The 127,058-nt window shown below is 37.6% G+C and overlaps 1 protein-coding gene and 1 non-coding gene across 2 annotated transcripts; one reads left to right on the top strand and one right to left on the bottom strand.

The window, feature by feature from the left end:
- Positions 1 to 9,934: 9,934 nt before the first annotated feature.
- LRPPRC (leucine rich pentatricopeptide repeat containing) lies at positions 9,935 to 123,748 on the bottom strand. Its single transcript, XM_008980761.5, has 38 exons — positions 123,558 to 123,748; positions 108,823 to 109,019; positions 106,824 to 106,946; positions 104,361 to 104,482; positions 104,202 to 104,260; positions 103,338 to 103,424; positions 102,032 to 102,158; positions 101,545 to 101,689; positions 101,084 to 101,229; positions 100,726 to 100,831; positions 100,537 to 100,644; positions 90,438 to 90,556; positions 87,709 to 87,802; positions 84,601 to 84,667; positions 72,901 to 72,928; positions 70,936 to 70,993; positions 69,746 to 69,852; positions 69,450 to 69,527; positions 69,064 to 69,108; positions 68,546 to 68,659; positions 67,416 to 67,546; positions 66,615 to 66,700; positions 65,008 to 65,215; positions 55,316 to 55,440; positions 54,460 to 54,566; positions 46,533 to 46,601; positions 45,702 to 45,792; positions 42,856 to 42,998; positions 42,603 to 42,723; positions 37,424 to 37,550; positions 29,731 to 29,819; positions 25,093 to 25,297; positions 22,897 to 23,036; positions 22,651 to 22,766; positions 20,116 to 20,190; positions 17,726 to 17,810; positions 13,277 to 13,419; positions 9,935 to 12,510 (listed from the first exon to the last, which is right to left on the bottom strand). The coding sequence occupies exons 1-38, from the start codon at positions 123,704 to 123,706 to the stop codon at positions 12,454 to 12,456; spliced, it is 4,197 nt and encodes a 1,398-aa protein (XP_008979009.3). The 5' UTR covers positions 123,707 to 123,748; the 3' UTR covers positions 9,935 to 12,453.
- LOC118147561 (U6 spliceosomal RNA) lies at positions 15,886 to 15,989 on the top strand. Its single transcript, XR_004734012.1, has one exon. It is a non-coding gene; the product is annotated as a U6 spliceosomal RNA (small nuclear RNA).
- Positions 123,749 to 127,058: the final 3,310 nt, after the last annotated feature.

The following is a 127,058-nucleotide window of genomic DNA, read 5'->3' as shown; positions in this document are numbered from 1 at the left end:
ACCAGTGCTCACCACCACACCTGACTAAATGTTGTATTTTTAGTACAGACAGTGTTTCACCATATTGGCCAGACTGGTCTTGAACTCCTGGGCTCAAGTGATCTGCCTGCCTCAGCCTCCCACCACACCCGGTGTCACAAGCTCATCTTGTATTTTCATATCCCAGTCCTGGAATCAGATGTTTCTCCAGATATTCTAGGTTCCTTTTAGTGGAAAATGGTATTCAGAAGCCAAGATCTTAGTGATAAGTATGCTCATTGCTTTTGGAACATCTCTGCTCCCAGGCTGTCTCAGTGAACAGAATTAGGGAGTGTGTGTGTGTGTGTGTGTGTGTGTGTGTGTGTACATGTACATATATACCTAACTACACATGAGTTCACTCTGATAACATCCTATTCCAATCTAGCATCACAGGGTTGATCCTCTGTTCTTCCCTCCTCTCTAATTGTGAGAAACATGGCTTTCATCATCCTTCCGTTATTTACTCATTTGATTAACCGCCTGCACGTGAGTGATCTCCCTTCTACACAGCCACGCCTTCCCCTCTGTGGACATCCTGCTCACCCTGCTCAGGCTCTAACTCCCATGCACAGCTTCCCTGAATCTGCAGCTGTCTTCCTCGCCCTCCCTTGGACCACTATAGCTTCCCCCCACCTCTGTCACTGTGGTCCCCTAATGGCGTTAGGCCTGAATGAAGAAGGGGGATGGATGAAGAACACATTGGCATTTTTTCCCGTAACTACCCAGGTAATTCTAATGTGCAGTGAGGGTTGACAGCCACTAAGCTATATCACCTGACTTTGTGAGTTCACCACTTGGTCTGCAAAGGGCTTTGATAACTCAGTGGCTCTGTATGCTGGGCTGCAGGGGAAAGGGGCAAAGTGCGAAGGCAGGAGAGTTGGAGAAGCTACAGCAGCTGCCATTTATTTGTGTTTTGTTCATGTGGTGGTGGTTCTCCACCCTGGTTGCTCATGCTGGAGCTTTAACAAAGGCCAGTGTGGAACCATTGCCTGGAGATTCTGATTGCATGGGTCTGTTTTGTTGAGAATGCTCTTCAAGGCATTGTGAGGCCAGGGAAACAAAAAACCAAGGCTTTAGAGGCATGCATGCTGTTCTGAGGGAATGTGTTATCTTTCCAGGTCCACAAGGGGGCGTAGTTTTAAGAGCAAGAACTTCCCAGCGCCCCCCTCCCATCTCTCTCTCCATCCGGGAGATTTAACGTCTGTGTTTTAAATTTTGAAGGGCGTGAGAGGAATCAAAAGTCAATCGCTCCAGTGGAAGTTCCAAGGAACTCCTATCATTGGACAGAGGTCTTGGAGAAGGTAGGGGTTCCTCCCAGGTTAAAAGTCCCCTTCTTCCACACCCCTTCCGACTCCACGTTTGGATCCCCTACCCCCCCCCACACACACACACACATTCTCTCACACTCATTCTCTCTCTCTCTCTCAGAAGTTTTCTCTTCTCCCTTTTTTATCTATTTCTCTACATTTCTAAATAAAATCACTTCTCTGCAACACTGTTTGGGGTCTGGTATTTACTTTGCGAGTGTACCTGGTCCCCTCTCTCATTCTGGAGAGAGCAGGAGACCAAGAACCTTGGAGAAACGTCCTCTCGGGAGCTAAGAGCTCCCCTGAACCCCAACAGTTCAGTGAGCCCTGATCTGCATTGCAAAAGGGTAGAGATTTGTCTTTATTATTTATTTTGAGATGGAGTTTTGCTTTTGTTGCCCAGGCTGAGTGCAATGGCACTATCTCTGCTCACTGCAACCTCCGCCTCCAGAGTAGCTGAGACTACAGGCATACGCCACCATAGCTGGCTAATTTTTTTGTATTTTTAGTAGAGACAGGGTTTCTACATGTTGGTCAGGCTGGTCTCGAACTCCTGACCTCCGGTGATCCCCCCCCACCTTGGCCTCCCAAAGTGCTGAGATTACAGGCGTGAGCCACCATGCCCGGCCTACTTGTCATTATTGAAAGCATGGCTTACAAAATTTACCTGTTAAGACTCAGTAGATATTTGGGACTTTGTGGGCCATATAGCTGCTGCTGCAGTTATTTAACTGTTACAGTGTGAGAACAGCTGTAGACTATAGTAACATACAGGTGGCGTGGCTGTTCTTCTAAGAAAATATTACAAAAACAGGCAGGTTGCTAGATTCGACCTGAGGCTGTAGTTTGCAGAGCCTTGGCAAAGGTTTTCTTTTTTTTTTTGAGACAGAGTTTCGCTCTTGTTACCCAGGCTGCAGTGCGATGGCGCGATCTCGGCTCACCGCAACCTCCACCTCCTGGGTTCAGGCAATTCTCCTGCCTCAGCCTCCTGAGTAGCTGGGATTACAGGCACGCGCCACCATGCCCAGCTAATTTTTTGTATTTTTAGTAGAGACGGGGTTTCATCAAGTTGACCAGGACAGTCTCGATCTCTTGACCTCGTGATCCACCCGCCTCGGCCTCCCAAAGTGCTGGGATTACAGGCTTGAGCCACCGCACCCGGCCGGCAAAGTTTTCAAATTTGCATTTTAAACCCTCCAATTTCAAGTTATGCTATTGGTGGGGAATTTTAACTAAACAGAAAATGATCACCAGTATTGGCTCAAATATTTCCTGATTTTAAAAAATCTCTTGTTCCTACAAAGAATATATAAGATGTAATCTTGCCCTGGGTTAAACCAGTCTACAGAGGTAGATTTAGCATTTGCTTTTGTTTTCTTCTCTTCAATTCTTGTCTTGATCCCAAGTAAACGACTAGCCCAGAGATGTTTAAATCTATGTCAAATCCAAGTGTTAACAGACCCGAGGCCAGGGGTTTTACATAGTGGCTTGGCACAGTGTGCAAACCACTCTCCTTTTAGCCTGACTGGCCTTGGGGTCTGGAGCACCAAACTGGCCTTGAGGAAGTGTGCAAGGGACTGGAATGCAGGGAAAGTGATGAAATATTTTGTTAGCCTTGGCTTGTTTGCAAAATATATCCAATGCTCACACCTGAGAGACAACAGAAATCCTTATGTGCAAATAGTCTGCACTAGATAATTCAAATTTCAAGTCATCTGTCATTTGTGCTTGATAATGATTTGTTCTTGAATTAAAGTGGCCTGGGTATAGGCAACATCCCCTGTCTGTATCACATGGGCTCTGCCTGAGGCAGCTTCAGCAGGGGAGGCAGGCAGGCAGGCAGGTGGAGCATAGCCTATTTTCTGCTGGTGCACTAGGAACAGCAGCACATGTGTTGTTAGCAGCTAATAATTAAAATGATGTCTAAGCAGCGGGTTGAGGTTTTTAAACACAGACCAACTCAAAAACACTTCTCTGCTTTCTATGTGATAGTGCTCGCATCATTTGTATGATTGTCTCGTGTCTTTAAAATTGGAAATATTCTGGTTTCCCCAAACTGCTAATAAGCTCTACTGACCAATGCTAAAAATAAAGCTCTTTCAGCTGGGTGTGGTGGCTCACACCTGTAATCCCAGCGCTTTGGGAGTGAGCGGATCACGAGGTCAGGACTTTGAGACTAGCCTGGCCAATATGGTGAAACCCTGTTTCTACTAAAAAAATACAAAAAATTAGCCAGGTGTGGTGGTGGGTGCTGTAGTCCCAGCTACTCAGGAGGCTGAGGCAGGAGAATCACTTGAACCTGGGAGGCAGAGGTTGCAGCAAGCCGAGATGGCACCACTGCACTCCAGCCTGGGCAATAGGTTGAGACTCTGACTCAAAAAAAAAAAAAAAGAAAAGGCTCTTTGGCTGGGTGCAGTGCCTCATGCCTGTAATCCCAGTATTTTGGGAGGCTGAGGCAGGTGGCACACTTGAGGTCAGGAGTTCAAGACCAGCCTGGGCAACATGGTGAAACGCCATCTTTACCCAAAATACAAAATTAGCCAAACATAGTGGCAAGTGCCTGTAATCCCAGCTACTCTGGAGGCCCAGGCAGCAGAATCACTGGAATCCGGGAGGTGGAAGTTGCTGTGAGCCAAAATTGTGCCACTGCACTCCAGCCTGGGTGACAGAGCGAGACTCTATCTCGAAGAAAAGAAAAAGGCAGTTGTGGTGGCTCATGCCTGTAATCCCAGCACTTTGGGAGGCTGAGGCGAGTGGATCACCTGGGATCAGGAGTTCAAGACCAGCTTGGCCAACATGGTGGAACCCTGTCTCTACTAAAAATATAAAATTTGCCAAGTGTGGTTGCACAGGCCTGTAATCCCAGCTACTTGGGAGGCTGAGGCAGGAGAATCACTTGAACTCAGGAGGCAGAGGTTGTGGTGAGCCAAAATCCTACCACTGCACTCCAGCCTGGGCAAAAAGAGTGAAACTCCAACTCAAAAAAAAAACAACAAAACCACAGGAAAAGCTTTATTTTTGTTGATTCCGTTGTTTCACTATTGCACAGAATCCCTGCACTGTACTTGGACTCAGCTTGAGGTTGTCTGACTTTCACAGGCCACCTCCTCCCTGACAGTAAACTTGGAAATCTTTTTATGTGGGCACTCAGGTTTCGAAGGACTCCTGGGGCCTCAAACCCCTGTGTCCTAACTTGAAGCTACAGAGTTGACTAGAAATCCTGTAAGAAGACCAGCATGTGGGACAAAACCCTCCAAAGCACACAAATCACCCATCTCAGAAGGAACATGACTTGGAAAGGGGAAGGACATGGTCTTGTGCCCATTGGTTGATTCATTCAGTGGTGCCTACCGGCTGCCCATCATGCCAAGCTCTTTTTTTCTTTTCTTTTCTTTTTTTTTTTTTTTTAAGAGTCTCACTCTGTTGCCAGGCTGGAGTATAGTGGCATGATCTCAGCTCACTGCAACCTCCACCTCCCGGGTTCAAGTGATTCTCCTGCCTAGCCTTCTGAGTAGCTGGGACTTACAGGCGCACGCCACCAGGCCCAGCAATTTTTGTATTTTTAGTAGAGACAGGGTTTCACCATGGTGGCCAGGATGGTCTTAATGTCTTGACCTCGTGTTCTGCCCGCCTTGGTTTCCTGAAGTGCTGGGATTATAGGCATGAGCCCAGCTGTCAAGCTCTTCTAATTGGCAGGTCTGCAGAGTGCTGGAAGAAGAGCTCACCTCCTCAAGGAGGAAACAGACAAAAATAAATAATGGGACTGTCATAGCAAGTGCACATCCAGGCCTGGGTTGGTAAAGATGCAACTTCAGAGAACTCTCTGAGGATAGATCTCAACAGCCAGCCACTGTCCAAATGACTCTGCAAGGGCAGGAAGACGGAGACTGGTTGAATACTTTTGCTTTACCTGGACCTGATGATTTTTTTTTTCCCTCCATGCAGAAAAGAAAAAGATAAGTGCCTATTTTCGATTTGCTAATGCAGCTTTTCTTTATTTGTACTAAGACTGCATAATATGGGCTTTGTAAAGTCCACAGGCCTGAAAGCAGGATACATTTCTAATGGAAACACTCCCATGCGTGATTGTACAACAGCGAAGCGATAAATTACCGTGATTTTGGACTCCCTGCAGCTGTTAGTTCGGCCCTACTTCAGGAATGTTGCTTTCAGTTATAGAAATTCTACAAATATTGGTTCATCAGAAAGATAAATATTAAATGAAAATTGTGCTCAAGGACATGAGAAAAAGTATGCAGAGTACACACACTGCAGACTTGAGAAATCAATTGTCCTGAGAACAATTTGCAACATAAAGCTTGCTTAATAATTTACTGGAACTCGTAAACTCAGCGATTATGCCAGGCACTGGATATTTGATTAAATGGAAGAAAATAGGCTTACGGTGTAAGGTATCTGGAAATTGGGAGTACTTGAATTAATGTGAAGGTTTTTTTTTTTTCCCTAGAATCTTCTTACAGTTTCGATTCTGATTTGACTTATAACTGACTTTAAACTGGGTTGCTTCCATTTTATATTCTCATTGGAAGTAAATGATTTTAGTCAGAGTCCTAGCCATGCAACTTATCAAGTTGATTCTGGGCAAATTCCCTGCTGTGAGCCAAGGTTTCTCAAGGTGAATTTTCATTGCGAGGGCTGCCTGACCCTTAGTAGTAGGTGCAGTGTTTAGAACCCACAGAACTGATACAGACAGCTTGATTTACTGTGAGCCTGCAGTCAGGATCATGCTAGGTCTGGGGACATGCAATGAGACCAAGAACCAGTCCCTATGGAGTTCACAGCCTGCGGAAGACAGTATGTGTGGTACCTGCTCTGCTCAAGCAGTCGTGGGCACCCTGGAGAGGGAACAATGTGTTGAGAGAGAGGGACCCAAGAGGCAGAGGTGACACTGATGGTGATCTCAGCATTCTCAAAAAAGGGTGCAGGTGCTGAAGGTGGCCCGTGTGTGAGGTGGCTGGGCTCTATGCCATCTATGGGGATGTAAAATGCTCTGACACAGAACCCCCTTTCATTTTAGGTGTCAATTTACTACACACCCAAGCTCTATCTTCTAATTTTTGCCAACTTTGTCCCACAGAGTTCTCAAATATCTGCTTGTCCTTAAAACAGATAAGCAGTGACTGTCAGTTGTCCATATACAAGCTATAGGCCATTTAAAAAGGAAATTCTGGCCATAACAGAGGTCCTCACCTAAGTTTTAAATTTATAACTCTAAGACTGAAGTCTTTTGAAATGGCTTAAAGCACTTATGCAAACATTTGGTAAGATAAAAATGAAGATTCCAGTCAGGTACAGGGGCTCATGCCTGTAATCTCAACATTCTGGGAGGCCGAGGTGGGCAAATTGCTTCAGCCCAGGATTTCATGACCAGCATGGGCAACTGGACAAAATCCCATTTCTTTCTTTCTTTCTTTCTTTCTTTTTCTATTGTACTTTAGGTTCTGGGGTACATGTGCAGATCAGGCAGGATTGTTGCATAGGTACACACATGGCAATGTGGTTTGCTGCCTCCATCCCCCCATCAACTACATCTGGGATTTCTCCCCATGTTATCCCTCCCCGACCTCCCCCTGCCCCACTGTCCTTCCCTTGGCACCCACAACAGACCCCAGTGTGTGATGCTCCCCCCTCTGTGTCCATGTGTTCTCATTGTTAAATACCCGCCTATGAGTGAGAAAATGTGATGTTTGATTTTCTGTTCTTGTGTCAGTTTGCTGAGAATCATGGTTTCCAGATTCATCCATGTCCCTACAAAGGACACAAACTCATTTTTTATGGCTGCATAGTATTCTATGGTGTATATGTGCCACATTTTCCTTGTCAAGTCTATTGTCAATGGGCATTTGAGTTGGTTCCAGGTCTTTGCTACTGTAAACAGTGCCACTATGAACATACGTGTGCATGTGTTTATAATAGAATGATTTATAATCCTTTGGGTATATATCCAGTAATGGGATTGCTGGGTCAAATGGAATTTGTATTTCTAGGTCCTTGAGGAAGTGCCACACTGTCTTCCACAATGGTTGAACTAGTTTAGCCTCCCACCAACACTGTAAAAGTGTTCCTATTTCTCCACATCCTCTCCAGCATCTGTTGTCTCTAAATTTTTTAATGATCACCATTCTAACTGGCATGAGGTGATATCTCAATGTGGTTTTGATTTGCATTTCTCTAATAAGCAGTGATGATAAGCATTTTTTCATGTTTGCTGGCCTCATATATGTCTTCTTTTGTAAAGTGTGTGTTCATATCCTTTGCCCACTTTTGAATGGGCATGTTTGTTTTTTTCTTGTAAATCTGCTTTAGTTCTTTGTAGATTCTGGATATTAGCTCTTTGTCAGATGGGTAGATTGCAAAAATTTTTTCCCATTCTGTTGGTTGCCGGTTCACTCTAATGATTGTTTCTTTTGCTGTACAGAAGCTCTGGAGTTTAATTAAGTCCTATTTGTCTATTTTGGCTTTTGTTGCCAATGCTTTTGGTGTTTTGGTCATGAAGTCCTTGCCTACTCCTATGTCCTGAATGGTTTTGCCTAGGTTTTCTTCTAGGGTTTTTATGGTGTTAGGTCTTATGTTTACGTCTTTAATCCATCTGGAGTTAATTTTAGTGTAAGGTGTCAGGAAGGGATCCAGTTTCTGCTTTCTGCACACCAATAGCCAGTTTTCCCACCACCATTTATTAAACAGGGGATCCTTTCCCCATTGTTTTTGTCATGTTTGTCAAAGATCAGATGGTTGTAGATATATGGTGTTGCCTCCAGGGCCTCTGTTCTGTTCCATTGGTCTATAGCCCTGTTTTGGTACAAGTACCATGCTGTTTTGATTACTGTAGCCTTATAGGATAGTTTGAAGTCAGGTAGCATGATGCCTCCAGCTTTATTCTTTTTGCTTAGGATTGTCTTGGCTATGTGGGCTCTCTTGTGGTTCCATATGAAGTTTGATTTTTTTCCAGTTCTGTGAAGAAGGTCATTGGTAGCTTGATAGGGATAGTGTTTAATCTATAAATTACTTTGGGCAGTATGGCCATTTTCACGATGTTGATTCTTCCTAACCATGAGCATGGAATGTTTCTCCATCTGTTTGTGTCCTCTCTTATTTCGTTGAGCAGTGGTTTGTAGTTCTCCCTGAAGAGGTCCTTTACATCCTTTGTTAGTTGTATTCCTAGGTATTTTTTTTTTTTATAGCAATTGTGAATGGGAGTTTGCTCATGATTTGGCTCTGTTAGTCTATTATTGGTGTATAGAAATGCTTGTGATTTCTCCACATTGATTTTGTATCCTGAGACTTTGCTGAAGTTGCTTGTCAGTTTAAGATTTTGGGCTGAGATGATAGGGTCTTCTAAATATACATCATCTGCAAATAGAGAATTTGACTTCCTCTTTTCCTAACTGAATACCCTTTATTTCTTTTTCTTGCCTTATTGCTCTGGCTAGAACTTCCAATACTATATTGAATAGTGGTGGTGAGAGATGGCATCCTTGTCTAGTGCCAGATTTCAATGGGAATGCTTCCAGTTTTTGCCCATTCAGTATGATATTGGCTGTGGTTTTGCCATAAATAGCTTTTATTGTTTTGAGGTGTGCTCCTTCTATATCTAGTTTATTGAGAGTTTTCAGCATAAAGTGCTGTTGAATTTTGTTGAAGGCCTTCTCTGCATCTATCGAGATAATCGTGGTTTTTGTCTTTGGTTCTGTTTATGTGATGGATTACGTTTATAGACTTGCATATGTTGAACCAGTCTTGTATCCCTGGAATGAAGCTTTCTTGATTGTGATGGATAAGCTTTTTGATGTTCTGTTGCAATCTGTTTGCCAGTATTTTATTGAAGATTTTGCATCTATGTTCATCACGGATATTGGCCTGAAGTTTTCCTTTGTTGTTGAGGCTCTGCCAGGTTTTGGTATCAGGATGATGTTGGTCTCATAAAATGATCTGGGAAGAATTCCCTCTTTTTGTATTGTTTGGAATAGTTTCAGAAGGAGTGGTACCAGCTCCTCTTTGTACATCTGATAGAATTCAGCTGTAAACGCATCTGGACCTGGACTTTTTTTGGTTGGTAGGCTATTAATTGCTGCCTCAACTTCAGCCCTTGTTATTGGTTTATTCAAGGTTTCAACTTTTTACTGGTTTAGGCTTGAAAGGGTACAAGTGTCCAGGAATTTATCCATTTCTTCCAGGTTTACTGGTTTGTGTACAGCGTTGTTTGTAGTAATCTTTTATTATAGTTTCTTTTTCTGTTGAATCAGTGGTGACATCCCCCCTTTTTTTTTATTGCATCTATTCGATTCTTCTCCCTTTATTAATCTGGCTAGCAGTCTATTTTGTTGATCTTTTCAAAAAACCAGCTCATAAATTTATTAAATTTTTTTGAAGGGCAAAGCCCCGTTTCTACAAAATAATACAAAAAGTTAGCTGGGTGTGGTGGCGCACACCTGTAGTCCCAGCTTCTTGGGAGTCTGAAGTGGGAGGATCACCTGAGTCTGGGAGGTCAAGGTGATCTGCAGTGAGTCGTGATCACACCACTGCTCTCCATGTTAGTCAATACAGTGAGACTGTGTTTCAAAAAAAAAAAGCAGCAGCCACCCACAGATATTTAGAATATTTACTCAAAGCATTTCAGTTAAAATTATATTGGGTTCAAATACATAAACATATTTATCTATAAAACACTATAGTTCTCAACAGTTTACAATGACATCTTTTTAGAATTAGCTTTTTGCTTATAATTTGAGTCTAAATGTATTACAGAAAACTGCTAAATTTTGATTACATTTCTACTTATTTCAATTTAACTATATTTTAGAACACTAGCCCACTTATAGTTATTATTTTTTAAGTATTTTATTTTTTTATTTTTACTTTTGAGACAGAGTTTCATTCATGTTGCCCAGGTTGGAGTGCAGTGGCACAATCTCTGGTCACTGCAATTGCCTTCCAATTCCAAGCGATTCTCCTGCCTCAGCCTCCCCAGTAGCTGGGATTACAGGCTCTTGCCACCATGCCCAGCTATACCTTTAAATATTTACATTCATTAGGGAAATCAATACAGTGCAAAAGATATGAATAGCTAGTCTTTTGCTAACACACATTTTAACAACCTCCGCTGCTGTTTAGAGTTCTAGATAAAGGGGTCTTACCTACTTCCTCTATACTATGCTCACCTTTACCAGAGTCCATATACAGGGCCAGTGTGGAGTCACTTCATGCAAACCAGATGGTACTTTCAATTTCCCCAAAGATGACTATGAAATCTAGACAACACCCCAAGGTTATGACTCACCTTCAAGACCTATTTTAATGAATGGCAATTAATGTGACACGTGCTAACTTGTGGTTAGCACGACTGCAAAAAAAATGAGGTCTGCTTCAGTGCAATCACTAAAGATGTACACAGAAGTTAAGGCTCTTGGCTGTGCATGGTGGTTCACACCTGTATTCCCAGCACTTTGGGAGGCTGAAGCAGGGACGGGGAGGGGAGGATCACTTGAGACCAGGATTTCGAGATCAACCTGACCAACATGGCAAAACCCTGCCTACTATACAAAAATTAGCTGAGGGTGGTGGCACGTGCATGGAATCCCAGCTTCTTGGGAGGCTGAGGCTCAAGAATTGCTTGAACCTGGGAGGCGGAGGTTGCAGTGAGCTGAGATTGTGCCACAGCACTCCAGCTTGAATGGAGCAAGAGTCTGTCTCAAAAAAAAAAAAAAAGTAAGGCTCTTGGTAAACCTGTACCATGTGCAGGTCCTGCACCTGGGCAGTGCTCCAGGGAAAGCTGCACTATGTCCACTGGACCAAGACTCAGCACTGGCCAAGGCCCTGCTTCCTTAAATCTAAAGCCACAAACAGTTAAAGTAAAAGCCTGGCTAATACCACGATGACACCTACTTCCTGGCTTCCTGCCATCAACCCTCCCTCTCACACCATCTGCAGGCAGGTAGCAGGTGCAGGAGAGATGGTTCCACCAGACAGAAGGTCAACAGCACAAATTGCAAGAGGCCCACCTATGTCCCCAAGGCAAGGTCTCCCCTGACGTGAACAGTGGGACCCAAGCTGGCACTGAAACTGGAACAGTAGGCAGTCACCAAATTCAAATGAATAAGGAATACCCCAAAATGGGGCGAGTTCTCAAACAGACATTTTCAACATTTTGGTAATTAATTACCTCATCTCCAGTTAGGTCAGTAGTCCGTATCAAGACACCTTTGTAATGGCAAACTCTCTTGACTACCTATCTTAGAATTTTTTTTTGAAGTTCCTACTTTCAGTGTAGATATTAACAGGCATGAGAGTCAATATAGGGACAACTTTTATTTCAAAAAAATACAAACCAATATTTTACCCCTTCATAGATGAAATCACATTTTCAGGATATGAGTATAAAGTAACAGGCCTAGGGTGGAGCTTGTGTAACCAAGTCCTGAAACTCAAATAAGAGGAAAAGCATTGCTTTACTTCGGGATAAGTCACTTTCAGAGACCTCCATGAATAGAGGCAGAAGGGAAAGGGGGGAAAGTGTGCCGAAGAGCCTCCAGGCATGACAGACAGCCCCCTGACCAAGCCCTTGACCAAGTGCAAGTGACTGGACCTTTGGGTCTCTGCCTCTCACTGGAAAGTGATGAAGGCTAGATCTGATGACTCTTAGTGCCAACATTTTACAAAATTAGAAAGTTATGCATGACTTCACACATGTAAGGAATGGCTATATTACAGAATATCATGCATTAGAAGACCCACTATTACTGTATCTAGCTCTAAAATTTTTCAGAGAAACAGCAGACTAATAAGTGAGTCTTAAATAAAGGAGTAACATTTTAATGAAAATAGCAAATGAAACAGAGCAGGGAAACCAAGAGCCAAGTGCGAGAAGAATCCTGAAAAAGAATGGCTTCACACATCAACAGCACTGAAGAAAATGCTATCAATTTATGCCAGAGGAAAAAAAACTCTAAAAACGCCCAATAACCAAATGTACACTTATTGTTGACTTTGAACATGTATCATACATAAAGTACATGAATTTTTTCATTTTTCCCTTCAAATACACTTAAAAACAACATGTAGACACAGAATCACAAATATACACAAAACAAAGTATCGCCTGTTTATTTCATGAAGAGTTTTCCTTCGATTCTTTTATCTGCTGTGCATAAAATTCAAAGTTTTCCTGTTAAGGAGAAAAAAAGAGGGAAGTTAGAGATGAAGGTACCAGCAAGAGGTGATAGTACAAAACTTAAAAAATCATAAACCACTACCAACTGTTAGCCAAGACTGCCAGGCCTATGGCAGATGCTGCCCCTTAAGCTTCAGCACTCCTTCCTTGTTTCATGAAATCACAAGTTCAAGGGCCTTGGATTCAGAGTTAAAGGTAGCAGCAGGAGCTAGTGTGCATGCATGTGTGTGTGCATGCACATGTACGGAGGTATTTACACCTGGGTATGGAAGGTTGAGGTGAAATAAACATGGTGCAGTGACTTTCAGTTCAATGACACAACAACAAAAAAATTGTGCATATGTGATTTCTCTTATTAAAGAAAACAAAATGTCCTGGATGAGGAAATAAAAGCCAACTTATGTAAATGAACAAGTAATTACCAGTGACATAATATGCTTGGCTGTTGAACTACAGGCCATTAAATCCTGTTTCAAGTTGAAATGATGAGAACTGCCCCAAGGACATTTGATAAATCCATGCCTATAGCTGAAGGTCTGAGACAGACCTTGTATTTTAAACTGTGGCCCCAGAGAGCTATGCTCTCCTAGTGCTGCAGCCAAGGCACACTGCTCAGTCCCTCAAGCCATCCCCTGAGGGTTCTTCACAGAGATCTAATCCTCATGTAATTAAGTCTTCAACTTATTTTCTTATTATTTTCTTATGAAGCGTACATAAATCTGTAGAGGCATTTTTCCCTCCTTAATTAAGAAATACTCACAGGGGGTTCCGTGAAAGGGACAGACTCTCCAGCACTCTTCAGCAAAAATGCATAACGCTTTAGAAACAGATCATTCAGTTTTATATTCTTTGCAGTCAAACGTTCATACAGTGCTTTAGCAGATGTGACATCTCTCTCTGAGGCTAACATAGTTAAAGAGAAAAAATATATTAATCATAAAGACAATCTATGTTACTCTTTCCACCAAAACACTTAGCCATTCGGGGACAGCTGGATCCCTTTATCCCATGGCAAATGAGTAATACTTAACTACCTTCAGTAAGAAACCACATTCAGAATCTACCATCTTCCTCACTTCTCTACATCCCTCATTCAGCATCACTCACTTTGAAGGAGAAGAAAATGACAAATATGGCTACATTCAGAGGTCTTTAGAATATTAATGATACCATTCACTTAGGTTATTATATTATTTAGAAGACCTATGATAGTTCAAGTGACTACAAACTGAAGTCTTCAGTTATAAAATAATACGCACACAGCACTCAATTCCCTTTTGCTTAAAACCACTTTGAAATCAAGATAATCCAGGGACTGTTGTGGAGAGGAGCATGTAAATTATGTGGAAATCTACATTAACATCAAGATCATCGGCTGAACACCAAAGTAACTTTTATTGCATTTTTCCATTGTAAAATAAATATGAAGAACATAGTTAGCTACAGTGACACACACACAAAACCTGTAAGGAGACATTAACAAGTTATACTAGTATTTCATTTAAGTGAATGATGAAATAGCTTAGGAGCCAAATTTGGCTGGCTCTCTACTTGTGGCTGATTTGTGGAAATTTTTTAGTTTACCATCGAGATGGTAAGGGCTCTGCTAACAATTACCGCTGGTAATTCAACTCTTTAGTTTTGCAGTAGATTGTTAGCATCTAAGCACCAAATAAACCCCTGCCCTACACTGACTCTGATATAGTCAATCTCAACTCCAGTAGCACCAGGGGAACCCCTAAGACAGCTGTGAGAAGTTCAGCAATCAGAGTCTCCCAAAGTGGAATGAGGGTGAATGACTCATCAGCTCTTTGATCTCTGCTGTTTCTGTGAAGTCAATTTCTTGTATAAATCCCTCCCAAGGACCTGAACCCTTTCTCTACTACTGTCAAGGGGTCTAGCTCTATCTTCTAAGAAGTGGCTCTGAAAACTCCAGTATCTTGCCTTTCTTTACTTCCTGAATTTTCTACCCTCCTCCCAAGCAGGATTACCTAATTTAGTAGTAACATATAGTTTTATTCATTTGACACTATTTCACATTACAGGCATACCTTGGCTTTAATGCACTTTACAGATGTTGTGTTATTTACAAATCGAAGGTTTGTGGTAACCCTCCCTTGAGCAAGTCTATTGATGACATTTTTCCAACAGGATGTGCTAACTTTGTCTCTGTGTCACATTTTGGGAATTCTTGGAATATTTCAAAGTTTTTCCCGATTGGTTTATCTGTTACAGTGATCTTTGTATTACTGCTATAATTGTTTCGGGGGTGCTATGAACCAGGCACACATAAGACAGCAAACTTGAGAAATGTGTGTTCTACCGTCTCCATCTTCCTCTCCTCAGGCCTCCTTATTCTCTGAGACTTAACAGTATTGAAATTAGGCCAATTAAAAACCCTATGAGAGCCTGTCAGTGTTCAAGTAAAAGGAAAAGTCACACATCTCTCACTTTAAATCAAAAGCGAGAAACGATTAAGCTTAGCTTAGTGAGGAAGGCGTGTCAAAAGCTGAGACAGGCTGAAAGTTAAGTTTCTTGTGGCTAACGGCCAGTTGTGAATGCAAAGGAAAAGTCCTTGAAGGAAATCAAGTGTTACTCCACTCAGCACACAAATGATAAGAAAGTGATACAGCCTTACTGCTGACATGGAGAAAGTTTTATTGGTCTGAATAGAGGATCAAACCAGCCACAACATTCCCTTAAGACAAAGCCTAATCCAGAGCAAGGCCCTAACCCTACTGAGAGAGGCAAAGAAGTTATGAAAGGAAAGTCTGAAGCTGGCAGAGCCTGGTTCAAGAGTTTGAGGGAAGAACCCTTCTCCATAACATAAAAGTCCAAGGTGAAACTGCAAATGCAGAAAATCAAGGCAGCTACACTAAACAACAAATACTCAATGTAGAAAAAACAGCCTTCTATTAGATCAAAGACTTTCAGAGCTAGAGAGGGAAAGTCAATGCCTGGCTTCAAAGCTTCCAAGAACAGGCTGACTCTATTTTCAATGGCTAATGCCACTGGTGACTTTAAGTTGAAGCAAAGGGTCATTTACCATTGCCAAATCCTGGGGCTCTTAAGAATTACACTAAATTACTCTGCCTGTGTTCTATAAATGGAACAACAAAGCCTGGAGGACAGCACAGCTGTTTATACATGGTTTACTGAGTATTTAAAGCCCGCTGTTGAGACCTACTGCTCAGGGGAAAAAAAGATTCCTTTCAAAATATTAGCTTAGTGATAATGCACCTGGTCACCCAAGAGCTCTGAAGGAGATATACAAGGAGATTAATGTTGTTCTCGGGTGCCCTAATACAACATCCATTCTGCAGCTCATGGATCAAGGAGTAATCTTGACTTTCAGGTCTTACACATTTTGGACTCACTTCAACAACACATATACTGAAATTGGAACAATACAGAGATTAGCGTGGCCCCTGTGCAAAAATGACACGTAAATGTGTGAAGTATTTCATGTTTTAAAAATAAAACACATTTCATAAGGCTATAACTGACAGATTCTGATGAATCTGCGCAAAGTAAACTGAAAACCTTCTGGATGCCATTAAGAACATCTGTAATCCATAGGAGGTCAAAATATCAACATTAACAGGAGTTTGGGAGAAGCTGATTACAACCCTCATAAATGGGACCGGGACCCCCTCTGCAGGTCTCAAGATTTTAGGGGAGGAAGTCGCTGCAGATGGGGTGGAAACAGCAAGACAACTAGAATGAGAAGTGGAGCCTGCAGATGTGACTGAATTGCTGCAATCTCATGATCAAACTTGACATGATGAAAAGCTGTTTCTAAGGATGACCAAAGAAAGTGGACTCCTGAGAAGGAATCTACTCTTGATGAAGATGCTGTGTAGATGACAACAAAGGGTTTAGAATTACATAAATTTAGTTGATACAGCAATGGTATGGTTTGAGAAGACTGACTCCAATTTTTAAAAGAAGTTCAACTGCAGATAAGATGCTAACACCATCGCATGCTACACGGAAATCTCTCGTAAAAGGAAATGTCAGTTGAAGGGGCAAACTCCATTGTTGTCTTATTTTAAGACACCTCGACCTTCAGCAATCATCTCCATGATCATTCAGCAGCCATCAACACTGAGGCAAGACCTACCAGCAAGAATATTACAAATCACTGAAGGCTCAGATATCTTTAGCTATTTTTAACAGGAAAGTATTTTTAAATTAAGGAGTGTACTTTTTAAAAACATAATGCTATTACATACTTAATACACTACGCTATGGTATAAACATAATTTTATATACACTGGGAAATGAAAAAATTCATGTTAACTCACTTTGTTCATTCTATTTGCCTTTTTGTGGTGGTCCGGAACCAAATGGGCAGTATCTCCCAGGTATGCCTGTGTTTAGTTACTGGAAATTTGAGAAATTTTATGACTATAGCTCTATTTTGAAATACAGAATGTTCTCCTTATAAGGATGGAAAAACAGAACTGACTTAACTAATTCTGATTGCTGAGTCTGTTGTTCTGCCATAGATAAAATCAATAAATCTTTATTTACCCCATGCCTCCAGTGAGCAAATCACTGGGCAGCAGTTGGAGAGGTGATCACAAATGAGAAATGCTAACATTTATTTCGATTATTGAGGAATCTTTAGACTGGTTTCCTTTCATATGTGATAGTCTGGCGATCAGGGAACAAACTGGTTAAAAGACCAGAATTTTAACCGGGACCTAAAAACCTTGGGCTACTTTTTAATCAAGGGGTCTGTCATTTCAAAGGAATAGCAGGCAGGCAGAGAGAGGGTTCTGAAGGAGCAAGAAGGCTGGTTAAGTGAGAGTCTCAAACTTGTAACTGTTTCAGACAGCAGGCCTTTGGGGAGACTGAACTGGTTTCTAATATATAAGTCCAAGAGGACTTCCAGGTCTTTCCAGGAGCCTGGGATTCTACTGAATATACCTGGACTGCTTGGAAGATGCTGAGTGGTACTTGTTAAAGTTATATGCATAATTTAGTATTTTTCTTAATATATAGTTTAAAAATATATTCCAGAACTCATTTATTTATTATTACTCAGTTCTGGAATATATTTTTATATGATATTTAAGATTACTGCCATTGAGCTGAAGACTAAGACTTACTTGACTATACAAGTCATTTACATAATATAGTCACTTAAATAATAAAGCCACTTAAATAATCAAATAATATAGTCAGATTAAATGTATATTACCATAGCTTTTCATGAGGGAATTATATGCTTCTTGCTTTTCATTTAATTCAGGAATCAATTCTAACACAGATTTCAGAGTTGATGCCTAGGAAATTAAATGAAGGTAGTATTACCAAAACCTCAAAATAACAGTGAAATAGAACACTGACAGAACAACACTATATTAAAAATTTTCACAATAATTACAGCAGAATTCAATTTTCACAATAATTACAACAGAATTCAATTTAGTGGACTATTTTCCCTTGTATATTAGCATATGATATTGACTCAACAATCTACAGCTAAAACCAACCAGCATTTTTCATGCAATTCCACTTACATTTCTAGGAATATTTTTCTAGACTATGATAGACTCCTTCTTTTGCCAAGAGGTGACCATACCAAGAAGTTATGAGATCCCAAGGGTAGAAGAGATAACAACCCTACCTGTAGATGCCAAAACTGATGGATGAAATTGTGAAGAATTCAGTTAAAACATTCTGAAGGCTGGGCGCGGTGGCTCAAGCCTGTAATTCCAGCACTTTGGAAGGCCGAGGCGGGTGGATCACGAGGTCAAGAGATCGAGACCATCCTGGCCAACATGGTAAACCCCGTCTCTACTAAAAATACAAAAAAATTAGCTGGGCATGGTGGCGCGTGCCTGTAATCCCAGCTACTCAGGAGGCTGAGGTAGGAGAATTGCCTGAACCCAGGAGGCGGAGGTTGCGGGGAGGCAGAGGTTGCGGTGAGCCGAGATCGCGCCATTGCACTCCAGCCTGGGTAAGGAGCGAAACTCCGCCTCAAAAACAAAACAAAACATTCTGAAGTTTTACCTACTTGACATATAAAAAAAGAGCATTTCTAGGATCTCACTGAAATTTGACTTGAATTCTTCCAGGAATATGTAGACTGGGCTACAGTTTTATTTCCTGTAGCGAGTGAATGCAAAACTGCTCTGCCCTAATGAATATCCGCTGAGTATTTCCAGCTCTGCTCCCACATTGCTGGATAAATCAATGATGGATATATAAACATGTATGACCTCTTCCCATCTCACCAAGAGGTGCAAAATCTGGCTTAACTATTCTACTGTCAAACAATGGAACACTTAACAGACATCTTAAAAATCCTAGCTCCTTTTTATAGCATGTTTACTGGGTCAATCCACACCTGGACCTACAGGGCTTCTTCTATTTTAAACTCCCCTGGAAGGAATGTTCTAAGCAGATATATTGCTGTGCATTTCCCATCCCATCTCCTGGACAAGGCAATAGGCCGGCACAGTCTCACATGTGGACTGACGTGTTTTTTAGATTCCTTATACTTTTTAATCACAACTATAAAAACATAGCCTCTCTGAAAGAAAGGACAATTAAATATTTTCTAAGAGGGTTGTTTGTAGTAAATAAATACATAACCCACGGATGCAATAAAGCAAAATTTTTAAAGTGCAGGTATATTTAGGGGAAGTGTGTAGAAATTAAGGAAAATGGAGACCTCCCAAACTGGACACAGCCTAAATGTTTCAAATAAAACAAGCATCATGGTTGGCACATGGTTTGAAACTCCATAAAGAACCCAAATAAACTAAGAATGTAGTTTCTGGTGTACAAGGAGTAAAATCAGATCTAAGAAAATGTTTTTTGAAATTTAATTTTATTCTTACTGTTAAACATCAAAATAGAATTTAATATACCTATGATGCACCCACAGAATTTTTTTAAATAATAAATTTTAAAAAGGATTTGGTTCTATTACACACCCACCCACCCCTTTTCTAGTGTAAATAAGGTAATTGTACAAATTAGATCATTAATTTATGTCTCCATATCAATTTGAAAGCCAAGTGGCTCATTTACCTGATAAATGCTCAAAAGTCGCCATGTGATGGGAGACACCCTGTAGTATATGTTTCCCTTGGCAGTACTTCTGCACTGTTGAAGTACCAAAGTGACCTAACCAACATAATTTTAATCTTCTATTTCTTTATTATTATTATTATTTTTAGTAGAGACAGGATTTTGCCATGTTGGCCAGGCTGGTCTCAAATTCCTGAATTTAAGTGATCCACCCACCCTGGCCTCCCAAATTGCTGGGATTACAGGTGCAAGCTACCATGCCCGGCCTAATTTTCCAGTTCTAAGGGCCTTTTCTTGGGGCTCTCAGTGCATAACTGTGTAAGTGGGGAGTTCCTGCATGAAATTGTTTTACATTTCTAGTACAGCTAAAAGCCAAAATGGACTCTATCAATATCCTATAAAAGTAAGTTAAGTAGAGACAAGCAAAGTCTGGAATTTCTATAGTGTTCTCAAATAAGGTCCTGACCAACAGGCTCTTATGTTAAATTCAATACTTCTGAGCAAGACACGTATAGCATCATTGATTCGTTAGCAAAGAAAGCACAGTACCTTTCCTGGTTTTCCAGAATTCCTAATAAAGAACACCAACAAAATCGAGGTTTGTTCAGCAATTGCACCACATCTCTAAAAATTAAAACATTAATCAGTAAGTGAAGGTTTCTGATAAACGAGCAGATCAAAGTGAGTATTTCCAATTAAGAAAGTTCACGATAATACAGTAGTGTATTATTATCAACAGGAAGGCCTAACAGTCAACTATTATTTTTTAAGGCAAGAAAAAAGAAAACACGTGCAAGCTATGCCAAGCTTTGGCGAAAGCTGTCCTTGGCATTGCAAGTATAAAGTTTGTTTAAAAAGAAAGGGGAAAAATTAAACTAATGCTTCAACAACCAGAGAATAAGGTTTAGGACTGCAAAGAAAGAGGAAAAAAAGAAACACTATTCCTCTCCAATTATACTGCCAAGCATTCACAAGTGAGCTAGGGATCATAAGGTTAATTATACATTTAATAAGGTGTCAGGGAGATAACTGCTCGTTTCTTTATAAAAATTAAAATGTACAAAGCAAGTTCTCTTTAAAGTATAATTACCTACACTTATGCATACAAAAGGACTGATTTCAATCTCTCTATTTTATAAAAGGCTTTCATTGCAACAGACAGCCAGCGCTTGAGAAAGAGACCAAAGTTAAACTAAAAAAAAAAGTTTATATGACAGACCAGATAAATCAAGTGTCTATCCAATCTTAGATGCTATAGTAAAATCAAATATGGCAAGACAATATTTTAGTTTATACTCATCATAGATGTCATCCTTTTAAGATTCTAAAAGAACATTGCTCTTTCAAAGCTTTAAAACACTGTCAATACTAAAACGAATAGCATACAAAGAACTTTTTGGGGACACACAGAACATTTACATTATAAACTGATGTTTCTGACATCTGTGAATAAAGTATTCTTCGCTACAGCAAGAATAATCTTTTACTGTTTGACAAGCAGCAAAGGATGGGTGAAGGGTTTATCATCTGAAACCCCAGTCTAGTGATGAGATGGCAAACAGAAAGACTGTGTGGCATCAACACTCAGCTACCACCGAGAGCCCTTCCGTGAGGCCGCTGCAGGTAGTGCAGTTCTTCCTGAGGGAGCAGGCGCCATCCTTGCTGCCACCCACCCAGGCTGCTGTCAATCGTGTTCTCCAAGAAAAGCCTTGATGATTATGGCATAGAATAAGGTAGATGATGTACCCACTGCCAGTTTCTAAAGAACTATCAAAAGGATGTGTTAAAACTGATTGCATACCATCATGTGTATAATTAGATATATATATATATATATATGCTTATTAGACCTCTAGTAGGTACTTAGATAGGTACACATGACGATAAAGCATGAGTGTGTCCCTTTTTTTTAGGAACACACTGAAGAAAGCAAGATAAAACAATTTTAAAAGTCCCAAAATCCCTATCATAAACTGCCTTTTCCTTAAAATTCAAAGGGAGAAAAAAGTAAGACAAACAAAACAAGAAAATTCCCAATGAACTGGAATTTTTCTTCTACAGCAACAAAAGTTAGAGTCTGAGAAGCAGTGCTAATTCACCCTTTATAAAACTGTTAACAGAGACACAATTTTTCAGAAATTTCTTTTAAAAATGGCTTGGATTCTACTGTCAAATCAGATGAACTTTAAGGAACAAAACTGGAGCTCAAGCACATGGGGACAGTTTTACCTTCCCTATCTACTACTTAAGATCTTTCGCAGCTGGTAAAAATGTTAGCGAATATAATACTATTTACTATCAGAAATTGGTCCCAGGCCTCAATTTGACACAGGGAGTCTACACAAACACAGCCGTTGGCAGGATCACGGTGACTGTTTGACTGCCACCTGCTGGGAAGGGGCTCCCCGGCGGTGCCTGTTTGTGTACATTGCTGGTGGCAGCTCCAATCACCCACCGTTCTGTCGGCACTTGGTGTAGCTTTATGTTTAGTGCTGTTAAAATGGCATGAATGCAGTTGTCTCCTTCCCTGAAGATTGCTAATTTAACTGAGAGTGTGGGCCACAGAGACCTGCATTTGTCATTTAACGTGTCTGTGACACAGAAGTGAATAGAAAGCATATTCAACTCTTAATAAACCTTGAATAAGGCACTGAGAATGTTTGAGTATTCAAGTAAGAAGCTGTACTTGAAAAGCAAAATTTTCTACTTTTTGTTTGCAAACTGTGTTGCCATGGTGATGTACAGTATCGACAGCATTTGAGAAATTAAAGCAGAAAATCAAAGAAATTGTTGTTTTGCCTTACCTATCTGCACAGAAACATTTGTCTTTAATGATTTCAGCAAAACTCATTGCCCCCTACCACCCCTCACCTTAATTCTAAGGATCTGCCATCTTTAAAACCAGCAACGTAAAATCGACCTCCAGTCCTTGTCATGCCACCGTGATTCACACTGAATTTAAATAGGCTAGCCGCATACCACACTTAATTTCCACTATTCCACCACACACCCATGTCTAGTAATTTCTCAATTTACTTCTTGCAAGCCTTGGGCCCCACTGCTCCGTGAGTGGAAGGTCATTACCTGTAGGAGAGCTCTGGCATCATCCACCTTGCCTGCCTCCACAAGTTGAAGGAAAAAATCAGTGACAGGTTTGTAAATTGCAAACTGATTGGCCAATCTCTCTGCCATGATGCTTACTGGAAAAATGACAGGTAAGAAAAATCTTTCATTAAACAGTGGTAAAACTCACTCACCAAAGAAATTTGGTCTAGTCTCACTAGAAAGAAAATGTGTTTTTGTGTTCTTTAGCATAAACAACTAACTTACTCTTTTCAACTGCTGGTTGCAACTGCTCCTCTAATACTTTTCTGAATAAGTATGCGAAGCCAAAGTACTGGGGTTCCAGGACTTGATTCTCTGAAGTAAGCATATTTTCAATGTTTTCTATTGCAACATCTATGTTATTGCTGTTAAAAAAAAAAGCGCAAAATAAATTATTTCAACATTTGCTTTTGTGTTAATATTGCAGGCAGTTTGAAGTATGAGAACTTACTTTTAGATCCACTCATGCTAATACTTTAGGAAGAAAATGAAATACGTTTACAATTAACCAGATAAAAACACTATGCAACTGAAACCCAAACATATTTAAGCAGCAAAAACAATCACTAGGTGGTTCATGCTACAGTGGTTGCTTATTTTACTTCACAGCAGTTGAAATAGTTGCTTGGTTTTTGTTTGTTTGTTTTTTGACACGGAGTCTTGCTGTTGCCCAGGCTGGAGTGCAGTGGTGTGATCTTGGCTCACTGCAACCTCTGCCTCCCAGGTTCAAGTGATTCTCCTGCTTCAGCCTCCCTGAGTAACTGGAACTACAGGTACATGCCAGCATGCCCAGAGAATATTGTGTATTTTTTTTTTTTAATAGAGATGGGGTTTTACCGTGTTCGCCAGGATGTTCTCAATCTCCTGACCACGTGATCCACCTGCCTCAGCCTCCCAAAGTGCTGGGATTACAGGTGTGAGCCACCGCGCCTGGCTAGTTGCTTGTTACAACAATGATCTACAGACAAGATCAAACAACTATATACAGGAGAATTAATCAAAATGACTTAAAAAGTACTGTATCTTAAATATTTAACTTAATTTTGCCACTCTTTGGATATAAAACAAAAACTTGTATAAATGTTATAATTTTGGCTTCATGATCCACAACCAGTCACTACAGCATAAAAATAGTATATATAACATCTCAGGATTCTTAAAGATGCTGATGATGTTTCAAAAGGCATATCTGCATGTCTCTTACAGTTGCCTCAATTTCTTTTTGCCAGGTATTATACATTTAGAAACAACTCATACTAAAAATCTCAGGAAAAAATATCTACACACTTTACATTGAAAAACATCAGTTACATGGTATTATCTAGCAAGTTATGGTAAAAATGATCTCTATGACTATCTTTTTGGTTAAGGTAATCTATAATGGTTACCTTACTGTTAGGATATGGCATACGAAATCCAATTAGTCAATATAGTATTGAAATTATTACATTAAACATAGGAATTCTCTAAAAATGAATACTGTTACAATATATTTTTCTATAAGCTTTAAATAATATGTTCTCAAAATCATATAAAACTGTGTTTATATGGTAACACTTCAAAATTCACCCAGTTCTTAGATGAATAATTTCCTCAATCTTCTAATTGAAAACAATCAGTTTCTTATTAAAGGGAAGCTCTATTTGGGGAAATAAGTTTGAAAAGGTCAAAACAAAACATAACTGTTCCCCTATGCAAAGAAAGAACAAACAAAAACCCTACATAAGCAAACACTGTATGTTTGTTAATATTATGTCCCATTAAATGTATGTAAGATTACTAAAGAATATTTTTTCTAAAAGCATATAAAGAGTATCAAATTCCATAATTATCCCGACGAATTTTTAACTTCAGCAAAGCACTTTGCTAGGGAGCTTAAAAAAATCAAGTCCTTATTTACTTCTAACGGGTAATTCTCAAAAGGAATCTAGAGATGGTGGTAAGAAAATCAGCTCTAAATAACTCCTTTTTTGTGAGAGTGTATGTTCATGGGTTGGGTAAGGAATATGAATACGGAAACGTACATTTTTAACAAGCTCGCGGGGCCCTCTGCTTCATAATATTCTACTAGTGTCCCTGTTAAATATTACTGACAAACAGATGAGATCATTTTTCATTTTTGAACCAAGTGTTTTGACAACAAGAGGTCTGGCATATATACACAGGAATAAGAAAGGTTACCAGCTGTGGAGCGAGATTTATGAATTTGGTAAATGCTGTTTATTCTAAGATTTAGGTGAAGATACAACATATTTTTCAACATATAATTGTTCCCTAATAGGGAAGAATCAGCAACTAGTATCAACATTTCCTCTGCAGTTGATACGGTTTCCACATGTCTAAAAGTTTCTAAAAGGGTGGTATCCGAGGTATGCCCATTCTAGTGACCAATGAAGGAAAAGAAGGCTGGCATATACTTACTTCTTTATTTGTGCCAAAGCAATGTTATTGATGAAAACCATATGTGAAAGTCCAATGGAGTCTTCGAGCCCATTTACCATCTTCTGAACTGCTTCTATATTTTCTACATCACCCTTCATGGCCAATGCCTGGATGAGGCGGGTCACTGCTAGCTGATAAGGGATCTGCTGCTGATCCAACGCTGTTTTTAATGTTGTCAGAGCCTCTAAAATACAAGAGTAGGAGACAGCGCATTTCTTGTGTGACCTGTGCTGATTTTAATGCATTTTGAAAACCAGCTTTTAAATATGAGCACCAAATGGCCATACACAAAAAGCTATGAATAATTAATTCTAGATTACAGAAAATATTAATACTTCATGAGACACCCCCAAAATTATTTACTTGACCATATAAGACATTAGAGGCCAGAGAAATTTCTTCTTTAAGTCACAGAGAAAATACAAATGTTACTGACAATAGGAGTTCAATTTATGATAACATTTAGCGACTAATTTCAAGAAAGTTGATAAGTTCAAATGAATATAAATAAGAAAGATTTCCTAAAAATTAAGAGTTTCCAAAAACGTTTGACTTCTATCCATGTTCATACTTTACCAGATTTTATTAACTCAAAGATTAAATGATTATCAAAAACAATATCCCAACAATGCTTTCTCAAAAACAATGTCTCCCTCTAGGATCAATGCTTCAAACGGAAACAGTCAACTTTCACACCAACAAATATATTTTCTTGTACTAATTTAAAAAAAAATACAGCCCAGAGAAAAAAATGGAGTTTTGTTTGTATTTTTTTTTGAAGTATCATACTTTCAAGTACTTGATTCTAAATAACTATGGATTATCCTTCTAGTTAACTGACTCATACAACTGTAGCAAAATCGTGACATGAAATAAAGTGGCAGACTGAGGAGTAGCATAACAATCACCCCTACCACTATGGAAGAAAACTCAGCGCTTTACAGCAACTAAAGGAATGTCACTTAGACAAAACTAAGATTCTCAAAACAGCTTTCCAAATAAGAACAACTTAGCTTTACAAAAGAATAGGGAAAGGGTATTAATTAAAGTCTATTAAAAATACAGTGGAAAGACATGATGAATTTGGTGTTCATTAGTGAATAAACTTTAGATTTATTTGAAATCTATAATGTAAATCATTCTCAAATGGAAAGAAAGGAAAACAGTTTAAAAAGCATAATCAATAAAAATTTAAGAATACACATGCATATATATATATGCATATATATATATGAAACAAAAAAGATTTTATGCTATTTAAAAACTCTATAATAAGCTTGATAAAATCTTGTTAATGGATGGTCATACACAGATACTAACTTATAATAACAGTCTTCTTAGCCAAGAGTATTGTCAGCTAGGAAGGAAAGTCCCACAGTAGGTCAAAACAATTAAAAAAATAAGATTAATGGCAGCGACGACAGTAACTCAAACTTATTAAGCATTTACTTATACCAGGCACACAGCAAGCAGCTACACTCACAACTACCCTTCCGAGACAAGTACCACTTTTACAGATGAGACAACTGGGCACAGAGATTAAATAATTTCCCCAAGGTCAAAGTCATATTTTTAGGCAAGACCTGAAGATTCCCACAATCCCGGAGCTTTCACCTATGAGTGCGTGTGTGCACCAAAGAGCAGAAGCTGGGAGAACAGATCATTTCACGTCCGTCCAAGGGTAGCACATGACCTTGTGAGCCAAATCCTATTCTCATATAAGAATCACCTTCTGTACAGTTAATGACTTAAGGGACACCAAAAATGTTACCCATCCAGATCCCTCCCCCCAGGTCCTTTCCCACTGTCACCCAATTTCAACATTTACTCAATTACTAGTGATACTGATCACACAAGTGCCAGGTATCAGCTATTAATATTCACCTACAGTATTATCAAATTACAGTAAAATTTAATCGGCCTTATTTTTAATTCCTGCTTTAGATGGGGTTGAGAAAAAGAAACCTAAACGAGAAAGGCAGAAGAATGGAAGGGGACTTTTAAAAATCAAGAGCTCTCATCAGCCATGGAGCAAAATAAGAAGATGGGAAAAGGGCAAACACCACTCCTGTCCTCACTAACGATCATTCTACTGCAACAACAGGTTTGTGTGATATGCTCAGGATCGGGGGTAGGGTAGGGTGGGGGTGGAGGAGGCAGTGCAGGAACAGTGGGCTCAGGGCTCCTGCTCTCAGGCAACCTCCAGTTGAGCTGAACAGCTCAGAGGAGTAGACAACAAATTATACCAGGTCCTTTCCTGTAGCTTACACAGGGTACCTAACATAAAAATAAAGGGTATCAGTCAAGCTGAAGAAATTTAGGTGAGGTTCAGCTGAAAAATGAAGCCCCTAAAATTAGTGTTTTGTTCTAATCTCCCTGTCTATAGAAACAAGTTATTTATGACAATGAGCTTATTTATATGGGGAGCAAGTTTAACTTTCCATTGTTTCAAAATTGTTTTTCGTTTTTTCTGAGACGGAGTTTTGCTCTTGTTACCCAGGCTGGAGTGCAATGGCGCGATCTCGGCTCACCGCAACCTCCACCTTCTGGGTTCAGGCAATTCTCCTGCCTCAGCCTCCTGAGTAGCTGGGATTACAGGCATGCGCCACCATGCCCAGCTAATTTTTTGTATTTTTAGTAGAGACGGGCTTTCACCATGTTGACCAGGATGGTCTTGATCTCTTGACCTTGTGATCCACCCGCCTCGGCTTCCCAAAGTGCTGGGACTACAGGCTTGAGCCACTGCTCCCGGCCTCAAAATTGCTCATCATTTTATTACATAAAATACTAATGTGACATAAAGTCTTTTGGGGCGCTGGGGAAGGGTTTCGCTCTTGCCCAGGCTGAGTGCAGTGGCACCATCATGGCTCATGACGTTCTCAACCTCCTGGGATCAAGTGATTCTCCCACTTCAGCCTCCTGAATAGCTGGAACCACCATGCCTGGCTACTTAAAAATTTTTTGTAGAGACTGAGTCTTGATATGTTGCCCAGGCTGGTCCTGAACTCCTGGACTCAAGCAATCCTCCTGCCATGGCCTCCCAAAGTGCTGGGATTATAGATGTGAGCCATTGTGCCTAGCCACAAAAGCCCGGGCACAAAAAACATTTTCTATTGGAAATAAAGGGAAAGTTTTTCAAGTTTTAACAAGCCCTACACTACTCAACTATGACTTAAGGCTGTCCAAAATTTTGACTGTCTAGCTAGATGGGCCCTGCCTGTGGAATGCTGAGGTGAAACTTCTGCAAAGGGAGAAATTTCCACTTACATATTCAGTGGAAATTTCCTGATTGATTACTAATCAATTAGGAAGATAGCTGAAGACCAGTACCTTTAGGTATTATAAGCAACACTAAAGCTGCACAATTAAACAACTTCCTCTCAGGAATGTGAAATTTTTATAAACATGCTGCCTGGCCACAGTGGCTCATGCTTGTAATGCCAGCACTTTGGGAGGTTGAGGCGGGAGGATCACTTGAGGTCAGGAGTTCGAGACCAGCCTGGCCAATATGGTGAAACCCCATCTCTACTGAAAATACAAAAATTAGCCGTGCATGGTTGTGGGCGCCTATAATCCCAGCAACCCAGTAGGCAGAGGTTGCAGTGAGCCGAGATCCCACCACTATACTCCAGGTGACAGAATGAGACCCTGTCTCAAAAAAAAAACCAAAACAAAACAACCCCAAAACATGCAGTGAGGAATAATACCATTATTACAGACAGAGGAAGCAATGGGGTTGTGTTTCCAGAGCTTTTTCAGCCTTCCTTGAATATCTCCTAAGTGGGTTTTGTTATATTGGCAAAACTTCGGTATCGTATTGACTCAAATTCAAATGCAAATGTTACAGTGGAAAGCTACTTACCTAAATTTAAGAGATTTACCATAGTCCCCCTTGGGAGAGCATTCATAAGACCTCCACATCCAAATTCATCCCACTGACAACTCATAAACAGCCTCTACCAAACCAATAGTCCCTACCTCAATCCTCCCCAAAGTTAGGTCCACATCTTTCGGGTGTCATTCTCTTAACATTATTTTGAAAACTCTAAACTTTAAACAAACACTATATTTTATCACGCTTAGTATTATGAACTATTAAAAAAGTATTAGATTAAGTTTTAAAACTCAATATTATAATCATTTGGTGCACAATCCTACATATTTAACACTCAATTTAACTCATTTGCTATCACACACACAACCAACACAATATGCAAGAAACAACTGCTGGGGATTGTTTCAGATGCTCTAAAGTATGTTAATTTCCAAAGCAAAATGACTTGTGCTGTGAATTTTAACGCACTTGAAAGCCTGTACTTTCTCTCGTTCTGGAACACAAATTTTGCATGTCTGAAGAGCTGCGATTCATCTTAAGAAAACCCATCTTGTGTTAAATGGAATGGAAACTGGACTAAGTGGTCAAATGACAAGTACATTCATATTCAAGCTGTATTATAAATGCATGTACAGTAATTTACGTCTCTCAGCTACCACAAAAGGCTCTTGATAAGCAGGTAATTTGCTAAATGGACTCCTTTATCCAAGTATTCGAAGGGCGTTACAAGAAAAATCTGCAGAGGCATTAATGTGACGTAAAGGTCAAGCATTGTGACATACCTTTCAAATAATCCCGCCTAACTTGCGTTATGATGAGGAAGCTGTTGGCAGCATCGTTCAGTGTGAAGCCCTTGATGTGGGTCTCCGCGCTAAAAGAAGCAGACATTTAGAAAGGAATTACTGACATGCTTCTGATACGATAATAAATGGTTGAGCACCAAGGTGAAATTATAAAAACTACTGTTCGTATGTTAAAAATATTGCTGCAAAATATCGACCTGGAGACAGCTTTTGTGTTATCCTGTCAATGGTTATAGAAGGATAATTTTTTTTTGCATTCTGACAGATGACAAAGTTGGAAATGAGCAACAAAAGAAACAAAGTACAAGATTTTTTTTAAACAATCGGTTCAGATTCTTGAATGCTGACATATTAGATGACTAAAATAACTGCGTGCCCCGCATTGTTCTGCCGTATCCTAAGCTGGATACTTTTTCCTTTTTTTCTACATTCACCTTAATTAGAAAATACAAAACTCTTCTTCCAGAAACAAAACTGAACATTTATTTTCAGCACTGTACATTTTAAATATAAACTACAGCAGATTGCTAACACTGTATCATTTGGTCAATTCATTTTCAAATTTCTGCCATCTAGATTCATACAGTTTTTGAAGCTGAGCATGCTGCAGAACTCAAACTACTGGTACTTAAAAAAATTTCACGCAACCATTTTCCCCCGGCCTTAAGTTTGAAAAAAAAAAACAAAAACCCAACTTGTAAAACTCAAGAGCAAAAAATCTCTTGACTTTTCACTAAAACCTACAGGATTAAAAAAAGCAAAATGAAACAACAACAAAAACAACCAGAAAACTCTAAGACCTAGCTGGATTTCTGTTTGCTACACTGTTTGCACATCTCCTGTGATGAAATTTCAGCATCCTTAATACTCCCAGAGTTCATCTCTGGATTACACAACCTAAACAGGTCAAAAGGAGCAAAAGCAATTGCTGCCATTGCCTTATCAAGCTCAGTGATGACCTTGCTGCCAACAACAGCCTGCCCTGCCAACACGGCCATATAAGCTGCACAGATTGCAACGAAAGCAGGGTCACTGCTAAATTATTCTCAACAATCCCAAGAAAATCCTCCAGAGAAACTACGGCATGCCCATCCTCTCAGTCACTTTCAGCCTCTAAGGTTCACCCCTGCAGTCCCCGGACACAGGATTTTCTTATTCCACCGACCAATCCTCTTAATCCCACCAAAGCACCCATTGCTCAGTTTGACTTTTCTCCTTTGTCCCATCTGTCAAAGCTCTTAAGTCAACAACTCATGCATGAGGCTACGAATTGCACAAAGGATTTACTTTCTCGATCTTTAGCATGATTAAATAAAAATCAGACACTATTAGAAGCTCGCTTCTCATGCCTATATTATTACATGTATTATATATCATATTAACTTAAAAATATTCACCTAAAATCAATTAAAACCACAAGGTAACAAAACTTCTCTTTTAACTGACATTAAGTACGAACTACAAACTTTTCAAAGACCTCAAAGCCTATAACATTTTTTAATAATCTCTTCCTATCTCAAGAAGCTGCCTGCTCATTACAAATATGAAAGTAGAGATAAATATCGGGAAGAAGGAACCCCAGATCTATTCTATAATAACATCTCTTACATGTGCAGAAACTGATCAATCACAACCAAAACAGATTCCAAAGTGGCAAAAGGAGAAAAATTTTAAAAAATTGCAAGTAGAGATCTTTGCATTGGAATCATTCATAAAATGCAAAACAAGAAATTTACTTTTGACTCATAATTTTGATCTTTCCTTCTGGAAAAAATCGAGTCCAGAGCTGTCAAATCAAACTTCCTGTGATGATGGGAATACTCTTCACTTGTGTTGTCCAATAAGGTTAGCCACTAGCCACATGGCTACTCTGAAGAAGAAACAGAAATCTTAATTATATTTTATTTTAACTAATTTAGATGTAAGCAGTCACATATGGCTAGTGATTACTGAACTGGATAGCAAAGAATTCTAGACATTTTCTTTTTATAACTGTCAAAGGGCAAAAAATTACAGGGAAAACAAGTACCCATTTTTCAATTTACAATCAGCTGCAAAAATTAAACTATCTTAACCAAAGAAGATAATATTATAGGTAAACTTTCACATTGGACATTTCAGAGAATTATTGCTCTGAAATGACAGCATTTCATATTTAAGAAGGAAGTTGTGTTGCCTTATGATTTTAATGGATTTTAGGCAATATTTTTAAGTAAATATGATATAATACATGTAATAATATAGGTATGAGAAGTGAGCTTTCATGTAAGCCATGACTGTGTGCTTACGTAACACGCACAAAGGACATTAGCTGATGATTATATTACTCAGGATAACAAAAACTGGCCAACTCAATATAAATCATCAATGACAGATTTAGCATTATTTCCAAAATGAATGATACCGGAAGCCAAGAGGAACGAGAGAAAAATCAAGTGCTACTCTGAAAAGATAAAGTGGGGCTGTTGTTAAATGATTCCTAAATTCCCTAAGATTATGGTTTAATGTCAGCAGAGATTTAAAATACAAGTTTATATCCCTTACTGCTCTTTGAACGAGTGGTTTCCCTCCCTTGAAAGAATTCACTACAGATAAATTATTTTGAAACATGAGGAAACTAAAAAATTAAAAGTTGGTTTACTGAACATTTTTAAAAGGCAGCCATTCTTATTACTTTTGAGGTTTCCTGGCTTATTGGGAAGGTTTATTAATAAAATTGAAGAAATCTTATTAGAGGTCAAGTATCTATAACACATTAGATGACAACAAAGGGAAAATGAAAATGACATTTTGTTCATAGGAAAACTATGGTTTGTTTTTGTTTTTTGAGACAGAGTCTCACTCTGTTGCCTGGGTTGGAGTACAGCGTTGCAATTTTGGTTCACTGCAAGCTCCACCTCTCGGGTTCAAGCCATTCTCCTGCTCCAGCCTCCGAACTAAGATTACAGTGCACCACCACATCTGGCTAATCTTTTGTATTTTTATTAGAGACAGGGTTTCACCAAGTTGGCCAGGCTGGTCTTGAACTCCTGACCTCAAGTGATCAACCTGCCTTGGTCTCCCAAAGTACTGGGATTATAGGCATAAGCCACTGCACCCAGCCAAAGCTATGGCTCTTAAGGTTGACCAAGTGACATTATACAGGAAACTGTAACAACAGATAGCTATTAATAGATCCACAGTAAGACTGCTGGAATAATATGAGGGCAATACTGCCACTTGCTACAGTAGCCCATTTGGCCACCATATAATAGTAAAGTTGCCTATTAAAAAAATTGTTTTTCACTCTGATCTCTGATACAGAATGGGAAGAGAAGACCTAGTTGGCAATAAACAGGAACTGAATCCACAAAATCTCTCTTGAAATATCTCAAGTAACAGTTGGATAATTAGTTACTCCAACTTTCACTTCTGAATTTCCAGTCAAGCATTATTTTTAAAAGTATCCAACAATTTAACCTATGAAACAATCTTACATAGTTAGATATGACATTTTATTGGTTCACAGGAAAGGACATGCACCCAAAGCCCAGATTGACTTAAGGCTCTGGATCTTGGGTTCTCTTGGGTGCACATAGATGCATGGGGAAGGCAACCCCCAAATAACCCTGGTGGGATAACACAGCTAAAATAACAGTCTCACTTGTATGTCAAAATCAGAAGCAGAGAGTACGATGGTGGATGCCAAGGATTGGCAAGAGGGGAAATGAGGAGATGATGGTTAAAATACAGAGAGTTTCAGTTATCGAAGATAAGTTCTGGAGATCTATCCGGTATAGTGCCAACAGCTAACAATACTGTATACTCAAAATTGCTAACAGGACAGATCATTAAGTGTTCTCTCACACACAAAACCCAATTAATAATTATGAGGGTGGGAGGAAACTTTGGAAGGGGAAGGGTACGTTTGTGGCCTTGAAGTAGGCAATGGTTCCAAGGGTGTATCCTTATCCCCAAACTCACTGATATCGATACATTAAATATGTATCTCCTTATATGCCAATCATACCTCAGAAAGATCTAAAGAAGATAAACCTATGTTGCACAGGTTGTAAATTTAAGGCAAATAGACGGTCATGCTTACAACTATCTTCCAGGTCAGCGGTTTCAACCTTGGTAGATCAAGATCCATGGTAGGACTATAGTAAGAAATGTTGGTTTACTCAATCCTCAGATACGTACACACATGCATAACTGAAAGCAACATTTCATGAAATAGCTGTACCACAGGAAGTACTCTGAAATAGTCTATACTATTTCATTAAAACATTGTTGGTTCTGTCCCACTTAATAGACACCATGACCCACTAATTGGCTGCAACTGCAGTTTGGAAGCTACTCTACATCAGTGGTCTTCAATGAGATGCATGCACATGGCATGAACACTCTAGGGTGAGGCAAGGAAACCTTTACATCTCTCTCTCTCCTTTTTTGTTGGAGACGGAGTCTCACGCTGTTGCCTAAGCTGGAGTGCAGTGGCACGATCTTGGCTCACTGCAACCTCTGCCTCCCAGGGTCAAGAGATTTTCTTACCTTAGCCTCCAAGTAGCTGGGATTACAGGCACCTGCCACCACACTTGGCTAATTTTTGTATTTTTAGTAGAGACAGGGTTTTGCCACGTTGGCCAGGCTGGTCTCGAACTCCTGACCTCAAGTGATCCTTCCACCTCAGCCTCCCAAAGTGCACAGAAATGAGCCATCATGCCCAACCTTAAATCTCTTTTTAAGAATTTCATCTTATGAACATTTTCTATTTTTAGTATGTTTTATAATAGTTCCATGTGATACATCAAGTACAATTTGTTATTATTTGTGATCAAAATGTTTAAGACATGATTCTTGAATCACCTGGGGTGTGGAGTAAAATTCACATTCTGAGGCCCCACACCAAACTGGCTGAATCAGAATCTTTGTGGTGAGCTGTGAGGAATCTTTTCATGCTACCAAAATAAGGATCACAAATCTATACTTTTGGGAAGTTATTTCAGAGGTCTTTGCAACCAAACTCAAAATTTAACTTTTTTTAGTTTTCTGTCTTTGCTTCTATGTCATCACATAATCATACTTAATTCTCAACACAAAATGCTCCTCTTTTCTCTGGCTCCCCTTCCTCAGAACAGCTTTGATTATCAGGGAGACGGTTGGGATGGAGAGTTTCTTTCTTTTTTCTTTTTTTATTTTTTGAAAAAAAAGAAAAGAGAAGGAAAGAAAGAAAAGGAGTGAAGGAGCGGAAGAAAGGAAGAAAAAGAGGGAGAGAGAATGGGAATGTTGCTTTATTCTAAAAATGGGCATTGAAAACCTCTTTTATGCCAATAATTGTGCTTAATAATGGCCAATCAATATTTCATTTAAACCTATGAGTAGGTGCGATGTGGTACTGACAAGAATGTGTATTTTATGTATTTAAAGTGGAGAGCTCTATAAATGTTTATTAAGTTTACTTGTTCCGGATCTGAGTTCAAGTCCTGGATATCCTTATTAATTTTCTGTCTCGTTGATCTATCTAATATTGATGTTGAAGTCTCCCACTATTATTGTGTGGGAGTCTAGAGAGTCTAAGTCTCTTTATAGGTCTCACGTATCTGGGTGTTAGGATCGTTAGCTCTTATTGTTGCATTGATCCTTTTACCACTATATCTTTGTTGCTTTGAAATCTATTTTATCAGAGGCGAGAATTGCAACTCCTGCTTTTTATTTATTTATTTATTTTGCTCTCCATTTGGTTGATAAATCTTTCTCCACCCCTTTGTTTTGAGTCTTTGTGTATCCTTGCATGTGAAATGGGTCTGGATGTAGCATACCGTTGGGTTTTGGCTCTATCTTTTGATTGGTGGATTTAGTCAATTTAAATTTAGGATTACCGCCATTTGATGTTAACTGGCTGTTTTGTCCATTCGTTGATGTAAATTCTTCATTATGTTGATGCTATTTACTTTTTGGTATATTTTTAGAAAGGCTAATATTGGTTGTTCCTTTCTATGTGTAATGCTTCTTTCAGAAGCTCTTATAAAGAGCTTCATAATGGGATGAAGAATTTCATAATTTTCTGAGAAAAGTAATTTTTTTTTTTTTTTTTTGAGACAGAGTCTTGCCCTGTTGCCCAGGCTGGAGTGCAATGGCGTGATCTTGGCTCACTGCCACCTCCTGCCTCCCAGGTTCAAGCAATTCTCCTGCCTCAGCCTCCCGAGCAGCAGAGCTTACAGGCGTCAGCCACCACACCCAGCTAATTTTTTGTATCCTTAGTAGAGATGGGGTTTCACCATGTTGGCCAGGCTGGTCTCTATCTCCTGACCTCATATTCCACCTGCCCCAGCCTCCCAAAGTGCTGAGGTATGAGCCACCATGCCCAGTTCTGAGAAAGGTAATTTTAGATGGTCCACGCCCTTGACCTAGTGGTTGCAGATGACAGGATACTGCTCAATGTCAAATTTTCTGGGTCACTAATTAAGGGTGTATCAAGTATTCTAGAGATATATAATTTAATTAGGAACCGAGAAAACACACAAATGACACACAGAGTACATTAAAAACCTGACGCTCCCAGTGTGACTATCTTGTATCAAGACACACAAATGATGATTCAAGACCACACACACAGACAAGTACAGTCATACAGAACACGCTTTTCAGTACTAAAACACAAACAGCTAATACAGCCCTGTGATGCGTAACTTCAGCAACACTAGGACAGTGCCAGGTTTTCTAGCAATGTGAAAGATGGCAGGCATCCATTTTCTCCTTAGGATTCTAATATTCTAAAAGTGCTGTGGACTTAAAAGTTTTTTCAGATTATTCCTTTTCTTTTCTTCTTTTTTTCTGAGACAGGGTCTTGCTTTGTCACCCAGGTTGGAGCGCAGTGGCATAATCTCAGCTCACTGCAACCTCCACCTCCCGGGTTCAAGTGATTCTCCTGAATCAGCCTCTTTAGTAGCTGGGATTACAGGCATGTGCCACCACGCCTGGCTAATTTTTGCATTTTTAGTAGAGAGAGGGTTTCATCTGCTGGGCAGGCTGGTCTCAAACTCCTGACCTCAGGTGATTTACCCACCTTGGCCTCCCAAAGTGCTCGGATTACAGGCGTAGGCCACCACATCCTGCCAGATATTTTTTTTAATCCAAAAACAAGACAAAAGGAGGAGGAAACGCAAAATATGTTTAGTATCTACGTTTTCTCTACTTCACTGTACCTTCTTCAATACCTAGAAGAAATCTTTAATAACTATTATTATACAGAAGAAAAACGAGGATCAGAGATGGCAAGTAATTTTCCCAAGGTCACAGAGCTTTCAAGTTAAAATTCAAATCTAAGTTCAAAGTCCATGGTGTCTTTGTTTTATTAAGCTGCTCCCACCACAAAAGGTACATGGATTTAGTTGCTGAACAAGAAACAATATAATAAAAATTACTTTTCTGTGCATGCTTTTCTTAAATGAATGTAATAAAATATAAAGTAAAATGCACTATGTTGTATGTGGCCAGTAAACGTTTTTGTTTTTGTTTTTTTTAAGGTCAAAAAAATCTGATAAAGTTAGTTAACGATTTCATATGATTTTTATGGGCAGCTGAGGCCAATCAAGCAATTGCCACTATGTAGCACATTGTTAGAAAAATCCTAATGGTAGCCACTATTCTTTTTTTAAATGAGAGGTTTCATAAATAGACTAATACTTACAACTTTTTCACTTCCATTGCTTGTGTAAAATGCTCTTTTGACAGTAGTAATTTAAGGAGATCATTGTAGGTTTCAGCATTAAACACAACATTTTGCCGTTTTGCTTTCAGGAAAATATCATATGCCCCTATGAGAGAAAACAAAAACAATGAGATGACATATTCTGAAATGGCAAAAAGGATGGACAAAATCTTGAAACAGAGATCTAAACCCAAATATTTCCACTCTTTAATACCAACCCATTGTTACCACTCTAGAGAGAGAGACACTGACCAAGCAAGTAGATGATATAATTCTTCAAATATTTTAAAGACACAGCTACAGTTTTGGAAACTACAACTTAATCCGAATGGATGGTGCCTGAAGGGGTTTCCCCTTAAAATGATTTCTCATACCAGCTTTAAGTTGATAAATTATTTTCATTCTAATAAAAATGAGAAACATTTCTGAATTTATGAAAAGATGATACTGGTTTCAAAATAAATAACAAAATGTGTGTTAAAGTCCAAATAAACCAGAGGTATAATTTAGATTGAGGGGAGCAAAAGATTCATTTTAAAGCAATCTTTAATCTATAAGTGGGTGGTTACAATGGTTAACATTTCAGCACAATAGCATTAAAGTGAATATAGCCTATAATTCTAAAATTAGGAGATCACATTATTTGGCTACGACAGGACTTATACAAAAACATACAATTTTCAAATATACAGATATCTAACAAGTAAACTAAGCAACATTTGTTTGACTGATTAACAGTTTTATTTCACTTGTTCACAATAACTGTCAGTGAATGAAAAGATGTTACCAAAAGAGAAGTAACTACACTTTTCAGTCACTTACTTTTCTGAAATAAAATTGCCTGGCTATAAACAGCCAACTGAAACTACAATCTACTCTCTTCTGTGTATAAACAAATCACAATAAAGACAGGGCATAACTGAACTATCATGTATGGCCTTCTACGAATAGAGGGCTCAATGTAAGGAAATACAGACCATCTAATTAGGAAGGAACGTGGTATTATTTAATGTTCTGAAGAACATTCTAAGCTATTTTACAAGTTTCTGAACATGCAAAAATTGTTATGCTTCTATTTACGAGTTAGGAGACATGTGTGTTAGCCCCTTACTTAAACTTAAGTGGGACTGTCAAAGAAATGGTTATCCCTTTGACCTAAATTTGGAGAAAAAAAATACGACAACATTTATATTTGCATCTTAACTAAGGAGAACAAGTGAAAGTAAACTTGTTTATCACATTTCATATAAGTCTTCCATAGAACAATCCCTGTGAGTCATTTTATTTCCAAGCGCCTTATACCAGATTTCTATGCTTATGAACAACTGTATATCTGAGGACACTGGCAAAAATAAATAAACTAAAAACATGCTAATATGCAAGAAGAAACTCCACTACTATTTGCTGATTATTCTGTCAGATACCTAGTCTATTTGGTGTTTACTTTTATGAAATGGGAGAAAATGAAGACACATCTTCATTTAAGCACCAGTATCAATGCATCACAAATTTAAGAATGTTTTACTTATTAAAGTCACAGAATAGCTTTGCTAAATAAAATATCCTAAACTATGACACACAATAAGATGACTGCAATAAATCTGCCATTCAATACCCAGTGCTTTTTAGGGGGCTAAAAACTTAAGACGGAATGAATTGTTGTCAACTTCCTAGTAATCATATATATTACTTCACTTATTTGGAAACTCTTTGTTTTCTAAAATTGCAATCTTCACATTAACTTGGTGTGGCTGTGTATTAGTGCCTATTAGTTTTTTGGTTTTTAAAAAAATGAGCATTGTAATATATCAAACCCATTCATCACCGGTTTGTTTCCCATGTGACAATCATGATACACCTTTAAGTAGACCTAACTACTAGAAAAGTAATGCAAGCATTCAATTTTCAAAGCATTGATATTTTATTAAACATTCGAATCCTGAGATATACAAAAAAGAAATGGAAAACTCTAAAGAATTATGGCCAGGCATGGTGGCTCATGCCTGTGATCTAGCACTTTGGGAGGCCAAGGCAGGAAGATCACTTGATGTCAGGAGTTCTAGACCAGCCTGGACAACATGGTGAAACCCTGGCTATACTAAAAATACAAATATTAGCCAGGTATGGTGGAGGCTGTCTGTAATCCCAGCTACTCAGGAGGCTAAGGCCGGAGAATCACTTGAACCCAGGAGGCAGAGGCTGCAGTGAGTAGAGATTACGCCACTGCACTCCATCCTGGGTGACAGAGCAACACTCTGTCTCAAAAAAAAAATTAAAAATAGGATGAAACCAACTACATAAATGAAAATCCCAGAATAGAGGTAGCTCTACATTTATAATAAACACTGCATTATATTTAATTAATAGATTAAATGTTTCCATTTAAACTGTACACTAACCATATATTCATTTTAGTCAAATCAAAGCTTCACCAGAGGATGGGCATAGTGGTGGTTCACGCCTAGAATCCCAGCACTCTGGGAGGCTGGGACAGGTGGATCACTTAAAGTCAGGAGTTCGAGACCAGCCTGGCCAACATGGCAAAACCTCATTTCTACTAAAAATATAAAAATTGGCCGGGCACAGTGGCTCAAGCCTGTAATCCCAGCACTTTGGGAGGCCAAGGCGGGTGGATCACAAGGTCAAGAGATCGAGACCATCCTGGTCAACATGGTGAAACCCTGTCTCTACTAAAAATACAAAAAATTAGCTGGGCACGGTGGTGTGAGCCTGTAATCCCAGCTACTCAGGAGGCTGAGGCAGGAGAATTGCCTGAACCCAGGAGGCGGAGGTTGTGGTGAGCCAAGATGGCGCCATTGCACTCCAGCCTGGGTAACAAGAGCAAAACTCCGTCTCAAAAAAAAAAAAACAAAAATTAGCTAGGCATGGTGGCAAGCGCCTGTAATCCCAGCTACTTGGGAGGCTGAAGCAGGAGAATCACTTGAGCTCGGGAGGTGGAGGTTGCGCCACCGCACTGCACTCCAGCCTCGGCAACAGAGCAAGACGATGTCTCACAAAAACAAAAACACACACTTTACTAGAATATTTATATAGTATTGACCAAGATGAATTTTATACTTTGCTTTCAAAGATGCATAGTATATACATAGACTGAATATACATAGACTGAATAGGAAAATGACTCAGAATGGGCCAGACACAGTGGCTCACGCCTGTAATCCCGTGAGGAGGCCAAGGTGGGCAGATCACGGGGTCAGGAGTTCGAGACCAGCCTGGCCAATATGATGAAACACTGTCTCTAAAAATACAAAAATCAGCTGAGCATGGCGACACATGCCTGTAGTCCCAGCTACTCGGGAAGCTGAGACAGGAGAATCACTTGAACCTGGGAGGCGGAGGTTGCAGTGAGCCAAGACTGTGCCAGTGCTCTCTAGCCTGGGTGACAGAGCAAGGTTTCATCTCACCAAAAAAAAAAAAAAAAAAAAAAAAAAGAAAAGAACTCAGAATGAATAAAAAGTTATACTACAGGTAACTGAGGAGGCATGAAGAACCTAGCTTATTTTTACTTCATACATTTTACGTAAGTGCCACAACAATTTTTTTTTCTGAGATAGGGTCTCACTCTATAACCCAGGTGTGATCATGGCTCACTGCAGCTTCGACCTTCTGGGCTCTGCTGATCCTCTCACCTCAGCCTCCTGAGTAGCTGGGACTATAGGCCTGTGCCACCAAGCCAGGCTAATCTGTGTATTTTCTGTAGAGGTGAGATCCCACTATGTTACCCAGGCAGGTCTCAAACTCCTGGGCTACCTCCCAAGGTACTGGGATTACAGGCATGAGCCAACATGCCTGCCTGCCCAAACCTTCCAGTTAAGTTAGGAAATTAAGAAGTTCTATAAATTTCTAAATTGATTCCTTTCTAATACATAAAGCTCAAAACTGTCAAGATTAAAATAAAAAAAAAAGAATTCTGTTGTATTTATTTCCTTAATAGTAACTATCATAAAGCATACTTGAAATCTACCCCAAAACTGAAGGAATCTTTCTATGGAAATTTTTTCCACAGAATGAAATTAACAAAAGTAAAGAAAGTAAAAGTAATAGCCAATTCTGGAAGAGTATAAGAAATTTAAGTGAAAATATAAAATTCAACTTACAAGCTCTTATCAGAGGGTTAAAGATGGTCATAAAAAGCTTAAAGTAGGCATAATAGAGGTGGAGATGTCTTCAGGAAAGTTTATTACTAGAGAAACGGAAGAAAGTCGAGAAACAAGACTCTAACCTTGAGATATTACTGGATCACTTTAACACACACTAGTCTAGTAGTTAATGCCTTAATCTTTTTATGTTTTCAAGTAAGTTATAATATTTCCCATAAAAAGTTATTTTCAAAGAATATCTTTTATAAAAATATATGCCAACAATAGCATTTATTATGAAAAATTTTCTAAGTACAAAAGAGTATAAAGAATAGTATGTGTTGAGGGTGGTGGCTCACACTTATAATCCCAGCACTTTGTGAGGCCCAGGTAGGAGGACCACTTGAGCCCAGGAGTTTAAGACTAGCCCAAGCAACATATCGAGACCTTAACTCTACAAAAGTTGTCTGAATGTGGTATGTGCCTATGGTCCCAGCTACATGGGGAGCTGAAGTGGGAGAACTGCTTGAGCCCAGGAGGCAGGGGCTGCAATGAGTCATGATTGCACCACTGAACTCCAGCCTGATGACAGAGTGAGACCTGTCTCCAAAAAATAAATAAATAAAAATAGTATAATGAACCTCACTTCCCATATACCCATCACTTATATCTAACAATTAACATTTTGCCACATTTGTTTTTTGTAGTTTAAACATTTTAAAATAAATTACAGAAATCTTGATTTTTTTTCATCCCCCAATAACTCATGTGGATCTCAAAATTTCAGAACATCTTCCTATAAATAAATCATAATACCATTATCACACCTTATAAAAATAAGAGTAATTCCTTAATATTATCTACCACTCAGTCAATAGTTAAATTTTTCCAACTGCCCCCAAAATGTCTTTGTTGTATGGAAGTGAACAATAAATCTATAAAATTTCAGTTCTATCGCTATCCTAGAGCACTTCTAATTGGTTGGGCTTCCAACCCACACACTATTAGAAAGAAGACTGACCCCCACCCCTGCACCCCTCAAGCCTGTATGTGCTTGCCTTTGCTTTGCTTCAATCGGCAGGCTTTCAATATATCATTCTGGAAACGAGGGTCTGCAACTGAGGTAGATGAAGAATTCAACGAAGAATCCAAGGAAAGTTTTTCATCTTCATACCACAACTTTAAAACAAAATTATTCTGTTAAATAAAAACTGGTAAATACAGTGATATTTTCAGTATAAAGGTAGGCTAATCTATGACGTACTTTTACTGACAATAAAATCTGTTATGATTATGCCAAAACCAAATTACCTCAGGTACATCAAATGGAACTTCCTGGTTACCATCCCTAAGGATTTCTGCTAATAATCTTAATGTCTTCTCACGAGGAATAATATTTTCTTCTTGCATTTTATTCCAGACAGCATCAGCTTTTTGCCAGTCACCATTTACTTCTGTAGAATTTGATTACATAGAAATTAATCAATAAATATGCAAAACAGAATTCACAAAAATATTTAGAACTTTTCCTTATTTGATGTTAAAGACAGCATTATTCCAAATGCTGCCTTTAGGAAAAGGAACCAAAAGTGACTGTGACCTGAAGGTGAGAAGGGAACTCTTCTCTGTACTTCTAAATTACAAACCAAAAATACCTTACCTCTTAGAAAGCAGTAACAAGAAGCCCCCATTATACTTTATTAAACACTTTCAATCATGTTGCTAAAAAAGTTTCTTTTTAATGTTACTGAGAAATTGCCCACTGCTGAAATCAAAATCAGAAACAAGTTAACAATTCAACTATGACCTTTAGCCTTTGCAAAAATCACAGATACATGTATACTGTGTATGGTACACATATATACACATACAGTATGTATGTATGTACATATATGGTACCATACGCAGTATACATATATATATGATTGTACGTGGTACATATGGTATATATATCCATGATCTCTGCAAAGGCTAAAGGGTACTGTCCGTGGTCTGTTAGGAACCAGGCTGCACAGCAGCAGGTAGGGCAGGCGAGTGGGTGAGCATGATCTCCTGAACTCCACCTCTGTCGGATGAGTGACAGCATTAGATTCTCACAGGAGCTCAAACCCTATTGTGAATTGTGCATGCCAGGGATCTAGGTTGTGTACTCCTTATGAAAATCTAATTACTGACGATCTGGGGTGGAACAGTTTCATCCCCAAACACCCCCATCCCCCACCACAACCTGATCTGTGGAAAAACTGTCTTCTATGAAACCAGTTCCTGGTATCAAAAAGGTTGGGGACTTCTGTAGTATAGTGCACAGCCGTTGTGTGTACTAAAATGATTCAAACTGTATAATATCTTTACACATGACAAATCTACAAATCTTTTCACTTAGTTGAACAGAGAGAATTGTCTATGCTTCTTCTGTTGATATGAAGAGTTTCTATGACAGTGTTTGAATCTTCATAGCTCTATTATCTCCACTGACAGTGTTATCAGACTATTACAAGGGGACAGGAAGTTGGCTGGGAAGGAAACAGGCAGATTCCTTCATACTGAAAAGCCCATTTCCTTTCACACGGTAATCTAGTTGAGGCTGCATTATCGTATCACTGTACTCTAGCCTGGATGACCCTGTCTCAAAAACAAAACAAAACTAACAGTAAAAGTTCTTCTGAAAAGGAAGTTGTTTGCACGGCTGGCCACCTCTCACCTGGCCACAGACTTCCACATCCTTTCAGTTGTTCTTACCTGCTGTAGTGTAAGACCTGGTGATGGGACTGCCCCTTTCAGCAGAGCACTACATTAACATCTGCAGTACCCACCACAATGTCCAGCACACAGTAAGGGCTTCACGGAATTTTTGTTTCTAAATCAAAGTTTGTGTAGTCTTCTATGAGGACTACTTTAAATGCTAAGACACATTTAGACATATAGTCAGTGTTTCTTTTGAACTTTGCACATTATTAGAATTTCATCATGCAATTGTTCTTTAAAAGGAAGAAAGAATAGGTGGAGTGGAATGTGGAATACAGATTATAATTCGCAATCTGAAGACCAACTGCCTAAAATACAGGTTTTTAATTCTATACATTCAATACCACCCTCAGCATTGTGTGAGAATTTGATCATCGTTCAAGCCAAAGTCTTATGAATTATACCGTGAAGTATATATTTCAAATACAACCAAAAATTAGAATGTAATTTCACTTACACCATTAAGATGTAAAATAAAGCTTTCAATAGTAATAAATACAAGTTTGAAATGACAAATAAATCCCCTTATCCGTTTGGTGAAGGGAAATTTGAAAAGAAAAAAGCAGAATAATAAATCTACCTAAGTATCTATGAAGCAAAAAAGGTTGTTCTAAGTGTTATTCCTCTCTGCTGAAACATCCTAAAATAGACCGTAAAGCTCCAAACGTGTACACTGGTATAAAAGTACTAGAGCATTGTTTGATAAAAGAGGTCAAAAGTTTCAGAAATGTCAAGTACAAATACTAAGATTTCAGCCTCAGGAAACAGTTAAGGGTATCAATGAAGATTAAGGCACAAAACTGGGTAATGTAGTATTGTTTTAGAAATGGAAAATAGAAACCTATTCACAAACCCAGCAACAGGAGATAGGCTGAATAAATTTTAGTACATCTATGCAATATATTAGCTACTTGTTGGTGATTAAATATAGAAAAGTGTCTGTAATATGACTGAGTCAAAAATATATAATCACATTTAAAAAAACTGTTTAAAAATGAGTTTATATATATATATGCATCTTTCTGCAAAAAGAAAAAAGCTATACACACATGCGATTATGGTGTTTACCTATTTATAAAAGTGACCAATAAATTTACCTGAATATTTAAATAAAAAGAACAGAAAGAATGTTCTTACCTCAAGAAGTCCTATTAAATTTTGTGGTTCTGATGAAGGTTTTCATACCTTCTCATTATTGCGGTAAGATTGTCAGAAACTATGACGACATACAGTGTCTAGTGCTACAATGTAATATTCTGTGATAAAACTCAATCTAGCCTCTACTTGAGCCTCTGCTGAATAAAGACCTTCTGACAATTCCTGGAGCTCCCTCAAAGCCAAATACTCCTTTCCCACCACTGCCTTCAACAGAATAAATAAATGAAAACATGAAGAATAGTTAAATCACTTACTATACAGTTTTAGCAGACTGTAGTACATCTGGTCTCTATCACATTCAAATAGCTTCTGTGTCAGCTCCACTAATTTCTCCAGAGTTTCAACCTTAAAAGTAAGATTAAGAGATAGATCTACTTTGTGTAAAGGATATATTTTAATAGTTGAAAAACAGCAGTGGAATAATCCTTCAAATTAGCTTTACCAAAAAGGCAGTTTAACTTCATTTCTAAAGTTAATGGGCTGAGCACAGCAATGTGAATGAACTTAATGCCAATGAGCTATATACTTATACATGATTAAATGAGAAATCTTATATTATACTTACTTTATCACAATTAAAAAAAAATTGGGAGTCAAGAACACAACATGAGTAACTAATTCAAAGATATCTGGGTGGGAGAACTCAAAGAGTGTATCGTACATTAACAAAAATACTTCTCCACCCAAACTTTGCACTCTTCTTGCCCTGTGGCTTTTACTTGGCATGATGCTAACAGGTACCTGCACCAGAGGAGGGCAAGCAGAAATTCCAGAGCTCCGGGAAGCAACTCCTCCTGCCACTAAGGACTAATGCAGGCTTAAAGTGCCAAGGACACAAGGTCAGCCTGCTCCAACCAACTAGTTAAAGATAAAATCTTCAAGGCCCAGGTTAACAATTGAGGGTTTCTGCTGCACCTCAGGAATAAGAGTATATAAGCCACTGCTCATCTGGCAAACAATGAAGATAAACACTGCTTCCACAATGCCCTGTCTCTCCAAATCCCCCAAATGTTCACATTACACAGAGAACCCTTGCCTTTTCCACACAGTTTTAGGCGACCGAGACACCAGAATCAAATACAAACCTGATTACTTGCAATACATCTGTCACAAAACCACTGAAGTCTTGTAGGTCGAGCTCTAATGCCTGGAGTCTGTAAAATAAAATAATCATATAGCACCTAAGGTAAGGCATCAGCTGAATATTATTTTTTCCTCAAAGATAGTTTCTTTTCTTATAAATCTGCTGCCAAACATATATACTAAACTATATATACTAGTATATAAGTATATACTGAATTTACACCATACTATAACTAATACAAACTACAACTTAACCCCATAGTTATCAAAGACCTTTAAATAAGATTAGAACAGAGTCTAAAACTCAACCTATGTTTAACCTGTGCCTAGAAGCTGCCAATCATTTCCAAATGCTGCATTGCAGGTCAATGTTCATTCCATAAATCTTTAATTAATAAAATGTTTATACTTTCTTTAGTTCAAAAATAAGTGATAAACTAAACTAGAAAATGTCAAATAAAACGTGTGCATCAACATTCGCATGCATGTACTCTTTTTTTTTTGAGACAGAGTCTCGTTCTGTCGCCCAGGCTGGAGTGTAGTGGCACCGCAACCTCTGCCTCTTGGGTTCAAGCAATTCCCCTGCCCCAGCCTCCCGAGTAGCTAGGATTAACAGGCATGTGCGACCACGCCTGGCTAATTTTTGTATTTTTAGTAGAGACGGGATTTCACCATGTTAAACGGACATTCTCTCTCTCATTCTCACTTTAAATATCCCAATAGACTCAGGAGACAAAAATTATCAATGCTACACAAACTAATTAACAACTGTCACAATAATAAACCAATGGCTTTCGTATTTCAAAGAACATGCTTTATAAAATTCAGTGATAAAAGTACTCTAATGACTTTTGCCTAGCACCTAAAACTAAATGTTTAAGGAGCAAAACAAGCTAAGTACTTTTAAAATTGGTTTATAGTCTTAGTTTATTTCAACAACTGAGACATATGTTATATCCTCAATTAGAAATTACTATAGTTTAGTCAATAAGTCTGGCTTCAAAGCACTATTTTACAATTTTGGATACTGGAATAAAAGACAAACCATTTCAACATAATTCCAAGGATTTGTTACTCTAACTACAGTATTTTCATCATCTCTAAGAGGGCTTCACCATTAAATACTACATTTCAATCACAGCATTATGATAAAACTACATACTCATTAGCCCTGGCTACTCCAGTCTAGAGGAGGTACCTTTACTGCTTTCTCCACTCAGTTCTGTTGATGAAACCAGGTATCACCTGAATCTAATCTCTTATTTATAAGTCCTCGTTATTTTTAATTTTTAAAAATAACATTGTGCAATGTTAAATTAAGAGCTGAAGTGGAAACTAACATCTTGCAGTTTTGGTGGGATGACGGACAAACTGGTAGATTAGAAGTTGGATAACTTGTTCTCATTTCTTCTATCTACTTTTTGGGATACAAGAAATCAATGATGAATAAATTAGTCATTGATAACTATAGTCGTTGATAAAAATTAGTCATTAATATAGTCTCAAATACTATTAATATCTACACTCAGGCATAATTTCTTCTCAAGGATCTTTCTTACTTGTTTTGTTTCACACATGTAATACTGAAATTGAAACCAACATCAATATATACTAAGAGCTCTTGATAAACTATGAAATAATCCTCTTTAGAACATGGCAAAATGCAAGGGCTACATTCACTTACAACTTTCAATGTTATTGCTGATCCAAATGCCAGTGATCTAAACAGCACAACTCTTAGGACATACTCTTTCTGTTTGAGGCTGATTAATCCGCCTGTCTTTGGCAGGACAGCTGATTTATATGGCAGATCTTCCCAGGTCTCATTTTGAAATTGAGAACTGTTTTCACATATAAATCTCAATCATCAAATGAACATCTAGGTCAGATTAACTAAATCTCCTAGGCTGCTGCTAATAGTCAACATTTCTGGCTTATCTCTTAACATCTGATTGAATTTTAAACACTGCAAGCTGAAAGCAAAAATAGAAAATGTAATAAAAACATGGAGAACAGAATTCTAATTGGGATGTTAAATATAACATCAAAAAACAGTTAACGTTAATTAAACTCACCTCTAGTTCTTTCTGTGTTGCTACATACAATCTATCTAATGAATAGTAGGATAAAATAATTATTTTTATAGAAAAAAAGTGCATGTTTATTTCCACCTGATCTACTGTGCTTCAAACCACAACTTTCTGCAGCTGCAATTCACTACTAGGTTTACTTGTAGAAGGGGAAAAAGTAATCCAAAGTAAAAACTAATTCTCATTACATCACTCTGATGTAAATTTACCACAGAAGCTTATCATAAGCTTCTATGTATACTAGTAATAATAGATATCCAATGATTATTGGATAATGTATACTAGTAATAATACACATCCAATCATTATTACTGTTAAGTAAAAAGAAATGAAAGTTTTTCTACATTTCCAACTCTGTCTCGGGGAAGATTATCCTGAATTTAACTCAAATAGAAAATTTTGCCTGTTTTGATTTTTCTTGCCACTACTGCTGGAGATGACAAATGAAAGCAACAACAAAAACCGCCCACCCTAGCTTCATGTCCCCTAGTTAACACAGTAGGAGGAAAAATCCTGTGCACAAGGGCTTCAAAGAAGGGACAAAGACAAGAATGTGCTAGAGAAGATGGCATGCACCTGTAGTCCCAGCTACTCAGGAGGCTGAAACAGGATAATTGCTTGAGGCCAGGAGTTCAAGGCTGTAGTGTGTTATGACTGTGCCTATGAATAGCAAATGCACTCCAGCCTGGGCAACAGCATGACCTCCTCTCTTAAAAAAAAAAGAAAAAACATCTCCACCCCAACCCAAGTACTGTTCAAGTACAACTGACCCTTGAACAATACAGGGGGTCAGTTTGACCATCTGTGCAGTCAAAAATCCACATATAACTTTTGACTTTCCAAAAACTTAACTACTAATAGCGTACTGCTGACTGGAAGTCTTACCAATAACAAATAGTCGATTAACACATATTTTGTATGTTATATGTATTATATACTATATCCTTACAATAAAGTAAGCTACAGCAAGAAAATGTTAAGAAAATCGTAAGAGAAAATAAGTTTTTTTGATACTGTAAGTTTATGACATCTGTTTACAAGATGAATTTCTATCTGAAATGGCAGGCAACCAGAGCTGCACACCTCAATCTATAGTACATAATCAAGCAAGTCAACCTTTTCTTGAAATGTCTTAAGTTTACTTGTTGGAAGCACTTCCAGCACCACTAGTGATACTGTGTATGGATGTCATGGTGTTACTCAAAATAATTACAGTAATTCAATATGTACTATAGTTAATTTTCTGTATTATGACTAGTACTTCATTACATTTGTTTACATTTCTCTCAACTACAAATGGCAGCATGTACAGTCTGTGTAAGTTTTGATAAATGTTAACTTTTAATAATAGATTTGTATGTGTTTTATGAAAATGATAAGACAGACTAGAATCTGCCTATATTTTAAGCATTCATGACACACCTTTTTCTTAATTTTTTCAATACTTCTGGGCTATGCAGTTTATTTGCAAGTTTTTTCAAATCTCTAAAACTTCTTCAATGTAGTTACTGAAAAAACACCTGCATGAAAGTGGACCTACACAATCCAAACCCATTTTGTTCAAGGGTCCACTATATTATTCTCAATGCTAGCATAGAACAAGAGAGCAAAAAAGGTATCATGGTGCTTATTAAATCTTTTAGCATTTGTCCTTTTCTCTAAAATCTTCCAAGACTTGAGGACCATGTATAATAAGGAGGAAAATATGGCTGAGCAAGTCCAATTAACAAACTATCATGAACTAAAAATGATCCACTTGACCAGGTGTTATAGGAGATACTATCCTAACTCATGGGAGGGGCAGGTATACATTTACATGAGAACTGATGTATCTTGAAATTTCGGTGGTCAAGACAACAACAGAAACAAAAGTTCTGAACTTGATCTGGAAAAGAACAAAAGGGAGAGTAACAAAGATCTGAAGATCACTGGAATCCAAACTTTTGGTCTTAAAAGCCATCAGAAGAGAGTTTTTCCCCTCACTGAGAAGAGATAAAAATTTACTCTGGCTGCAGTGCGATGGAAAGCAAAACAGCAGATAAGGAAAGAGGGAAAAGTCAAGAAAGAGCAATTCTGGAGAAAGGGTAGGCTGTTTTTGACACTTTAGATATTGAGCAGTCACAAGATCATGGAGGTAGGATGGTACAGGGGAACCAACAGAAAATAAGAACTCAGGGCCTGGTTTCAAATACTATATAACTACTATATGCTAAGTATCCCTTATCCAAAATGCTTGGGACTAGAAGTGTTTCACATTTCAGATTTTTCCGAATTTTGGAATATCTGTATGAATATTTACTGGCTCAACATCCCAAATTCAAAAATCCAAAGTCTTGTAAGTGTTATCTGTAATGGCTATATCATTCCATTTCATAAACCCTTTCTCCTTTGAGAAAAACTTTCACTGTTACAGGTACTAATCATAATTTACATCTTTATCCACTTTGGTTGGTCAAATGTCATTATCATTTTGAAGGCCCCTGATACATTTAGACAGTAATGTTGTTATGTCTTTGTCAATGGAACCTCCTTTATGGTTCCTAGTACCAGAGCCGGAACTAAAACTCAGGGTTCCTGAGTTCTAGTCCAATATTTCTCTGTAAACAAACAAACAAACAGAAAAATGACTTTATTCTTTCAGTCTATGATCTTTCCAGGTACTTCATTTACCTCCCAGAAAGAGTGTCACAGACCATATGAATAAAGTATCACTTTTTGGATCACTCATTCTTTTTTCTTCAAGACCAGACATTAAATCCAGGGAGAGATTATATGTACAGGCAAAAAAGTTAAATGATGTATAAAATGTTACCATATTAAAGGTTTCTATGAAGAAATACGTTATGTCATTTAACCCTTAGCCCTCTGAGCAGTTCTGCAATCACTAACTGAATGCCTGTCATGTGCCAGGCACTGCCAGGTTCTCAGAACCAACACAAAGATGAGAAATTAAAGTTAAAAATTCTGCTTGAAACTTAGCATTTCTTATTCTAACCTCTTCCCTTGGGTTTGATTCCCAAGGGTTCTTAAGATAGCCTACAGAGTATGTATCTGCAAAAGAGACAAAAGGATTAACTTCTATACAGGAAAGAATGGCATAAAGAAGGAAGGGAATTAAACTAACACTTATTAAATGTCTGATAATGTACCAGACCCTACAGATGTCATTTTATTAGTGTTCTCCAGTAAGAATCCTAAGAGGCAGAAGAAGGATAAAGGGAGGAACCTCTTTGTTGCCTCAGGGCCTTTGCACACGCAATTCCTTCTGCCTGGAATGCTTTCATCTCCGTTCTATGTGGAAACTCACAATTCATCTTTTAATTCTCATCCCAAACATCACTACCCTCAAAATTATGGTAATAGTAGTGGATTTTGAAGACACTTTACTCAGTCATCTCAAAATAACATGAGCTCTTAGATTGGATACAGCATCTCCTATCATGAACCTTAAAGGTGGCCATTGGCAGATTTCTTCATTTGAAACCTCCAGAATGAAGCTCTTTAGTGAAGGTAATGGGTAACATTTACATGGCTTCCCAGCTGGACCAGTTTCCCCTCCCCTCATTCCTTTCCTTCTCATGTTTCTCTCCCTTCCATTCATTCTAGTCAAAGAGACCTCTAAAAAGAGAATCTATAGAATGTAATAATTGCTGTAAGATGAAGTGTTGTAGAAAGGACTTTGTTCAGACTAGGTCTTTCTGAGGATTGCTTGGACCCAGGAGGTTAAGCCTGCAGTAAACGAAGCCACCACTATCCTACAGCCTGGGTGACAAAGCAAGACCCTATCAAACAAACAAACAAAACCAAAAAACTGAAGACTGTCGAATATATTATATACATGATACATGTATGCCGACTCATTTTAAAAACAAAACAGGTCATATTTACACATTGAACCTTGCCTGTATCTTTCTTCGTTTAATATGAGCATTATGACTGGTTTATCTAAGTATTTCCACAGTGCTTCAAATACAAAGCAGCTCTGGAAATTCAACCACAGTGAATCTACCCAATGATGAGACACTATTGCTTTTTTGGGAATGATAAAAATGTTATTCATGACTTGTAGTATTCTTTCTGCAAAGCTATGCTTTACCCTTTTAAAAATTTCATACACATCTACTACAAAAATTCTGTCATCAGCAGATAGCCGTTCCTAAATGTTGTTGTATTCTGGCAAAGCTCTAAGTAATTAACAGGCAGTCTTCTCTTGCCTATTCATGTGACAAGCATGTACCTTATGCTAAGCATCATATTTAGAATTACGTGAGGTAAAGAAGACAACACAATCCCTACCTTTAAGGGGCAAAGGGAATTAATATTATTGATCACTCACCATAATCCAGGAAACATGCAAGCTGCTTTACATACATTATGTGATTGAATCTTAAAGACAGATATTGTATTCTCTTTTATAAATGAGGAAGCTTAGAGAGGTTTAATAACTTGTCTATTATCACATAAGCAGGTAGATGGCAAAAGAAGAAGTCACTCTTCTGCCTCTGGCTCTTTCTATTACATCTTACCACACAAATACAGGCACATGCTTTCCTCCTGCAGAACCTCTCATTGCTCTTATCTGAAAACCCAAGCTTCATTTCTCCTCTGATCAGTGACCTGCTAATACTGACACTGTACACACAGAGCAGCAGAACTCAACAGGCAGACAGCTCTTCTCATGTTTGGATTCACTGTACTTTCAGCGGAAAAAAATTATACCATTTTCTAGAAAATGTAAATGAACTACTTAAGCTACAGAAGCGTCTGTCCAAGATAGCATGATAGCATGCGCCACTGTCCACTGACAAGTGGGCAGACTGAGTCATAAAATGGAAAGAGAAGAAAGTTCCGAGTTGATTTCACAGTCCTCCTTTTCTATAATAGACTGTTCTCTCCTTCAAAAAACCAGGAGAAAAAAATATATAGTTTTCTGGGTTGTGTGCCTACATTTTCAGTTTCATGATAAGCAGTCATCAATATACAAATAAGGAGGCCAAACACCACTTTTGCATCCTGTCCGCTGTGTATTTTTAGAAAAGGACATTGAATAAAAGCAAAGTATAATCTGAGAAAAACCATGATTATTGATATAGTTATAAGATAACAGTTTTAATCACATGAAATAATTTTTCTTAAGGCAATGGGTCCATCTTCTGTGGAATGTTTTGTTTTCTTAGTGGACAAAAAATTGTTTAATAGTGAAATTAATAACAATTTGGATAGACTTTATAGTTGGCCCTTGACTTATCAATTCCAGTAAGCAAAATTTAGTAAAGCCTAGATAAAATACACTAATCCTAAATAGGCCAGGTTTGTCACCTACCATTTCCCATAAGCTGCTTACCATAGTGAAAAAAAAAAAAAAGAAGGAAATTTAAATTAAATGCCAAACAGTTGCAGACAGCACTTGTTTGGCTGATTAACTTGTAGACAAGCATTACAAATAAATCTGAGCATGGTCTGCAGCAAATTAAATTCCACTGCTTTTAAGAACAAAGAATTCTTTGGCAAAGAGGATTAGCAACTTTACACCCAGGAATGCCAGTTTAATTTAATTGTTCCACAATCCAAGATTTAATATGCAAATATCATTTTGATATATAATAGTGAATTTAACAAAGTGAGGAAACAAATTTAATATACAACCAGACTGCCTTTTCTGAACTGTAATTATATACAATAAAGAAGCTGGCCGAGATCCCCCTCCCCCCACATTATTGGGATTGAATTCTATTAACATGAATCAGAACAAGTGTAATTAAAGGTTAAAAATTTTAAATGTATTCTAATTAAGAGTCTAAACAGCTCTACAATTAGAATACTGTAGTTACAATCATACCTCAATGATCTTCTTGGCCTCTTTGTAATTTCCTGTTTGTAGGAAGGCAAAGAAGAGATCATAGAGCATCATCATTTCACCTTGTTCTTGGCTAACAAAGTCCATTGCTAGGGAGGAGAGAAAAAAATAGATATATTAGGAGAAAAAAATAAAAAAACAGTATCATATGAAGTGCTAGACAAATACAAAAAAAATTTATTTTAAAAACAAATATTACGAATAACTTAAAGATTATAGCTAAATTGACTATTAAGTACCTAACAGAGTAGCTTCAAAGAGAACTAGTGAGGATAAGGATTAAAAAAAAAAAATCTTCATAAAGACAGAGAACACAAAAATAACAGACATTTTTTGAAAATGAACAGTTATTAAAATCAAGAACATGTACAATATGGAAAATCTACCTGATATTTTTCTTTTAGGTTTCACAAGTATAAAAAAAGTTTCTGCCAGGCACAGTGGCTCACACCTGTAATCCCAGCACTTTGGGAGGCCAAGACAGATGGATCAATTACCTGAGGTCGGGAGTTCGAGACCAGCCTGACCAACATGGAGAAACCCCATCTCTACTAAAAATACAAAATTGCTGGGCGTGGTGACGCATGCCTGTAATCCCAGCTACTCAGAAGGCTGAGGCAGGAGAATCGCTTGAAGCCGGGAGACGCAGGCTGCAGTAAGCTGAGACTGCTCCATTGCACTCCACTTTGGGCAACAAGAGTGAAACTCCATCTCAAAAAAAAAAGTTTCTCTGAATATGCTGGCCTTCTGCTGAAATTGCTCTTAACAGTACACTAATATTAAATAAGCAAGAAGGGAAAAAAATCCAACGACATTAAGATATTAGAACGCGACTAACCTTTCTGAATGAGATCAGTTTCACCTTTCTCTATCAGTTTACACAAGATATCATGAATCCTTGGTAATATTTTATACTTTTCACAGCAGTCAATGGCAACCTCCAGAGCGGCAGGTAGGTCATCCCTTAGGAAAAAAAAAATGAACAATGAATAAAATGTATCTAATTCAGCTTAGTCTCTCAGTAATACTTTAAAGAGATGTTTAATGACCAACTAATATGTAAACAACTGAGCTTTACTTAAGGTAGAAAACCACAAAGCTAAAATGGGGGGCGGGGAAGGAAAGAAACATTCTTTATATATAAGTAAATGTTCAGAATACATAGATCATCAGCAGTCCACTATTTACCCTGCTTCATTTTCATTTCATGTGTTAAAGGATACTTTTTTAAAAAGTCCAAATAGATTAAGGCATTCTCTTATACATTCTAACTTTATGTTGTAAGCTGCAGTAAGAATGTATTATTTCTAGTCAGGCATGGTGGCTCATGCCTGTAATCCCAGCACTTTGGGAGGCTGAGACAGGTGGATCACCTGAGGTCAGGAGTTCAAGACCAGTCTGGCCAACACAGTGAAACCCCACCTCTACTAAAAATACAAATTAGCCTGGCATGGTGGTACATGTCTGTAGTCCCAGCTACTCGAGCGGCTGAGGAAGAAGAATCACTTGAACCGGGAGGCAGAGGTTGCAGTGAGCTGAGATCATGCTGCTGCACTCCAGCCTGGGTGACAGAGCAAGACTCCATCTCAAAAGAAGAAAAAAGAAAAAGAATGTATTATTTCTGAAAGCAAGGACTACAGTCAAATACCTTTTCCAATTACTTATGTGCCTTTAACAATTGTACCTCAAAATTTTAGATTTGGTAAACATTATTAAATGTCCACGAATAGCTTAAGGAATTTTCAAGCACTTTTCATCTTTATCATAGTATTTTTCATACTGCCACCTTACTAGCCAAGTAGTAAATAACCTCAGGTTTCATACAAAAAGGAACTTACTATTGTGAAAGCTAGGATATTCGTGTGGGTCAGTGAATTCTAGGAAAATTCTAAATACTTTTTCATTAAAGGGTGAGCTTTTATAAATTATTTCTAAGTATAAAGTCAATGCTTCTTTTAGGTGGTGAGAAATTAAAGAGATACTGTCATTAAGTCAATTTCTTGAACAACAGTGTGGTGCTATATTCTTGTGGGTCCTTAAAAAGTATTTTTTTGTTTGTTTGTTTAAAAGAACAATGTCAGTATGAGAAATATTTAAGACCTTGGAAGAATTACAGAGATTATGATCCAATTCTACTTGCTACCCCCTTTTACTTTTAAAGAGGTGAGGAAACTGGGGCATCTAGAGACTGGCTGATTTGACTGAGGCTATCAGGTAAAGAGAGGAAGGAACTAGCAGGCAAGTTGCTGGACTTACGATCAGTTCAGTATATCTAATTACACATTATGCTTTATTAAAAGCACTGGTATTTTAATAATCTAATAAAGTGGTACAATTTGGAATAAGAAATTAAAAATTTATGAAAAGAGAGTATGAAAGGTACTTTTTTAAAAAGGCATGGTTAGAGACATAGCTCCAAGCACAACTAGTGACAATTAGTGAAGATCTTTGTAGAGAATATAAATTTCTCATACACGCAACAGTTTTCAAAATCAGAAAGTCCTTTTATGTTTTCTGTTAAAGCCCTCACATTTTTGTACATTATACAAATGTTATGTTGCCCTAAACTGAATTACTATTTTATCTAGATTTGATTTTAAGCCGTACTGAAAAAGTAAAAGATAACAAAGAAATGTTAATTCTATTGCAATAATAGTGACACCGTGAAAACGAGCCTATCCTGATGGAACTCTTACCTTATCCCCCTTACTAAGCCCTGTTTACAGTGCATCTTCTGGCACCCCACAGAGTCATTTGAATTTTTGTCATTTGGGGTGAAGACTAAATTACAGGTTAATTTCAAAACCGCAAGTAGATGTTGCAGGCTAGATTACTGTCATACAAGAGAAATGGTACAGTAGCTACCACATGATATAAAGCTTTATATAATCAGTATTTTCCCTTAATTCAGACACAGGTTCAGTTATTGCCTTTCTATAATTCCACTTAACGAAAAACTACTAAAACATTTTTAAGAACAAAGCTAACACATACAATTTTTTTTAAGTGGCATGATTTGCTTTTCCAGATCAATTCCCAAACTAGAATAGTATTGTTTCAATTGTAGATTTCCCCCTACATTAGGTCAAAGCTATCAATAAATGAATGAATAATTGTTCCATCAATCAAAGCGACATGTTAATAGTCTTTGGTCTCCAAATATATGCTTCTGAAGATTATACATGTTCAGAACAACAACAGAAAAGACAAGAATAGCAAAATGGAAATAATTCATATATTTGTTAGTAATTTTAAGTACCAACGTTACTGCTCTTAAGTTGCCAACAAAATAAATTAGAAATTTATAATAAAATACTTCATACAAAGTGTACTGGAGATAAAAAAAAAAGTAAATGACTAGTCAGTTTTTCAGTCCCTATTATCTAATTTTGACTTGTGGTTGGAGCATGTCATTTTAAAAGATAAAAATTTACATTCCCCACAAAATTTATGTCACTATTAATCTTTCATATTAAAGCTTGAAAACTTAAGTGATGATGGAAATGAAAAATATTTTAAAAAACACGTAAAATTTACATTGCTATGAAGATAGCTATGTAGTCACAGGACTCTGTATTTCAATCTCAACTGATAAAGAGTACTTACGCTGCTGAGCTGTTGCAACACGATACATTTCTAGAGGTGGCAATGAAAAGCAGATTATCACAATGGCTGAACTCAAGGACATTTGGGTTCCCTCCCAGTTCTAATAGGGTCTATGACTCTGTGTTTATTAGGTTTATCTAAAGTGTTTTGCACAAGCAGAGAAAATCGTCATGTAAAAATACCACTTTTATTAGGCAGGATGAAATCAGTAAGGGAAGCACAGTATCAAAAGGAGAAAGGTAAAAACAGCTTTATGGCCAAAATGTGGAACAATACATTACCAACAAGTATACTTCTAGCTTCTGTGACCCAAAGTTTTCTGTGGATTTCTTTGAGCACTAAAAATGATTTTAAATCCTACTAAAAACATAACAATAGTCCTTTGAAGAAATTAATGTTGACACATTAATTCTTCATTTAAAACTTTGAGGGCACGCTTACATCAGTATATATGCAAAATGCCTAAAGTTTTACATACAAATATTAAAAGGTTCACTCCTAATAAAAATTTAGTCAGTGCTTCCACAAATAACACTAAAAGAAAATCAACTCTATGACATAGTATTATCCCTTAAAATTATCCCATAATTTTCATGCATAAAACTATGTATGCTAATAAAAAGCAGTCATTTTAAAAAGCAGTATTTTGTTTGATGCAAATTAAAAATATAAGCTTTATCAAAATTCTGTGAGTCTTATGAAATAAAGGTAAAACTGAGGAAAAGATTCCATAATTCTAAAATTTAAGAATATGTATATAAGATAGGCTGGGTCCAGTAAGAAATTTGGAAACTTAAAAGACAGTTAAATTCACTAACTTGAATGGACTCACTTGGCCTATATCAAAATTCATTCTAGAATCTAGAATTCACTTCTTAAGGGAACACAACTACACAGAACTACTATAAACTACAATTTCTCATTATTACAAGGAAGAACATCCAGAAAAGCAAGCCTGAAGCTCAGATGGTAAATCTAATAGTACCACTTGTTTTAGTCGTCATTCTGAAACTGAAGTATGCTGTAATGTCACTGACAGAAAAACAAACACCACATAGGATATAAGTTTGCTGGATGGACGTTTCTATGGGACATCCACCAATCATAAAACTATCTACTTCAAGATACCAGGAAACAACGTACTCCTAACTCATACACACTCCTCAATACATATATACCTATAAAAATCGTTAAGTGTGTTCACACAATCTGGAATTGTTAAAACAACAACGAGTGACAACTATCTATTCATCTGTCAGCAGCGTTAGTCTCTTAAGCTTCTATTTCAGAGAGTATACTTAAACAACAACAACAAAAAAAGACAAATATTGATTTTTTTTTAATTGGAATAAAGTGCTGCAACCTTGTACATTAAGTCTTAGTGAAGTGGCAACTTATGTAAAGGGCTTCCTTATTGAAATGCTCTCAAATCTGAATCACTACAGAAAAGAAGGGCTTTGGGGGGAGAAACAAAGTTTAAAAAAGAAAAACCACACGAAAACCAGACTCAACTCCTTAAAACAAACTATCTTACAAATCATAAGTAGATGTTCAATATGGGAAGAAACCAATTCAAGAGAAACCACCATCTTCACAAAAATATTCTGTTAAGAGAACCAGCACTTGAAAAGCTAAATGTTTTTTTCTGTTCATCATCTATAAATGAGGAATCTTCAAGGAGACTGGTGTTGCAATTACAACTAATCCTCCCCAAAAAATTAACTGTGTTGAAGGCTTTGTAATTTCCCTAGGTACAATTTAGCTGTCACTTACTTTAAAATTTACTCAAACATGCGTTCGGAACAGCACTAACTTCACATGTCAAGTGCTTTCCAGCCAATTGAGTCTAAACTGGAAGTCGGTGTTAAACAACTGAATGATTAGACAAGATAGCTCATTTCCCTGCTCTTTTGTTCAGAATAAAATGCCACATTTACATTATCAGGCTCAACAGGATTTTCTGACAGAGGGAGAAAAAACCCTACTGCACACTGTCCGTACTAAGCACATGAAGCCTGTCATTTACCAATCATCCTTCAAAAAGCAATAGCCATGAATGTAACTTAATTACGACCCAATGATCCTTGACGAAAAATCATCTTATCACTGTCCTGTCCCCCTAGGGCAAATGAACCTCTTTTTGTCCTTTGGCACTGATGATGCTAAATTCTTAATTGCAATAATGGAGTAAAAGAGCCAAACCTCCTTAATTTCCTTTCAGCATATAAAGAGTTTTACTCTAGAAGGCAAGCATTCCCATAAATAATAAAAGTATCCAGTACAAATGAAGATGCTAAAATTGAAGGGGAGTGTGTATGACAGAATCATCAACATTTAAACCTATTTCCCATTTATGTAACATATTAAAGTATTACCATGAGTTCCAAAAACATTGTTACAAGTTCATCTTAGAGAAATTGGGACCTTTACGAAGAACTCAAGATTAATTTGGCAAGAGTTCTGGGAGGACAGTATATATGAAGTTCATGATACACTTAAATGAAATGCAAATGTACATAAACAGATTATAACACAAATTAGCCCAAAAAAAGTCCTTAATGGAAAGCAGAAATTAAGGCTGCTTCGCTCACTTGCACTAATATAATCCAGTTAAACAGCTTCAGTTATTTTTGAATGCATGCAATGGAACCAAAATGGATCAGGTATAACACAAGTGAATCTGAAACTGCATCATACAAATTTTTATGCTTTAAAATCTGATGGCCCAGACTTTATTAATAATTTCATTTCCTTGACCATAACGTGAAGACTAATCAAAAACTCTTTTAACCTATTTTAAATCATTTATTTCTTCCTTAATGTGATGGATTGCTGTCATCTCCATGAATCAGGCATGATTTCAATAAAAGATATATATTTTAAAATAAAATAGTTATAAAAGAAAATGTTCAAAATAATATTCATTTGGACTACATGAAATATGTGGTTTAGAGACTGTAATATAATGTAATGTAAATGAAACACAAAAATTTTGTTCAACTGCAAATTTTTTTCTGTTCAATGCAAGTAATTTCATTTTGATAATACAAAAGCAGGTTAATTTACCAACTTCTTTACAATTTTCCAAAGCTGTTATTGTTTTGGATTTCCCTTGGCAAATGAATAAAAACAAAATGTATTATTTCCATACCCATAAAGCTTTTTTACATTGTCTGTAAAAAAATGTAAGTGAATTAAGTGTTAGTGAAGTGGCAATTTATGTAAAGGACTTCCTTACTGAAATGCTCTCAAATCTGAATCACTACAGAAAAGAGGGGCTTTAGGGAGCAACACACACTGACACAGTATTAATTTCTCATGTGTTTTGTCCAATGCTGGAAAAGTCGGTTCAGAATTAAGATCCACTAAATCTTAAAGATTATCTAGGCAAGGACTTCATGAACAAAACACCAAAAGCATTGGCAACAAAAGCCAAAATAGACAAATGGGACCTAATGAAACTCCACAGCTTCTGCACGGCAAAAGAAACAGTCACTAGAGTGGATCGGCAACCAACAGAATGGGAAAAAATTTTCGCAGTCTACCCATCTGACAAAGGGCTGATATCCAGAATTTACAAAGAACTCAAACAGATTTATAGGAAAAAAACAAACAAGCCCATTCAAAAGTGGGCAAAGGATATGAACAGATACTTTACGAAAGAAGACATATATGAGGCCAACAACCATATGAAAAAATGCTCATCGTCACTGGTCATCAGAGAGATGCAAATCAAAACCACATTGAGATACCATCTCACGCCAGTTAGAATGGCGATCATTAAAAAATCTGGAGACAACAGATGCTGGAGAGGATGTGGAGAAAAAGGAACACTTTTACACTGTTGGTGGGAGTGTAAATTAGTTCAACCATTGTGGAAGACAGTGTGGCGATTCCTCAAGGCCTTAGAAATAGAAATTCCATTTGACCCAGCAATCCCATTACTGGGTATATATCCAAAAGACTATAAATCGTTCTACTATAAGGACACATGTACACGAATGTTCATTGCAGCACTGTTTACAATAGCAAAGACCTGGAATCAACCCAAATGCCCATTGATAATAGACTGGATTGGAAAAATGTGGCACATATACACCATGGAATATTATGCAGCAATCAGAAATGATGAGTTTGTGTCGTTTGTAGGGACATGGATGAATCTGGAAAACATCATCCTCAGCAAACTGACACAAGAACAGAAAATGAAACACCGCATATCCTCACTCATAGGTGGGTGATGAAAAATGAGAACACATGGACACAGAAAGGGGAGTACTAAACACTGGGGTCTATTGGGGGGAAAAGGGGAGGGCCAGTGGGAGGGGGAGGTGGGGAAGGATAGCCTGGGGAGAAATGCCAAATGTGGGTGAAGGGGAGAAGAAAAGCAAAGCACACTGCCATGTGTGTACCTACGCAACTGTCTTGCATGCTCTGCTCATGTACCCCAAAACCTAAAATCCAATAAAAAATTAAAAAAAAAAAAAAAAAAAAAAAAAAAAAGATTATCTTTCTAAGGAACTCAGTCTCATGGATTTGCTTTAGATTTACAACATGAAAGTGATATTCTCTTTAGAGTCTTTTGCAGTGACATGCCAAAAAGATGCTTGCCTTTGAATGACAGGGTGAAGATTTATGACGATGTTCTAAAATGTTTTTTATAATTTTATCACAAGTTTGAATGAATCAGGCCCATCTATCAGATGAGCTCATACCTGCTGAGGTCAATTACATGATATTACTGAAGATTAAACACATTCAATCAAATCAAATACACGTGGACTTTTTGGCAGGCTAGTGTGGTTAATCCTAGCACTTGTCATGATTCTGAATTAATTAGCTATCTTCCATCAGTTGGAGAAAACACAATTGAGAAAAAGTTTCAAAGTCAAGGTTTTACTTCCGTATTTCCCCTGAATGCTTCTGCTGTTTCTGCAATTTTATAAATATAACATTCCTTTATCATTTTTTATTATTCTCATGACTCTGAAAGAGTCAATAACCCTTTTAATTACAATATATGAAACTGAAAGACCTCATCATGGAGACTGCATTGGCAAAGTAGTTAAAGAGGGAAAAAAAAAACCCTAGGCACATAAAAATAGAATAATTATAATAAAATAAAAATAGAAGATATACATATCTGAAAGTAGTAAAACACCAAAAACAAAAAGATACTAATTTATATTTCTTTAGCTCAATTAACAGGGACAGCCAAATTTGACTGAGACACAGAAATATCTGACTGCAAGATATAATCAGGATGCCCTACGTTAACATCTGAATTCCAGGCTGTTTCCATTTTCCCATGGGTAAGCTCTCCTTGGTTCATGAGCCCCATCTGCAGACCTCTCTTGGAAAGCTTTCAACGTCTCCTCTGTCTTCAAAGTATTTCTATTTGTAAGATACTTTTCTACCATGGCCTCATTTTCATTGTTAATTATTTTATTTTTGCCCAGTAGTGTAGGAGGGCCTAATTCTTCTGGGCACTGGGCCCATTTCTTTCAAATCTTTCTGTTGAGTTGCACATGCAATTTGCAGAAACGGGTCTTTTAAGCAATCGAAAAAATTCTAATAGGAAGCATATTAATTATAGGATTTCTATATAAAGTTGGCTGTGAATATGCTAACTCAATAACACAGTAATTGTTTGAATCACTATTTCTTTAAAAGGATGTAATGCTGAGATTGTGGAGGTTAAGATTTGGCCAGTCATCTAACTTGATAATCGTTTTTGATTGGATGGCAAAGGAATCATTTCATGTGTGCATGCATGTATACATACATTTCTTAACAGATAGTTAAAAGAGATGTTTTTGATTATACATTTTAAATTCAACACTAAATCATTTATTATATCCAATTAATTATACTCTCTAATAAATAAAGAAAAACAGCCAGAAATTTGGGAAAACCGTTAAGAATCGTTAAAATACATATTTTATTTTTCTCCTGGCATCGACAGGACATCCATACTATATCCACAGTCAGATATTTCTGTGTTTCAGTCAATTTGTCAATTGGACTACAGAAATCCAAATTAGTATCTATGTTTTTGGTGTTTTACTACTTTAAGATACATATATCTTCTATTTTATTTTTAAATTTTATTTTATTTTAATTATTAACTTCTATTTTTGTTTGTCTAGGGTTTTTTTTTAAACTACTTTGCCAATGCAGTCTCTGTGTAATGCAGATTACAAACTATGCTAAGTTATGAAAAAGCTGACAAAGATCTAGGAAATCTAAAAAGCAAAGCAGAAAACAAAAATATGAAAGAAAAAGATGACAAACTGTGCTTAATCATCTAAGAATTTTTTTTACTCATTACAAAATAGACTGATTTTATGATTTACATTGCAAATAACGCCTTAAATTGAACACCATCAAGAGCAGTTCCAATGGAAAAATTACCAAACTCAGTAAATCTTGCCCTATCAGCAAAATTCATCTTCCAATAAGACAGAGATATCTCCTACAACATTTATCAAAGATAGATTAACTGTATTGGTATATGTATTTTTAAAATACCTTGTGAAGAAAAGGAGCACTGAAAATGCTTCTACACCTATTACCTGAATAACCAGCAGTCAAGACACATAATCAAAAGTCCTAGAAGATCCTTTTTCTTATATTTATTAACAACACTTATCAGGCTCAAAACTGGGAAAAACTATATTCAATTTCATGTAATCACATGCTCCTACAGAAAAGCACCAGGAACCATTCCATTGAGAAGTAAAGCCACAGGACCACAGGGCTGCAAGTGATTTTAGAGGTCATGTAGTCCATGTAAGTCCTCTTACTCTGTGGCAAATGACCAAGGCTTCCCCATCAGGAGAGTATTTACAAAGTCTAATACCAAAACTATTAGAGTCATTCTTTTAATGCCAACGTTTAAAATTCAAAATTGAATGAACTTACTTTTCCAGGTATACAGTGACCAATGGGAAACTTATGTTGGTGGATGGTTTTGCTAACCCTAGAGTCACGATGGCTTCATGCAACCGTTTTACTGTTTCAATTTCACCTCTTAAAGCCGCGCCATTTAGGATGTGGAAAAAGGACATGACTGTTGCATCTTTGATAAGAACATCCTTCTCTTTCATCTCCTTTAGAATGTTAATAGCATCTACAATGAAGTAACACAAAAGACCCTTAGGTAATTTCATGTAGGGAAAACAAACTGCTATTAAAACAGCATTTCAAGCCCAGCAGGAATGTAAATTCTAGTGTATAATGCCGATTTCAAGTTAATTACTACTTGCATTTCTAAACGAGACTACAATTATAAATCCACAATAGCATGGTTTTATCATTTCCCTGCAACTTTGACTACAAATTATAGATAGGGACTGTGTGCCCACTCTGTACCACATAACCCTGTACGGTCTGCCCTATAGCTGTAAGATCCTCCTAAATGGATGCTTTTATCGTTCAGAGCTAACATCTGCTAAATCACACCATTGTTTCTTCACCAGATGGCTTGTCAGGAGGCCAGATAATAAAGATGTGTTTACACTGTATATACAGCCAGACTAATGGTCTGATACCGATAGGGCCTGTTTGCTATGTCGATACTAATTAGCCAAGCAGAGCCAATGAAAGCTTTCCAAAAGACTGCATGTTAATACATTAGATTCATTAAGCTTCATTAGGAAGGCAGAAACAAACATTTTAGGATATGGAATAAGTGCATTTTTATAATGTTGTTCTTAATTATTACACAGACAAAATGTTTTTGACCACTTACAAAAGGTGATTTTAAAAAACACAGGCTAATCCTTATAAAGAGTTAGAAAGGCATCCTAGGAAAAAAATGCAATGTTCTAATAAACAATTTTCTCCATACATTTTTCCCTATAATAAAATTAAAACAATCTTTTCTAAAAATCAAAGGAAAAGAAGAAGGCTAACAAGGACGTTTCAAAATAAAGCCAAATCAGAAGTTAAGAAACAAGCAAATAGTAAAAATGTATTATCAAGTGTAATTAATTTTATTAGGCTTACCATTATCTCAACAATGAGAAAATTAGAGTATGCAAATCAGCTATGTAATCAGCTATGCTTTTTCCATGAACTATTAAATAAAAACTTTAATTAAAGTATATATTTTGTTCATGTTATTAAAAAGTGAGGCAAAATTCGGACTCATATTTTAGGTATGTTTACTGGTTTTATGTTCAGCCTTCAGACCTTCTTAAGCAAAAACAAAGCCATTAGTGTAGGCATATAAGCAAATTGTGCCATAAGTCATGATCTTCAAACTCAATCCAAACAGCAATGCTAATAAAAACTAGCTGCAGAAATGCAAAAAGCACTGAGCTGTGCAAATGTAAATGACAAGCTTGCCAATCCATTAAAACTAATGGCTTACACTGTCCATGCAGCTCTGGTTGGATTCACATGCAAATTTGTATGCAAAGTGTTCAAGCACTTTGCAGGACATGATATCCATTAATATCAATTCACATGTTATTCCAGTCGCAAGATACTTGCATCATATATTTCCTTAATGTGCTGAGGCTTACCTTGGAGCTTGCCATGCTTTGCCAGTACTTTTACGAGGGCTACATACTTATTGGTGTCAATGACAGCAGATGAATCTAAGCGGTCACTAAAAATTAAAGCCACATTTATATTATTTTAAAAGTCAATTAACTGCAAAAAGAACGGCAGTATCCATTTAATCAATTTTCAAAAGCTCATCAGAAGACCTGAACTAACTAACATTGGCCTCTACACTTCAGTTAGGATTTCTTTTTGAAGCCATATACAAATTCACGTCAAATTATATTCAAAGTGACTGGTGAAGTAAAAGCCCAACACTACATATATATTGCATCACTCCATCTGCAAAGGATACTAATGAAGAAACTCGTCAGCTTTAAGTGATTCTAACCTTCATTACGAATACTGAAGTGCCCAAAAGGACATTTTTACTTGAAAAATCTAATAGGACGCAAAACCAAAGCTACCTGAGAAATGGACAGAATTTTATCTACACTACAATATAGAAAGGGAAATGTTATCAAGCCTCATAAAACAGTTACCATTACCACTGATGTGATATGGAGATACTTAATCAATGGAAAAAACCCTTTGGTTCTAAGGACTAGAATGTGTTATCATACTTAAACAAAGATACCTTGCTAAACATAAGCCACAATTAATTAAAGAGCCTTATAATACAAAATTTCAAAAACACTGACAACAAAAGAATTTTTTAAAATTACATTTTATATAAGAGAGTAATATTCCATCTAGATAATCTCTCAAGGTCTGTAGAGCAGAATAAATGTTGAAACTTGTTTCGGTGCCAGGGTACTCACAGTTCTTCTTTCAAGTTCAAGGCATCTTCTGCATTATCATGTCGACAACATAAATTTATTAAAGCTGCATAGCCAGCGATAACCATGTCTGATTCATATTTTGCTTTCACTTCAAGGGCTTTTTGCATATTCTAAAATACAGCATAGACGTGAAAAAGAAAGAAGAAATCAGTGTGAAGGTAAAAATGTCACATTATTAGTTTTAATGTTCAGAGTTTAGAAAAAGTTAACAGTACTTTAAAAATAAATGGTTTCATGTAAACAACCTGACTTTGCCCCTTGGTGTTTTTATTCACCTCTAAAAACTAGGCAAGTCTTACACACGGAGGGGTTAAAAGATGTGTTATCTGTAATATAAAATAGGCCACTATTTATGCCAAATTTAATGTTTTAGGTTTTGTGTATGGTATTACTTTTTTATAAATCATCAACCTCTACCCACAGTTTAATTTCAGGATGCAGAAATATGTATCACTGAAAAGTTTCTCAGTCTAGTTTAGTATCCAAGTAATGTGAAGAAATATTTTCAAATTTAACAGTAGCAGGTTATAATCTTAAAGTTAGTCATGATATTTTTTCCTAAAACTGCAAGCTTATGACTGAATTAAATTGAACTAGGAACTAAAAAATAGTCTAGTGATATCTCACAAAACGCAAACCTACACTAAAATGAACACAAAGTACAGCTGGACGCCTGCTGAAAAAAGGCAAGAGACCCTTTATCTCAGAAAGAGCTTTTTTTCAGCAGGAAAATGGAATTTCAATCCCTGCATTAACAACCTAGTAATATTTGACTTGCAAATGACTACTGCATGTATCAATTGCTTGACAATCTAGATATAAGAGACCGGAGCCATGGCTTGAAAGGACATTTGGCATGTATGATAAACCTATCACGGCTGTTACTATCATTCACTTTGCAGATTATCGTAAACAAACTACAGCAACCCGAAAACATGCCATTCAAGGTGTAGCTGAAATTAGTTAACCTTTCATTTAATTGCATTCTTTACAAGCCCACGTATAATGATCAATCGTAAAAATCACAAATATTATATTTGGTTTTTCTTATTGTTATCTATCAAGAATTTTTTACCTTAATAACATTTAAATATTTAAACCAATGTTACCTCTTCTGAACAAAGCACTAATATGAGTTGCTTTAGGACATCTTTTATAGGTTGATTTTCAGCTTTTAGTGTTTCAATCGTAGACTCCAATTTAGATGATGAAAGGTGCACAGTCTACAGAAAAGAAAAAAGGAAAGAAAAATTTACTGAAAAAGGAATCATACCCCTTTTGTCACTCCTCCCTTTAAATTGACTTTTCTTTCTACTTTCCTAAAAGTCATAAATGCTATCAGGGATATTAATTGGTAATTAATTAATACCATTGTTGGACTCCAGGGGTTTATGAAACACCTGAGATTATATGCAAATTTCTTAGATGTGCTGATTTTTCTGAGATGGGAAACAGGTTTTACCAACTTTTTTTTTTTCCGACAGTCTTGCTCTGTCACCCACAACGTATTAGAGGTATACAAGATGATAAAAATGTGAGGAATCACTGGTTTCACAAGTACACAATCCAGAATCCTCATTAAATATGGTTACTATACCATGTAGAATCTAGTTAAAAACCTACTTACTTTTCGAGAGCCTAAATTCTCATTGTCAACCAACATATGAGCATCCTAAAATTGAAATTTAAATTAGCACAGAATCAGAAAACACACGTAAAAATACATCCGCAAACATCAAAAGCAAATTGTCTCACTTCATATTACTATTTTTCATCTTTCCAAAATTTTAGACATTATTTTCATACTTCATTAATCATTGTAATTAATGTTTTACATATATTCAAGATTATTTAAATAAAATTTATGAACAATAAATGAAAGCTTTGCTTTAATGGCTGTCATTAAAATAAATTTTTTTTTTTTTGGCCAAAAGCATCATACTTAAAAAATATATAAAATTTTAACATGCTGTTATATATAAGTCAAACATTTGATTGCTATTTTACACACACCTTAATCAATTCAGGAACATGGTAGCTATCCAGAAGATTACGAATGCCTTTGTAGGTATTTTCAGGAATTTTTAAATTCTGTGAGAAGGGAAGGGAGGGAGAAAAAAAAAAAACCCTGAGTTTTAGACAACTGAACTGAAATTTGTCTAACAGAAATTATCTAAGACATAATTTAAGTCTCCAACTCTTGCATGTCATTGAGAAGTGGTCTGGTTGTACTTAAAAGCAGCAATTTCAAATCTAATAGATACATGTCAGGCAGGACAGGCATTATATAGCAAAAAATGAAATGGTACCATCTCCTTCAGCTGATGGAAGTATTGTCTCAAACGCTCCTCCTTGGCCTGTACCTCTGAGTCACTCATGCTGTCAATCAAGTTATAAAGAAAATAGCCAACAGCTTCTGTGGAAAAAAACAAGAGAAAGCATTCCACTAAAATTACTGAGACTGTCATGTTATCAAGATTAATTTATAAGAAATCATTTTGGTGTGAGATGTCACCCTGATGAGAGGCTCTGAAATGGCAACAATGATCACTGAGGCATAGAGATTATGTGGTTTGGGAGCACATATCTAACTGGTGAGTGAAAGGAATATTAATTATTTTCAGACCGAGTGACAGCTTTTCAGTACTAAATCTTACTTCAATCTATTTTTTTTAACCACTCTGTGACAGAAGTGGTCCTGCCCAAGGCCTTACCCCTTTCCTGTCCAAATCACAAGTAATAAAAATAAATAAATGTCTTGTACACATTTCTATACTATTTTTTTTTTGTGGACAATATTTAGGGAAGCACATAAAATTAGAAAAGATTGTTAAATGTTGAGTACAGAAAGTTAAATAATTTTAATAAGCAGATACAGTAATCTTGTGGAGAGCTGCCTATTAGCCAATGAAAAACCAAGATTAACAAAGATGTTTTGTAACAACAGTAATTTTCCTTTGCATTCAAGCATAAAATATATAGGGCCATGTTACAATAATACATAGGACAGAAATGTAAACTTTCAAGAAGGGTACCATCTTACAGAATACTACATATTCTAAGCTTCATTATATGAAAAATGAAAATCATTAAATGTCAAAACAATGTTTTTGGGGCAATAAATTATATTTGAAGTGGAAATCCACAAAAACCTTTCCTACATTTTATGTTTAAAATTAACTACACCTGCAAAACATTAAAAGCACATAAATACTAAGAATCACTGATTTTTAAGCCTATTTCCATAGGCTGCAGAAGAAACATTTCCCTAATATCCGAAAAGGAAAAGCTTCCCAACCCTGTCTTTAAAAAAACAATTATAACAAAACCAAACACTTCAGATCTCAAAATGTTGTAATCAATATAAAGATTAATAAACAAATGTTTTAAAATTTCACTTTTAAAAATAAAGTGTTTACTGATATAATTCTCCTAACCCATTATTACACAGAAGAATGGATTTGTGGATAAGTTACAATCATCGAAATTGAAACGCTACCCGTTGGTCCTGGAGGCTTCTGGCAATAACGTGGATCCTTGTACAACAATTCTGTTATCTGGTAAGACAGAAAATTCGTGCATTGCAGCAAGAGAAGCAAACAAGAACAAATACAATCTGAAATTGAATTCTTGAAATAATAAAACCTCTTCCCAGTAAGGTATTATTCTATATCACAGTAATTCAAAACCACCCCCACCCGAGAAGGCGATTGTTTTGTTTTTAAATAATAGGTTTGTCTTTTAAAAACAAAAACAAATCCATGTTGAAGGAAAACTGCAATGTTTTGTGAAATGTCACAAAGACTCAAAACTGATTTATAAATTGATACATAAACATCACTGAAAATGAATTGTTATAAATAGAAAATAGCTGATAGGAATTATTGACCAATATTATTCTTCATCATATGGATTTTGGTTTTGTTGACAATGCACTGGTTTCCACATTTTAAGTTTTACTGAAATGTAAAGTAAAATATCCTGAACTGCTAAATAATTTATATTTTTTAGATATTAATAGCAATTTCCATTCATCTTAATGAGACTAAAACAAAAGTGGTCTAAAGATCTAAAGTTTATTCACATGGATTATTTTTCTCCCCCAAATTTTATTTTAAGTTCAGGGGTACATGTGCAGGATGTGAGGTTTGTTACACAGGTAAACGTGCACCACGATGGTTTGCTGCACAGATCATCCCACCACCCAGGTATTAAGCCTAGCATCCATTAGCTATTCTCCTTGATCCTCCCTCTTCTACTGCTGGATTCTTATCAACTGAATTCACAAACACTGAAATGTATACACAACACTTATTTTTCAACATTAAATCTACCAGCAAAATTTTAATAGAAAACAAAATATAGATTTCATGATAAAAATTATTATATAACCTACGGTATTGGTGTGAAACTTTAAAAACAGTATTGACTATATATCCTCAGGCTGAAGACAGTAAGAATGGAAACATATGGTAGTTGTCCAAAGTGATATGAGTTAGGAATCCTGAACTACTTTATGCATATTCTACATAGGAGCTTATTTGCTCTTAAAACAAAAATAATTCCTGGCATTAAGCATTAAAAACTCAAACTGCAGGAACTTTCACTACTATTTGCTTGATAATATGGAGAATCAGGCAAAACTGATCATATGCCACTATGAAAATCATGCAGTTAATTAATAGTAATTCAAAGTATAGTTAAGGTAGAAGTGAGAATTTCCCAACAGCAAAGCAAAACAAAATAATCCTCACCTACAAACTGTTTTTTAAACAACATACATGTAGAAGACAATAAACTGTACCAGAAGTTGTAGCCACATATTAGATGTAAGACAGCCATATTTAATATCAGATTTTGAACAAAGATCATTCAATAAACAAAATAAAATCTAATACAAAAATTATTTCCAGATATAAAATATCCCAATTATATGTCAGAACTGACTATACATTTTGAATAGCAGTTCAAGTAATACTAGAAATGAAACTGAATTAAATTTACATTTAAAAAAAATTTAAATTAGAAACCGCAGGGAACAATGTACATTTTGATTTTAAGCTGGAAATCTTATAATTCACTATAATTATACTTCCTACATAAAATCAGTTAACTTCTTAAAAAGGTAATAGTTTAAAGTTGGTCTGCATATAATTCATATACAGAAACAGAAAAAATATACTAATATGCATTAAAAAAATTAATATTAAAGCTGTAGGTCCAATGTCATAATTATAATGTTAACAGTTTCATTTTGGAAAAGTTGAAAACCTTATTAAAAATTTAGGACTAAGTCAAGAATTACTTCAGTAATCAATTTCATGCTGTTTTAAACTACTAATTTCAAGATTCTAAGTTCATTTACTTGCTCATTTATATCATAAACATGTAAAGCTATTAAAGCATTTATTCTTAATGGGTTTTTATATATCACCTTATGATTTGCAGTATCAGGGGGACTTACCTTGCTCCAAAGATCTATATTCATAGACCTGCAGAGGGCAGCAAAGGATCAAAAATAAACCCAGGTTAAAAAAACACGAAGTTATAATGCATTCACAACTATTTTATGTAATCTGTACAGATGAAAGTATTAAAATTAATAAGTAAATAAATGTTTGCTGTATCAGGATGAATTTTTAGAACAAGGTAATTTAGAAAGGTTGACACTCACCCATTTCAAATATTCAAAATAGGCTGGGTACAGTGGCTCACGCCTGTAATCCCAACACTTTGGAAGGCCAAGGCAGGCAGATCATCTGAGGTCAGGAGCTCGAGACCAGCCTGGCCAACATGGTGAAACCAAGTCTCTACTAAAAATACAAAAATTAGCCGGGCGTGTTGTTGGGCACCTGGAATCCCAGTTACTCTGGAGGCTGAGGCAGGAGAATTGCTTGAACCCAGGAGGCAGAGGTTGCAGTGAGCCCAGATTGGGCCACTGAGTTGGACAAGAATCTTTGAAGAACCACCCCTAAATCTTGGAGTCCAAGTTTGATGCTGTAAGACATTTACATAGTCTCAAAGTAACTGCCCACAGATTGCTTGTTACTTGTAATGGGAAAAATAGTAACTACATAATGGAGAAATCACAACACCTCGACCAGGTGATCAAAATTAATGAGTCAGATCAAAGTATTTAAATATAATTCCGAGAAGGCAGAGTATCACTCATGTGGTCCTCCAGCTAGGGATAACCTGAAGCTGTAACAGTGAAGAATAAGATGCAGTAAAATAAGATAAAAATTAGGTATCTTTTGGTTAGGCTACAAAGAGCTTTAATTCCAAGGAATCTTAACCTGCCAGTAGCCTACCACATCTGAAAAATAGGGCAAGGAAAGTAGGGAAAAAAATCAGAGTTTGCAACAAAGTGAGAGGCTAATGTGCCAAAGCGCATAAGATTAAGTGGTAAAACTTGCAATGGTTCCTTTGCCATATCCTGAACCCATTTGGGCTTTTTATGAATCCTGCTTCTCAACTATCAATTTTGTCAGGCATGGTATTATGATGGTTATGTTGTTTTATTTAAAATAAACTCTGAGATATGTACTAAAGTATTTATGGGTAGATGACAAAGATCTATAGTTATTTTTAATGGTCCAGGAAAGAAAGAGAGAGAAGGGGAATGGTAAAACAGGACTGCCAAAATCTTGGCTGTTAAAGCTGGGGGATGGGTGGACATGGGAGTTCTACTTCCATGAAGGTTTGAAAACTCCATAATAAACACACACACACACACACACACAAATACCATGTCCAGTCTAAATTTTGTAATTCTGTTTTAACTCTCAACGTTAGTAAGCTGGGCTTCCATTTAAAAAAAAAAGAAAAGTTACTTTAACCGTAACTTTTATCAAAGTATCAACTTCCTGTCAAAAAAAAATAGTTAAGATATTAAACTGTCCTCACACCTGGTGTGAAGTACCTAAGGAAGGCATGGAGATAAACTTTCAAAATTACACATATACCTAAAACAACTGAAAATGACTAAAAGCACTACCTTGAATGTGAAGCTTCATGGTGAATGGCATAGGTTTGAAATAAAAACAAAAACATACAGAATCCTTCGAAACCAAGTTGTTGTAAGGAATGGTTACCACTTCCTAATCCAATGCAATCCAACTTCTGGCCCCAAACTCCACTGAAACTACTCATGCTAAAATTACCAATGATTTAAATTCAAAATTCAACTAACATTTTTTGGTCCTCTTTGACTAAGTTTTGGAATTTGTGGTGTTGTTAGCCGTTATCTGCAAGGTGCTACTCAATCTCTTTCAGAAACTGTCCTTCCCTACCGCCCCTTAAAAGTGACCCAGATTTTGTACAGGGTTCTAAGAGCATTATATTTTTTTATTTTAAAGACAATCCTGCATGTAGGTATTTAAGTTCCTTGTTTCACAGCAGAGAAAACAAATTTCATGAGGCGATGTAAAGCATCTTCTCCTGGAAGTTCCATAGTCCCCTCAAAGGATCCACAAATTGTGAATGATCTCCCAATGTTTCCTGTCCCCCTATCTACCTTTACCTGTACCCTCCCCCTTGAATATATGTCAATCTTAACTTCATCATGTAAACCTTTCAATGGCTCAAAGCCATGACTCAAAGGTGCTAATATCTTAATTTAGAACGAGACTACTCATAAAGACCCCTGGGCTACCATTTTGGCTTTATTTCTTGTCATTATTTCATAGTTTCTTAATAATTTCTTAAGCTTGTATTTCCCCAGTTCCACTTTTCTCTCAGCCTCAATGCCTCTGCCTGAAAAACCCTTCCCTTCCCCTCTACGAATTCTTATTCATCCTTCAATAGCTATCCCAGCAACTTCTCCGCAACTCCTGCCCTGATTCATCCCTTCCCCGACCTTGGCAGAAGACAAGTACCTTCTATAAACATTCACAGTTAGGAAGACTAGTTTACGGTTGCTTTCTTACTTTCCTATGGTGAACACGCTGGGGTAGGAAGTTTCCTATTCATATTTGAACAGTCCATTATGTAGCATTCATAGCCCTTGGCACACACTAATATTTTCTGAGCACTCACAAATGCATTAAGCAGTCTTCTAAGCACTTTAACTTATTTAATGGTCATAACAACTTCCCTTTAAGCACAATTATCAGAGCCATTATAAAGATGAAGAAACTGAGGAGCAAAGCCCTTTTAAAACTTATGCAGGCATTTTCTGAGTTAGCTGTGATGCAAGACTGACAATTTGCATCTAAATTTGTTCCTTTCCAATACCCTACTGCAATACAAAGATTTTTTTCAATGACATATAAAATAACTGGGAAGTACAGATAACTAAAAATAAATATTACAGGTTAAAAGCAGACAGAGAAGTGGTAACCAATTTAGAAGTAAAAAGAATGTCAAATTCCAAGACATCAGTGAAGTAAACTGGAACCAAACTTATACAGTAGAATCTCCATTACCAAGGTAGAAGAAAGGAGACCACCCTGAGAAGGTCCCTTATATCTTCTCCCTCCGCTCCACAGTTGGGAGGCTACCCTGCTCTCCAGCAGCAGCAACAAACATCTGTATGATTCTTCTCTGGAGGGTAAAACAGTCAATCTCTGGATAACTGAGAATTAAGTAACTATATAGCCTACGTGATAAACATAGGAGTCCCTAGTACTCTCCCCCATGCAGTATCCTAAGGACTTTTCGTTAGGGAATGCCCCATCCTATGAGGAAAGACACAAAGATACAGTGACAACCTCAACAGCCACTCAGCTATCCCTAGAACAAGGCTCCAAGTCAACACACCCGACTAACAAACTCAGAGCTTCAGATAGCTTTTTGCATTTCCTACTTTTAAGGATTCCAAGATATCTGGGGTGGGGTCGGGGGAGGGGGAGGAAAACAATATACACACACAAACTTGGAGACAGCAGACAAAAAGCATGAATAAGGAAGCCTTACAAAAAAGACTATTATTAATTTCCTATGAGAGGCCAGGTGCAGTGGCTCATGCCTGTAATCCCAGCACTTTGGAAGGTCAAGGCAGCCAGATTGCTTGAGCTCACAAGGGCAACATGGAGAAACTCCATCTCTACAAAAGATACCACAATTAACCAGGCATGGTGGCACACACCTGTAGTCCCAGCTACTTGGGAGGCTGAGGCAGGAGAATGGCTTGAACTTGGGAGGCAGATGTTGCAGTGAGCCAAGATCATGCTACAACACTCCAGGCTCGGCAACAGAGCCAGACCTTGTCTCAAAAAAAAGAAAAAGAAAAATTTCTATGAGAGATAAAGACTTGATATCTATGAAACAGTAAGATGTTATTTTATAAAAGAAACACTTGGAGAATGCAAAACCGATTTTGGAAATAAAAAAATGTGACAGCAGAAATAAAAACTTCAGTGGAAGAGGTAGAAGATGAAGAAATATCACAAAAAGTAGAACCTAAGAACAAAGAAAAGGGAAGTAGAAGAAAAAAAACAAAGCACCAATCTTAGAGTTTCCGAAAGAGAGAAAATTATATCTAAAACTAAAATTTTCCAGAGCTGAGGGATATGAATGGCCAGATTAAAAGAAGCCACTGAGCATCCAGCACTATTGACAAAATAAAAATAGAATAAAATAGAATAAACTCATACATAAGGTTGCTCTATACTGAAATGTCAGAACACTAGTGGTCAGGAGATTCTTCTCAAGTTCCAGAAGATTCTAGAAACTTCCAAAAATCATTCTAGAAACTTCCAGAATACTAATGATAAAATGAAGATACTACAAATTTCCAGAGATTGATTAATAAGTTGCTTAATTGTCAAATGTGAAAACAATAGTGATAAAGGGAAGATTCTACAAACTTTCAGAGGATGTTCTATAAAAATAAGTCACATATAAAGGGTCAGGAATCAGAATGGCTAAAATCTTTCAACAGTAACACCATAAAGAAAGAAAACATGAAACAATGCCTTCAAAATTCTAATTACAAATTATTTCTAACCCAGAATTCCACAGGTAGGCAAACTACCAATTGTATCTGAAGCTAAAATACAGATATTCAAGGCAAGGCCTCAAAAAATTTACCTTCCATATGCTTTTCTCAGGAAGCTACTGAAGGCTGTCCTCTACAAAAGAATAAACTAAGAAAAAGGAAAAGTATTAGATACAGAAAGCAAAAAGATTCAACTTGGAAGAAAAGAACAAAAGAATCTCCTGGAAGAAAATGTAGTGAGAACCCATGTGAAGGAAAGCAACTAACCAGTCCTTGGTAGTGGACCATCACCACCAAGGTGCCTGTCACTCTCTCTCTTTCTTAACCTAAGGTAACAACGGACCTACATTATCTGTATTGTTTTGACCACGTAATGATAAAATAGTTCCTCTGCCTTTCATGCCTTGCTGCTTGGACAGACTGAGGACATTCATTTCACCCACTGAAGTGTTCTACTCTGACATATTCCTGAAAGTTTAAGGAAGTGAATTTAGATGCAGAACACATTAAAGTATCTGTAGATACTTCTGCCAGATGTCTACTACTTGGGCACAGACTTCCCAAATACATAAATTCATCCACTTTCTCAGGACTCACTCACACGTGACCTTCCCCACTGATTTCCCTAGAAGGAGCTTTTGTAAACTTTTAGGAAAACTGAAGCCAGACCCCAATCCAGAGACTATTCAGACTGTATTTCCTGGCAGTGTTGCTTCTTCCTTATTGCGAGGTTTCTGTTTTTTAATAGGTCTTTCAAAACTAAATTATATTGTTTGGTGATTATATTAAAGTGGACTATTGGGAGGCCAAGAAGGGCAGATCACGAAGTCAAGAGATCGAGATCATCCTGGCCAACATGGTGAAACCCTGTCTCTACTAAAAATACAAAAATTAGCTCGGCGTGGTGGTGTACACCTGTAGTCCCAGCTACTAAGGAGGCTGAGGCAGGAGAACTGCTTGAAACCAGGTGGAGGATGCAGTGAGCCGAGATCGTGCCACTGCACTCCAGCCTGTGCGACAGAGAGAGGGCATCATGAGATTGAGAAGGAGCATACAAGAGGCTTTTAGGATCCCACTGACATTCTATGTCCTGGTCTCAGTGGTGGGTACCACGTATTTTATCTTTTTTATATAGTACATTTAAGTTTTAGCCATGCCTCTGGATATATAACGCAGTTCACAACAAAAAAGAAAAAATTGTATTTCCAAATTCTCCAAAGGAATACAATAGTGGAGTCATTTTTGAACCCAGGCAGTTTGGCTAAGAGCCTTGGCATTTGCTATTTGATAAATTGACAAATTTTAGGTAGAACTCATTTAAGTCAGGGTTCTACATTTTATTTATATTTTACACACCATGTGATCACGGCAAGTTAATTAACATTTCAATATCTCCGTTTTCTAATATTAACAATGGAAAGACAAATTCTCGTCTTCTCCTCTTCCCACACCCAAATGAAGTTTGTGAGGAAGCAGCATTTAAGAAAAGACATTGTTTTCTCTACACCTAATTCCATTTACACTTTTCTTCCGGTTTAAAGAACAGGTTTGGAGAAAAGGTTAACCCCATGAGGTCCAATTTCAGCTTTCAAGTGAGATTTTTTTTTAGCAGGATAACAGAATTTTAAAGAAAAATGTTGCCAAATCATTAAGAAAATTAACCTTCTACTGCTATTATAGACAGGAGTCTACAAACTTCAAACAACTCTAACAGTACTTTTGTAAATTTCATACAGCACTGTGAACAGCCCCCAAATGGTTCCTAAATGAGAATATTCTTTTCAAAAATTTTTAATGCTTCTTTAAAGAAACAGACAGGGCAAGCAGTATAGCCATTTATTCTTCTTTCCACTGTACATATTAAAAAACAGAGACACTGAAATGTTCATTAGCTTGCCATGATCACATAGCATACAAAATATAAATAAAATGAAAAATTCAGACTTAAATGAGCTTTAACTTTACTAAACACATCCTCTCCTCTAGTTGCCCAATGTATGTATGTACGTTCCTCCCATCTCTTTCAATCCTTCCCCCAATTTTCTTGTTTTTATATAACATTTCTGTTATCTCTGAGCTCAAACTAACATATATGCATTCAATTTCCATTCCCTACTAAACTGCGGTTTTTAAAAAAAAAATCCACAAAATATTTTATTTCACATAATATTGAAGGCAGAGCAAAATCAAACATATTCAACTTGCTTTCCTCCAATGTAAAACAGAAATCAAATTAAGAATATAGTGTTAGGCAAGAAGAATAACCACACTGCATGCCGGCGGCAATCCAGAAAGTTCAGCTAACACATGTGGGGCAGGAAGGGTTAAAATCAAAGAGCCAGGCTGGTCTTGAACTCCTGGGCTCAAGCTGATTCTCCAGTCTTAGCAGCCCAAAGTGCTGGGATTATACAGGTGTGAGCTGCCACCTGGCCTCAAAATGTGCATTCTAACAATGAAAATGTATATCCAAATTTCCTTTAGGTTTAGCTAAAATGACTGTGATATCTAATTATAATGTTCTTTAATTTTTTAGATTTCAGATTAACTCTGAATAATTATTTTTGGCAATGGGTAACTTTTGGTGAATCTCTTATGAGCTAATCCTTGTAGGAGTTGCAGGTAGTTAACCCTGGCTCTATGGGCAATGGCACAGTTGACTTATAACTCAATGCCAGTGAGTACTTAGTTTCCTCCTAGTCACTCAGCCAACTCTGAGTGACTGAGTGGAACCCTGAGAAGTACGATAGGTGACTGTTTCAATAACTATATTAACAAAGGGATTTTTAAATATATATACTACTTAATTTGACATAAAAAAAAATACATTGGCTACATTAATGCCAAGATAATGGATTGCAATTATATCAATTACATTTTGAATTTTTAGTAGTTTTGGGGGTAGAAGGAAAAGAAAGAAATTTACCTGTAGGCACACAAGTTCTCTGAGTTATGCACATATTCTTATGAATAATGCAAAGTTACTACAACCTAAAATTTTTCTTTAGCTACAATAAGAAAAATTTAACCAACAATACAGTTTTAGGACCTACATGTTGAAATATGTTCCTGGAAGGAATCCATTTAAACTTATTTTTACTATGTCCAGAATAAAGAAGGTTTTGCAAATGTGCAAACATTGGAGGCTCCTGGGTAGTATCCCCTTTGTTAAACATATTTAAAAATTTTATCTAACTTTCAAGTGGAAAGTTAAAAAACTAATCAATCTATGGCTATTTTTAAACCCAGGAATCCATTAAAAGTTTTAAGTGCTAACAAATAGGGAAAGAACCAAAGATAAGGTAATCCATTTTCCAATATTTTCAATGTATCTACTCAAATAAAAATATAAATAATCTGAAAGAATAAATTCAGTTATAGCATATACAATCCAATCACTTAAAAAGAAAACAAAGACACCAAGATTCTCAGAGCTTCCAGCTGGGCTTCTTCCAATACAACAGTATCAAAACTCTCCTCTTAAAGATACTCAGTAATGCCCAGGCCGGTGGTTCATGCCTATAATCCCAACACTTTGGGAGGCCAATGCTGGAGGATCACTTGAGCCCAGGAGTTTACCACCACCCTGGGCAACATAGCCAGACCTCATCTCTATTTAAAAAAAAAAAAAACCTCAATAACTTTTTCATATACCAAACTGGACACCCTCTTTCTATAGGGCTACTCTCCTACATCTCTGTAGCTTGCAACACCAACTACCATCTCCTTTGACTCCTTCCAGTAACTATCCAAGATCTCATCCTTACATTTCTCTCTCATTTCTTTACAAGGTTAAAAAAAAAAATCATATATTTCACATGTGATAGTGGATAAATATCCCTCAAATGCAATACCATATAAATTGACAAGAAAAATTGTATGACCTGTAGAAAACTGGCAAAGAATTTAAATAGGTATTTCATGGAAGAAGAAATCCAAATGGCCAATAAGTATGTTCTAACCCTGCTTAATAAGGAAGATGCAAATCGAAAACTATACACTGAGATGTCACTTCTCATCCATCAGCTAGGCCAAAATTAAAAAGCACTGTAACATCTAATACGTTTAAGTTTGCAGGGAAGTGAGTACTCTCATACATTGCTGACAGAAGTGTGAATTGCTAGTCTAAGTATGAACGAATACAACTTTTTCTGGAAAGTGGTATGGCAGTAACCATTAAAATAAAGAATACATATACCCTTGGAAACGGAAGTCTCTTTTTTACATTCTAGCCACTGAGGGGGGAAAACGTACACATAATATATATACCTACACACGCATGCATGTGCACACAAACACACATATATACAGACATAATATTTAATGCACCACTTTGTTCTGGTAGTGGCAAAAATGAGAAGCAATCTGAGTCCATTAATAGGGGAGTGATTAAAAATTTATGGTACAGCCATCCATGGAATCCCCTCCAGATATTAATAAACACTTAGGTTTATATCATAGACCAAGAGGTGTCCATGAAGTATCGTTAAGTGAAAAATAAAGATGAAGAGTAGTATGTACAGCATGACATAGTACTTTTGCTTAAATGAAAGAAAACTTCAAACACCTCTTACAGGTCTCTGCTTCTATACAGAGAAAAGTATGGAAGGACACACTCCAGGCTCTTAATTTTAGCTTCCATGATAAGGGTTTTCATAGGAGAAGGGAAAGCACTTCATGAATTCCATTAAATTACAGTCATAATTATATAACATGCATCTTTTGTGGGGAAAGATGAGCTGTAACTTTCAACAAATTCTCAAAGGGATCTATGACTCATAATAGATTAGGGCGGCAGGTGCAGTGGCTCACACCTGTAACCCCAGCACCATGGGAGGCAGAGGCAGGAGGAGCACCTGAGGTCAGGAGTTTAAGACCAGCCTGGGCAACATGGTGAGACTCCATCTCCACAAAAAAACTTAAAATTAGCTGGGTGTGGTGGTACACATTTGTAGTCCCAGGTACTTGGGAGGCTAAAGCAGGAAAATTACTTGAGCTCAGGAGATGGAGGCTGCAGTGAGTCATGTTCAGACCAGTGCACTGCAGCCTGGGTGACAGAGCAAGACTCTGTCAAAAAAAAAAAAAAAAAAGAAGAAGAAAATTATGAATCACTGTTCTACATTGCTTCCCTCAACAGAACAGCCTAGGCAATATAGTGAGATCCCATCTCTACAAAAAAAAATTAAAAATCAGCCAGGCATGATGGCATGCACTCGTAGTCCGAGCTGCTGAGGAGAATAAGGTGGGAGGATCACTTGAACCTGGAGGTTGAGGCTACAGTGGGCCATGACTGCACCACTGCACTCTAGCCTTGGGGACAGCACAAGACCCTATCTCAAAAAAAGAAACTCATCCTTGTGTAACTACCAATAACCGATTCAATAAGGACTACCAATGGCTGCTAAAACCAAGGAGGGAAAAGTGATGAAAAAACAGGGTAGACACAGTTTCAAAGTATCACCCCATAGTCTTCTTAGTAATTACAAAGTGGATGAGGTGCGTCTACAAGAGAGATGTGGGAACCCCCACCTTAGCCAAGTGATCAGACTTAGCTGATGGCATCAGTATTGCACACCTGCCTTTATGTCTGTAGATATGATTCAATATAAGAAGTGCCCATCACCTAAGAAGTATTCTTGCTAAAAATGTTTAATCTGAGTCTCATCGTAAGAAAAAATCAGACAAATAAAAAATGTGGAGGGGACATTCCAGCCTGAGCTCTTTAAAAAAACAAAACCCAGTATTATTAAAAGACAAAAAAGGTAAAGAAATGCTCTGAATTAAGATAATAGAGATGCAGCAATCAAATCCAATGCATCAACTTAATTGACTCCTCAGTCAGAAAGTGAAACCATCTATAAAGGAAACTGTTTAAAGTAGGAAAATCTGAACATGGACTACATACAGCAGATGGTGGTACAGTAATGTTAATTTTTCAAGAGTGATATTGATGATATATGATTATAGCCATGATGACCTTATTGTTAAGAGAAATATGCTGAAAGATCCAGGGTCATAATGTCTATAACTTCAAGTGGTTAGGCCAAAAAGACTGTGTGTGTACTTTCTGTGTAGAGCAAGAGGGTATGAGAGAAAGTAAACAGGGCAAAATATTGACAACTGGAAAATCTACACAAAGGGGAGTACGGTATCCGGGTGTGGTGGCTCACACCTGCAATCCCAGCACTTTGGGAGGCTGAGGCAGGTGGATCACCTGAGGTCAGGAGTTGGAGACCAGCGTGGCCAACATAGTGAAACCCCATCTCTACTAAAAACGCAAAATCAGCCAAGTGTGGTGGCAGACATCTGTTATCTGAGCTACTCTGGAGGCTGAGACAAGAGTACTGCTTGAACACAGGACACGGAGGTTGCAGTGAGCTGAGATGGTGCTACTGCACCCCAGCCTGGGTGACAGAGCAAGAGTCAGTCTTAAAAAAATAAAAAATAAAATAAAAAAGGGTAGTACAGGAATATTCCCTTTTACTATTCTTTCAGCTTTTCTTTATGATTATCTGTTTTCAAAATTACAAGATTGAAAGGGCAAGGTCATTAACATTCTCTGAGCTCAAAGAAGAGGAGACTGATACTATACTGAATAAAAATTACCTTGTAATTAAATGCTCAAAAAAGCATTTAATAAGCTGAATATACATTTGCAAATTTGTCTGTAACTCCAACTTGCCATTTTCAAACAGAGCTTTCTTCCTGGAATCTTTACTAAACCTGTGTGCATTTGTGCATTTCTTGGAAAAGATGATACAAGGCTGCCTAAACTTAATTCAATCACTGAAAAGGAAGAATTAGCCAGGGGCAGTGGCTCATGGCTATAATCCCAGCATTCTGGGAGACTGAGGCAGGCGGATCATGAGGTCAGGAGTTCGAGATCAGTCTGATCAACATGGTGCAACCCAGTTTCTACTAAAAATACAAAAATTAGCCAGGCTTGGTGGCACACGCCTGTAATCCCAGCTACTTAGGAGAATCACTTGAACCTGGGAGGCAGAGGTTGCAGTGAGCCACTGCACCCCAGCCTAGGTGACAGACCGAGACTCCATCTCATCTCACAAGCAGGGGGAAAAAAAGGAAGAACTAGGTAGAGGTTATTTTAGGTAAACTGAAAGTATATTTAAAGGTGAGACTATCAGTATTTTCCCTCACGCAATAGGTCAAAAGGACAGGAGATACTGTCCATATTCAGGCAAGGAACACTTAAGTTGATCATCTTACCTCCTAAAGCCTAGCAGTAGGCTACCTCTTACAGACTGCAATGAGAGAGGCGATGTATTTGATTCCACTGTAAAAGAAAATGACCATCATTAAATCTCAGACCAAACAAACCAAAAAACCCTATATTATCAAATAGAAAACGTATTACCTTTGGTTTTCAGTTTGGAAATTGCATCTTAAAAATAAAAATGTTTTCATACAAAATTAGACATCACAGTAATATATACCTGCAATGTAAACTACCCTTTTAATGTATTTTTACTTAATTTTCATGAACATATACAACTAATAAATTTATAAATACTCTTTCATATAAATGGCAATTACTAGTATACCAGCACACTGAGTCAGCCCAACAGACACAGTAGCACCATGAACAGAGAGACTATAATCCCCCATAGGACTTTTGTTCTTTAAAGACAGTCTTTTCTCAGAGAGGCGCTGGGTTCTATTGAACCATTCATATTTCCTCATTTCCTTTTCCACTATGATCAGTGACCTACACTCACACAAGAGGAACCACCTAAAGTAATAATAAAATAAGTCATACATCTGTTATGTAATTGACTTATATTGATCTTTCACTTTTCTGAGCATTTGTGTGCTCTACTACTCATTTTGACATTTAACAGTCTACAAGCTCATATGTTTCAACGCTGACATTATAAGCCTGATTGGCCATTGTGTAAGAATCACACCTTACACTGACTCTTCACATAACCCTTGCCAAACTAGCAAGGGATGAGATCACAGGAGGCATTGCCTGAATTTATTTTTCCCTGCAATTGTATTAAAACAGGACCATGTTATAAGTAAGAGTTAATCTTTTCACTATAAACGTAATGTGGCTACTGAATAATACTAAATGGATGGGATTAGAGAGGAATTCATAGAAGCAAATTCTGAAGACAATAAATACAGTTTAAGTGAAGGTTAGGATACCTATTTCATTAAAGGAAAAATCCCATGGGAAAAGTCATGGCCCATTTTACGACGTGTTCATCTCCTCAAAAATAACAAATTAACCCACACACATAAGGAGAATTGTTTTAGATCAGCTGTTATATTCCTTGAACAAGAAGCCTAGGTTTCTTAGTGCTTTTACAGCATTTGAAAAATCTAAAAATCATTTTTAAAATGGCCTGTATTGAGTTACTCAAGGAATTTTAAAGTGAACACAACCAAATGCCTCTCAGCAGCTTTTAATTGTATGTGAGCAAATTAATTTTCCATGTCTACAAACGCAAGTGGGAAAATGCTTCTTATGACTCCAAAACTTAATCAAGATAATCCATTTACTCTTCTCCACTACCTGACATTTCCTGTGATGTAGTAACCAGCAGTGCATTCCTATGAGCTGTCTAAAGCACATATGAGCAATTACAGAACTAACTGCTCTTCAAAGATTTGTAAATCAAAGAGGGAGGGGAAGGCATTGACAGGAGAAAGCTCAAAGACTTGGCAAAGTTCTTGGCATTTTTCTTTTTCAAATTTAATACACAACCTCTTGAAATTTTATTTTTATACTATTCAAAATAGTATTCCACAGAATACTGTCAAGTTTTTATTCATTAAAATGGTGACCAGAACCATCTCAGCTGGAAGGCTGCTGACAAAAAGCATCTAGTTTCCTTAGCAACAAACAAGCCTGAAAAATCAAGAGGTTGACAACGAAGTGGAATGGATGACATGATAAACGGAAAAGACAGCTCTCATGGATCCACCTTGTGAGCCCAGATTCCTCTGCTAATGCTTCTCTGTTTTCTTCTTGTCAGTATGGAAAATCTATATATTATATCGAGTGGAAGGCAAAATGAATACACTCAGATAGCAACTGGCAATAATATTCAATATTTGACTCAAAAAACTACAACAGTCGCCATTTTTCACATTGGACACTTTGCCTTTCCCTTACAATATTACAACAAATATTTCAAGTGACATGCACAAGTACTACATACCAATAACCTGGTCTGTACAAAGCTTCCACCTATACAGTTTGAATATAATATTAATGAGAGGTTAACTGCTAACATTTTAGGGAGCTAAAAATTGATGTATGTCTGTGTTTTGTTTGTAAATGACACACTTTTCAGAAGATCTAAAAAACTGTCTAGTAACATCATGGACATGTTAAAAAATAATGTCTCTTAAGAATGTCTTATTTATTAATTAAAAATAAAATGCAGGCCAGGCGCAGTGGCTCACGCCTATAATCCCAGCACTTTGGGAGGCTGAGACAGGTGGATCACTTATGGTCAGGAGTTCGAGACCAGCCTAGCCAACATGGTGAAATCCCCATCTCTACTGAAAGTACAAAAAATTAGCCAGGCATGGTGGCACATGCCTGTAATCCTAGCTACTCAGAAGGCTGAAGCAGGAGAATCACTCGAACCTGGGAGATGAGGAATGCAGTGAGCCAAGTCTGTGCCACTGCGCTCCGACCTCGGTGACAGAGTGAGACTGTGTCTCAAAAATAAATAAAATAAAATAAAATGCAGTATGGTGAAAAGAATAAAGTCTGAAATCTTACTTCTGGTTCAAATCACTAACCTTGGGCAAATCATTTAACTTCTCTATGCCTTTCCTCATCTAACAACAGAGAATTTTATTAACATGTGATGAGCATTATAAAGCACCCCAGCATTTAAAAATGTTTAGTAAACACTGGCTGTATCTTTATTAATGAAGACTAGAAGTCTTTATAATAGATAGTTTAAAAAACTATCTACTATATCAGAAACAGTATCACATTTCATTTTCACAACTCCCACAAGTTAAGTAGTACTATCCCTGTTTAGCAAAACGAAAGCAGAGACTTGTTATAAGTCACTTAATCAGTGGTCGAATTATAAAGAGTATCCAAGTCTTCAGGGTCTCCAGTCCAACCTTCACCCTAACACCATATTACATATAATATTCCATGTCCTTACAACTTTAAAATTACTTCCAAATTGTCCACAAGTTCAACTCATAAACCGTTTTATCAGTCTGGCTTTAATAAAACATATTAAAAACTTCCTTGCTTTCATTGTGTGAACCCTGCATGCCCTCAATAGTAATTGAAATAAACACCTATCCAGTTTACTGCTAATGTTGCATACTTACAAAATGATAATACATAGTCTAAGTTCCCCTTTACTGCTTCAGTTCTCAATGCAGCTTGAGAAAACGTATCACTATTAGACAGACATCCATTTTCCTAGGGATAAAGCATATACCAATGAGAATACATCTCAGCTAACAATATTTTGATAATCAAAAGTTCCTGTTTTCCCGTTTCTTTGAATCACCATATTCTCTGATTTTCTAGAAAAATACATAAGCTCTGTAATTGAATTTTAGCAAAACTTTCAAGATGACATTCCAACATTCCAAATTAAATGTTTATCTTCAAATACAGATAACCTGATGCCTTTACAGGGCCTTACTTCCAGGATGAGTTTACTACTTAGGACACTAGAACAATTCTCCCATTCAAGAAAAAATAAAAATTCAATGCATTCATCTAACATGATATTTTGGGACCTGTAGTTTGGCCAGGATCAAATTTAACTTAATTTAACCCAGAGAGGCTCATCACTTGTCCCAACATCATTTGTTTAACAATTTAAACACACGAGTCAAAATTTAGCTCAAATACATTTATTTTTTATTTTTTTATTTTTTTTATTTTTTTGAGACAGAGTTTCGCTGTTGTTACCCAGACTGGAGTGCAATGGCGCGATCTCGGCTCACGGCAACCTCCGCCTCCTGGGTTCAGGCAATTCTCCTGCCTCAGCCGCCCGAGTAGCTGGGACTACAGGCGCGCACCACCATGCCCAGCTAATTTTTGTATTTTTAGTAGAGACGGGGTTTCACCATGTTGACCAGATGGTCTCGATCTCTTGACCTCGTGATCCACCCGTCTCAGCCTCCCAAAGTGCTGGGATTATAGGCGTGAGCCACCACGCCCGGTCTTACATTTATTGAATCATTTTATCACATAATATGAAAAACCACCTAATCAACAATAAGCAATGATAAAAAATAAATTATAGCATACTCATACAATGAAACAGAATGCAAGCATAAAAAATATTTTGTGGAATTAAATACTGTTATGAAAAGGTGTCAAATAAAAAATCATGTAACAAATACGATAAAAATGTAATTTTTCTTCAGGTCTCTAGTAGGCCAGAAATGGATTTTTAGAGGGAGTTTTAATAATGTAAAAGTAATGAAGCCAAAGAGAAGTAAGTTTTTAAAAGGAAAAATAAGAATGAGCTTTCTTTTTATTAAATTGTAGCCTCTATCAAGTTAGCTTTTTTGCTAAAAGAGATTTCCCCAGCATATATCTCCACGTATACATCTGAAAGAATATACATGCTAAGCAGTAAGGACTATCTCAAGGAACTGTGGACAGACTGCACAGCCCTACCACCTGATTCTCTAATTTATCAACAAACATTTATTATGTAATTTCTGAAAACTGATGAAAAAATGTACTTTTTAATGTATCGCTGAAGACAAAAAGCATATCAGACTGGGCCCAGTGGCTCATACCTGTAATGCCAGTACTTTGGGAGGCCCAGGCAGACTGATCAGCTGGTATCAGGAGTTCAAGACCAGCCCGGCCAACATGGTGAACCCCCGTCTCTACTAAAAATACAAATATTAGCTGGGCGTGGTGGTGGGCACCTGTAATCCCAGCTACTCGGGAGGCTGAGGCAGAAGAATCACTTGAACCCAGGAGGCCGAGGAGGTTGCAGTGAACCAAGATCACACCATTGCACACCAACCTGGGTGACAGAGCAATACTCTGCCTCAAAAATCAAAATTAAAAAGAAAAAAGCATATCAGTACTGTGGGTACTATTACGCACTTAACAGAGCAGTTGTTTTCAAGCCCAAAACACTCAATACTAGTGAAATCCAGCAATGAAGGCAAAATAGTTGAGATGAGAATGAATGTAACCAAATTTGGGGTAAGTTTCCAAAACAGATCTGGTTTTCCGTAAGAGAAGAGTGAGAAAGCCAAATCAGTAACAAAGAAGACAGTGGATTCGGGAGCTATGTTTCTGCAAAGAAAGAAAACATCTGAAAAGTAAGAACATGTGGGGAACTTACTTAAAAATATTTTTTAACAGTAAAATATGTATAATACAAGCTCAAAATACTCCGCTAAGAACTTAGAGAAAGAGGTAAAGACACTGAAGATATAAACCCTAACACTTAAGAAGACTGTAATTCTATAATTAATTTAATGAAAGAAAAAAAAACTCTAGGGCCAGGCGCAGTGGCTCAAGCCTGTAATCCCAGCACTTTGAGAGGCCGAGGCGGGTGGATCACGAGGTCAACAGATTGAGACCATCCTGGTCAACATGGTGAAACCCCGTCTCTACTAAAAATACAAAAAATTAGCTGGGCACAGTGGCGCGTGCCTGTAATTCCAGCTACTCAGGAGGCTAATAGGGGGACTGCTTAAGCCTAGAGTTCAAGATCAGCCTGGATAACATAATGAATCCCCCATTTCTTTAATAAAATAAAATAAAATCTAATTTATAAATGAAAATTACAGTTGCATTTCAGGGTGGGATTAAGAGTAAATATTGTTTTAATTTTTCCCAATATTGGCATATTGTCTCTTTTTAATACACGAGAAAAATGCTGCTTTGCCTTTTTTGAGCAAAAGCAACTAATATTTTTACAAAGCTTCAGAAAAGTATATATAGATTTGACCATTTTTAGTCTTCAGTTAGATAACTTGTGTGTGTGTGTGTGTGTCTGTGACCACCAAACATTAAGGAGGAAAGATAGTCTCTTCAATTATTAAATTAAAACCACACTTGTACCCACCTCCAAAATGGCACGTGCTGACAGTACACTATCAAAGCATGGAATCACATAATTCATGTATGTTTCCTGATTAGGATGTACTCCCAATTCTTGCATTCCTTTGAGGACTTCAATTATACCTGTAAGATAAAATGTAAAAGCATAGAGATGAAGAACTCGGAATAAAGTAACAAAAGATTAGTAAGTTCAGTTCAATTATTTTCTGGATCATAATGTAAGAAAATTACTCTGCAATTGGTTTGTCTAAAAGAGAAGGCAGAAAAGCAACAGAACTGTGAGATATAATGATAAAAAAATTAACTCATCCTTTCTTCATCCGTCTCTGTGAAACAGTGAATTTCAAGAAAGTATCCTTGAAATTAAAAGTATAAAGAAACTTAAAACAATTAAGCAATGTGCCCAACATTTCTGGCACCTCAACAGTGCATATAAAACATCACTGCTATTATACAGCAATGATGGACTTACAGAAAACTAACCTGACCAGAAGAAATGCTGCAAAGAGAAGGGACTGGTTTCAAAACATGTTTTCAATTAAGCACTTATGTAAAAAGTTCTCTAATTGTTACTAACTTCTGACTTCCATATTTTACAATGTAAGAATGAAAAATCAATAGCGAACAACTGATTCTAATGAATTATTGTCTAATTGTATTTAAAACTAACTTAAAAATCTTGTAAGTTGTTTTTTCCATCTCATTTCCAACTCAAAAAAATCTTTTAATAACTTCTTATAAATTAGGTCATTTAATGTTTTCAGAGCTACAGTGAGCTTCAAATAGACCCAGTTAATTCTAGACAACTGTCAGATTACTCAGGTGTCACCTAACTTGACAGAGGCTACAGTTTAATAAAAAGAAAAAACATATTTGCTTTTCCTTTTAAAAACTTACTTCTCTTTGGCCTCAATACTTGCATATTATTAAAACTCCCCCTAGAGTTCCTGTTTCTGGCCTACTAGAGACCTAAAGAAAAATTACATTTCCATCAAATTTGTTACATAATGAACTCTAGCACAAATAATTGACAGTAAATTCCCACTGAGTACAGAAAGACACAGGCAAGTCAAATTACATTGTAAATACTACCATATTTCGTTTAGATAAAATTTAGATTATGTTAAAAAAAAGCATAATTTTTTAAAATTTAGATTATGAATCAAAATATTTTAACTTTAAACAGTTCATTATATATGAAATTACCTAATTCTGGCCTAAAAACAAACAGACCAATGCAAGAGAACAAAGCATCTAAAAATAAACCCACACACATAGAGTTAACTAATCTTGACAAAGGCACCAAGAAATGGTGTTGGAGCTGCAGGCAGTAATGCACACCTATAGTTTCAGCTATTCAGGAGGCTGATGCAAGAGGAATGCTTGAACCCAGGAGTTCAAGTCCGGGCTGGGCAACATAGCAAGACTTTGTCTCAAAAAAAAAGAAACAGGCCAGGCATGGTGGCTTACGCCTCTAATTCCAGCACTTTGGGAGGCTGAGGCAGGCAGATCACAAGGTCAGTAGATTGAGGCCATCCTCACTGACATGGTGAAACCCTCTCTCTACTAAAAATATAAAAATTAGCTGGGCGTGGTGGCGCACACTGTAGTACCAGCTACCCGGGAGGCTGAGGTAGGAGAATCACTTAAACCCAGGAGGTGGAGGTTGCAGGGAGCCGAGATCACACCACTGCACTCCAGCCTGGTGACACAGCAAGACTCCATCTCCAAAAATAATAATAATAATACACACACACACACACTCTCTCTCTCTCTCTCTCTCTCTCTCTCTCTCTCACCCGCCCCCCCTCTCTCTCACTCTCTCTCTCCCTCCCTCCCTCCCTCCCTCTCTCTCTAGCTGGGCATGGTGGTGCATGCCTGTAGCCCCAAGTACTTGAGAGGCTGAGGCAGAAGAATCACTTGAACCTGGGAGGTGGAGGCTGCAGCAAGCCAAGATCACGCCACTGTACTCCAGCCTGGGCAACAGAGCAAGACTCCATTTCAAAAAAAAAAAAGTGTTCGGAAAATTGAATATAAGAATGAAATTGGACCCTTATCTTACACAATACACAAAAATCAACTCAAAATAGATTAAAGACTTAAACCTGAAATCATACAACTCCTAGAAGAAAACACTGGTCTTGACAATGACTTTTTGGATTTGAGACCAAAGCACAGGCAACTAAAACAAAAATAGTGAAGTGGAACTACATCCTAACTAAAAGGCTTCTGCATGGCAAGGAAACAACAAAATGAAAAGGCAACCTATGGAATGGGAGAAAATATTTGCAAACAACATATTTGATAAGAGGTTAATATCTAAAATATGCAAGGAAATCACACAATTCAAGGGCAAAAAAACCCCCCGAATAATTCAATTAACACAATGGGCAAAGGATCTGGATACACATTTTTCCAAAGACCTAAAAATGACCAACAGGTTTATGAAAAGATGCTCAACATTACTAATCAGGAAAATGCAAATTTCAGCCACTATGAGATATCACCTCACACCTGTCAGAATGGCTACTGTCGAAAAGTCAAAAGTTTTTAGACAGTGGTGACGATGAACAGAAAGGGAACCCTGGTATACCGTTGGTGGGAATGTAAATTGGTACAACCATCATGAAAAAAGAGTATAAAGATTCCTGAGAAAATTAAAAGTAGAATTACCAACAATCCCACTTCTGAGTATATGTTCAAAGGAAATAAAATCACTATCTCAAACATTTGCACGCCCATGTTCATTGTAGCATTATTCACAGGACCCAAGATGTAGAAAAATGCCATCAACAGATGGACTATTATTCAGTATTAAAAACAAAGAAAATCCTGTCATCTGCAACAACATTAAATATAGTAAAGTGTATGTTAAGTGAAATAAGCCAGATACAAAAAGACAAATACTGTATCATCTCACTTATATATGGAATCTTTAAAAAATAGAACTCTGCTACAGGACTGGAAGGGTGAGGGAAAAGAGAGTCTGGTCAATAGATATAAATTTTCAGTTATATGGTAAATAAGTTCTGGACGCAATGTACTATATACATGATATTCGCTGAGAGGTCAATTATTTTCTGGCCACAATGTTTTTCTTTTCTTTTTTTTCTTTTTTGAGACAGAATCTCGCTCGGCCACCCAGGTTGGAGTGCAATGTCATGATCTTGGCTCACTGCAACCTCCACCTCCTGGGTTCAAGCCATTCTTCTGCCTGAGCCTTCCCAGTAGCTGGGACTACAACCATGTGCCACCATATCTGGCTAATTTTTGTATTTTTAGTAGAGACAGGGTTTCACCATATTGGCCAGGCTGGTCTTAAACTCCTGACCTCGTGATCCACCTGCCTTGGCCTCCCTAAGTGCTGGGATTACAGGTGTGAGCCACCAACAAAATATTTTTTTAAAAGTAACTAGCTGAGGTAATGGATATGTTAGCTTGACTGTGGTAATGATTTCACAACATGTACATATATCAAAACATAGCCAGGTGAGGTGGCTCATGCCTGTAATCCCAGAACTTTGGGAGGCCACGGCAGGAGGATTGCTTGAGCCTGGGAACTCAAGGCCAGCCAAGGCAACACAGAGAGACCTCTGCTTCTACCAAAAAAACTTTTTTTTTTTTAACTAGCCAGGTATGGTAATGTGTGCCTGTGGTCCCACTGAGGCTGAGGTGGGAAAATCTCGAGCCTGGGAGGTCAAGGCTGACAGAGTGAGACCTTGTCTGCAAAAAATCATGTTGTTTATCATATAGATGATAGACAGACACAGATTTAGATACACAATTATTTATCATTCATATCTCTGCAAAGTTGGCTGGGAAGAATAACCTCCTATTTTCAAATCTTAGAGATTTAAATGTATTTTTCAAGATGCAAAAATAATAATGTTTTTAAATAGCCAGGCGTGGTGGCAGACACCTGCAATCCCAGCTACTAAGGAGGCTGAGGCAGGAAAATTGTCTGAACCCGGGAGGCAAAAGTTGCAGTGAGCTGAGCCAATATTGTACCACTGCACTCCAGTCTGGGTAACAGAGTGAGACTCCATCTCAAATAATAATGTTTTTTAAAATCCCAATAAACGAAGCATGTGCTTATTGAAATTTACGAGAACATGCATATACAGTTGGTCTGCACTGTACAAAGAGGCCTAGCAATACTTATAAACAAAATTTAAACTATTCCTCTAATAATTCAATGGGTATCACTACTAACAACTACAATAAAAGATGGCAAGTCTCACTGTGCTCTTCTTTATATGAAAAAATTACTAAGCACCTGAGGAAAGGACAGAGCTAAATTGTTTTTGAATTCCTAGTAACAGATTTGTGTTAATCTAATGTCCTCAGTGTCCTTTCTGACCAGTAATAACTGTTTTCAGGACCAAGGCTTAAAGTAAATAGCTAAGTTGCTGGTGAGATACTCTGGTGAAGTGACAAAAAAAAAAAGGCTTTAGAGTTTAAAGACTCAGCTCTCCCCCTTGGTTTTGGTACTTAATGGCAATGTAAATCTAAGAAGTTGCGCACCTTTCTGAGCTAAAATTTCGTAGCTTACACATTAGAAATGGAAATATGCCATGAACTGTGCCTTCTAGACACTTTTACACATATTGTTTTGCTAAATCTTTCTAATTACCACCCATAGACTATGCAAGGCAATATGTGTCGAGGCACTTAATGAATAGAATAGTCTACGCCTATTGAATAGATGAAGTAAAGGTCCGAGAACTGAAATATTACTCATAGGCATGGAAGAAATTCTTGTGGTCTAAATTCTTAGGGCAAGATTGAGGACAACAGAACTATAACATCCTGAACACAAATAATTTCACTATTACCACTTGGCTTAGATCAGTGTGTCAAACTCCAATCAGGTTTCAATGGTGTGCTTCTCTAAAGAAATAAGGCTGAAATGCCTTTAGAAGTCAACTAATCGAGTGAAGTAAGCCAGACACAGAAAGTAGGACAGCAGTTGCCAGGGAATAGGATGGGGGAGGTATCGGTCAAGGGGACAAAATTTATGTTAACATGATGAGTACATTCTAGGGGTCTAATGTACAGCATGGTGGCTACAGTTAACAACGCTGTATTGTTTACTTGAAATTGGTAAAAGAACAGATTTTAAGTATCCTCACCACACTCATGCACACATATAAATGGTTAACTATGGGTGTTAATGTTTATGGTTGTTAATTAACTTGACTATGGTAATCAGGACACAATGTACCTATACATAAAATCATCACCTTGTACACTTTGAATGTATACAGTTTGTGTCAATTTTTTAAAGTAGGGGAAAGAACGTCAATGAATCTTTATCTAACAAAAGTAGGCTGGGCACAGTGGCTCACGCCTGTAATGCCAGCACTTTGAGAGGCCAAGGCAGGTGGATCACGAGGTCAGGAAATCAAGACCATCCTGGCCAACGTGATGAAACCTTGTCTCTACTAAAAATACAAAACTCAGTTGGGTGTGCTGGCACATGCCTATAGTCCCAGCTACTTGGGAGGCTGAGGCAAGAGAATCACCTGAACCTGGGAGGCAGAGGATGCAGTGAGCTGAGATCTCACTGAACCTGGGAGACAGAGTCAGACTCCATCTCAAAAAAAAAAAGTATAAAGTAATTTCTCCAAGACCACAAGCAGAACTTGAATAAGTAACCAAGTGTCCTAATTGTTACACTACAAAAAATGCTAAAACCTACACGTTTTTCCTGGAATCAGAAGGAACTGGGATCAAGTGTTTGTTCTGCCATCAAAAAATGATTTTCAGTGGCTCCCTATTGGCAATAGAGGAATAAAGCTCCCCACTTAACCCTCAAGGTGGTCACTAAAATTAAAGGAAAAAATATGTGCAGAACCCTAACTACTAAATAATTGTCTGTATGTGATGGCTTTTTTTTTTTTTTTGAGATGGAGTCTCACTCTGTCACTCAGGCTGGAGGGCAGTGGCGCAATCTTGGCTCACTGCAACCTCTGCCTCCCGAGTTCAAGTGATTCTCTTGCCTTAGGCTCCCAAGTAGCTGGTTCAAACAATCCTCTGCCTCAGCCTCCTGAGTAGCTGCGATTACAGGCACCCGTCACCATGTCTGGCTAAATTTTTGTATTTTTTAGTAGAGACAGGGGTTTCACCATCTTGGCCAGGCTGGTCTTGAACTCCTGACCTTGTGATCAACCTGCCTTGGACTCCCAAAGTGCTGGGATTACAGGCGTGATCCACCACGCCCAGTCTCACTCTTTCACCCAGGCTAGACTGCAGTGGCAGTGATCAAGGCTCAATGAAGCCTCAACCTCCTAAGCTCTAGCAATCCTCCCACCCCAGCCTCCCAAGCAGCTAGGACTACAGGAGTACACCACCTTGCTTGGCTAATTTTTATAGTTTTTGTAGAGACAGGGTTTTGCCAAGTTGCCAAGTCTAGTCTCCAAATCCTGGGCTCAACTGATCCCCCTACCTCAGCCTCCCAAATTGTTGGGATTACATTCGTGAACCATCACACCCAGCCTAAATAAATGCTAATAGTAGCAATAATGACTTAATTTTTTTTAGTTATATCAAAATAATACATAATCCTGAAAAGTTTCTTGGATAGATTTTCCAATGTTTGTGAAAACTGACCACCAAATTGACTGTATCTAAAAGATTCTTATTCTTATATGAAACCCTTCACTCCATCTTCTAAGCCTGAAATATGTTTCATTCTCATTTCTTCATTTTTTCCAATAACATTTATCAGGAGGAGGAGTACGTTCTGTTCACTTAGATTATCTATGTTGCTAGCATTTCCAACTCACATTATCTTTCTACCTTAAACTAAAGCAGGCTCAAGAAAACCTGGATTCACACCTTCTGCTCAGGTAAGCTCAATCAATCTCTCAGGCAGCCCAAGGGAGCAGACAAAGAAAGATATTCTGTTCCATAACTATAGTCAGATGGGAGGAGAGAAGCATTTACCTTATAAGAAGGAAAAAGGTGACTGATCTATCTACATAAATTCTGATGAAAAATACAATTCACATTTCTTTTCAAAACAAGAAAATTAAAATAATCTTATATTAAGTTAGATATAAATAGATTCCAAACCTCTGTGAACTTAGAAAATCTAAAATAAGACTTAATAATCTAATAAAAATATTTCAACACAGCCATGAGAAAGTTTATCAATCTAGAAGAAAGTCTTCATTTAAAAAGTTTTATGAAAATTAAAACAGTCCACAACTATCAGGAAAGATACATGATTCGCCTTAACAACTTTCACTGACTATGACTGTTTCATTTCACAGGATTTTACACTCTACCCAGGGCACTCACTTTATCAGGAGGCAATTGCTTCCTCTTTTAAAAGTAAGTTCCTCCGAGTGCAGTGGTTCATGCCTGTAATCCCAGCACTTTGGCAGGTCGAGGTGGGTGAATCACCTGAGGTCAGGAGTTTAAGACCAGCCTAGCCAACATGGAGAAACCCCATCTCTATTAAAAATACAAAAAATTTGCTGGGTGCAATAGTGCACACCTGTAATTTCAGCTGTTTAGGAGGCTCAGGCAGGAGAATCGGCTGAACCTGGGAGGCAGAGGTTGCAGTGAGCCGAGATCACGCATTGCACTCCAGCTTGGGCAACAAGAGCAAAACTCCATCTCAAAAAAAGAAAAAGAAAAGTAACTTTCTTCTATTCAACCACTTCACTCAACTGGCATTTAGGCTTTCTGATCAGCCCTTCCCTTCTTTATGTATTTTACCTGTTTCACATTTTTACTTTTATGTTTTCTAAATATACCCAGAGATACAGATCCATATTCACTGTTAGCTTATTTCTTAAAAGTCAGGCCAACTGGCTAGAAATGCATTATTCTAAGTGACAACTTTTCCACTTGTGCCACAGAGATAAATACTAATAAGATGAGCCATGAGGAAGTAACTATAAATATCTTTCTTGGAGGCTGGTGATGGCTAAATTTGCAGCCAGAAAAATTCAACAGAAACTTCATTATACAGGGCATACATGCCCTCAGGACCTCCTGAGGCTGTGTCACAGTAAAAAGAAAGAAAGAAAGTATATGTATTTTTTTTTAACTTGATTTTCCTATTGTTGAAAACTCCTGGTTCCACTTTATCTGACCTCCAAATATCTTTCTTTGATTTCCTGAAGAGTTTTATTTATTCGTTATGAAACCCAGCACATCCTCCATCACTGCAACTTATCTGACTTTCACTGGACAAAGCATAAGTTCATTGCACTAATAAGAATGTTACTTTCTTACATTATACTAAAGAAACTACAAAGAATACATACAGCTGTTTCCCTGTTACATAAAAGAAGGCTGTAGCATATATACTTTCTATCTTTCAAGACCTCCTGCAAAGGAGAATATATTGTTTTTCAAAACTGTAAAACAACTGACAATCTCCTGCACTCTCAGAACACATTTCTCAATAAAGCATAAGCTTTTATATTTTTTCAGACAAAACCTTCATTGATTAAAAACTTCGGCTATCTCTTTTAGCAATGTTCTTCATGTAAAAACTGGCATCTAATTTTTTAAACAGTAGCTAAGAATTTTTAGAAAATAAACATAGCATAGTACTTATAAAAGTTGAATATGGAAGGGTTATAGTATAAAAAAGAATATTTAAAGAGGAGGACAGAAACCTTCGTCCTAATCCCAGCCTAATGACAGCTAGACATGGAAGCTAAGGCCAGTCACTGAATGTCTGTGTAGCCCTCAGTTACTTCATTCATGTAATGTCACCCTTCAATATGGCACCTTTAAAATCTAAATTCTGACATTCTAAGAAAAGGCAGATTTCAGATAAAGCCCATTTTCTACTATTTCAACTACTACGACTATAGAAAGAAGTTACCTAACTCTTTTATGTTTACTAGGTAGTAAAAATGTAGTAACCAATTCAATTGTGACATGGTTGCAGAAAGCACATTAACATGATGAACAAACATTTCAACTGGTACCAAAAGAATGTTCATACTTGTGTAAAGGTGGACAATACTAACATGTCCAAAGAGTTTGATAGAATGATGTAAACTTTCTGTGATTCAAAAACACTGGGTTATAGGTTACCTTTTGGAGCTTTCAGAACTGGAGGATACACAAAGAGTTAATCAAACTAGCATATTGTTTTCGCAAAGATTTTTCTAAAAAGGATTTAGAGACTTTTATAGCCAGAAACAATTAGGGAATACTTGTTTCACTACTTCCTTTAAACCAGAAGACAGCTGTATATTTAAAATAAAATTGCAATATGAAAGTCTGCTAAAAGCACTTTTTTTGTTGTTTGTGCATTTTGTTTGTCACCCAATGTCACACTAACAATTCTGCATCTCATTCTAAAGCACATTATACTTCGAGATAAAATCAAAAAGGCCATTTTTTGTTTCCCCAAGGGGAAAGTACTTCTGTTAAAAGCATCTTTTTATGAGACTACTCTTTCTGAATTACCAATAATGCAAACCAAAGAATTAGATACTGTACTCTAAAATTTAATATTTGTTCAATTCTTATTCATATCCTATAGATATCCCATGTGTACAAGGGAAAAGTATGCTAAATGCTTAGACGTACTTAAGAACCTGAAAGACTGAACATTTCTGCCCTTCAATCAGCAGTCTGTCAGGTCATGAGCGCTCATTTTGCAATAAAAGTTTTCCTGTCTTTCCTATTATTCTAAGCTCAGTTAAGAAGAAATAGACTGGTCCACAGAGAAAATGGCTACACTTTTTTTGTTTTCATGAATCTGATTTTATATACAACTTTATCTTTATTAAAGGTAGACAATCTGATTTCAAACACTATCTGTAAAATTAAGAAATAGTTTTTAAAAAAAAACTTAAAAACAATGAACTGCTTAGAACTACACTCATAAGTTTGAATATCAAAATCAGAGAGGAAATAAGAAATGAAATTAAGATAAAAAAATCCATCATGTTTTGTTTTTTAAAATGCTTACACATAATACTTTATTATGACTTTAAACAATTCCATTTTCTCATAATACTCAGGATTAAGTATGCTTTTCCACAGAATCAAATTAGATGTGTGTGCAAACTATCATACTGGCTCTCTGAACCATTACAAATTGGTAAAAGGCAAAATCTAACCTTGAACATTTTTTTCCTTCTGATGTCCAACTAGCAATGGCCAGAAATAGTGAGTTCTTATAGGAAAACCTTCCTCCTTCATAGCCTTCATTAGGTCTTTTGCCAAATCTGAAAGAGATATTGTAATGTATCACAAAGCTAACTCAGCAAAAGTTCCTTAGGTTGGCTTTAACTAAAAGAATGTAGTACCAGTTTTATTGGCTAGTAAAGCACAAGAGAGGGTGAACTGCAGAGGACAGGAGTGCATCTGGACTTCCTTTAACTTCTTACAGTAGTCTGTTAGCTTCTCCACAGGCTGTGGGAAAAAAGCCACCACATTAGCTGGATTGGCAAACATCCACCCATCTGACCTGCTGCAAATACTCTATCACTTCTGAAATGAGCAATTTAGACCCCGCATCCTCTTTCTACCTGAAAATCTTGCAACACAAGAATAAGGTTGTTATAATGTTTACAACTGGTCTAATCTCAAAAATGTTCTTATATTTTAAAGAATCTTAATTCACTGCCAACTACACTGCCTACAAAATAAAAGTAGACAGAATACCGTATTCATAGTCACACAGTGTCGTAAAAAGAAATTGCCAAAGTCATTTAAACTATCTTCCTTTGATACAGGGCACGCTAGTAGAATTTGCAACGCTGTATCTTCCAATTTTTCAGTGACTAAAAGTAAGATGAGGTTGATTGCATCTGGGAAGAAAACAAAGACATCTTTTGTTAGTAAACTGAATACTATTTTTACACTGCAACCAATTCACTGATAATAAAGACAAAGTAAGAATTTCAAACGTCAAAAAGATATATCTGCCTAAGTAACAACGAAACACCTGCAAATCAAATCACCCCCATATGTTCATTAACTCATGTTTTCTGGCTTACTAAACTGACTTTAAGAGTTCTATATTTACCTCCCACATTGCCTGTTGCTAGAAAATGTCCTTTCCATCATACAAGAATAGCAATTCAGCTTTTTATAAAAATCATGTAAAGGTTTTTAAAAACTACCTGGAATATATCTTCTTTCACATGTAAGTTTTTCCAAAATTCCTGAGACATATTGAGGATACCCAGCTTTAGCGAAGCTAAAAATAATTTGCAATAAATCACGGTCCGTAAGGTAAAGCTCAGACTTCTCCACCTTCTCCAGAGTCTATAGAGAATTCCAGAAATTAGAAGACCGAGTTAGAGACCAGTATTTTTTATTTAAGTATTAAAGCTAAATAAATTAAAATATCAAGATTCAAAAAAGTAGGAAAAAATACCACCTAAAGGTTTAGGGCTTCTTTTAAAAAACAGGAAATATTCTAATTCAACAGTAACTGTTATATAACAGCATCAAGATACTAAACTATAGTAATTCTCCATAAATACTACTCTGCAAGGAAACATCTTTGAAAACAGGTACAAACTACACTTTCCCACCTCATGTAAAACATAACACAAATTTTTACAAATGATTTTAAAGTGTGTTTATTTAGACGTTAAGTCATACCTGCTTAACATGGTCAATGTCACCCTTCTCAGCATATGCATTCAATAATGCAAGGTATGTGTCCGGACCAGGCTCGATTCCAGCCTCTCTCATCACTGTGAGAATGTTTTCGGCATTTTCCATATCGCTACATGTTAATTAAAAGAAAAAAAGCAGATTACTAGGCTCTTGCCAAATTTAATACAGTTATTCAAACTAAAATATGTACTTATTAAAATAAAAAATGTGAAGTACCATTTGGAATTATGTCAGAAAAGAACAAATGTATATTAAACTGGTTATATGTCTCTGAAATAATAAAAATCATCAACATCTGATCCCCCCCACAAAAAAATATATAATAATTGCGCAGACATTAAATAACATATACCCTCTTACATTAAGTAGGTTATGACTCAGACTTAACTTCTGAGGTAAGAACAACATTTAGTAAATTACTCTTCAAAAATAAAAATATTTTCCAGAGCAGATACTTCTGATCAAGCCCAATTTATTTTTTTTTTTGAGACGGAGTCTTACTCTGTCCCCCAGCCTGGAGTGCAGTGGTGCGATCTCGGCTAACTGCAACCTCTTGCCTCCCAGGTTCAAGCAATTCTGCCTCAGCCTCCGAAGTAGCTGGGATTATACTAATTTTTATATTTTTGTAGAGACAGGGTTTCACCATGTTGGCCATGCTTGTCTTGAACTCCTGACCTACAGAGATCTGCTGGCCTCAGCCTCCCAAAGTGCTAGGATTACAGATGTGAGTCACCACACCCAGCCTTAAGCCCAATTTCTAAAACTTCAAATAACAGATTTACAGAACAAATGTAAAAGCACATTACAAAAATGTTAGTATGCTCTACCTCACAAACTACAGATTTTTTGTTTTTTTGGACAGTCTTGCTCTTGTCACCCAGACTGGAGTGCAATGGTACAATCTCAGCTCGCTATAATCTCCACCTCCCAAATCCAAGCGATTCTCCTGTTTCAGCCTCCTGAGTAGCTGTGATTACAGGCACCTGCCACCACATCCAGCTAATTTTTATATTTTTAGTAGAGACAGGGTTTCACCACATTGGCCAGGACAGGCTCGAACTCCTGACCTCATGATCCACCTGCCTCAACCTCCCAAAGTGCTGGGATTACAGGCGTGAGCTACCGTGCCTGGCCTAGATTTTTTTTTTCTTGAAGGAGTAGACAAACATATTTTAGGAACTGTCTATAATAACATTCAATAATTTAAACCCCATTTAACAAACAAAAAAGGAGTAAAAAGACCACTTTATCATCTCAGTCATCAACCAAAATCTTAGGTTAACATTACCCAGCTCTGGCATGCCCTCTAATAAGGGAATTGAATACTGCCTCTGTGATTGGAAGATCCTTAGTTTTCATAAATCCAAGAATCTTGCTGCAAAGGAAAAACAAAGATACTCATTGGAAGTGTTTGTTAAGAACACTCTTTACAACATGAATAGTATTAGGCCTTGAGTAACTTTTGTTTTTAAAATATAATAGTACTACATACTTGTTTTAGAAATCACAAAGTTAAGAACTAATCCCTTTGATCCCCTTCCCACAAAACCCCACTCTATAAAGTATCAATAGCCTTGAAGTACTCTTGATACAAATACCAGATTTTTAAAAATCTGATTATGTAATTTGTCTTACACTACTAATTATACTTCTAAAAGCATAAAAGTTTCATAAGATTCATTTAGATAAAAATGAAATTATGTATGCTAATTCATCCCTTATTTCCAAAACCTTACATTCATAAGTAAAAATAAATTTTACATAAGCAGAGAAATGATGCAACTGATTTTCTATTAGTCAGTGGGCTAAAGAGACTACTCCCAGTTTTATAAATGAATACAGCTTAAATGGCTAAGAACATTTCCCTTAAGAAACATTAAAAAAAAAAAAAAAAAAAGCAAAGTTAGCTTTATAGCTCAACAATTTTACACCTCTGCCCCATTAAATCAAATTTTTAATTAAAACAGCAACTTTAACTTATATTTTCCCTCTTACAAGATAATTTTATATTTTATCTAAGTCATATTACCAGATTTGCTAGATTAAAATAGTTCTAAAACAATTTTCATCATTAGGAAGAAGCTTTAAAACAAAAAGTGAACAGACAGATGTACAAATTTGTTCACTTAAACATGTTCATATAGATGCATACCTGGCACCTTCAATATCTCCCATATTACAATAAGAAGCAATCAACCTCTGGTATGTCACCTGTCAATGAAACAGGCCAGTTAATTTTAAATACTTTTTTTCTGGGTAAATAAAAAAATAGTGGCTGTGAAAATAAATATTCACAATGGCAACTACCTACTCGATTTGGTTGAATGTTTGCTTCCTCCATTTTTGCCAGGAAATCAGTTTGTGAGAATTTATATTCATTTTGAAGATAGACTTTAAGTAAAGCATTATAGTGACTCACATCATATACAGCACCTACAAATGAAATGTCAAATGAATTTTTAGAAAAGCACTGAAAATCCTATGCTTTATCACAACTGAAATCAAGTGGATCTAAATTTAACAAACAAAAAGAGTAAAACTATCACTTTAGCATTTCACCCATCTAACTTAGCACTCGGAATCACCTACATATTCTGTCAAACAGAGCAAGTTAAGCATATAAGACAGTAATTACTGAATTACTATATAGTTACAAGTAACTGCCTATTTAGATATTAAAAGGCCTCTTACTTATGAAGCACAAAATTATCTTCCTGTTAAAAAATCCCGACAATACCCCTATATTTAAAAGTGACCAAGATTTTTCTACATTAAGTAGTCTTCACATTACAGACACACTGTGACAAATGGATTGTGACTGCAGTTCTTTTGCACAGTAAGACTTTGTTGGCAATTCTGCTTATTGACTAACTAGGCCACTCAAAGCCTTCATCTGAGGGATGCATTCCATTTTCAGCTGATGAACATAATCTATGGTCTGCTTTTGTTAATTATCTATATTCCAATGGCCTTTGTTTTCTTTGTATCCCTACTGTTTAGGGTCACATCAAATAAGGTTACCACACAGTCTTATTCTACTCAGTCATGACATCATGGTCCTTATATCAATTTTGTGGTTAACATGTCTCACTACATTTTCATGAATTAAATTTCACATCTTTATTCTACTCCTGTGACCACACAGGCCTATGGTCAGTATCTGGGGACAGACTGAGATTCTAGGCAGCAGAGGCCTGTTACACTAAATTAATACATATTTTTATCTTAACAGGTATGTTCCTTTCATACTTAACTACGTTTCAGGCACTATGCTAAGTGTTCTACATATAGCGGCTCATTTAAACTTCACAACAACTTTGAGACACTTAGCATGCCCATCTTACAGACAGCTCAGCTCTGTCAACATCTCATTCTGTAATTCTGGACAAGTTACTTAAGCTAAAAGATCTCTTGATAGTAACACACTGTCATCTTTCTACGGAGATATTAATGTTATTATTGGTGTGAAATGCTCTTTTCTGTTTTAGAATGGAACCTTTTCTGCGTGTATTTCTCCCAGTTCAATGACTTACTGGCCTACAGAAATTTCTAATTTTTAGAGATTCAATACTTTATTTTCACTTTACTCCTTTTATACTTATAAAATGCTTTTCCATTCTGAAATTCAACATTTATCTATAGATTTTTAAACTAAAAAAAAAAAAAATCAACTTTTCAAAATATATTCTAGATTTGCTCAAAACTGTGAAGAAAGAATCTGTCTTTATCCTATAGTTTTTTCACATAGGTCCTACACAGTTTTTTGAAGGACAGTCCTAAATACTTTATTTATTTGTGGCTATACTTTATTTGATTATTTTAACCATTTTCTGTTTTAGAAATCACAAAGTCCAGTTAATTAATCTGAGCTGATTTTCTGGGATTTTATAGATTAAACAATCACATCATCTAAAAATAATAATTTCTTGTACTGTTTCACATCTTATTTCATTGCATTATACATGATCATTGTTGGTTTTAGATTTTTAACACATTAAAGAAGCATCCTTTTAAACTTTAAGATTTTTTTGAAATCAGGAATGAACATTATATCTTATTGACTGATCTTTTATCAAATTTTCTGAATATGTACTACGTTACATGGCTTAAAATTGAAAAGGTATAAAAAGGTACAGTAAAACCTGTATCCAGTGTTTATCATCCTTCCAGAAATGTTTCAACATTGTATACACATGCACGTGTATAAATACGTTTGTTCAAAATGGTATCATACTATACACACTGAGCTACACCTTAATTTTTATTTATACTCTGGAGAACACTTCCATTGGTATATAAAGAGCTTCTTCATTTCTTAAAACAATTACACAGTAATCTTTTGTACAGGCACTCCATAATTTATTTACATAATCTCCTAGATAGGAATATTTGAATTGGTTCCAATTTCTTACTGCAACAAACAAGCCACAATGAAGAATATCCTTTTGTATATGTGAGTATATCTATAAATTTGAACAAATGGAACTGCTTAGTCAAATGGCATGTGCATTTATAACTTTGACAAACTACTATTTTGTTCTTTTTCTTTTTTAACTTATCATACTTTTAAGTAATACTTGTTATGAAAAATTATTTACTGTTAATGCCCCTAGATGTCACTATACCTCACCAAATAAATATTACTACTAAAAAATTATGAATCAAGTAGCCCTTTCATAAAACTGAATTACTGCATTTATGTAAAGAAACACTGTTTTGCAAAAAGAAAAAATAGCTACACCTTTTTTAACATTATATATTTAAACTATCATACCCAATTCCTGAAGTTTGTCCCATATCCTATGAGCAAATTCTGTTCTCTCTTCAAGCTTTACTTCAGGCAACAGAGAACCACAGCTACGTAGTAGAAGCAAGGCATGATTACTACCTGGGCCACCTACAGAAAAAAAGGTTAGGATAACATTTAACACAGTAGCAATATCATCTAGATAAACAGCAAAATTTAAACAGAAATCTATAAATATTCAAAAATCTTCTGGCCCAAACTGAGAGTATCCATAAATTAGAAAATTCTATCCTAATACACAATGTTACTAAGTTGCAAGTCAACTTTTTAATGTTATATAATCTGCAAGACTGTATCAAATACAAAAATACAAAGAATCTAACTTATAGGCAGTGCTTGCTACAATTCAAAGGCTAAACTTCTCAGTATCTTATGAAAATAGTATAAAGCAGTGTAATTAACATCCATGAATAGAGAAGTTAGGTCCATAATCAATTACAATATAAGCTTACTTCTCCCTATGTCTAAAAGCTTTATCTACATATCCCCGAAAGCTGACTTTAAACAAAGCAAAAATAAACCACTTACAGTATGATTCCATTTATATGAAATATCTAGAGTAGGCAAATCTATAGGGATAAAAAATATACTAATTGTTGCCTAAGGCTGGAAGGGATGAGGAGTTGGAGAATTTCTTTTTGGGGTGAAAAAAGTTCCAAAATTGATTGTAGTGATGGTTGAAAGAGTAAGTCAGAGAAAGAATGTGACACAGGTCTTTAAATGTACGTAACTATAGTAATAATTGATACTTCTTTGGTATCTCTCACCATCAGATTTTGTATCTAGGCTTCTGAATGTGTCTGAAATCCATGAATGGGCTTTAGGAAGCTAGTAAAGCCTCTTAAACTGCATGCAAAATTATGCATGTGTTTGCACCAGGCTTTTGGTGGTTGGGGCAGGGAGTGAAAGACCTATTAGCTTCTATTAGGCATTAGTGACCCAAATAGATTTTTAGGAGTTAATTGAAAACTTAAAGGAAAATAATGGAAATCTGTTATATGTAATCATCTTACAGAAACCTGACACTCTACCACAGAAGAAAAGAAAAACTAGTATCTTCCAAGATAATTTACTACTAAAACTGACTCCATAAACTTGGAAAAACAAAAAGACAATTCATATTTGCTGATTTGAAATAAATATCTAGGACAGGCACGGTGGCTCACGCCTATAATCCTAGCACTTTGGGAGGCCAAGGCAGGTATATCACAAGGTCTGGAGTTCCAAACCAGCCTGGCCAACATGATGAAACCCCATCTCTACTTAAAATACAAAAATTAGCTGGGTGTGGTGGCATGCACCTGAAGTCCCAGCTACTTGGGAGGCTGAGGCAGGAGAATCGCTTGAACCCACGAGGTGGAGGTTACAGTGAGCCCAGATTGCACCACTGCATTCCAGCCTGGGCGACAGCAATACTCTGTCTCTAAAGAGAAAAAGCAGCACCTAAAAATGTTTTCGTTACTCCAAACTTTGCCCAGATGAGTTGACAAGATAGAAATCACAATCATAACCCATAAATGGCAATTAACAGAATATAAAAACAAAAATTTAAAGGATGAAATAATGTACTCTGAATGAGCTTACCCTCCAACAAGCATTTATTTAGGCTGATGCAAAAACTGCAATTACTTTTGCACCAACCTAATATTTAAAACTTTCTTTTGAGATGGAGTTTTGCTCTTGTTACCCAGGCTGGAGTGCAATGGCGTGATCTCGGCTCATCGCTTTCTGGATTCAAGCAATTCTCCTGCCTCAGCCTCCCGAGTAGCTGGGACCACAGGCACATGCCACCATACCTGGCTAATTTTTGAATTTTGCTAGAGATGGGGTTTTACCATGTTGGCCAGGCTGGCCTCGAATTCTTGTCCTCAAAAGATCTACCTGCTTCCCAAAGTGCTGAGACTACAGGCATGAGCAACTGGGCCCAGCCAAAAATCAACTTTTTGAATAGAAAATTTTGAAATACCTGAGCTGCATGTGTTATCAAAGACTTTTTGTAGAAGTGTCTTTGGAATGCGGCCAGTTCTTCTAACAGAATTATCTAGTCTCATTAGCGCCCAATCAAATTGACTGGATATCCTTCTGTAAGAAAAAGTGGACTCCTCTTGAATATCCTTTTCTTCGGCAGCAATGACATATAGCCTGGCTGGCCCCAGTAGACCTCTAAAAATGAAAATATAATAGTCAGTTGCTATCTATTTAGGTCATTTTTTTAACAAAACTTATACAAATTTTAAAATTAGTTATTCGACACCTAAAATCATAGTACAATACCAAAAAACAGAGGTATGAACTAATAGGAAAGAAAGTTTTAGCTTTTGCTTTAGATAAAATCATACATACACATAAATTAGATGCATAGTAAATCTCCTGAATAATTGAGAGCATCTTGATAATCTTGAACATGGAACTACTTCAAATGAGATGGAAATGTGTTTTAAGTGTTTTTTAAATCTCTCTTAACCAAGACCAGGTAATGAAAGACAGTGATGCAGTTTATGTTGCAATGCTCTTCTCACCTCTGTAAATAAGACAAGAGATCTAAAATATATCCAAAATTTTCATAACTACCTTTAAGTTTTCTAGGCATAAGCTTACTGTGAATTTAAAAGAAGATCAATGTCCAAGTTAAAACTCTGCCGTTTTTTTCCCAAAGGATCATTTGGAAGCCCAAATGATCATTCCAAAGCCCAAATAATTTCTAATCTGTCTAAATAAAGTTGAAACGTTTTATAGTGATAATGCTCTCAATTCTTATCTGCTGTGCAACTGTCAAAATGTTAGCTGAATTCTTTCCCAATTATTTAAAACAACTGCTACCAAAAATAAAACTAGGTTTCTAGTGTTAAACATCATTAATTGTAAGGAAGCCAGAAGGGAAAGAAAAATGATTACAAATTAGGCACAGTCAGAATAGTACATTATGTGTTAATAAAGAGCAAGCAATTTTTAAACCATTCAATATTTTAATAATGGAATCTAATACGCAAGCCAAATGCTAACATGAAATCTGAGGTATTCTAGGCACCATTTTTTTTTAAATAAACACAATTTTTTTTTGGATAAGCAGAGACTGACTAGGAAAAAACCCACAATTTCTTAGAGTATATTTAGGTTTACAGAAAAATTGTGCATTAAATAGACTTCTCATATATTTTCTTCTCTAGGCTATTCCAGGTAAGAATATAAGCTGTACCTCATCTTAAAATATCAGATAAAAAATAATTCTTATGTGTGAAGGAAACCCTGTTAGATAGTTGAATTTAAAAATGCTTTCTCTGCATTTAAACATTGCTTTTAAAAAACAATTTCTAATTCTCAGAGGTTTACACATTTATTCCAAATATTAGTTATAGCAGCCATTAAATATAACTATTACACACTAAGTATAATATCACATTTTTTAGACATGCACATTTTCATCACAATGGTGACTTTAAAAATAAAACTGCTCCATTTCTATCCTATGTTATTAATCTGAAAAACAAGTCGCCAATTGAATGATCAAGTATGTGATATTTTACTAAAGGAAGCTATACTAGAGGTTTCACCTCAAAGTTATATAGAACACAGAGGCTGTAACTGATACTAGATTAGAAATTCTACACTGTGATCCGGGAGAAATCATGACTCTGACCGTTAGTGATTCCAGCACCTAGATGGTGGAATCAGGATACTGATTAAATGAAACAACGTCTTATCCTTTGTAAGACCAATGATCAGCATATTGTAGATGGCTAATTGACTCAAGTTTGTTAAATGAGCTGAATTAACCTACAAACCACAGAAGATACACTCTCACACGTATTTCTCCCTTCCTTCCAAAAGGTATCAGTTGTTACTAAACCATCCCCTTCTTAATGTCTGGCAGCACAAAGTGACATTATTTTAAATACCCAGGACAACGTGTCAAGTTTGGAGGAGCATGCAATAATATTGTTCAACAGCAAAAGCTGATTAATAACAGAAACTTCAACATTGTGAAGTCTGTTTGCCAACATTTTTTTACACAATGCAAATCTGATAAATTGTTAACGAGCAATAATTAAACTTCTGCTACAGGATGCTTTTTAAATATAAGAGGAGACAAACTCAAAATTCAGACAGAAAACAGATGTTTATAAACCAGCATATCATTCTGAACATCTTAGGCAAATTTTTCTCATAAACATGTCTTTAATGCAGCCGAGTCTTCTTCAGGTAAGTGTGCTTGGCTTTAGTGAAGTAGAAACATGAATCTATTACAAAATAAACTGGGGGAGGAAGAATTACATATTTAACCAAGGAATTCTTCACTCTTCAGTTATATGGTTCAGAACTTATTCACTCTAATAGATCCTGGAAATAAGAGTTTCACAGCCTGGAGTAATGGGTATGTTGTCACAGAAAGGAAAGGACAAAACAAGTCCAGGGGTGAAGTGGATCCCTGCAAGAACCCACTTCAGGCTTGCACAAGCTGGAGCACACTGCCTCCGAAGGCTAAGGACCAAAACTGACATAACCACATAAGGAGAAATTACTGTATCTTCTCATCCAAGTATCATACTTCTTAAACATCCCAGGTTCCTTCCACAGACTCTGAGACCTACCACCAATATTCAGGTTACCCATAAATGTTTTCTCATAAAATCTGGCATTTAAAGTTATTTTTTCTCAGTTTTTTATTCTTTAATAGAAATGATCTTATAGCTGAGTGTCCATTAAAAAAAAAAAAATATATATATATATATATATAAAACGACCAAATTATCCTACTAAGCAGGCTTCCACAGGAACCTCCTCCCCACTTTGAAGCCTGTACCATTTAAAAAATTTCTTTTTTATTTTTTGAGACGAAGTCTCAGTCTGTCGCCAGGCTGGAGATGGCAGTGGCACAATCTCGGCTCCCGGGTTCAAGCGATTCTCCTACCTCAGCCTCCCGAGTAGCTAGGACTACAGGCACACACCACTTATGCCCAGCTAATTTTTGTATTTTTAGTAGAGATGAAGTTTCACAGGTTAGCCAGGATGGTCTCTATCTCTCGACCTTGTGATCCACCCACCTCTGCCTCCCAAAGTGCTGGGATTACAGGTGTGAGCCACCACGCCTGACAAAAAACAAAATTTTTTAGATAAGCAGAGACTGACTAGAAAAAAATCCACAACTTTGCAGAGTATTCTTAGGTTTATAGAAAAATTGTACAGAAAGAAGAGTTCCCATATACTTTCTTTCCCCTCCAGTTTCCCCTAATAAACATTTTACTTTAGTGTGGTATATCTGTTACAAATGATGAACCAATGTTGATACATTAACCATCAACCAAGTTCCATAATTTACATTGGGTTCACTCTGCGTATACATGTTTTGACAAACATATGACATGTATCCACTTTCACAGTATCATACAAAATATTTTTACTGCCTTAAAAAGGCCCCACGCTCTATCTATTCATTCCTTCCACCCTCCTTCCGAACCCCTGGCAACCACTGATTTTCACCTGTCTCTAGTTTTGTCTTTTCTAGAACGTCATATGGTTGCATCATACAGCACTCTGCCTGCCATTTCAGACTGGCTTCTTTCACCTACAATATACATTTATGGTTCCTCCAATTCTCTCACAGCATGATTGTGCACTCCTTTTCACTACTGAATAATGTTCTTTTGTACAGATATACATGTTCTATTTACCCATCTGCTTACTGAAGGACATTCTGGTTGCTTCCAATTTTTGCCAATTGTGAACAAAGCTGCTCTAAGTGTTTGTATGCAGGTTTTGGTATCGACATAAATTTTGAACTCATTTGGGTAAATACCTAATGGTAAGCCTGTTTAGCTTTATAAGAAACTACCAAACTATCTTCCAAAATAGGTATACCATTTTGCATTCCTACTAGCAATAAATCAGAGTTCCTGTTGTCCTACATCCTTTCCAGCATTTGGGGTTTTCAATGTTTTGCTGGATTGTTGCTATTCTGACAGTGGTATCTCGTTGTTTTAATTTATATTTCTCTAATGACATAAGCTGTTGAACATCTTTTCGTATGCTTATTTGCCATCCATGTCCTTCCTGGTGAAGTATTTTATGCCCATTTTTATTTATTTTATTTTAAGATGGAGTCTTTCTCTGTCACCAAGGCTGGATGGCAATGGCACAATCTCAGCTCACTGCAACCTCTGCCCCCTGGGTTAAAGCAACTCTCGTGCCTCAGCCTCTGAGTAGCTGGGATTACAGGCACACACCACCATGCCCAGCCAATTTTTACATTTTTAGTAGAGACAGGGTTTTACCATGTTGGCCAGACTGGTCTCAAACTCCTGACCTCAAGCAATCTGCCTACCTTGGCCTCCCAAAGTGCTGCTCTTCTCCTCGCTTTTTTCTGTTCTTCGCTGGTATTATGAGTCAGTTTAGTGTCACTTTAGAGCTATCAGAGTTTAAAGGGAGATAGGGGTAGAAGATAGAGACATGGGTAGAAGATAGAAGAGGCACTGTTAATGGCTAATGTTTATCACATGTTTAATCTGCGCTCGGTAGGAGAAAATTATAACTTACAAATGAGAAAACTGAAGGAACTTGCCTAAAGTCATCACAGTAAAAGCTAATGACGGGGCCAGGGTTTGTGCTCAGACGGTCTCATTCTGAAATGAACTCAACGTGGCAGAAGGACATCAAAGAAACTAATCTGGCTGCAATGGTGGGGGGGAGATTCACATTGGAAAATGGTAAAAATTAAACCTAGACAGTGAGAGTGAAACTAGATAATGGAAAGTCTCCAACAGCAGATAAACGAGGGATCTGGATTTTATGACATACTTGTACAAAACCAGTTTTCATAGTGCTACTCTCTCAACTTATTTTGTTGCACTATAATGTAGAAAATGGGGAACTCAAATTTATCTCCTATGTTTTCCCCAATCCCTAATTTAACTATTCCACTTCAGTTTTCTTTAGCCTGTCGATAATAAGCTGGATCATGTGGATTGATTTTCACATGCTGAACCAGCCTTGCACAGCTGGAATAAACCCCACTTGATCATGATGCATAATTATTTTCATGTACTGCTGGAGCCTCCTGAGTTTTAATGCATCAAAAATTCAAAAAGATAAGGCCTCCTTTTAAAATGACTGCTACTCTCTTCAAATTTCTCCATTGCAACCAACTATATCACTAATACATTGTTGCCTCAAACTCAAAATCTTAGACTAATTATTTTAGTGTGCAAACTCTCAGCCTTTATATCCCCTCTGTTGAGTGCTAAGATGTCTGAGGCTCTTATTGAACTCAGAACACATGGATTTCTGCAACAAACCTTTAGTTTCTCAGGCCTTAGCTTCTCTTCATACAACTGCCAGATCAACCATCCCTGAAACCATCATTCTTCATGTCATTCTCCCTTTAAAATCCAATTATTATTCTTTATCACATCAAATCTGTTCTTCCACTTACGAATTCAAAAACTATTTATTGAGTGCTTTCTATGTATGAGGCACTGGCTAGGATCTTCTTATCTAGTGGATAAAGCCAATAAATTAGACTTTCAAAAAATACCAATTATTGTAAATGCTATTAAGAAAAGAAACATGGAGCCAGACGTGATGGCTCATGCCTGTAATCTCAGCACTCTAGGGCACCGAGGCAGGTAGATCACTTGAGATCAGGCTGGCCAACATAGTGAAACCCCACCTCTAGTAAAAATACAAAAATCAGCCAGGCGTGGTGACGGGGGTCTGTAATCTCAGCAACTGAGAAGGCTGAGGCAGGAGAATTGCTTGAACCCAGGAGGCAGAGGGTGCAGTGAGCTGAGATTGCGCCACTGCACTCCAGCCTAGGAGACAGAGAGACTGTCTCAAAAAAAAAAAAGAAAAGAAAGAAACAAGGGACCATGATAAAAGATTAACAGCAGGGTTCTACTTCAGATATGCTCGAGGAAGGTGACACTAAATTTTTTTTGGCTAAGGATGAAAAGGAACAGCCACACAGATGAAAGGGGAGGAGTATTCAAAGTGGAGGCAAAATAGTCAACTAAATGAGCAACAGATGGCATCAAGAATGAGGTTAAACAGGAATGGCTGGGCTGGTTCATGAAGGATTTTGAAGGTAAGGAGTAGAGATTTTATTACAAGTACAGATCCCTATTGAAGGTTTTGATAGGAATGTGGTATGTTCACCCCTTGAACATATCTGAAGTAGAACCCTACTGTTAGTCTTTTATGACGGTCCCATGTTTCTTTTTTCTTTCCTTTCTTTTTTTTTTTTTTTTTTTAAAGATGGGGTTTCACCATGATGGGCAGGCTGGTCTTGAACTCCTGACCTCAGGTGATCGATCTATCCACCTCAGCCTCCCAAAGTGCTAGGATTACAGGCATGAGCCACCATGCCCAGCTCTTTTTTCTTTTTTTTTCTTTATCTTTTTTTTTTTGAGATAGTCTCTCTCTGTCTCCTAGACTGGAGTGCAGTGGCATGATCTTGGCTCACTGCAACCTCTGCATCCTGAGTTCAAGCAGGAGTTATGGCATGGATCTGTTTCTCTTTTGATAAACATCAATCTAGCTGCTGTGTGAAGCAGTGAGAATTAAAATACAGATGCCATTTAGAAAGCTGGTGCATAGTCCAGGTAGGATGCACTGAAGCTTAGACCTGACTGGGCAATGGAGATGGAAAAGAAATATGTATCGCCAAGGCTTCCACCAGATTTAACCACAAATTCTAGGCAACAAGTCACACTAATGCAATTTGTTAATTCTCATTTCCAGGTAACGAAAAAAAGTTCACATGAAAGTATTTTAAAGAGGCTTACTTAACCCTTTGTATACCTCCTACCTGACTATTGTTATCAGTTTTATAGTAAACACTTGGTAAGTGCAAGCTCAGAGACACAAACAGAACGCTCCATGGCACAGCAGAAATCCCAGCACTTTGGGAGGCCAAGACGGGTGAATCACTTGAGGTCAGGAGCTCCAGACGAGGCTGGCCATCAAGACGAAACCCCATCTCTACTAAAAATACAAAAAAATTAGCTGGACATTGTGGTACACACCTGTAGTCCCAGCTACTCAGGAGGCTGAGGCAGGAGAATCATTTGAACCCAGGAGGTGGAGGCTGCCACGAGCCAAGACTGTGCCTCTGCACTCCAGCCTTGGCAACAGAGTGAGACTGTCTCAAAAACAAAAACAAAAACCTGGGGGCCTGGGAGAGAGGAGCAGGGGGTGGGAGCATGGGAATGGAATGGGCTTAAGTCCCACACACTAGCCAGGGTTCAGGCTCTGCCATTTATAGGATGTGGCAACTCTCTCTAAGGCTAAAATTTTAAAATCTGGGGGATAACAGTATTTACCTCACAAAGATATTCCAAAGATTATGTGAGACAATGTGGTATTTCCCAAAATACTGCACTCGGCCAGGCAAGCTGATTTTAGACAGCATTTAGACATTTTCCATCTCTGTAGTTATATTTTATTTTAACAAAAATATCATATCAAGCTTTTTATTTTCCTAACATTTTTGCTTAAGACAAAATTAAGTCATAAAAATGTCAGTTTAAATCTAAAACCAATGTAAAGAAAGATATTAAATATAAATGATAGTTCAGGAAGTACTCAAATTTGACAAAAAAATCTGAAGGCAGTACACAAGTACCCAAAGTTTGGGCAACACTGAGAAAGTGTACACAAAGGATTTGCCAAAGTAAGCTTAACAAATATTACCTAAGTATTTACTGACACTTTTCTTTCTCTTTTAAACGTACTGGCAAAAAGCATAGGACTTGTTTTAAAAGGCCTGTTCAATTCTAAGCTATAATACTTAGTAGCTAGCTATGTGACTCTGGGAAAGACACTTGGTCTTTCTAAGCAACAATTTCAACTGAAAAAATATATATATGTAAGACTTCTAACAAAGCACTGCTAAATAAATAATGGCTGTCTTATTATAGAATGTGCTCAATAAATGCCTCTGAATTTCTGAAATACCTAAATATCTTTCCTTTTTTTTTTTTTTTTGAGACAGGGTTCAGTCTCATTCTGTCATCTGGGCTGGAGGGCAGTGGTGCAATCACCGCTCACTGCACCCTTGAACTCCTGCGCTCAAGCAATCCTCCCACCTCAGCCTCAGCCTCAGCTCTCAAGTAGCTAGGACTAAAGTGGATACCACCACGACTGGCTATTTTCTTTTTTTTTTTTTTTTTTGGTAGAGCTAGGGGTCTCACTATGTTGCCAGGGATGGTCTCAAACTCCTGGTCTCAAGTGGTCCTCCTGCCTGAGACTCTCAAAGTGCTGAGATTACTGGGCCTGGCCTGAAAAAAAATCTTTTATAAAGCTAAGTCGCAATGAACTTTCTCCCTTTAAGAACTCAATTCTCCAAAAGGTTTTACAAATTTAGCAGCCCCAGTTTTATGCTGCATGGTAAATCACAGAATTTTAGACTGAAAAAGCTACTAGCCACCCTCCTAAACTTGGTAACAGCCTCCTGGCCTGAAATACCAATCCATTTCTTTCCACCTATCCAGATTTTCCTTATATCTCAGGCTACTCCAGTCAAAAGGGATGTTTCCTTTGTCTCACATATGGTATGAAGTGATGCAGTCAGTTAACCAGATTGGGACCTATGATATGACACGGAGAAAGACACTCTTCAGAATCTATGAAGATCCCTTCCAGATACATTCTGAGATCTTGCATGTTTACTTACCTGTGCAAATCTTTAAATCCCAAGTTTAATATATATCATGTATTGCCTTTTAAAAAATGTTTCTGTCCATAAGTAATCCCTCCACCATCTAAAATACAAGCGTCTGGACCTCATTCTGCACCCAATGGAAACTACCACAGTGCTTAACTGTAAACAGGAAAATGACAAGATCAAATATGCAATATGTAAAGCACTTGTAACATATGTTACAACATATGTCCAACATTTCAGAAATGGGAATCATAGTATCTGGAGTTGAATCCCAACTTGAGGTCCTGAATAAACTATCCTTCTAAGCCTGTTTCCTAATTTGTAATAGCCCATGGAAGTTGAAACATTTGCTTGATGTATGTTTACAAACACACTTTGAAAATAGTAAAAAGAGCTACTTAATCTAACGGTACCATTGTTTACCCTCATCTCCAAATCTACTCTTCTTAGTTCTGCTAACACTCTCACCAATTTTCCGTTCTCTTTCTTTCAGGAAAAGAATCTTTTCTTCAGTTCTGCACTACCTATTCCCTATTCCCCCTAATTTGCAATACCAATGTTGTTCCATCCCCAAGTTCCATTTCTCCTATAATCCACATAAACTTTGTCAAAGTCTGTACTTAAAATTCTCCATTGGCTTCCAGTCACCAACTAACCTACCTTCTAACCAATCTTGGTAGCTTCAAGAAATCAACTGGCCTTCGCAGTATCAACTTCCACGACACCCCACACAGCCACATGGGATAAATGGCCCCAAGTCTCTTCACGCTCTTCTCTATTTTTGAAACATTATGAATACCCATTACCATGTGTTCTCTAAAACTCAAATGTCCCCCGCCACAAAACAAATGTGACTGCTCTTCTCTTTGAAATACCACAATATTACATTCTTCTCTTACAGACAGCACATGTCTAATAGCTGTACATGTGCCTGTCTAGCCTTGTGATTCATAAATCTATACCCTATACACTGTATAGAAGAAGCTGAATCTTACATATTTCACAACTCCAAAGGACCCTTCCGGTTCTTTTGTTTTTTTAATTGAGATGGAGTCTTGCTCCATAGCCCAGGCTGGAATGCAATGACGTGATCTCGGCTCATTGCAACCTCCGCCTCCCAGATTCGAGCGATTCTTCTGCCTCAGCCTCCCAAGTAGCTGGGATTACAGACACGTGCTACCATACCTGGCTAATTTATACACACACACACACACACACACACATATACATATATATACTTTTTTTTTTTAAGTAGAGACAGGGTTTCACCATGTTGGCCAGGCTGGTCTCAAACTCCTGACCTCAAGTGATCCTCCTGCCTCAGCCTCCCAAAGTACTGGGATTACAGGCGTGAGCCATAGTGCCTGGCTGGACCCATCAGATTCTTAACATTTGAAGAAGATCTTTCTAAAGTGAGAGTTTTCTAAAAGTTTTCTTCCAACTTTAGAAATAAAAAATTCACACCATCCCATCGAAGAACAATATGTGATTTTCACCTTTAGGCCAATCATTAGTCTAGCTCTACTTCCAAACAGATTTAGCGCAAACTTATCTATCCTCTGAAGTACACAAGTATTATGCTAAAAACTATCCCACAAAGAATATATTAGAAGACCTGATCAAGAAATGCAAGGAAAATATATGTGAGAAAGCAAGAGTATTTATCTCCTCACAGAGAACAGAGTAAGAGCTGGTTGGTTTCGTTTGTTTTTTTGCAGAAAGTAAACTTATTTAGGTAGAGAAAGAGAAAAAAAAAGAAGAAGAGAGAGACAGTGTGTGGAAGCAGATCCAAACATGGAGTCCTGAGCTGGTTTTTAAGAAAGCAACTATTTGAAAAAAAATAAAGTACTGAAATGGGAAAATGAAGAGCAAAACTACAAAATACAAAGGAAGTGTATACTTCTTCGTGCTACAATTTTGAAAACAGATTACCAGTGTCTAATAATTTCACTAATACTCATTTGTCCTCTGATAGGACACTGCTGGAAACCAAGCTTAGGGTGAATTCATGTAGACACACTGCACCGCATGAATGGGTTAAGCATCCCTTCAATCACCTGTAGTTTACCATATTCCTTCTTCAATGTCTAAGATTTTCATTGATTAACTCAACAAACATTTGACACCTACTATATGCCACAAAGTTAAACACTAGGGAAAGCAAAAAGAGTAAGACAGAGTATCTGCCTTCAAGGAACTTAGAGCCAGCTCCAGAGTGTTGGTGAGTACACTTGTTAATAGTGTTAATGGGTGCTTCTGTGATACAAGGTCTAAGAGGAGGTACAAGAAAGAAGCAGTCAAATGGGAGAAGCAGTCAAGTAAGGTTCAACAGAGATGGGGGACTCCTGACTAAGGGGGAAGAGGAGAACATCCCAAGAGTCAACATCACACTCAAAGGCAAGGAAATAAACATACAACATGGCCCATCAGAGCCTAGCAGATCCATGGACAAGCACTAGAACTACAAAATCAGAATCTGCATTTTAACGAGAGCCCCAGGCAATCATACCCACTAGAGTTTGAGCCGCCCTGCTGTAGAGCACTTCAAAGTAGTAGTCGGGTATGGTTAGAATACAGGATGCCATGGTAGGGAACTCACAAGAGGTGAGGCTAGAGGCAACTCCAGCTCATAAAGCACCTGTGCTAAAGAGTCTAGATCTCATTCTGGACCCAATGGGAGCCACAACAGTGCTTAAGTGTAAGTAGGAAAATAAATGACATGACCAAATTACTGGGGAGACTAGGGAATGATGATGAGGTTGGAGGAAAAGGGTGCATTCCAAATAAAGCAGATCCAACAGACCTGAATCATTTGTGCAATCAATAAATGGGGGGTGAAGGGAGTAGGAGATGAATGGGAAAGCAAACATGTAGATACCCTAGGATCTTTCTGGAAAGCAGGTAGAAACAGCAACATTCACAAAAATAGGGAGGGAACACATGAGGAACAGATGTGAGAAGACAGAGTCCAATTTGAAATGTGTTGGCTTTGGAGTACCTATAGCTCAAGCAGGTGGATATGTCTAGTACAGTCCATTTCTGGAAGAAACATCATTAGATAGACAAGTAATGCCCTAAAAAACGGAAAAGGTCACAAGAGAGAATGAAAATATTAAGAAAACACAGAAGGACCACCGGTAAAACTACCAAGAACATCAGCATTTAATAAGTGAACAAGAAAGAGGAACAAAGTCAATGAGACAAATCCTAAAGAGAAGAGAATCTAGAAAAATAGTGTCCTCAATACCAAAAAAAGGGTCTCATGACAAGGAAAATGGCAGACAGAGTAACATGCCAGAAGTCAAGGCTTAAAAAGTGGATTTGGCAATTAAGATGTCCTTTGAAAAACTTAAAAAACATACATCTTACACATACATTAATCATTAGAAGGATAGCTATCAATGAATGGCTCTCTGGCTGATAGAATTAAGGGCGATTTTTAGTTTATTGTTCCCCCCCAGGTTTTGCAACTGTTCCTCGAGGCACTTTAAGGAATAATTTTTGCAACGTTCCTCAAGGCACTTTTGAAATATTATTTCATATTTTAAAATTATTTGAAATAATATTTCAAAAGTACAATTAAAAAATCAATAAATAAGATAATAACTGTGTGTGACTGCAGTGGTAGGAGAGAATGAAAAGTGAGAAAATCAAAGAGACTGAGAAGTATGGACAGAGAAGAGAGACTGAGAAGCTTCTAGAGTAAACAGAATTTCAGGAAAGGTTCTGTGTTTCAGGTGGGCAAGATCTGGGCATGCTTACAGGCTGTGGGGTAGGAGACTATACGGTGTTCAAGTCCAGGAGAAAGAGGAAACAATTATTCTTTACTGCCTGCTATCCCCTGAAAACACAGTGGTGAACAAGACAAAGTCCTGCTCTCACGTAGCTTACTTTCTACTTTCTACTAAGAAAAAGAAAAGAAAAGAAAAACAACAGAGAAATAAGTAATGATACAGGTAAGTGAGGTGTGCCATGAATAAATCTACAATACAAAGGGCATGTTTTGGACGGAGTGTTGCGGTAAAGCTTCCTTGAAGAGACATTTGAGATCTGAATGACAAGAAACCAACTTTACAAAGATAAAGGGGAAATGCCTTTACAGATAATGAAACTGAGAAACAGGTAGGTTAGTAAGATGTCTGAGATTATGCAGCAAGTAAACGGAACCTAGGTCTGATGAACACCTAGACCAATACCCTACCCTTTCTACCGTGTTCTCACTTTATTCAGTTCTCCTCAAATCCAACAGTGAAGATAAAAGAGAATGCGGACCTTCCCCTGGCCTCACAGGAAGGCTAAAGCCTAGAAAAAGAAGAGTAACGGGCACCACTTTCTCAAAAGAAACTCTGAAAGCCAAGAGATGTATGTAGGTCTGTGCTCAGAGAGATGATTTCTGAAAGTTAACTGTTCAAGCCTAGTAAGAAAAATAAGGCAGGCTCCAAATTACAAGTAGGCTACATTCCAAAGACTCTAACTACATTGTTAAGAAATCATAAATCATTTTCTCCATGTAATTTTATGGCGAAATTAGGTGTTCAGGCTGGTCCATGAAGGTCCACATAACCGGAGTTGTCATGATTACTGCAGTAACCAACAAAACACTTACTACCCATCAGGCCCTACTAAGTGCTTAATACAGATAATTCTGCAGTATTCCTAACACTATTACTACTCTCAACTTACAGCTAAGGAAACTGAGGTCTAGAGATGTTAAGTAACTTGTTTAATGGCATGATGATGATAACTTGTTTAATGGCATAATGATGACAAAATGATGATAAATTGATGCAGATAAATCTGGAGTAGGCTGCAGGCCAGGCCCTGCCTACCCCAGATGCCTGGGCTCAGTCCTTATGCTAGCTCTCAAAGTACATTAATGTCTAAGCGTCAGTCTTCCAAAATCATCTTTTCTCCAATGCTAAAACCTGAGCACCTATCTCCTCTTCTCTGGCGGTCAGAATATAATAATAACCAAATCAACACTTTTATCAGCGTTTCTTATCCCCTCCACTACAGAAGTCTATACCAAACCTATCTGATAAACCTCAAACCATGAGAGCATGTATACGCATATCTTACACCCATTGTGTAACTTGCCTTTGTATCCCCAGATTCCAACAAAGTGCCCTGCACGTGCTCACTCACTCATTCAAAGACGCTTACAGGATGGGCACGGTGGCTCACATCTGTAATGCCAGCACTGTGGGAGGTTGAGGCGGGAGGATGACTTGAGGTTAGGAGTTTGAGACCAGCGAGGCCAACATGGTGAAATCCAGTCTCTATTAAAAGTACAAAAATTAGCGGGCATGGTGGTGCGCAGCTACTCGGGAGGCTGAGGCAGGAGAATCGCTTGAACCCGGGAGGCAGAGGTTGCAGTGTGCCGACATTGCGCCATTGCACTCCAGCCTGAGCAACAGAGCGAGACTCCGTCTCAAAACAAATGAAGACACAACTCCTACCATGACAGTTCCCAACTAGTACAACAGCTTCGTAAATACTGAAGGATAACTCCATTAAAGAAAACGCAGGCAAAAGCCCAAACTGATCATAATCAAACGTCCAGCTTTAAGCCATCCGTAGCTCACCCAAACTCCCAACCTACTCACCGCCGCCCCCTCCCTCGCAAAAAGGTAAGTCTATCAATACCTAAATGCTAGGTGGTTACTGATCACCAACAGTGACCCCATCTAGGACACCACCAAAGCAAACCGAGGGTAAGGAGAAGACCACCAGACGACTCCCCAAAGCAGCCTCCAAAGCCCCCCTCATTTTCGTTGGCCGTGGGTACCCCGAGGACAGTAAGACCCAGGCGAGCGCAGGAATCAAGCCGGAAGCCAACCATGCCAGCAGCCATGACCTTCTGAAGGCGCTTAACCCTGTCACCAGAAAACACCTAGGGAGTGTGACGCGAAGCCCGGGGAGGCTCGGTCCTAGGGCGGCGAGGAGGGTCATGAGCACAGGCGGGACCCGGTCCCTGCCAGCGCCCATGACCCCAAGGGATCCCTGAGCCGTAGCCCTGCTGGAGGAAGGGCCAGGGCACTCACCCGGCCACGGGCTTGGCGCGAGCGGCGGGCAGATAGGAGACGACGTGGGGTCGGCCCGGGCCGCCCGGAAGGAGGCGCAAGGAGAGCATGGGGCGCGTGGCCGCCCCGGCACGCAGCAGCCAGCTCGCGGGTCTCAGCAAGGCTGCCATGGCTATATCGTCCCCTCAGTGGGAAGCACGTTCCGCCAGAAGGACAGGAGGAGCATGTGACCGCGGGGTCGCCCGGCGCGGCAGAGACCAACCGCCGGGCGCGCCAAATGTGGGGGGAGCCAGGGATCGTTTTAGGTTGAAAGATGGAAAACTGCACTTCTCGGAGAAGATGGGAGCCCATATGATAGTCATATGAATGATGTTGCTTGTTTCATTATCTAAGCTTTTCTCTTCCGCCTTCCATATCCGATCTGGTCATCGTGTTCATTCACCGCACCCCTGTACTCCTCTGTTGGCAGAGTCGCAAAAGGTCAACTCCTCCCAGATTGGCGCAGAGGCTTACGGGAGGCCAACTAGTACAAACCCCGAGAAACGAGAACGCTCGAGAAGAGCCGACTATGGCGTTCCCAGGGTGTGGGACTATCTCCCCGCCCCCGAATGCAGATGTTGCAGCTGACGTTCGGCGCTAAAGCGATCTCGGATGGGAACGGGCCTTCGCTCTCAGAAACGCGGGCCAGAGAAACCGTGGAGGACCTTTGCTCCTTGCCGTTTCCCTCCCAGGTTCAACATGATAGGATTAGGATTATTGGGGCCTGGGAACAGCGTAAAGGGATGTGCGGGTCCCCACCCTAAGCGCATACGCAGGGCCTCGCTTTAAGAAATAAATGAATCTACCAAAAGTCCTATAGTTTTCAAGCTGGACTTGAATTCACTCTTCCCCATCCCTCCACCCCTACTGCGTCTCTCCCTTCAGTAAATTCCCACATACATATAAGAAGTAAAAGAACAATGTAATTAAGAGTCTGCAGTCAAATCTGGGGAGAAAACGGGCAAGTTAAACACCTCGCTGCTTTCTCAGGGCTACGGACTGGATCGGCTGCTCCATGTGCACACGTGGAAAGCCGAGAACAGCTTCCCACTCCCTCTCCACCTGCTTGTTTCCTAACCATCACCGGGCGAACGCGCGGGTATTTCCTCTAGAAGCCCTCGCAAGGTCATTTCCCTGTGACTGTTTATCCCACTGGACCACGAACTCCTTATCATACAGGATCTCTTATTGTAGGTCATACACCTACCCAGTGCCAGACAAACAGTAGTTCGCATTAAATATGTGCTAAATTAATGTGCATTTTGAGATGACCTAGTTCCTCCCCTTTGAGAGATGAAGGAACGAAGACACCCCCTCCAAGGACCCTCAAAAAACAAGGTGAAATGATTGACTCTGGGTTATATTACTGAGCGTATATAAGTTATGCTTATGTAAGTATATGTTATATATAATTATATAAGTTATTCCCTATTTAACATGTATTTATTAAACACATTATCCAGTGCCATGCACTATTTGAAATCCTGGGGATACAGCAGAGAACAAAACAAACAAACCCTAGATTCTAATTAAGCTCTTTAAAGTTTAGAAAGACAAAAAAGAACTGTGATGTAAAATACATCAGGATAAAGGATTGAGAGTGTCGTGTAGGGAGTTTGTTTTGAGACAGGGTCTCGCTCTGTCACCCAGGCTGGAGTGCAGGGCACAATCTCTGCTCATTGCAGCCTCGACCCGCGCCCCTCCCCCACCCCGGGCTCAGGCAGTCCTCCCACCTCAGCGTCCTGAGAAGCGGGATTACAGACCCAAGCCACCACTCCTGGCTAATTGGTTTTATTTTTAGTGGAGATGAGGTTTTACCAAGTTGCCCAGGCTAGTTTCCGAACTCGTGGGCTCAAGTGATCTGCCTACCTGTCTCCCAAAGTGCTGGGATTACAGGGATGAGCCACCACACCCAGAGAGTTGATATTTTATTTTATTTTATTTATTTGTGTATTTATTTATTTTTGAGACGGAGTTTCGCTGTTGTTACCTAGGCTGGAGTGCAATGGCGCGATCTCGGCTCACCGCAACCTCCGCCTCCTGGGTTCAGGCAATTCTCCTGCCTCAGCCTCCTGAGTAGCTGGGATTACAGGCACGCACCACCATGCCCAGCTAATTTTTTGTATTTTTAGTAGAGACGGGGTTTCACCATGTTGACCAGGATGGTCTCGATTTCTTGACCTCGTGATCCACCCGCCTCGGCCTCCCAAAGTGCTGGGATTACAGACCTGAGCCACCGCGCCCGGCTGAGTTCATATTTTTTAAATAGGGAAAAAAATGAACAGAAATGTTAAGGAAGGAAAGGAGGAAGCCAGGAGAATTTTCTGGAAGGAGGGGGAAAAAAGAGTGCTCCAGGCTTAGAGAACAGCAAACACCAAAACCCTGAGACAATAACAGGTGTGGCCCATTCAGAGGACTCTAAAGAGGAAGTCTATGTAGATGAGAACAGGGAGTAGAGAGGGGCCTAGAGGTCAGACAGGCCATATTATCAAGCAGGGTGTTGCAGGTGGCCTTGAGGACTGATTTTAATTTAGAATGAGATGAGAAACCATTGGATAGTTTGGTGTGTAGCTGTGGTATGAATTCATTTGCATCTTTTTTCTTTCTTTTTTTTTTAATTCACCTGGGTGCAGGTGGGCTGAGGCCAAAATGGTGTCAGCCTCATTTTCATTTTTTAAAGAGATGAAGTCTTGCTGTGTTGCCCAGGCTGGAGTGCAGTGGCCATTCACGGTGCAATTATAGCACACTACAGCCTTGAACTTCTGGGCTCAAGCAATCCCAATCCTCCTACCTTAGCCTTTCAAGTAAGTGGGACTACAGGTGCATACTACCACACCTGTTTTCTTTCTTTCTTTCCTCCTTCCTTCCTTCCTTCCTTCCTTTCTTTTTTTTTTTTTTTTTGAGACAGAGTTTCACTCTTGCTACCCAGGCTGGAGTGCAATGGCGCAATCTTGGCTCACTGCAACCTCCGCCTCCTGGGTTCAGGCAATTCTCCTGCCTCAGCCTCCTGAGTAGCTGGGATTACAGGCACACGCCACCATGCCCAGGTAATTTTTTGTATTTTTAGTAGAGATGGGGTTTCACCATGTTGACCAGGATGGTCTCGATCTCTTGACCTCGTGATCCACCCACCTCAGCCTCCCAAAGTGCTGGGATTACCAGCGTGAGCCACCGCGCCCGTCCCTCTATTTTTTTTTTTAAGTGCAGTGGCACAATCTAGGCTCACTGCAACCTCTGCCTCCCCTGGAGTCCAAGCGATTCTCATGCCTTAGCCTCCCAAGTAGCTGGGATTACAGGCATGTACCACCACACGCAGCTAATTTTGTACTTTTAGTAGAGATGGGGTTTCACCATGTTGGTCAAGCTGGTCTCTAACTCCTGGCCTCAAGTGATTCACCCACTGGGCCTCCCAAAGTGCTGGGATTATGGGCGAGAGTGAGCCACCACACCCAGCCATCCATTTGCATTTTTAAAGGGTCACTC

This window comes from Callithrix jacchus, chromosome 14, assembly GCF_049354715.1.
Source record: "Callithrix jacchus isolate 240 chromosome 14, calJac240_pri, whole genome shotgun sequence".
Lineage (NCBI taxonomy): Eukaryota > Metazoa > Chordata > Mammalia > Primates > Cebidae > Callithrix > Callithrix jacchus.
This window is presented reverse-complemented; position numbering and strand designations above follow the sequence as displayed.

Coding starts and splice junctions, on each gene's coding strand:
- LRPPRC (XM_008980761.5), bottom strand. CDS start 123,706: ATGGCAGCCTTGCTGAGACCCGCGAGCTGGCTGCTGCGTGCCGGGGCG. Junction 100,645..100,725: donor TTTACTAGCCAATAAAACTG/GTACTACATTCT, acceptor TATCTCTTTCAG/ATTTGGCAAAAGACCTAATG. Junction 69,528..69,745: donor TCCATCAGCTGAAGGAGATG/GTACCATTTCAT, acceptor CCCTTCTCACAG/AATTTAAAAATTCCTGAAAA.